At 35.0% G+C, this 144,179-nt stretch overlaps 9 protein-coding genes and 1 long non-coding RNA gene across 12 annotated transcripts in view; 7 read left to right on the top strand and 3 right to left on the bottom strand.

Annotated features, from left to right (window-relative positions):
* The window catches only part of LOC128214204 (ATP-binding cassette sub-family D member 3-like), a 55,632-nt gene extending 30,576 nt beyond the window's left edge, over positions 1–25,056 (top strand). The window contains exons 3-26 of one of the 2 annotated variants that reach the window (XM_052920547.1): positions 6,354–6,444; positions 9,316–9,430; positions 11,274–11,310; positions 12,133–12,182; positions 12,522–12,573; positions 13,024–13,112; positions 14,370–14,439; positions 15,046–15,072; positions 15,328–15,398; positions 15,600–15,723; positions 16,210–16,266; positions 16,518–16,570; positions 17,016–17,175; positions 17,558–17,627; positions 18,096–18,193; positions 19,951–20,042; positions 20,340–20,434; positions 20,823–20,892; positions 21,268–21,331; positions 21,943–22,020; positions 22,419–22,484; positions 22,874–23,083; positions 23,413–23,574; positions 23,960–25,056. In XM_052920547.1, the coding sequence (XP_052776507.1) occupies positions 6,354–6,444; positions 9,316–9,430; positions 11,274–11,310; positions 12,133–12,182; positions 12,522–12,573; positions 13,024–13,112; positions 14,370–14,439; positions 15,046–15,072; positions 15,328–15,398; positions 15,600–15,723; positions 16,210–16,266; positions 16,518–16,570; positions 17,016–17,175; positions 17,558–17,627; positions 18,096–18,193; positions 19,951–20,042; positions 20,340–20,434; positions 20,823–20,892; positions 21,268–21,331; positions 21,943–22,020; positions 22,419–22,484; positions 22,874–23,083; positions 23,413–23,574; positions 23,960–24,037 (2,079 nt within the window). In that variant the 3' untranslated portion in view covers positions 24,038–25,056. Of the gene's footprint in view, positions 1–6,353; positions 6,445–8,795; positions 8,824–9,315; positions 9,431–11,273; positions 11,311–12,132; positions 12,183–12,521; positions 12,574–13,023; positions 13,113–14,369; positions 14,440–15,045; positions 15,073–15,327; positions 15,399–15,599; positions 15,724–16,209; positions 16,267–16,517; positions 16,571–17,015; positions 17,176–17,557; positions 17,628–18,095; positions 18,194–19,950; positions 20,043–20,339; positions 20,435–20,822; positions 20,893–21,267; positions 21,332–21,942; positions 22,021–22,418; positions 22,485–22,873; positions 23,084–23,412; positions 23,575–23,959 lie in introns of those variants that run through there. The other variant, XM_052920548.1, reaches the window with a different exon arrangement.
* Positions 25,057–27,465: 2,409 nt separating this feature from the next.
* On the top strand, positions 27,466–33,095 carry LOC128214281 (uncharacterized). The gene is made up of 4 exons (XM_052920670.1): positions 27,466–27,692; positions 30,583–30,788; positions 31,084–31,272; positions 31,680–33,095. The coding sequence occupies exons 2-4, from the start codon at positions 30,635–30,637 to the stop codon at positions 32,720–32,722; spliced, it is 1,386 nt and encodes a 461-aa protein (XP_052776630.1). The 5' UTR covers positions 27,466–27,692; positions 30,583–30,634; the 3' UTR covers positions 32,723–33,095.
* A 7,481-nt stretch (positions 33,096–40,576) lies between these two features.
* Positions 40,577–45,032, bottom strand: LOC128214282 (dynein light chain Tctex-type 5-A-like). Its single transcript, XM_052920671.1, has 2 exons — positions 45,007–45,032; positions 40,577–41,504 (listed from the first exon to the last, which is right to left on the bottom strand). Exon 2 carries the CDS (start codon positions 41,501–41,503, stop codon positions 40,694–40,696), a length of 810 nt encoding a protein of 269 aa, XP_052776631.1. The 5' UTR covers position 41,504; positions 45,007–45,032; the 3' UTR covers positions 40,577–40,693.
* A 19,722-nt stretch (positions 45,033–64,754) lies between these two features.
* LOC128214280 (uncharacterized) lies at positions 64,755–68,067 on the bottom strand. 2 transcript variants are annotated; one of them, XM_052920669.1, is made up of 3 exons: positions 67,934–68,067; positions 66,601–66,720; positions 64,755–66,355 (listed from the first exon to the last, which is right to left on the bottom strand). In XM_052920669.1, exon 3 carries the CDS (start codon positions 66,328–66,330, stop codon positions 64,909–64,911), a length of 1,422 nt encoding a protein of 473 aa, XP_052776629.1. In that variant the 5' UTR covers positions 66,331–66,355; positions 66,601–66,720; positions 67,934–68,067; the 3' UTR covers positions 64,755–64,908. The 2 variants fall into 2 exon arrangements, with proteins under 2 accessions (XP_052776629.1, XP_052776628.1); XM_052920668.1 differs by having other exon boundaries at positions 67,929–68,054.
* Positions 68,068–72,877: 4,810 nt separating this feature from the next.
* On the top strand, positions 72,878–84,351 carry LOC128214262 (dolichyl pyrophosphate Man9GlcNAc2 alpha-1,3-glucosyltransferase-like). Its single transcript, XM_052920635.1, has 14 exons — positions 72,878–73,227; positions 76,494–76,578; positions 77,101–77,190; positions 77,504–77,592; positions 77,903–77,991; positions 78,567–78,631; positions 78,932–79,114; positions 79,911–80,046; positions 80,500–80,585; positions 81,204–81,288; positions 81,466–81,536; positions 81,813–81,881; positions 82,143–82,299; positions 82,871–84,351. The coding sequence occupies exons 1-14, from the start codon at positions 73,146–73,148 to the stop codon at positions 83,186–83,188; spliced, it is 1,605 nt and encodes a 534-aa protein (XP_052776595.1). The 5' UTR covers positions 72,878–73,145; the 3' UTR covers positions 83,189–84,351.
* An 8,181-nt stretch (positions 84,352–92,532) lies between these two features.
* Positions 92,533–93,345, bottom strand: LOC128215078 (uncharacterized). The gene has a single exon (XM_052921804.1). It carries the CDS (start codon positions 93,343–93,345, stop codon positions 92,533–92,535), a length of 813 nt encoding a protein of 270 aa, XP_052777764.1.
* Positions 93,346–102,764: 9,419 nt separating this feature from the next.
* Positions 102,765–104,806, top strand: LOC128215077 (uncharacterized PPE family protein PPE16-like). Its single transcript, XM_052921802.1, has 4 exons — positions 102,765–102,803; positions 103,083–103,313; positions 103,627–103,904; positions 104,462–104,806. Exons 2-4 carry the CDS (start codon positions 103,115–103,117, stop codon positions 104,804–104,806), a joined length of 822 nt encoding a protein of 273 aa, XP_052777762.1. The 5' UTR covers positions 102,765–102,803; positions 103,083–103,114.
* Positions 104,807–110,669: 5,863 nt separating this feature from the next.
* Positions 110,670–112,407, top strand: LOC128215076 (N66 matrix protein-like). Its single transcript, XM_052921801.1, has 3 exons — positions 110,670–110,823; positions 111,097–111,479; positions 112,057–112,407. Exons 1-3 carry the CDS (start codon positions 110,670–110,672, stop codon positions 112,405–112,407), a joined length of 888 nt encoding a protein of 295 aa, XP_052777761.1.
* A 6,281-nt stretch (positions 112,408–118,688) lies between these two features.
* LOC128215075 (uncharacterized protein DDB_G0290685-like) lies at positions 118,689–127,291 on the top strand. Its single transcript, XM_052921800.1, has 5 exons — positions 118,689–118,842; positions 119,148–119,548; positions 119,961–120,219; positions 126,109–126,401; positions 126,941–127,291. Exons 1-5 carry the CDS (start codon positions 118,689–118,691, stop codon positions 127,289–127,291), a joined length of 1,458 nt encoding a protein of 485 aa, XP_052777760.1.
* An 8,529-nt stretch (positions 127,292–135,820) lies between these two features.
* LOC128214779 (uncharacterized) lies at positions 135,821–142,175 on the top strand. Its single transcript, XR_008257971.1, has 4 exons — positions 135,821–135,999; positions 139,730–139,792; positions 141,048–141,119; positions 141,731–142,175. It is a non-coding gene; the product is annotated as an uncharacterized LOC128214779 (long non-coding RNA).
* The last annotated feature ends 2,004 nt before the right edge of the window (positions 142,176–144,179 follow it).

The following is a 144,179-nucleotide window of genomic DNA, read 5'->3' as shown; positions in this document are numbered from 1 at the left end:
GAAGACACCGGCTGCCAGGGAGTCGCGTACATAAGACGGGTGGAGAGCCCACTTGCCCGTCGCACATGCTCCAAGGTATTTTTCTGATCGTGACAGCTTTCCCAGAATTATATGGCTGCTAGTTGTCCGGAATTCCTTATAACAACAATATGGTTGTTGAGATTATACAAATATTTAAAAGGTCTGATTAAGTATTTTCTGACACAACAGGTCACAGGTCTAAGGATGGATATTTTTCACAATGCATGAGCTAACATTAGGAAAAGTATGAATTCAAGCTTTGACTAATACAGTAAGCAAAATTGTTTTAAATATATGTAAAAGTATAAGGCAATCATTTTTACTATTGACAAAAAAACAATTCAATAAAAGAATAATTAACCACAGATTTCAAAATAATTGATACGTAATTGTCTTTTATATTGCATAATTATGTATATGACTTTTTTGTATTCATTTCATAAAAATCCAAACTGCCTCATTCGATGGGAAGACAACCAGCTTGAAAGTCAGGGCTTTTTCAGCCCATTTTGGAAATAGACCCTAGACATTTTGGGAAAATTTGCGTCATGAAATATGCCCAAATGATTTAATAGGGAAATTTTGGAGTTAAAAGAACAAGCTCCTCAGTCTTCTGCGAATGAGGAAATTATTAGAAATATTAGTTTCTTTTCCCTTTCAAAAGACCTGAATGTCTGAGATATCAATTCTTCAATGGAGTGTATCGTAAATATCTATTGCAATAAATCTTGACAGATAATATTTCATACTGATCGGGATTTTTTTTTTAGGAAGATTGGGAAAACTTTCATATATTTTGCTTTGGGAATGGGTCTGATAGTCCGACCTGTGGGTACTATAGAAAAAGGCCTGAATGTCAGTGCAATATTTATTGCACTGCTAACAAACATGCATATACATCTTATTTTTCAGAATTTACCTGACAATCCAGGACACTGCCACCAAGCTGGTTAATAGTTTTGCTCAAAGTCTTTCTTTCTTCAGCATCGAAGCCAGACAGAAGGAAGACCTTTTTGTCAGGTTGAGCAATGGATGACCTCCTTCGTGACATATCAGCATGATATAGATGCCGCTTTAAAGCTGAACTTGATGTTACAAAATAGCTGATTCTGTTCCCATTACAACTGAAATGTTAAGATAGATTTAATTAAGGAAAGACAAAAACATCGTATTGGTACACATTGGTTTATATTTATGGACTAAGAAATCTATCAAATACATGTAGTAAGTATCATGTCTGATGTCACCAAGTGTGTGCATTCCTGTTTATTGCCTCTTTGTCATCGCAGGGTGTGACCACAGAGAGCACAGAGGGCCTATGTATGAATCTACTACATAATTTCCATTAAAAATCAACCCATTGGCATCATAAATGACAGTCAGTTTAACTCATCCATTTGGCATACAAGTGGAAGATGTTGAGACAGGCAACTTTAACTCATATATGGAAGTGTGTGAAGATATTAAGACAGGGCTATTGAAAAAGTTCATGGACTAAGAGGGCACACTTTTCCTTCTTAGAAGCGTACAGACTATTTTGAGTGAAGTCCTTGTCGGAAGAAAATAAAATAACTATTTTGTAGTCAAAACCATTCAGAGATATCTAAAATGGAAAACACTCTGAATTTTGGGACATCACCATTTACATTTTACATTGAATGCGAGAGAAAATTGATTCACATTATAAAGCATAATTATCAGTATGGAATCATCAAACAACTACACCCCCAGCGCACTTTGGTACCAAAAGACCCTCAGCCAAATCATGATGAAGCCATTGGACTCCATCATTTCTATCTCCAAATTAAAGAAGACAGTTTATATAAGAGAAGCCCTGAAAAAAAAAACTTTTAAAAAACCCGAGAGCGCATTGATTGACTATCATCCAATACCCTGGCACTTTTCCATGAAAGTATGTATACAAAGGTGTTAAACATCGCAAAAATACAGTATGACACACATCAATTAATTTAAAAATGAAAATGTGCATACTGCATCAATGATAACAGTTCACATTTCATGCACATTATAGATTTCCTGGTATTTTTCTTAGTGTATAATATCTTGAAGAATAAGGTGTTACACCAAAAACGACTGTCTCAGTGAAATTCAAATGTAAAGATGACTTTGTGAGGTTTTAAGAAAGACTCCGATATTGAAGAAGCTAATTAAATGCATATTGAAACCCACATCAACAAAACTTATCCAGGTCACATTAACGCTTGAAAACAAGTGCACAGACAATATCGGTATCAATAGGGCACAGGTAGACCAGTTGACAGGGGTGCCGTAATCCAAAGGCGATGACAAAACTGTAATTTGATATAAACACAAATGCGAAATGGCAGAAATTACACAAAACGGCGATTAAGACCATTTCACAGATCACCCACTGGCTTGTTTCATTCAGTTGCGCTGCTTGGCTTCTCAAGTCTGCCATAGTCATTAATTCATAAAAAAACTTATCGATGGCCATTGAGGTGGACTACTGGATAGTCTTATAATTGTACATGGACATATTTTTTTATATGGCAAACTACTCATGTACAAATTCTTTTAAAGCCATTTTTGGCCAGTTGTTTCGTTTGGGATTCTAGATTAAAGCATATTATGTCAATAAAAGATCATAAACACAAGCTAAATTACCTATTAATGTTATTTCATATGTGTTCCTTGAACAAAAAAATCAAAATACAATAAACAATTATGAGTGTAAGGTGTCTCTCATTCCTTTCTGTCAAAACATAACGGTATGTACATGTACATAAAAGTGATGAAGCAGACAACAGTTGTGTATGCAGTTCATATACGCAAAACTGTTGTCTTTTTCATTTGGGTGCTTTTCAAAATAATGAGGCTTTTTCTTTTATCTCTCCTAACTTTTATTCCTTTCACTTTTTGGAAGTGTTTTCAGGCACATTATGAGCCAATCAATCTTGTTAAGAAAATTGTTGAGTCTCAAATGGATGGCTCAAACAGCATAAAAGTTGTGTAAGAATATGTTGCTAAATTTGTCCCCTGTGCACACAAAAAAGTATGACATTTTACATGAAGACCTTTATTCAAATGTGTTTTATTTTTTGAAACTGAATCATATAGTATATTGGTATTGTTTTTTATGTAACTGAACCCTTTCTCATTTAAAAAAAACATACTTCAAATAAAAAAAATATGTATAAACTTACATTCATAACACCCCCATTCATTTAAAAAAGAAGATAGAATATTCAATTCACATTGAGAACACTACCATTCCATTTAAGCACTATTTATATAAAATTACTATGTCATTTTAATAACTTTAACCTGTCAGCTTTATATAAATGACATAGTTTTATTATTTCATACATTATTTTGTCCCTAACTCAGATGCATGTCTTATTACTCCAAAATGTCCCCTGTGCACCTTTTCGGTTGTTAGTTGTCAGATTTCTATAATTTCTTCAATAAAATGATATTCTGCTGTATTTCCCTGAAAAGAAAGTTACAACAAATGCAAAAACAGTTTTCAGCCTCTCACATACAGAGATTTGAAGCATATGCATGGTTTAAAGTAATGTCCCCTGTGCACCCTGTTTTAGCAGATTTCAATAAATGTCATAACTGACAAATATGGTGCTATTTCCACATTCTGAGAAGTGTGTATGTTATATTTAGGCATCACTTGATAGTTTAGCAACTTGATTGTAAGCGTGTTATAAATGCTTTTATTTATTATTTAATTATAAAGCCATTAAATGTTTACTTTTAAAGTTTTATTAAATTAATTTAAATACAGTTTCAATATTGAGGCACATAAGATAACATATTTTGTTTAAATATTCTATTTTGATTTTATCATAACAATTAAAAAAACTTTGAATCAAATTGAAATTATTCAGGTCATGCTTTTATATGTGCAAGGTATTATATGCTTCAATTCAGTGCACAGGGGACATTTTTTATATGGATAGCACATATACCAGATAATAATTCTGCACAGGAAATAAGTACCCTAGTGGAAAAGCTTGTAGTTAAGCTTCCTTTTCCAAAGAGATCACATAGAAAATATGAAAATAAATGAAGAAAAGACTGATGAAAACATTAACACAATGAAGTCTAGGAAGCGCAGAGAATGACTTAGGAAAGGTCAAAAGTTGCAGAAAATGTATGACAGAGATCAAGAAACTCAGAGAAAAAGAGCAGAATTTGCCAGGTATTGCTCAAACCCTAAGAAAGAGGACAAATAAATCCTATATATGATTTACAAATAAAAGAAAAGGAGAAACTAAAGAAGCAGGGGCAGAGAAGAAATAAAATGAAGAGAAATGAGAAAACAATAAAAGTCCAGAAAATGACAGACAAAATAAAAGGAGAAAGGTTAAAATGAGAAGGTATGAACACACACAGTTGAAGCAGCATCAGTTCAGAAAAAGCACAACATGCAAAACAACCCCTTCAGAGGGATTCCATGGCATGGGCCTCCACAATTAACCATCTGGTAAACCGAAGTGAAGGTCTTAAAATAAGTCATGTTGTAGAAAATTACACAAATGGTGACGTCTTGTCAGTCATAGTCATAAGAAAAATAGGCACACCAACTAAATCAGGAAAAAATTAAAAAGGCAGCTAGTATACACAAGCAATGATAAGAATATGTGGAGTTGCAAGAAAAGTCTTTGGCAATTTGAGCCCTAAAAATGGACCATGTCAAAATGTCATGTAAAACCATGTCAAAGCCAGGTGAACTTAAATCCTTGTGAAAACCAAAAGTTGAGAATTTTCTTGAATTTAATTCTTGAATAATGCCTAATAAAACAGATACTATTCTATTATTGAGTAGGATGCCAAAGGCAAAGAGGCATCTTTTAATTTAGACATGTTCACAAAAGTGAACAGTTAATGGTAACAGGTGCACTCTGTGGACATATTTTATTCCATTGATTAGAAATTTAGTTGTGTAGGCTCTAATGTTATCTTTCAAACATTTACAGTATTGTTTCAAGCTTTACTGAAAGTACAGTCCCTCTTATTGTAGAAATGTTTACCAGGAAAAGTTAAGTTACAAAAATAATTACATTTATTATTAAAAAATATTACTTGCATTATGATTTGTCGCCTGTGCACCCTTTCCATTACATAACAAAGTACTAAACATGTATGAATTCTAGTACTTTATATTACCATTGATGATATTTTCTTATTTTGGGACTCTCTTTGAAGTAGTAAATGTTATATATATGTGACTGTTTGCTGTAAGTTGTTCTCTTAGCCATTATTTTCCATTTGCGTCATTACATACTGTTGAATTACATACTGTTGAATTTTGAAGAAATTGTTGTGAAAAATGTGATACTGAAGAAATTTTGAGGAATACACTCTAACATATACACAGAAATGTCTTAAGTTGATCAAAAATAATGTTTTTATTAACATAAAAGTGAATATAAATGCATATTATATTGGCTTTCGATATGTGTCCCCTGTGCACTGAAAAATAGTTCAATTTTGAAATGAAAAAATTTGGCAATTGTAAGTTACAATACATTCTTGAAATTTGGTATGTGGTCTATAAAGATGCATAAGGTGAAGTAAATGTAAATTTTCCCTTATTTAATTACAGCAAAAACTTTGTGAGGTAACAATTTATTTTTGGTTTCAAATTTAGACAAAATGTGCTGATTTTTTGGATTTTTCTTAAACAACTGAATTATTATGCACATGACTACACACAGGTACCAATTACTGATTATAAAATTCAGAAAAAGCATCTATATCTACACTAGGTTCTTGACATAGATCATCCATATTGTTAGAAATGTTTGCAATATTTGGATTAAGGTCAAAATATTTTTTTATTTGTATTTCCTGATACTTTCCCAAAGTTATTTCCGTGTAATTTGAAGTATTTACTTTTTGAATGTAAAATAGGTGACAATCATGAAAACTGGGTTTGAATTTACAACCCCTATGTCACACTTTTGCCCCATTATTTTGAAAAGCACCCATTTGAAGCTTTGTTACCGAATTTAAATTAAAAGGTATACCCTGTTTTTTATTAGATTTAATGCGAAATTGCTATCACCCCACACCACACCCCCTGTATTTTGACAGGTCCCGGACATTACGGACCAGACATAACGGACCATATCATATTTAGGGACATTACAGATCATAACTTGGGACATTACAGACCATGATTTACAATTTTACTCAGTTTGTTTTTACTTTATAACGTACCATATTTGTAGACAATACGGACCATGATATATAATTTAACTCAGTTTGTTTTAACATTATAACATACCATATTTCGGGACATTACGGACCATGATTTATAATTTTACTTACAGGTTGTCAATCTGTACGGAAGTCATTACCAAATTACAGGACATGAGGTCCTGCAATACAGTCTGCATTGCAGGACAGGACCAGTTTTTGTAGGTCCGAAAATTTTGTGTACATTTTAGTAATTCTAGTAAACCAGAGTGATGATGCTATGCGTATCATACCGTAAGATTTATCATTATCAAACCTCTGCTGAATGAGAATGATCTAAAACCCAAGAGTCAATGACTCTTGAGGTCTGTTTTCAAGAGTCAAAATCAGATCTTTAAGAGTCATTGTACGTTTTATTTCAAAATTCTTGGTCCTTCTTCATTAATAAAAGTTCTTATCTGTCATAAGATTGCATTGCAATGTACATGATTATCTATACTTTGTTTAATAGCTTCCGAAACTTAAATAAAAAAAAACAGTGAAACAGAAATCCATGTACTATTCGTTATGTAACCCTATGCATCCTTGTCAGAATTTTATATGCACCAGCGATTGTTTAGTTGAAACGAAATGTTTTCACTTGTACTTTCAGTTTCACTTTTAAGTTTTTCATTTTTTCCGGACGTCAATTTGTTTTCTGTGTTCCTAATTGCCAATATTTCAACATTGTTTTTATTTTTCATGAATGGCATAACAATAAAACCATTTTGTCATAGAACTTGACTCACAACGATTTACGCATTTCTTCTTTCACTTCCATTAAAATTGACAGGAAGTAAGCATGCACCTGTTTCCCGCGCTTTTTAGACCATGTGCTACTAAAAATGTTTATTTTTTTCTGTAACACATTAAGAACTAATACAAATATATTTTCAATTTCAAATAAGACAAGATGTACAAAAAAAGAAAACAAAATATATCTTAGCATTGTTAATAATCAAACCATCGTTATAAGCGAAAAAGCCGAAGATATCCGTTAATTTGCATAATGGGCGTAGTTATTACGTCATTGAGTTTGAGTTGGTATCCGGTCAGATTCCAGATCGATAATCACTTGTCACTTCGGCAGTTAATTGCTTTCGACTTTAAATGATTAAACAAACATTTATATATATACATGTAGAGCTTGCCTTGCGGCTCCTTTCAACTGATACTGACTCTTGCACTGGATTCTACCGGGTCAAAACTGACACATAGTACAAATTAATGATGCATCAATTTCGGGTCATTTACGATATCTGTGCGTCGAAACTGGGTCAATTGAAAGCCCTGAATTCATTTATGTTAGTTTGATCAAGTAAATATAGGTGAGTTAATTAAGTTAACAAGAAACACTTTAAACACATAATTATTAAACAACAGATTTTCCTAAAAAACTATTGCCGGACAAGTGGGCCTACAATATACCTGTGATTGCCGGACATCCCCATTTATTACTGGTGGGAGCCGAGGTCTGACGAATTTTCTTACACACATGGTTGTTTTAACTTTATAACGTACCATATTTGCGGACATCACAGGAAATGAATTATAATTTGTGCAGAACACAGTGATATGCTTAGGATTGGTATATTAGCTATAAAATTCATGTCTGAACTGGACGTTTACAGTTTTCATGACGAAGTGTGTTTGGGAAAGTTTCTTGTCAATTATACAATGATTAATGTATTGTATCCCATGACGTGACAAGAAGCCCATAAAATGTTGTGTTTTTTTTGTCATTTTCTGGATCAAGACTGATTTTACCTAGTCTAAAATAATAGACGTGTTATACGTGATTCTTCCAATCCCTAACGTCTAAACGGGAATGTGCAAAAAACGGGGGTGTTTTAAAAATATTGAAATTGTTTTAAGTGAAGTATTTTATGGTTGAAATTGATCATAAAGAGTTATATTCATATTTTACCATGTAAGTGAAATGTTATTTTGCACTAAACAAGCATTTAATGCATTAAAACAAGTTGTTTACCTTTCCAATAAAACGAAAGTTGACTGACACAGACAACAATTATGCGTAGGGGAACAACTCGATACAATCGTAATAGCTCGGCCTCCTCCGACAAAGCTTTGAGATAGACCTCGTTATACAATCGTAACAACTCGGCCATGGCCGAAATGTTCCGAGCGTTTTTAAAACTGTGCCCTAAAGCCTTGCAGGTGCCCTTCATGTATATATCGTTATGTTTGGAAAGAATGAACTGAAAAAAGCCGTCAAACTCATAATTATAAGTTGGATATTTATTTTTTTGTGTACTGAACTAATATAAAATAACATTATCTGGTAATATTTCTTGTTTTTATGATATTTTATATACGCTATATGCTTTAACCCCGAATCCTGATCGGAACAACTACCCACTTTTGATACTAAACAATTTGTACGTGAAGGATTTGCCATATCAAAAATCTAAAAAAAATCCATCAACGTACAATTATTTGGACTAGATTTTACCCAGCTGAGGCCACAGGCAACTATTTAAAGTAAGCCAGGGCAACTGTTGGGATCTGCATCATACATTCAAGTCTCTGTGATGCACAGTACACGTAAGACTATTACAAACTGGTACATGCCGTAAGGGTGAATCATAAAGACATATCTACGCAAAAATAATGGTCGTTTTAGTTAAAATGAACAGATGAAAAAAGTGTTTTACCCGCCATGTTGATATCTGTCTGATTTAATGAAACCGCGCCCGAATCCACTCTGATAGCTGAAAACGGGAACCAGTAAAATTCAATATTTTATTTGCTAATAGCGTAGTATAAAAGCGTTCTAGATCCTGACCGAAAAGGCTTTGCTATCAAAAGCCTCAACAAGAAACAATAAGAATGTTTTGTCACCGACTCAAATTCCTAGTAGAGAACTCTTGATATATTAATATTGTCAGTTTCGGTCTTAGAAAACAAAATTAAGTTGTGATTTGTAAAAGGCAACCAATTTAACAATTTTATTTTATGTTACAGATTACTGATTTTTCTATGCGTACTATTTTAAGCTATCGAAGTGCCGACATTTGCAACTCTCTTTTTTGACAGGACTGGACAAAATGGGGGTGATGAGTAAACTAACACCCCGAAATATGGCTTTGCCAACGGCTGTGGCCGTTGGTTTGTATGTAGTTTACAGAAACAGAGTTACCAAGAAACAGCTGTAAGTATCTCAAATGATTTTATGATAAAGTCCAGGTGGATATATCTCAAACTTATTTGTAACATGAGCGGGTGGAGAAACTGCTTGCACGCATGTCTTGTATTCCAGTCAGTTATGAAATATCTTTCAGTGTATTTTAAGTTTTAAGTTGTCAAACCGACTGTTGACCAAGACACCGATTATGTGTTCAGTTGCATTGTGAAAATCGCCCATATGTTATAAGGCTGTTCATACTAAATGTAAAAAACAAACAAACAACAATTATAAATGAATAAACAGTTACGTTTATTTTTACAAAAATGAATTTCCTAAACAAGCAACATTTAAATATGACAGTACATATTATGGCATAAGTCAGATTTAAGTTTCACAAAATCATGGATTGAGTGATGACATGATAGTCGAAATATAATGGTTGATAGTTGCAGGTAGCCATTTGGAACAATGGATTTTGATTATCCACAGTTGATTATCATCAAACTTTATTTATTTGCTGAACATTCATAAAATACATGTGTATAATATCAGTTGTTGAGAGATAACCTTATCAATTATATGCCTATAAATTCCCTTTTCAATATCCAACAGTAAAAGTACAGAACTCTTTATAGAAAAAGGGCATATCATGCTCCTCCTATATGATGCTAGTGCCTTGTGTTGAGTGATGTCTTTTACTCTGAGATTTTAAGATATTTACTGATGTATCAATAACAAATTATTTTAGGAACACAATGTGTCCTGTCTTGTTTGGTGTTTAAACATGCTATTTGTATTCACACAATGCACTCGATGTAAACCAAGACTTCAGAAAAGCATCGTATTGTAATATTCCCTACCAGTAGGCAAGAAGTTCTCGGACACTTTTTGAGGTTTAATTGTGATATTCTCTTGATTTTTGAAGATATCTGAAATAAAAAAATAAACTTAAGACCTTTTTCTGATAAAATAATGCCAAAAAAAGTGAAATTAAATAACCTCACTCCATTTTTGTAGGCTCTGATCAAGGTGTTCAAAAGGGGTCAAATTTTGACAGGAGTAGTTCTCGAACTCTTGGAAATAAACAACAAAATCAGTTCTTTTCAAGTCTTTTTGTAATATTTCAATCATGAAACTTATTAGGTATGTTTGGCATCTTGAGCTGTTTTGTGTCTGCACTTTTTTTCACAGTTTACTTGGTCTCACATGAGTTATGATCATTAGTAAAAAATGTTCCCAAGTTGGGAATCCCAACAATCATGTGTTGCATGTCAAATGATTTACACTTACACACATGAACATTCATATGTTTGTTGCTTTGCATGGGTTGTTCTGCACTGACCGGTCTAACAAGAGTGACTGTTGAATTAGTAAAGGAATGTCTGAAAAATATATGTCAAATTTGTGTCTGACTAGGCAGTGTTTGGGGGTATTCATTACCTCTGTAATATCCTTAATTTTGACTTCATTTGTGGATAACCATTTATCCTAGGAATTAAAAGTAGCATAACATACAAGAACATAAGTTTATCGCAGTGAAAGGCCTTCAATCCAAATTGCAATACTGATCTACAGAAGACAGAAAAATAAAAAAATATAATCATATTTATTCTTAGAAAAATGAAAACGTGGATTCTTTCCACCCTGAATTGTTTCTTCAGTTGGCATCAAATTTCTTGCCAAAATAATTTTGCTAAGTTACTTCATTGTTTTTTTTCTTCAAAAGAGAAATTACATATTGCCAATTTATTATTAGGGGGAAAAGTTTATGTTTTGTATTTCCTCCCCAAACTGGCCAGAAAAAAACAGACTGAATGTGTTTATTACACTTTTCTCTAGTTATAATTATTATGTATTTGTTTTGCAGGCGGACAGAAAAAGAAATCAAAGTAGTTGTGCATGAGGTATGAATTTTTGTTCTGAAAGACAGAAAAATAAAGGGAAAAAACACATAAGGTACAGCTACATTAAACATGTATGCTACAGATATTTAGAAAAAAAGCAACCATCTAATGTTATTGCCTTATAGGACAACTATGCAATTAACCCATATAGCTCTCAGCATACATATTTCAGTTAATTGTACCGGGTAACTAGATTTGAATTCAGACAGGCCATTTTGGGAAAAAGACCCTAGACATTTTGGGAAATTTTGCGTCGTGAAAATGCGGAAATTGGGAAATTTTACAGTGAAAAGAAAAAGCTGTCTAGTCTCCTGTGAATTAGGAAATGATTTAATATTAGTTTATTTTCCCTTTAAAAGACCCACAATTGCTGAAATATCAATCCTTGGGGTGTAAATATCTATTGCAATAAATCATGACAGATAATATTTCATATATATCTGAATGTGATGCAAATCAATGATTTCTGAGTTCAATTACCAAAAAAACTTCACATCACATAATTTATTAGGATGTTGAAAATGAACCAGTACAGGTAAAAAGAATTTAAAAAAACAAAACAAAAAAAAACATTTTTTTTTTATTTTTTTTTGGATTGGGACTTTTTTCTGTTGATTGGGAAAAATATCTTATATTTTGCTTTGGGAATGGGTCCGATAGTCGGACCCGTGGGTACTATAGAAAAAGCCTTGTCAGATCATTTATTAATTATTATGGTCTTATCTCAGAGTGTTTGGAACTTGTCTGTTAATAGTTTTTTCAATCTTGTTTAAGCTGGCAGTCATGTATTTACAATGTATATAATATTATTTCATATTGTAGAAGACAGGAAAGAAAGCTGAAAAGGCAGCTGTGGATATGGTGTTTGTGCGGTAAGAATATTGAGACTTTGCATTGTCAATACTTATTAGATGATTTTAAAAGTCATTGTATTTCTCGTGTCTACATCATTCTACATTGTAAGAAATTCTGATTTTAAAACCTTTCCCTGAATATCTGCATTCATCTGTAAAAATTGGTATGTATCCCCCCTCAAAAATATAAATGAAATAAAAACAAGCCTGCTTTTATACATGTAAAATATTGTAAAAGACTTTATTTATATGAAAAATCTACTGTGCAAAAACAGTTATACCTTCAAGTTAATGCCATTACCGGTAGCCTTCATAAAAATTCATTATTTTGATGTATTGCTTTGTTTATCATTTCAGCCGTATGGTGAAGATTTTGAAAATCCTACTGCCATCTTGGTTAAGTCCAGAGGTATGCTTATGTGCAGTAGTAGTGGTTGTCTCATACATACAGTACATTTTAGTTTAGAACTAAAACTGTGAATAGAAATAGTACTTTTTTATAAAAAAAATATTCAGTATTTTGCTTGCCTGATTCTGGCCAAGAATAAATGGAGCAAATTAGTGAAATCGATCAAAAATACATTATTTCTGTTTCCATTAAAAACAAGAGTGGGTGAGGTTAAATCCCTTTGTTCTTATAGAACTTAAATTGAGAAGGATAATCCTGAACAATTGTAATTTAATTTCCCATCTTTGTGTAAGATGGAGTGAAATCTGACAATGGAACACCAGTGTGGCCTTATTTTCAAATAGTTTTGTACGTGTCAGACAACAACATTAAATGATATAGATTTACGTCACTATGCGATAACATCTATTGTTGAACCTACATGTATGTTTACATAAATAAATCTTGCAGGTAGGGTACCTTGCATTGGTGGCAGCTGCCTTGATTTCTCGAACTTATGCTGATGTCTGGATGATCCAGAATGGAACAGCTATTGAAAGGTATGATGACAACCATAAAATAAAGTTTATTTGAAGTGAGTAGGCTGCATTGGGAACCTGCTCTGCATCCAGTTATGTCTAACAGTTGCTTATGTTTGATTGTTAATTTGAGTTAACAAGGTTGTCTCGCACCTATTGGCTGCCTATGGATTGACCCCGCTGAGTCGCCATCTTGACTTTAATAGCCTTTAAATGCATTAAGTTACATAAAATAAAAGTGACTGCAATTCCAAGTAAAATCGAGATATACAAAGACTTGAACAAACTGTGTGAGATACAAGAGGTTCAGACAGTTATGCTTGTATTTGTATCTTGGGGGCAGACAGTTATGCTTGTATTTGTATCTTGGGGGGGCAGACAGTTATGCTTGTATTTGAATCTTTGGGGGCGGGCAGACAGTTATGCTTTTATTTGTATCTTGGGGGTCAGACAGTTATGCTTGTATTTGTATTTTGGGGGGCAGACAGTTATGCATGTATTTATATCTTGGGGGCAGACAGTTATGCTTGTATTTGTATCTTGGGGGCAGACAGTTATACTTGTATTTGTATCTTGGGGGTGGGGCAGACAGTTATGCTTTTATTTGTATCTAGGGTGGCAGACAGTTAGGCTTGTATTTGTATCTTGGGGGCAGACAGTTATACTTGTATTTGTTTCTTGGCGGCGGGGCAGACAGTTATGCTTTTATTTGTATCTTGGGTGGCAGACAGTTAGGCTTGTATTTGTATCTTGGGGGGCAGACAGTTATGCTTGTATTTGTATCTTGGGGGCAGACAGTTATGCTTGTATTTGTATCTTGGGGGGCAGACAGTTATGCTTGTATTTGTATCTTGGGGGCAGACAGTTATACTTGTATGTGTATCTTTGGGGCAGACAGTTATGCTTGTATTTGTATCTTGGGGGCAGACAGTTATGCTTGTATTTGTATCTTGGGGGGCAGACAGTTATGCTTGTATTTGTATCTTGGGGGCAGACAGATATGCCTGTATTCGCATCTTGGGAGGCAGACAGTTATGCTTGTAATTGTATCAGTCATAATTAAAATGTAATATTGTATAAAAACAAGGAAATGTAATACTTTTTAAATGAAAAATAAAATGATATTAGAACAAGTATATTGGAAATCTACAAAACAATGTTCTGTGGACTTTGGTAATACACATATTTATGATTAATCGTTTCAACTTCTTGTGATTATTAGTTTTAATTAATAGATACTGAGAGTATGTATGACTCTATGGGTTTTTTAAATTTCAGTGCTATTATTGGCAGAAACATGGCACTGTTTAAGAAGCACCTTTTCAAGTTTATGTGGGCAATGCCTGTGGTTTGTATTGTTCCTTTATTTTATAAAAAAATGCTTAATGCTTAATTTTCCATTATTTTATTCCTTTGCTTACAAGGCACAGATGCTAATTTAGCTGAACTATTTAAGAATATGGAGAAATTTCCTACTTCTCCCAGCTTTGGGGTTGAGGTCAACATCAGGATAAAGTTTCAGGTCTATTCAAAGATTAACTCATATCTCGAATGCATTTCATTCAATTTGAATGATACTTCACACAATTGTTCAGGGCCCTCGCACAATTTATTTAGGCAACTGTATATGATCTTAAATATAAATTATGGCCCTTGATTGACTGAAGTAGTTCCGAGGACTTCCACTGGTCAAAAACATGTAAACAAATACTGACATAATGCGATGAGAAAACATATTATTTCTTATTATTACTCTATTATTACTGGTAAATCTGAACAGGTTTATTTCCTAAAATAGCATGTTACTTATGAAAATCATAACGAGTATGATATTGAAATGTATCATCTTTTATTTGCGTACTTATCACTTTTATGCCTTTCTTATAGCCAGTCAAGTGTTGACCATAATCATGAGCAACATTTGTTATTGTTGATGCATTTTCTCTTCTAACAGATATCAGTGGTGAACAATCTACTCAAGGTATGACATTTATTTCTTTTGTGCTGTTTCATTTTCATTTAAATGTATTTCAATGTAAGTGTAAGTGTTCCATTTCAAGTTATATAAATCCCTTTTTATTTATTTTTTTTCTGTGCATTTCTATGCTTAATGCATATATTTTCTCCAAGGAAGTTTGGTAGAGTTTTAGTTTTGTTTCAGACTTAATATACATGTGAATAGAATTGGACTGACATGTAAATTGTACATTTATTGTTTTTCAATTCCTGTTTTCAGTATGGGTTGAATGAACTTAAGCTGAGATTTCGAACCAGACTGTCACGACACCTGTATGACAAATACCTCCAGTACGTACATGTAGTTTTTACAGAGAAGATTTATAAATGATAACTTAATTAAAATGGTCTTTCATTGTTATTTGTAACCGTAATATGCCTTCCGGGTACATTAAGTTGTTTTCTTTAACCTTGTTAGTGTACTACTCAAAGAAAAGAAAAACAAAACAATGGCAAAAGCTAATAAACAGTATTTTGCCATTTTCCCTCCAGGGGATTCACGTACTACAAGATGAGTAACCTTGACAACCGGATCTCCAATGCTGACCAGCTGTTGACTGTTGATGTTGACCGCTTCTGTGAGTCTGTCGCAGAACTCTACTCCAATCTCAGCAAAGTAAGAAGTGTTTGTGCTTTTATATCATGGATCTGAATCCTGGCCTCATTTCTCGAAACTTCTGAAGCTTAACAGGCTTAATTAGTTTTTGCCAAAAGATTATTCCTATTTAAAGTTTAATAACTAAAAGAAGTATATATTATGGGAATAATAGACAAACAAATAGGGAGCCTAGCTCAATCCTCTTATAAGGTACTCAAGAATTTTTGAGAAATTGGGGCCAGGTTCTCACGTCTTTTAAAACCATCAATTAAAATTTGCATGAATTTGATTGCTGGAATTTCATACATGTGGCACTAACATTTGAACAAGTTCTATAGTTAAGCATAGTTGAATGGGGGTGCTTACATTTACTGAGGAATGGAATACCTTGAGAGTTCCATCAGCATAAAAAATATTCTATAACTACAAAGCACGTTCTTCATATGTACCAATGGGATTTCGCATTGAAGGTGACCTATGAAACTGTGTCAATCTTTGTTTCAGCCAATACTGGATGTTGTCATATACACAGTCAAACTGACAGAAGGCATAGGTGCACAGGTATGTTTGATGTTTACTGGTATTGTACACATTCTATGGAAAATCCATTTTGAGTCTTGCAAGTATGTCTTGGTAAAATTGTTGTTCATATGTTTTAATACACGTTTTTGCTTTTCATTTCCTCTACTTTTTCTTTCGATCTGAGGCTGAAGTTAGGAAGTTATATCCATCCTATCAAAATCAAGTGTACAGAGTGTTTAGTTCATGTAAACATTTGTAGTTTCTGCATGTTAATTTTCTAATATTTTCAGGGTCCCAGTGTTATGCTGCTGTACTTGGCCTTCTCAGGGATGGTTTTAACAAGGTTAGTTTAATAATGTCTGTAAACTTATCTTGTTATGTTACAATAATGGGAGAAAGAAAGTTACCCAAGCTTTACACTGTAAAATATTGGATTAATAAGATGAATTACCAAATAAAACAAATTGGATTCATTTTAGAAACATCTACAGAAATTAGCTTCAATCATCACCAACATGTGGCAATCAGATATTTTGTAATGTAAACATTTGAGTTAAGATGCTAAAGTTTTTTTAAGGCATTATAGGATAAGAACTGTTTCTTATATTGTCATGTGTTCTGAATGCAATGATCAAGAAATTAGTTGCTGCAGACAAAATGATGAAGTGCCCATATACAACATATTTTGTCTCCAAATCAAAATCACATGTGAGAACTAATTCATTTAAAATGTGTTACTGGTCAAGATTAATTATAGAGTTTGTATATGCAGTACAATTTTCTGGTAGATTGCGTCGTCCGATTGGTCGACTAACAGTCCAAGAGCAGAAGCTGGAAGGAGAGTATCGCTATGTCAATTCCCGCATTATTACAAACAGCGAGGAAGTCGCCTTCTACCAGGGCAACAGGAAGGAAAAGGACATCATTCTCAAAACTTTCCAGAAATTGGTAGGTGCCAAGAGGATTATTTTACCCAAATTTTTAAAAGAAGAGACTATATGGTAATCAAGCCATTCATCACATTCAGCTTGTTCATACTGCTTTGAGTCCTATCCATAACTTTGGTATTTATGGTAGGATTTTGAAATAATTTTGCAGAAGTGACAACAATAAGAAATTTGAAAATAATTTCCCATTTCTGACCACCATAAGATGGGGCAAAAGACATTTTAAGATGTCCTGCTTACATTCCTTGGAAGAAGATTAAGGATTTGTAATCAGTAGATCAACAGAAATCCAAATATCTTCGAAAATCTGATAGCATGTAACGTAATATGTTGTTTTTTTTACCTGAATGGTCGGACATTTAAGAAGGTGTTTAATGTTTCAGGTGAACCACATGAGATATTTCATATCTTTCCGACTTCAGATGGGGCTGGTGGACAACATTATTGCTAAATGTAAGAAACAAATTATGATCAAACCAAAAAATGTACTAACAATTAGCAAGGAAATATACATGTAGCTACTTAGATAGAATTACCGGTAAGTAGGAAATTCTCATGAATGCTTATTTTTGACACAGGGCTTTACTATCACCTTGATATAGCCAAAAACTTACCATCCATTTGTAGAACTTACAATACATCTATGGCTTTTCCTTAAATTGGCACCAAACTGTGATTTTGGTGGTTACCCAGCAAGTCAAGACAAGTAAGTTTACCTCACATTATCTGGATATCACGGCAGCGTCACACCACATTGTTGTGTATCATTGTGAGAACAAGGGAAGATTACAATAATGTTGTAATGATATGATTCACTGACACTGTAAGATAAATTTTAAGTTTTTACTAGCTAAGAGTTTGACATGGCAGTTTTCAAATTAATGTATATTTGAATTCAACATGGATTTGGATATATTTCAGACTTTGCGACTGTGATAGGTTACCTTGTTGTAAGTCGACCGTTCCTGAACCTCGCCAATCCTAAATATGAAGAGAGTTCTCATAGTCAGCGTCTCGAGGTAATGCCTGTCAATGGTTGATGCTTCCTTTTGTTTACTGTGTGTCATATTCAGATCTGGCTACTGCTGTTGGGTTCTATGTCGAAAGTCGGCCATTTTTCGACACAAATAATCCGAAATACAAACACTCATCAAATCGTGGTGATCTGATGCAGGTATTTCCTGGAGAATGTTCATGATACCCAGAGACATTTAGCTTGCTTGTATCCTTAGTATACACAAGTTATTTTACATTTTCTTTTCAAAAGAATCCTGCTTTTTATATTATATGTACTACTTGCTTTTAAACAACTATTTCAGCATTTCAAGTGTTGCATCCCTTCCTTGTCCCCTGGAAATATTCCGTGTATGGCTATTTATATGGGTGATAATGTTCAGCTGCCAAATACAGCGTATACTTTTCTTAGCTGATAGCATAACAGCGTACAAACCCCACATGTTTTCTTCCACTCATTCAAGTACATGATATTTAAAAGTATCAATGATTATCATGCTGAGTATTTGTTTATGGGACAATGGGGAGAACAGTTTTATCTAGTCAATAAATATGCTTTTTCTATGAAAAAAAATGAATGAGCTTTAGGGCTGTTCCTTTAAACATATAACCCACAGGGGTGGGGGAGGCACTTCTAAATTATGCCACCCCGCTACAGAAGCAAATCTACCCTTTTGGGGTCTAAATTAGGGATAAAGACACCCACCCATATACTATGAAAATAATTTCCTTCCTCACGTGGGTTATATGTTTTACTGGAATAGCCCTCAGAATACAATATTAAATTTGAGAATCTTGTAATTACATGGTGAGTTTATGTTACTCGTCATCATCCATTATTATCAATGATTGATAGAAAAGTAGTATAAAAAGAGGATTGATTATAGTGAAATTGGAAAAATAGTAATCATCTTTTTTTGTAATTACTGCTCAACACATGATGTGTTTGACATTACTTTGCTGGCTGTTGAATATTCGGTGTGTTGTATGATAAATTTTGCATCAAAATAAGACATATAGATGTTCAAAACTACCTTAAATACAGGAGACCATTGGTCATGCAAATACAAGGGAGCAGGTTCAGGCACAAGTTGTCATAAGTGGAAAAGCCATAACACAATTTGTCAATTAAGGGGTTTCAAATTCATTTCAATTAACAAACAAATATTTAATAAGAGTTGTTCTCTGCATTTTTTTTATTGATTTTGGAAATGGAGGGATTATGAAACATGTGGCTATAAGGGAGTCTCATCCAACCCATATACTTATTCTTTACAAGTTAAGGGCAAGACATCAAGAGGCCTTAATATTATCCAAAGTAAGGGGCTTAAGTCTCACCTGATTATTAACTGGTCAACCAAATTGACTCTTTCAGCCTACCCCCTTAACCATGGACATACATTTTTGTCTTACGATGATATACCGGTAGTTCTTCTCTTATAATCTACTTGGGGCCACCTGATACCTTTTAAGAAATAAATAAGTGACCAAACATTACATGTTTCTGTAGATGGTGCCATGATATGGACAAACAACTAAAATAGCCTTTAGTTAATTTATATGACACAAGTGGTCAATGGTTTGAGCCCCGCCAGGTGCATTGTCTCATTAGCTGGTCAAATTTAGAAAATTTACTAGATATCTCTCCAGGAAACAGATTCCAATATGAACTGTATTAGCTTAAAGCTTTCCTTATGATGAAATTAATGATTTGGTTAAAAAAAACTTTGTTTTAAGTATCTAGTTTATTGTGTGTTTATAGGACTACTACAAGAGTGGGCGTATGTTGGTGAGGATGGCGGAGGCTATTGGGCGTATTGTGCTGGCAGGCAGGGAGATGACCAGACTGGCAGGGTAGGAATCACACACTTATGTGCTTGCTGCATTGTGCAAATCATAATATCATGCAAAATATTCTAGTCTTGGATGACTCCACATATAGGTCATGATATGCACTTTCATTGCTTTCACTGTTATGATGTGGAAAACATTTATGGCCGCATGCTGTGTATTCAGTTATTAATTTATTATTAACTTGGAAAGGTCAAAATAAATATACATTGTTACATTTCCATAGGGTTCTCCTTTTACACAATAAGCATAGATTATTGAGCTGAATCTGAATCTATATTAAACCTGTTATATTTCCAGTTTCACAGCAAGAATCACGGAGCTGATGCAAGTATTGGATGATCTCAACAATGGGAAGTATGAGCGGACAATGGTCACCAACAGGAATCATGAAGGTAGGGAAAGTCTTGATGGTCTTGATTGAGTTTTGCTGCATGCATTGTGTCTTAAGTTTTAGCTACATTCATTATTTTTGCCTATTACATGTAGGTACTTCCTTTACAAAAGTTGTTATTTCCAACAGACATGGACATACTTTTTCTGCCTAGAAGGAAATTATATTGTGTAAGTTGTTTGTGACTGCCTATATGTATAAGAATACAATTTAAATCATACCACAGAAACTAAAGTGTCTATAGAAAACTGATATACTTATATCTTACAAAGCATTTTCATAGATAATTTACAAGATGATTTACATTACGAGTTATTTGTATGCATTCATCTTTTTCTCTATAGATTAAACTTGGTTCATATGTTTAACATTACTATTGCTATTTTCAGATTCAGAGCGTCCCCATGTGGACTTCAAGCCGGGAAGTGGGAAGCTGGTCTTCCAGGATCACCTTATCAGGTAAGGCATACATGTCTCATGATAATATCAAACTCACATGTGAACAATAGTACACATACATGTACATTCCTTGAAAATGGAATACAGTTTAAAAAAAGTATGGCATTCAGGAATAAACTGTTTAGAATTAATCGGACAAGTAATACAAATAACAATTACCATAAGATTTATAAATATGTGTTTCTTGTCAATATAAGAAATCAGATGAAAGAGTTTTTAGTATTTTGTATCATGCAAACTTCGTTGGTACACATTGTACAGTAAACATTGTGGAATTCTGCAAAAAAAGGGAAAAAGAATTCAAAATCAATTACTTGGGAATTTCAAGCGATATATTATGGTTCTAGTTGTTGTATGTCTCTAACTATTTAACAGGTTTGACAAAGTGCCTTTGGTGACCCCAAATGGAGACGTTCTTGTCAAGGAGCTTAATTTTGAGGTTTGTTTTGACCACTTTCTTTATCCATTTATTTAATTCCCATATTAAAAGGTTTTGACTGTGTTTTCTTGTGTATAGTTATATAAGTTACCTAACTTCAAGTACAACAATAAACGCATTATGGTTACCAGTACCATAAGTCTTTAAAGAAAGATAAATACAAATGTACTTTACATTTTAGACTGAATGTAAACTTGAGCAATGCCAACAGACTTGAAATAATGTTTTTTTGCTTAAGCTTAAGCACATTTATTTCAGTAAATTCACATATGAACAACAAGTATTATAATGCATAAGGGATAGGAAAACAAGTTAAGCAAATTTATGTAAATTCCTCTCCCTGAGGTAAAATGTTAGAGTAACAGTTGTCATGGCAAAATTGTGTATGGTAAAAGAAAAAAATGCTATAGCCTTATCTGAAATATAGAACAAAAATGATCAGAAGCAAGTAAAGAAAAATGGAGAAGAAATTAATATAACAATAAAATGGTTTGGGAATTAAGGAAACATGTAATTGTAATAATTGTAATAATTCAAGTATCAAAAAACTGTATAAAGACGGAAATAATGTATTTATAGTTTTAAACTTATTTTTAGCTTTAACGTTTCAGGTGAAGTCTGGTGTGAATGTGCTGGTGTGTGGACCAAATGGCTCAGGAAAGAGCTCACTGTTCAGAATACTTGGAGAGGTATGATAACTGCGCCTTAAAATATTATTGATTACAAAATTAATGGTAAAATCATTGTACCTTTTCATGCTAGTCTGATTTAACAACAACAACAAAAGCTACTGCCTTCACCACCCACAGTCAAATAAGACAACTTAAAGTAACCCATTTTTGAAAAGTGCCATGTATGGGCAGGCCTACAGTGCCTACATGAAAGTCTGCCAATGATATGACACGCCTTGATCGGCTTGTTGCTCCTTTCACTTTAAGAACTATGAACGGCTTGTAAAAAGTTCCTTAGCACTTTCTGAAAAATCATTGAATAAATGTTAATTCTTCAACTTACGTTGTATTATTGACTTAAGATAAAAGTTTCATATTTTTTAATGTACCTCGTACATGTGTGATGTGTTTTACAGTTATGGCCCCTGTTTGGTGGAACTCTTACGAAGCCTGAGAAAGGAAACCTATTCTATGTACCCCAGGTATATGAACACTTAATAATCAAAGGAAATTAAATGAGCATATGAAGTGTTGAATATAAAGAGCCTAAATGTTTGGAAATGTTACCTGGCTTTTGAGTACTTTCTGACAAAAAGATTTCATATTAACATCCATGGACCATAGTTGACATGAATTTAGAATAGAACTATGTCTGCCCCTAATAATAAACAGGTTTGTTGAACAAAACAATCCAACATTATATTGAATCCAATTCCATTGAAATGTGTTTTCCCCAGGCCTCTTACATTTTTATCAATGTTTTAACATTAATGGATGTTTAAATCAGTTACCTCTCTGAATCAATCAAATTAATCTCAATAACCAGAACTAAAATTAAAACACCAATTACACATATAACTTCTCTGTCCAGCGCCCATATATGACGGTGGGCACCCTACGGGACCAGGTTATATACCCGGACAGCCCGGATGACCAGGCACGACGTGGCACGAAGGATGCGGATCTGGAGGAGATCCTCCGCAAGGTGCAGCTGGCATACATTCTAGAGCGTGAGAAGGGCTGGGAGTCTGTGCAGGACTGGATGGACGTCCTCAGTGGAGGCGAGAAACAGAGAATTGCGGTATGCTGATTCTACCAGATTCAAATTAGATTGAAGTCATATGAACATACTTGTAATTTTTAATGTTATTCAAAGGCTCTGTAGGAGATTTTGTAGAAGTCCAGGCATATGGCCAAATGTTTGGTGTATTTAAACATTAGGAGTGGTTTTCACACTACTTATTCTCCATATTATATGCATTTTGAGTCAGCTTATATTTATAAGAAGACAATATTTTTATTAATTTAAGTAATGATCAGCGATTGTTCAATAGAAATAATGAAGTATGAATGCCAGTCTTCAGTTGCTGTATTCAGCTTTTAGAATTCAACTTTGTTAAATTGTTGCAGATGGCGAGACTGTTTTACCACAAGCCCCAGTTTGCAATTCTGGATGAGTGTACGAGCGCGGTGAGTATGGATGTGGAGGGTTATATCTACCAGCACAGTAAGGAACTCGGCATCACCCTCTTCACCGTCTCCCACAGGAAGTCGCTATGGAAACACCATAAGGTATGAATTCTATGTTTTTCTCAGAAAAAATTGTTTCATGTATATAATTCAAATGTTTTCAGACTTTTATGAAAATATTTGTTCTTAATTTTTGGATTTAATTTTATATAAAGTTTGTTTGTATTTTAATATTGCTTTAATACAGAATTCAAAGATTTAAAGAAAAAGGTTTACCATTATTATTACATTTATATCTGCAAGTGCATGTTCATGTTTATTTCTGGTTAGTGGTATGTTCCACAATTTCAAGGACTAATATGTCTGAAATATTGTTGTTCCTCCTTTGTGCTGTCTGACAATGATGTGGTCTAGAATGGTTCATCAAATCAACCTCTTTCTGATGTAGGTTTTGTTGGTAAAACTTTTCTCTATTTTGTTTTTTCAGTATTACCTGATGTTGGATGGCCGAGGAAACTATGAGTTTAAACCAATCACAGAAGAAACGTCCGAGTTTGGATCTTAACAAAAACTGTGTGTAGTACTGAACAAAAAATAATTACATTGAATGTATACGGACATTTTCCGTGCAAAGATTTCTTTTTATCGATTAATTTGGAGAATCAACACACCTTTAAAACAACACATTTTCTTGTGGATGAAAATTGTTGTAAACACTGTTTCATAAAATAATTTACCAATAAATTTGAAACATGATGTATTTGATTTCACTTAGTTATAAAGTTTACTTAGTTGAAGAAATTCTTGAGTCAGGACTGAGAAAGCTTGAATAATGTACATGTATGGAAATCATTGATGTCATATGTTGTTTTCACGCATTGAATCATTACAAACTACCGGGTATGTCAATACATGTTTAATTGCAGGGACTTCCTGTGAACTGTTGGCATTCGATAGCTGTCGTCTGTACTAGTTCTGTTAGCATGATGGCTATGGTTGTACTTTCTGCTATTTATTTTTATACTTGATTTTGTAATTGTTCATGTTTTTATGTATGTGTCGTAGGCATTTTAGTGTATATATTCACTCCCACAGTTTTATAAATACTATTACTTATTAAAACTCTTGTTTTTCAAACCAAGGTGATACATAGTAAAAAAGTTTTCATGATTGGGTAATACATGTTTGAGGATTTATTACATGTAGATATTTATCATTGTACTGTTATGGTCTTCTTGATTGTACTAGCATTGTTCTTTCTTTATATGATATTGGATATACATACAATAGAAGAAACTCCGAAAAAAAAGTAAAGTGCATTCAAATGTACTTCAATATAAAGTTTTAAAGATGAATTAAACAGTTGTTCTGTTTTGATTCGACAGTGTTGGTGATTTTTAACAATAACTCTGATATATTGATTTGTGGGGACTGTTTTTGTCAGTACAGGTGTACCTGTTTGTGGGACGTTATTATAAAGCATTAGTCCAACTGATCATGACGATCCAGTGAAAATGTACATTATTATTTGATATTATTGTAAACTTCTTAACATAAATCCGCAAAATAAAACATTCGAACTCATACTTGCGTTTGTTTTATGAAGCTGTGTTGGAACGCACTATGACGTTAACAACCCAGCTTTGGAGTTGAACTATGGTATCGCTACACTAGGATAACACTATATGTACACTGCTGACGCCATTTAAGGAATGAATTGCGGGGTTGATGTCATTATCGGGGTATGAACGCAATTGGGTTGGTCAATGTGTGTGGAGTCCGAAGGACTGCACACGTACTTTGACCAACCCAATTGCGTTCATATCCCCGATAATGACATCAACCCCGCAATTCATTCCTTATATTTACACTTATAGTTCATTATTTCATTCAAGAATTGTTAAAAAATTTCTTCATTTCATTTAAGAAAACCTTTAAGTAATCCGTTCTTACCCATTCTGTAAATTGAACGACCCGACTATAACCGGAAACATTTTATAGGTCCGTGACAATACAACCAATAACAAGATCAAAAGCTTTCATGTATATTGTTATGCAATGAATTACGATCCGAACATATCCGAAGATGTTGCGTTCATCGATTGATGAACGCAACTGACGAAAGGCAATTCATTTAAGGAATGGAAGTTGAGGTGTACATTTTCATGTTATGAAATTGCTACAGTTTTTTCACAATTCGTTTCCTACTAAATTACTATTCATGAGCACCACAACCTATTCATTGGCACCACAACATTCAGAAAATCGAGCGTAGTGCAGCAAGTATAACAAATAAAGTTCTAAAATTTGTAACGCGGCAACCTTTTGTCAATAAACACACATGTAAAGAAAATGCTTAAACCTAAGGTACGAGAACAATTCTCACGAAAATCAAGATTTTTACGTTGTCAACACTAACGTCTAGCAAGTTATGCAAGTTCTAGACGATCAGATATTAAATTTTATTCAGAACTTTTACGCTTAGAACAACTCATGGCCATTCCTATGTGGAACTACATTCTCCATTTTTTTTTAAATTTACTCGTATAAACCTCTAAAAATGAAAAATAAAGAAAACATACTCACTGTTTACATCCATATTCCACTCATTGGCACTATAGCGGAAGACGCGTTGGAGCATTTTCAACACATAACAAAATGGCTTTCCACCCAGATATGTATTTCGGGAGATGTTATTATACACATGCTATTGACATTTATGTTTTATTTTACGATATTTCGTAAAAACACTTTTATGGCATTAATAAATGCCCTATTTTCATTCATAGCTTGTGTTACGTTTTCCCTTCATCCATACGAGTTCGACCCGGCCTGTCACTTAGTACCTTGACGTTGAGCAATACATAAAATGTTATGGCTCCAATGATTACCCGCCGTGTATAATGGTTGCAACGAAATAATCTTTTAAATTTCACATTTAACATTTTGGTATTTTTCTCGCTCAAAAGTCCTTTTCACGATTTGGCTAAATACTGTCTCGAAGGCCTTCAAATTTGTCCGCACATACACATACATGGATTAAAAAAGGATTTTTATATTTATGTACATGACATAGTACGAACCATGTTGTCCTTCCCAACATTTTTACAACTTTCTAAAGTGTGTTCCTAAGTTAATATTTTAATGCTTAGGCAACTTAAATAAATTGCTATATTTTCATCCCCGCCAACCCCCTCTTCTTTTCCGCCGCCCCTTAAATTTTATTGACTAAAATCAAAATGATGTCCTAGGGTCTGTATTTGCGTATCGGTCCGGTGCTGTCCGTGAACGGCGTTTATTCATACCCACTTTGTCGATGTAAAGCGTTATCATGTAAAAAGTAGAACTGTTACGATCATGTTCGTGGTTCCTCTAAGAAACGTACATGCATATGGCCCCTAATGCAACAAGAAAGGTTATGAACACAAATTCAACGTGAAATAGTCATCTATGGAGAATAAAATGTGATGATAAAGATGATGATGATAATGAGGATGATGAAGATGAGGATAATGAGGATGATCTTGGTGATGGTAGTAGGTACGACGACGACACGGAGGATGACGTTGGCGATGGTGGTGGTAACGATGACGACGATGAGGATGATCTTGGTGGTCATGGGTAGTAGGTACGACGACGACACGGAAGATGACGTTGACGATGGTGGTGGTAACGACGAAGACGATGAGGATGGTGTTGGTGATGGTAGTAGGTACGACGACGATGAAAATGATGTTGGTGATGGTGGTGGTAACGACGATGATGATGAGGATGATCTTGGTGATGGTAGTAGACACGAAGATGAGGAGAACGACGATGTTGACGATGGTGGTGGTAACGACGACGACGATGATCTTGGTGATGGTAGTATAGGTACGGTGACGATGAGAATGATGGTGGTGGTAACGATGTCGACGATGATGATGATCTTATACTGCCTTTACATGTCGCAGTGAAAATATACCTCCACTCTGTGTGTTCCGTTTCGGCAATCAGTCGTACCACTGCTACACTCATCTGTTGGATAAAATGTGTTCAACTGAAGTGGCTGTTTTGAATGGTTACGTGAACACACAATTTATATAAATATGGGAAACTCGATGTATACACACGTGTGCTGTTTAATCAGTCAGTTGTACTTTTATGAAAAGGAGATATATTTCAGTTATCATGTGATCACAAGTTCGGACCTATAGTTCTGACAATAGATGGAGTTTAAGGTAACACTCATAGTGTTTATAGTTACATGTATAATTATGCTTTATGTGTATCATATTTCATGGTTTCGGTTTAACGTAGTTGTTCTGCTGTCCGTTTATTACTTTCATCTTGTACCAGGTAGTCTAAACAAATGGGTTTGGAATACAAATATTGAAATGAAGGCAGACACTGGTTTTAAGGTGTTCACTAACAGTTAGTCAGAAGTAAATTTCCTTTCACTGCAAGGTCATTATCCGTCTTCATATATCAATTAAAAAAGATAAATGTCAGAAACGAAATAAAGCTGTGCAAACTCTATACCAAAATAAATGCTCCATATACATTTGATAATTAATATATTCTTTGTAATTAAAGCTTTAAAAATCTGATATGAAGAATTAGACGAATATCAAGCAGACATTTCTTAACTTAACCAAGTACATGTATATTGTAAAATGTTTCATTTTCGCACATGTATATACCCAAACTGGGTTATCGGCATAATCTAGGCAGCTTAAATACACGGACTGTTTTATAGATAACTAAACTAAGAATCAATATCTAAACGTTTAAATATTGACAACAAAGAGGTATTACAACGCGATATTATGGAGACTAAAGTGTTCAAAACAGTACCAGGTACGCAGTTTAACGTTACACTCTTATTCAAACTCAAAACATACATGTACAACATAGATAACTTTTGAGTAATAAGCCTTTAACTACTTACTGAATAATGCGTTTATTATTGATAACACGAGTGTTACCGTGTATTTCATAGCTGAAAATGCAAAAAAAAATATTGCTTGGTGAGTGCTTTAAGATTTACAGTGATCTCCAATCGTCTCATAAGATAGAAATACCGTGTTTTCTGCACCTCTCTTTCAAATTTAACTCGGCATACTTCATAGGAACCATTGTTTTCGACATTTATTCATTCTTTTTAGCGTATTAAAACAATTGTGGTACATGTAAATCTTATTTGGGAGTAAGAGTGCATCTTTAAACTTGTTTAACACACTTGTCATATCCTGGCCAGTCATCGTGTTCACCTGAGAGAAATTCCTTATCACATTTCTCAAATACCTGACGCTGATGGTTTAGCTGATAATGCACATAATGCAGCATTATGTGCATTATCAGCTAAACGCGATCACTGCCTCCCCAGTGCGCTTCTACCGCGTCCATCGGCGAATGATATATGCAAATAAACATGCATTTCATCATGATTGATGTGCAACAGCAGATAGGACTACTGCGTGCCTATATGCACGTCCGGCAGATCCAGGATGTTATTTTAATGTATTCTACTCATGATGCCTAAGTACGTTTGATTAACATACTCGGTTGACTACCGGGCTTTAGGTCAAGGTCGATGACAGTTCAAGGTCAAGGTACAAACATAACACAAAATTTGAGAGTGCTTGTATAACTTTCTTAAATTTGATCCTAATGAAAAGTTATTTGTACCTAATACAGAATGACATAATTGTAAATTAAACATTCCTGAATATCAGCTTACTTTTTATGGAATTATTAAACTACAGGTGTTATGGTCAGAGTAAGGATTAGGTTTAGGTCATATAAAAAATGGCCACCAAATCCAATGTGGCCACCATGCTAATGGGGTTTCACGCATCCAGTGTATTTATAAAAGCACGTTTTGCCTTCTTAAAACTGAGTTTAACGAATGAAAATTATTTAAGAATTGTTTTGTACGGAAGTAGTTACACATTAGGTTAGAAAAACACTGGATGAAATTGAAAAAGTTATTTTTCCGGCTGGACGAGATCACATGAAAATACTGTATATTGAACTACATTTAAAATAGCCACGTTTGCAAAGTTGCACCTGGGGTATTTTGGGACGCGTGTTTAAGGTAATTGCGAACATAAAATATTTGTAATAACAAGTTTGTATAAAAAAAAAACATTAGACATATTGATGAAGCTAATATTACGGCGGTTTGATGTCACTGTTGAATAATGAAGAAATATGTGTCATTCATAAATGAAGAAATGTCATTATCTAATAAAAATACATTAACTGCATGCATCCACGTTTGTCTAATTCTTAAAAGAATAAGAATGTGTTGTTCCAAAGTAAAGGCTGACATAGGAGTGCCATAGCTTTTAATTAAATGCCGCGATTTGAAAGTATGGCTTACACTTTTGATGGTGTTCGAGTCTCAAAGACCAACTAGCTAAACTTGAAAACAACATAGTTAAATCAGACATACATATTGTATTCCAAACATGTCAATCCTTCTTGTATTTTATAAAATAATACCTTCCCTTATTTTGTTTTATTTGTTAATTTTCTACTGTAAAACCTTATCAAATTCAAAATATCCCCTGGGACAAATTCATTATTGCTTAAGCCGTTTATATGACAAGAAATACCCACAGGAGTAAATTACTTCATTTCCAGATTTGAATACACTGATAAACGGACCTATCGACTTTATATGTACACATTTATGTAAGGTATAATATATGCATATATTTGCACCTAAAGTAAATTAGCTCCGGAGGGTTAATCTCGTCATAAAAACGTAACCATTTACTTTTACTAGACCCAGTTTAGTATTTCAAGCCCTTGGAGACAACACTTTCGCGACCGCTTTGGTATTTTTTTTTAAATTTATAGGATTTCTTTGTAAGATTGTAATAAAAAGTAAATTCAACTTAAATAAGGTATTTACCAAGTTCATAATTATAACAATTTTATTTATTTATGAAAGTTCCTCTTTATACATTTGTAATATAAATTGTGATGGCGGCCATCTTGGATTTTGGCTTCCATCTTGGATGAAATATGAAGGTCTTAGTGGGGCCCTGAGATTTTTTTATCCCTATTATCAATCAAAATTTCATAATTTTAAACCAATGTGCACAATTTGATATCCAGGTAACACCAAAATGACGAAGCGTTGACAGACATATGCCAATGATAGAAAGAGATGGGGTTGACACTAGGTCTTCAATATTCCCACGTAACGGAGGGTGACGTCACCAGGTGCGTGCCCAAGACGCGCTTCCGGCCGCTCCCTGCCACCCACAGAAAGTCATCGGGGACGCTCATCTTCGAAACGATGGCTTACCCAATGGACTGCTGTAAGATTATTCGTTTCCCGTCCATAATTTTCTGTATGAAAACATGTAGTATGAATATAATAGTGCCGATAGTTCAATTATTTCATTTAACGAACAAAAAAGAAACCACCGTTTTCTATCTGTACTAAGATAACCTCGCGTTTGAACCAATAGGTATATATATGTCATTGTCAAATAATTTTTTAGGTCGATAACAGACGGGGTTTGGAGTTAAAATTTAACCAAACGCGTTATCAGTATGCACAAAGTTATTTTTGAAACCCATTATAAGTAACGCAGAATTGTAATATTGCAGGGCGGAACCGAAAAACGAGCCCAGAGTCTGTGTATTGGTGGTGTGATGGCCAGTTTGTACCGAACGATGACTGTTCGCTGTTCATTGCCGGGGGAGCGTTCAATCCCCGAACCACACATGCCTGGATCAGTATCCTCCATGCAAGGGCGGGTCGAGTGATCAAACTGGACATGAGTGGCGATATAATAGGTACACAGAAAAGGCCCATAGTTGTTGAATTGTTGCAAATGTTTTAACACACTAACATTATCATTATATTATTGCTCGTTCTACTCGTCAATTCATGCTATGCATCGCCAATTATATCTTTATGTAATACTGTAAACCTATTATTGTTAAAGCATATCTGCTTTATGGCAGTTTTTCAACTGTTATTTAGTCGCATTACCCGGAAGATGCAGCGATATTGGCAAAAGTTGAGCTTTGCGCATTTATATAATGTTAAATGTTTGTTGTTTTACTAAACTGTATATTATTACTCAATCAGAACGGATGACTAGGTTGAGAACGTGGATGGTCACGTTCTCTTTGCCCCTCAAATACAAAATTCACAATCGAATTAATTAAACAGCAACTGTGCTTTTATTTGCTGGCAGGTGGGGAACATCTTACAGACACATCCATGGCTAACTTCCCCAAACTCCAGATGCACCCATCAGGACACTATTTCTCCTATATCGGGCCCGAGTCTGTCATGATTGAGACCACAGATCATGAACCGGTCTACTCCAGGTGCAAGGACCTCAGAATGTGCAATCACAAATTCTGCGCCTTCTCGCCCAACGGGAAATACATAGCCATTATTCAAACTCACTCCAGACATATCGAGTTAGTATTATCGCGGCTCGATAAAGGCTCAACTGCCTACGACACCGGTGTGACACTGTCTGCGCTGCTCAAGGATTTCCGTAGCCAGGCCTATAATGAACATATCGAATGCAAATGGTCCCCGGACAGTGAATACATACTTATATGCTCCAACATAGATTTTATGTTTGTGTTAAACAAGCAATTGGAATTAGTTGTCAACATAACCAGAGATATACTTCCAGACGACGCATTTCCCAGCTGGGCTGGAAGTTTTGATTACGACCCGCGGTATCTGCACGATATGGCGGCTGTAGGGTGCAAAAATAGGTGTGTGTACTTCGTGAACATTGGACTGAAAGAAGTTATTCGAAAATCAGCCACTCTAGGGCAAGACAGCATAGACTGCTTGACTTACCATCCCCAGGGTTTGGCGATAGCTGTGGCTTGTAGGGATTTTAACATATTCATTCTTGATAGCGAAAATGCTGAACTCGTTTTCCAGATTGATATGAAATTCACGTTACCAGAATTGACACATAAATTCGCCAGTTTCCCGAGTGTGATGCGGGTGGAGTACAACACGGTGGGGGAACAACTGGCAGTGTCCACGAGTGACGGCAGAGTGCGGATGTGGCAACTTCCGGTACAGATAAGCCTGTTTGACCAGTGCAAGTGGACCATACTGGCACACGTCCCAGCTGCCTCCGTGGAGAAACTTCCGCTGCCCAGGCAGATTGTCCTGAAACTGCTCAACTTCCCGACCCTGTCTGGATCCGGAAAGACAGACTACAGTGATATAAACTCTATCGAGTGCACTGTGAACTCGTAAGAGGCGCACTTTATTTGTGATAATTAGATTAGAATTTTGTCCTATTTGTTGCGTTTTTAAACAACACAACTTGAAACTTTAAGTATTTTGTTCTGCCGCCGTTGAAGCATGGTAGAAACAAGTCCGAAATATATTTACTTTTTTGTGTTATGTCTAAATAATATATACAGCTCAATAAAACTTATCAATGAACAAAGTTTCATAAAGAAAACATTCTAAAATTGACCAAGATAATGTTACAATTTTTTCCGTACGAACGTATGTTAACTACATACCATAAGGTTTCATGAATGGCGTTACCTTTGGCATAACAGAAACTAAAGATTATAAAAGACAAATAGGGTCTTACTGCACGGGTGCGAAACAGTGTTTCCAGCTCTTTTAGGAGCTGTATATAAAAAAAGAGTCAATGACACTTCCGAGCTAGAGCAAAGGAACGGATATCATCATAAAACGTAAGTATGACTCGTTATTTTATCTAATATCACAATTATGAGGCTTATTTGAGAAATCGGGGAATGCAGTGCCATAATAATTATAAATATGTTTAATCTTCACACGTATTTCGGTTATTTTGTCCGTGCATACACTGTATTTTGTATTGAAAAACAAAAACAAAAAAAACGATGATAACAAGGGACTCATTCAACTTCGAATTTCCTTTTCCAAAACGGTTACCCTTCTCAGTAATAATAGTTTATTACGTACTATTAACCAGCAACATTCAAACCATCTCGGAATCTTAATCAACAGAAGCACCACCACCTTCATCATCATGACCATCACTGTTATAATCTTCATCACAAGGTAATGAGAGGTTGCAAAACTTGGTCGATTTGACACTGAATTCGCTTATTCAGAGCTCTGCGAGTGTTTATATATGGCACTCTTTTATAGACTTAATAAGGGCGGCATATGGGTTTGTTGAGCTCTGAATAGACTTTATGGTTGCCAAACTGTGTTGCATGGCACTGGCAAGGATTAAAGAGATGCGCATGCGTTTGTTTGTCTTTAAATAGGGTTTATGTTTGTTAAACTAAATGGGGGAGGGATCGACACTTAATAGGCTTAATTAGAAATGCAGATATTTTTCTTTGCCCTGAATCGGCTTGTGATTTAATTCAAGCTACACGTGAATTCCTTTCGCTGAAAACTGGCTTGATGGAATCCCAAATGCTGAAAATGTGGTCCGTTATTAGTCCAAATAATTGTACGTTGACGATTTTTTTTAGATATTTCATATGGCAAATCCTTCACGTACAAATTGTTTAGTATCAAAAGTGGGTAGTTGTTCCGATCAGGATTCCGGGTTAAAGCATATAGCGTCTATAAAATATCATAAAAACAAGAAATATTACAAGATAATGTTATTTTATATTAGTTCCGTACACAAAAAAAATAAATATCCAACTTATAATTATGAGTTTGACGGCTTTTCTTCATTTCATTCTGTCAAAACATAACGATATATACACGAAGGGCACCTGCAAGGCTTTAGGGCACAGTTTTAAATCGCTCGGAACATTTCGGCCATGGCCGAGTTGTTACGATTGTATAACGAGGTCTCATTCGGAACTCCTCGGCCATTTTATCGAAAACATCCTCGGAAGTATGCCGGTACATCAGTTGAAGTAGTCCGTAAATTTTTGAATAATATCATTAATTAAATGTAGTGTTTAAGAGTTGTATTCATTGCTCTCAGTTTAAATTGATTGCCAGTGAAGTGTATTATTGCAAACATGATTAAGATTCCCAAGAGTTAAGTCATCAAGTTTAACAACTAATTCAGATTACTACGCGGTCTATTTGCAGCGGACTTAAACGTACCACTTTTTGAGTATGTAAACCGTCCAAATACATCCGAGGTTGTTTTTGAAAATAATGGCCGAGGAGCTCCGAATGAACGAGGTCTATCTCGAAGCTTTCTCGGAGGAGGCCGAGCTATTACGATTGTATCGAGTTGTTCCCCTTCGCTTAATTGTTGTCTGTGTCAGTCAACTTTCGTTTTATTGGAAAGGTAAACAACTTGTTTTAATGCATTAAATGCTTGTTTAGTGCAAAATAACATTTCACTTACATGGTGAAATATGAGTATAACTCTTTATGATCAATTTCAACCATAAAATACTTCACTTAAAACAATTTCAATATTTTTAAAACACCTCCGTTTTTTTGCACATTCCCGTTTAGACATTAGGGATTGGAAGAATCCCGTTTAACAAGTCTGTTACTTTAGACTAGTCCGTTATGTGTGGCTTTAGACTCAGGCTGTTTGGTTGCAGCTATGTGATGTATTTGGTACTGATGTGCCCCGGTTTTGTGACACTGACTGTACATATATATTAAGTGAAAGTGTTATTATCAAAGTACTCACTGTTGTCATGTCAAATTTGTTGTTGTCCGCGATGGGGTAACTTAATTTTAAACCCAATTATAGACACGAGTTTACTTTGTAGAATTACCCCAACCGGCATTTCGTTTACTGTTTCCTGCTAATCCAACGTATATTCCGATTTAGAACATGCAAGCAACTTAGCTATATTGTGTAACAGACTTATATGACTTCATTTCATAAGCTTCTTACTTTTAAAACAGGAGGAATATCACGTAATTTTGTCTGTTTCATAGCAACTTATTGCAATATCATAGTCAGTCAGCCATCTTGTTTCATTGATTTTTGACATTCACGTCACATCCTTTTTACCAAGGTTGCTATAACCGCAATCTCATTAAAATCAGATCCCCAATACACGCTTCACGACGTTACGTACATAACGTTATATTTACACCTCAACTTCCATTCCTTAAATGAACTGCCTTTCGGCAATTGCGTTCATCAATCGATGAACGCAACATCTTCGGATATGTTCGGATCGTTATTCATTGCATACCAATATACACGAAAGCTATTGATCTTGTTATTGGTTGTATTGTGTCTGCAGGTCCCGTAAAATATAGATCAACATTTTTAAAAGTGTTAGTTTATTATATTTTAAATATATCGGTACCAGAAATGTTTCAATTTTACGTTTTAAAGAGATTTCAAGTGGTTGATCTTTTCCCGCGTTATTGTGACGTCATTTGAAAAAAATGTTTCCGGATATAGTCGGGTCGTTCTATTTACAGAATGGGTAAGAACGGATTACTGAAAGGTTTTCTTAAATGAAATGAAGTATTTTTTACAATTCTTGAATGAAATAATGAACTATTGGTGTAAATATAAGGAATGAATTGCGAGGCTGATGTCATTATCGGGGATATGAACGCAATTGGGTTGGTCAAAGTACGCGTGGAGTCCTTCGGACTCCACACACATTGACCAACCCAATTGCGTTCATACCCCGATAATGACATCAACCACGCAATTCATTCCTTAAATGAAATGAAGTGAACGTCACGATATGATTTTAATGAGATTGCTATAACCGCGAAGTTTAAACTCTAGAGGTTGATAATTTTTACCCTGTATTGTAATTTTGCTTTGCTTTAGCCCTGAAAACTTAAGGCGAAAATGTATATTCTAGCATAACTATCTTAATCGCCATATTTTCAGCGGTTCTATTTTTAGACCGATCAAAGTTTTACTAGTCGATTCAATTTTAGTCGATTGATCGCATTTTCCTAGATCGATCAGCTGTAGTCGATGCGCTTTTTTGGTGTCGATCTACGAGTCGATGCAGTAGTCTGCATCAGGCATATAATAAGGAGCGTAGATTTTTGCTCAGGAGTTCTCCAGTTTTCTTTCGTGGCGGAAGCCTGCGTTTTACATCTCGGCATTTTTTCAAAGTAATTATACTGTAGCATAAAAGAATTAAGAAATATTAAAGAACATTAGTTAAATAAATAGTGGAACTGTTTTACAACGTTTAAGTAATTTATAAGATTTTGCTAAGGTTTTATTAACATTTTATCAATTTAAGGCGTTTGATGGCTGACTGTTTTAGTATTTGATTGACAGGGAAATAAAACTGCTTTAGTCATAAACAATAACAACATTTTAACCTTTCTCAAAACGACGGTTTTACCATACATGTTTTCTTGTTGATGTTAACATAGTAAACTGAATGAATATTTTAACGGTTATTATCGTTTGTGACTTATCACCCGGATGTCAGCCTAAAGTCCGCGCCAGAACTGTAATACGCGTAGGGCCAGAGCTAGCCCACAACAGTACTGAGTTTGCTTAATAACATCAACGTATATGTTTGCTGGCTCCAACTGGGGTTTATTGTTGAGAAAGTGTAGTCTATTGACACTGATTAAGCTTATGTTGTCATAATGAAGCGAGATGTATGTTGGTATGCTTGACAGTAATATATAACTGTAGTCACAACAGTGATGGTCAGACTCTGGAAGCTTAATTTGGTTAAGATTGCTGATTGCTATGCTGCCTTAGTGTTTGCCGGACACATGCTGAACTGAATTTTAGCTGCATTGGTATTTAATTTGGTAACTAGGTTGGTAGAAGAGCTTAAAATAATTTTACTGTAGCAGAATTCGGATTTTCTGGACACTGTTTTGACTTGATAAACTCTAAAGGATTACTTTACACTGAGTGGTCTCAATAATAGCGAAGCTGTTGTTTTTTGTGCATTTGGTAGAGCTTCATAGAGCCGCGTTAATATATGTTTGGCACACTTAAAACGAACACAAGTGTTTTTTTGAGTGACAAAGGACATGAGAATCAGATCAGTCAGCCTGTGGTGACTGTATTTCAGATTTGGGTTGAGGGTAGAGCTGTGTTGTGGTTGGGTGAGCTCTTGCTTGACGTTCGTACAGCCCGTTTACTTGCCAAATTTGTATCTGAGCCTCAGGCTGAGGTAATTTTGAACGCGATTCATGCATATTTGTTAAAAAATGCCACTTGTTTGTAGTAAAAAGAACATTAGACATGACGATGAAGATTCGCCAGTCATATCTCCATTGTAATAAACTGGAGGACATAAGAAACGCCTTACCGAAGTTCAAAGTGAAAACTTAAACATTGTAAGTTGTATATACTTATAATTCCAATTTCATAGGAACTAAAAAATACCACCGTGTACATACACAAATTATTCGATTTGGTTAAACAGCAACGTTGGTTGATAAGGTACGTCGGAACGGAGGAGGATTCAAGTTTTCGCATGAACTTTAAAGATGAGTATGCCCAACCCCACTCTTACTCTGGACGGCATTGATCGACACAAACGTCGCACCACGTGCCGCGGAATAAGAGCCCATTTCTCTCTCAATGCGTTGGCAAGCTTATAACGTCTCTGTGGAGCTGGTCGACGTCGTCGTAAACGACGTTCTAATTCACCCCAAACATGTTTAAGGGTTTATATCCGGTGTCTTTAAGGGCCTTCTAATGTGTTAATGTTATTTGTACGTAAGAAGTCCATTGTGACTATTGCTGTATGCGGACGTGTGTTGTCCTGCTGAAAGGTGAAACGTTTACGTTGACGTCGCATCATTGGAATAACAATAGACTATGCTTGGTCTCTGTAAGATTGGGCAGGCAGAAAAATGGAACTCGGAATTTTAGGGACTTGTCTGAAAAGTTCATGAATTGCGTAATTATCATCAGGTTTTGTTAAGGTTGCTTGATAAAGAAGGCCATATGGTTTGCATGGAAGAGCTCAGCACAATCCAACAGGCAATACAAATGGTACGAAAGTATCAACAAGTTCACTCTGCTATATATGGCACACGTACAAAGGAGGGTGAACCTGTATATGAAAACACTCTAGATAGTAGCTAACAGCGACTTAAACCAGATCATTTTTAACAAGTGCTTCTTAGATGATTTTTATGAATACAACTTTTCAAAAATATAATGAAAATCGGACAGAAAGCCCAAGGTCGATTGAAAGAGTTTGACCGGAAACTGAAGCCCAGGAAATGCTCCCTGTTTAAAACGGAAGTTGGGTTCTGGTGTAGAAAGGTGAGTTACTTCAAATAAGTCATGACTTGACATGGAATTAGTGTGGTCCAAGATTGGTCAATTTCTACATGTTTAAAGCATGTTGAACTTCATTGGTTTGGTCGATTGTTTATCAAAGACTTTTCTATGTTAGCTTTATACAATTTTTGTCCGATGAAGAGCAAAAACTTTTGTTCAACTGAAGAAAGCACTATCAGACTGGTTATTCATCGCACCAAAGAAAGCAATCGAAGGTATGATGATTGTGCTTTATAACAACATTCTTCCAGTGGCACAAATGCTGGTAACAGTCGGGTATCATCACAAGGGCGTTCCTAAAACAGTATGGTCTTAGAGATGGTACTAGTACCTAACCTGGTACCTGAATGAAGGATTTGGTAGCCCTTCATGGAGAAGCATGCTGCAATGAGGGCTACAATAAGGTAAATTGAGCTGTATATGGTCATATTTGCAGAGGTTGATTTCCGAATGTAAAATTGTTAAAAAACACTTCCTGTTTGACGAATGGTGACTTCCGGTTTCATATCAGTCGGAGAACGGAGAAACCCTGTAGGTCAGGCTGAAATTTTAGGTAGATCGGAGTGAAAATGGTATAGTACCTCTCTTAGACTTGATCAACAATAAAATATTAATCCTCAAGACTTATTTAATATAATCGTTTTATCTCCTTCAACATTTCGCCATCTTTCACACGTGCGCATGTTTTTCATAGATTTAAATGGTCCGATTATTTTCTTAAATTGACAGGTATTTTGTGAAAGATGCACTTTGACTCTTTTTTCATCGACAACAATGATAAAATAAATATATATATATATATAGAGAGAGAGTTTGATAAGTCTATATAATTACCCTTTTTGAATAACTTACAGTTGTACCTTTAGTTAAATTTGAACCCGGAGGCTAATATAAGGGGGCAAACTTGGTGGGTTTATACGGCAACTTGAAATATGATAACTTTTAATAAAAGGCGAACTGTGTGCGTTTGAAAAATTCATAAATCATTTAAACTTATCATCCATTAAAAAACTAAAATAAAAATCCAGACTTGTATCCTCTCATTCAATTATTGTAAGACTGTTTAAATATTTAAACAAGTTTTAGGTGTTCATATTTGATTAACTGTTGAATTATTATTTTTTTTATTCATAACTTCAAAAAATCAATGTACATGTATATGTTGAATGGGGTACGGTTGCTTTTAACTTATTGCATATTGAATAAGCGCGGGAAAAAAGAAATAGCTAATTGTAATAATCATCATCATCATCATCATCATCATCATCATCATCATCATCATCATCATCATCATCATCATCATCATCAATATTTATAAATACATTACGGCTTTATGCATAATGACCATGCCTTTTCCCCTTTGCACGAGTTATATACGTTACGAATATAGTAAAACTGCGGTCGTTCAAACAGGCGGTCATTCGAAAACCGGTTGTCAGTCAAAGTCGAAGCTTAGTCCCGACCATAATATATATATATATAGCAAACATGTAACGCATATATGTCACGTGAGCTACGGGATGAGCCTACGCGGTCTCACATTCATCATTGCCTATCAAATACTCCATATTTTAAGTGTTTCCATATCTACACTGTATTACACATCCGTGCACCAAAATGTGTGTGTCCAGATGTGAGAGGCTTACCCCAATCTATTTTGAAAACGACCGATACATATCATCCTCGGCACCCACCGTAAGCTATGATACGCTGGGGTGTCGAGAATGGATACATATATGAAAGTAAATTGTTAAATATTAAATATTTGGATGATATTGTCTATTTCATTTAAATAAAACCAACGGAAGCAGTGCGTGAACATAAATGAAGATGTCGCAGCTGTCGTTGACTCTATATATAAGGAGACCATGACTTCAACACGTGAAAACAAATCCATCCAAGAAGACGGGTTAGAAACTTTCAATATGTATTAACAACTAGTATACACACGCGGCAGTTCATAAAGCAAGAAACAGTTTAATCATGTCTTTCATTTGAATTTGTCCTTAAATCGTATGTTCACAACTCTATTCAGCATATATAGCAAATACTAAGCCGACAGCTATGATGTCTCCAGATTTGTGTGTAACGCTAACAGCGTTGTCAAATCGATGGTCCCAGAGGCAGCGTGACGTCACAACCATCGACTGGTCATACAACTGACCAATGTTTGCCATGCAAACAAATTTGAACCTGTTCATGTCTAGTTGTTTCACACGCTCTTTCATGATTTCAGTGATAATTTTACACTTTGAACCACAAATGCTCGGGTCATACTTGTTTTCGGTTATGTTTTCCTCTAAGACCCTTTGGATGGCATCTCTTATTTTGCCCTCATGAACTTTACAATCGGGAGTCAGTTTATACGTATTTTCATAAAAAACAACGGGAGGTGGTCCTTCGTTCGTAGCGACACTTCGTTTATCAATATCATGGCCGTGGCCGTGAACGGAATGGCCTCCTCTGGACAACATGGTATTTGTGCGTTGTCGGAACACATGGGAGGACGCCGAATGATGGAAGTCGTCATGGTGACCGTGGTCGCCGTGATGACCATGATGGGTATGACCTGCCCTGTGTTGGCCATGATCAGATTTATGATGGCCGTGTTCACTTTTGTGGTGGCCGTGTTCCCCCTTTTGATGTCCGTGGTCGGCTTTATGCTCGGCTTTGTGATGACTCGCTGCATGGGCGTGTTGACTTCCGGCATGGTGGCTCCCTTGCTGACTGCTGCCATGCGGAGGACCATGGTGCTGACCTTTCCCGGCCGCCTTGTGGTCGGCCGTACGGTCACTCTCAGATTTTGTTCTCTTTCTATGACTTGCTGTATCTTTCATCCTGAAACGAAATTGATAACGGAGCATGAAAGTCTTATAAGGAAATGTATTGTTTGTCCTTTACATACATTGTGTACATGCGTATTCAGTGTGTGTATACCACGTGATAAATTTCGTCATAAATGCTACGTCGGAAGGCAATATTTTGTTTCTAATGAAGACTTAAAACAAAGATAACTATTTCTTTACCATTTTAAATGAAACAAAGCTCAGTCTACGCCGCTTACGGAGCCCCACCTTCAGTCTTTTACCAGAGTTTGATTTAGGGTTTAGTTTCTTAAAACACTTCGACAAACCTTTTCAAAGTACGGCCGTCTGACGGAGCACCGTCAAAACACTATTTTGGAAACAGGTTTGTCGAAGTGTTTGATGAAACTAATCACCTTATCAAACTTCGGTAATACAAGGAAGGCGGGGCTATTTAAGCGGCATAAACTGCCCTTTGTTTTATTTAAAATAGTGTAGTAAAGGAAAAGTTATCTTTGATTTAAGTCTTCATTTTAAGCAAAATGTGGCCTTCCGACGCAGCATATATGATGTAATTTGTCACGTGGAATACACACACTGGTATTTATGGAAATGTTGACACACAGACACATTATAGAAATATAATACCCGTTAACAAGGTATCTGCCACACAGGGCAACAGTAATGGTTGTCCGTATTTTGACTATTTTCTGTATTCCAGGTACTGACTGCAACATTTTAATATTGCATCACATGTTTTTGGACGACAATGGTAAGATGACATCTTAATTCGATACAAGGTGTAAATCTGCCACAGTATAGACTCAGAATGGTTACCGTATATTCTCTATTCCTGGTACTGACTGTTTTTAAACAACAATGGTAACATTATATCGTAATTCGTAACAAGGGCTAGTTTGTTTACTGCATGTATTATGTTTAAGGTCCTTCTAAATCGAAAAAGTTTATTTGACGTACCAAAACATAAATGTTAAAAAAACCTTGTTTTATTTAGTTTTTAGGTTCAATATTTAACAAGCATAAAACATACATCCGCTGCAACATAGATAGTTGTAGAAAGGCTTTGATTGCCTTAGAATACGATTTTATCCGTTTTTCAGTCAAAAAGCATTTACATTTTAACGGAAACGTTTGTATACCAAATTGCTATGTATTCACGGTGTATCAAAATAAACAGAATACCCGATCAACAATATAGTGCCGCTTTGTGGTGATTGCGGGTATTTTAAGAAAGATATTTGCCTTTTTGTAACCAGGAAATGAATGTATTTTTGCAAAGAATATTTGTTCTACTCCTGAAAAAAATGTTCCGCAAAACTAAGTTAAACATGAACTTAACAAATATTGTATTTTTCGGCATTCCCAACCCAATTTTACATTGTTGAATGCCCTTATAATGACAAGCTAAGCCTACGTTGTGTCCATTTAATGTTTCTGTCTCATAATTTACAAAAAATCATAATCTTTGATATATTGAAGTAACAAGTGTGTAAATTTGAATGCAAATCAGTCGATAGAACTATAAACATCGGATAAAAGGCATTCCTGTGACTCCGTGGAGCAAGTAGACCAACTGAATAAAAGTCGTGAAATGCATGTCGTTTGTCTAGGTTTTTAAGTAAAGACAGCAGGCCTCTTTTCTTGAGGGCTTTCAACAGCCTTTCATTCCACCTATTCTTTAGACAAGTGCTTGAAACAAACATTGTCAACAGTTAACTGAAGAGGAATTTTCAAAGTTGTTAAAGTCATTTAAATTTCAATGAAAAGACTTTAAAAGCTATCATTGATTGATGTGATAAGACTATACGGCTGGTGTCTGTTTGTGATCTCATGTCGGATAAACCATCAGTATCAATACGCGTACATAATGAAATGGCAGGAAAATGATAGGCATTTATAATTTCGTAAAAAATAATGAAAAAAAAAATATATGCGTATCAAACAAGAATATCGCTTAAGGCTAGAAGGGTAGATTGGCTATACAGTGATAAGGCCATACCAAGTCGTTTCTATGTTTTACGTCCGCGAACGGATTGGTTTTGGGCTTCCCGATCGAAAAAACAATCAAACTCATTTTATATGATCATCGATCTTGTCGAATATTTTTTAATTTCCTTTACAATAATTCCGACTACAAACAACATGCTCAATACTAGTATGGACTAGTATTCCCACATTTGGTATCAGAAAATCAGATGCATTTTGCGTGATTTCGATGGTCAATACAATTAAATAAAGTATAATTTTAAGTTCTTTTGCAGTGGAAATATATCTAACAATTGATTCCACATAGGATATCACACATTTAGTATACGTTTTTTCAATGGTTCGTTTTTTTCAGGATAACTAGATAAGTATTTAAGATTGACGCTAAACAACAACACCATTTTGATAAGACAAAAATAAAAATATATGCAAAAATAAAAATAAATTTCCTAAGTTTAATTTCAGATATATTCCCGTTTATATAATTTGACAAATAAATTAGGATTTCTTCAACATATACCGTAAAATCTATGTGTGTCACATTTGGAAATACAACAATCTATCGACGTGGTAAAACGTTTGCAAGGTATGTGATAATATATTTTTGTTTTAAGATCTGCCCTCAAAGATAGCAACGATGAGCCGATACATATTGTGCGGCTTTTTTGCAAAAAGGCACGGATCTGGGATTATTGAAGATGAACATAATCGTTAGATCGATTTTGTCCACAGGTCAATTGCGATTATCATAACTGGTAACTCAATTACAGCTGAGACAGTTGGCTCACATCTTGTCAGATATACTGCAGATCACAAGTGTATCCATTACACTTCCACAGCAGTAACGGTTTGAAAGTTAACAACGATTCCGTTAACAACGATGTTAACTTTAAAAGAACAGAACCAAGCAGTTTTTTCTTACAAGATATTTCATTTTATTTAAACATGAAAGTTCTTTGCGTTACTATGTACTTAAACAAAGTTTTTAACACCCGGCGCACTGTTTCATATACCATTTTGTTACACTTCTGAAATATTTACTACTGTTTTGGTTCCCTGCACCACCCGCAGTATTCCCCATTAATATGGGGCAAAATATTATGTATTTATGAAACATATTTAGGAAAATACCGAGATGATACTGATGATGTGATGTTAAGAAACAGTTATTTTTCCAGAGTAGAGCTTCCTAATAACATTGAAGCTTTAATATACCTAGCTACGTTTAATACTGTGATTTCACAGTAGTTTCAGGTGGATAAAAATAATGAGTATAATAATATAATGATAACAAAACTAATGATATTATAATCGATTTCGTCACTATAGCAACTTTAATAACATGTAATAACGTAAATAACAAAAGATACAGTTAATACAAATATAATAATAAATTTAAAAAAAAACAAACTCCATGCTCTCTTTTATGAATAAATATATAGTTTATCAATCAAATATCTAATTAGATAACTTAAAAAATAAACAGAAATTTAAATAACTTATATATTATGTAATTCACACGTACCTGCCTTTTAACTAAATCATCTACCTTGCACCTGCACAGTCCACCTAATACTGGGCCCCTAACAGAGATATGTTGGCGTTGGTAACACACAACCTGTGTCTGCTCATTAATCAAGCACAAATCACAATGTTTTCCTAAAACATAATCAGTTTTAGGCAAATGGAATTGAAAATTATTTAAGAAATAAATCTTATCAGTGTGTACCCAATTTTGGTTCACAAGGATTGATTTCCGAATAATTTATCACATTCAGAGACAAATACGCATTGACTTTTTACATGTTAATAGTTGGTATCGTATAGAAATTGTTATCAAATTTGGATACGATATATTTCAAATAGTAGACTCGTGTAACATTGGCCGTGCAATGACGGTATCCAAAGTGCTTATATTTACTTAATATTTGCCCAGCCCTAAAGTCGATACGCCTTCAGAAGAATATGCTTAAAAATAAACAAAGTTAGAGACTGCAAACACAAGTCACGTCTTAATTATTTGAAAGCCATTGAATAGCTATTTCAATGGGTCCACTTTATTCTGATCAATTGTCTTTTGAACTATCAACCCAACTGTGAGTGTTAAAAAGATCACACACACACACACACATACCTGTTGACAATTCTTTGACTATTGTTCTGCTTGATACTTGTTTACGCTCAGGGGTATTCTTAGAAAATATCATGTAATACAGAAAGTATGTATTTTTTACAATACCTAGCATAAAATGCCACCCTTTCGTTTGTGTCGTAGAAGTACAAGCAGAGACTCTAAAAGACTCGAAATTTGGCACACAATTGTTTTCGCCTGTATGACGCAATTAAACTCTTATAATAGAAATAATTCTCGTTTTAACGACTTATGTATATTGTTAAAACGATTAAACGACATAATTTGAAATTTGTTATAATATCACTCAACATAAATATGGATGATGATATCTTGAAGGACATAACAGTTATGCGAGTCGGAGATATTAACGAGTGGATTGACAGCATGCGAGAAGCATGCCTTTTGAACAGCAAACGCCGTGACTTGACAAAGCATATCAAGATCACACTGGTTGCCAGAACAACGGAGTGTTTCACTGATACCCGTATCAATAATGACATGTTGCCATCTACAATGCACAATTCACAAAGTATCTTAGAGAGCTTTACATGCACAAGCAAACGCTTGTGTTCTTCTTCAAACCCAAAGCTGGAATAAGAATCATATCTTGATTACCAAGTTTAGACCAGTTTAAGAAGATACATATTTTCTGTGAGATGCATGCAGGCCTTTGCCTGAATTACACAATGCACATTGCAAGACAGACCTCGGGATTTGTTAAGACACAAATCCCGTACTGAGCAGGCCAAATTGATAGTGTGGGGTTACATACAACTAATATCAGTGTGCGTGATGGTAACTTTTCCTTCCGCGAAGAGTTCGTTAAAAATAGTAACAGTGCACACACGGGTGGACCATCGTTGAACCAACCATGTCAGTCACGTGCACATTATGCATTTAAATTATGAGCCGAATTTTTACATCAACGACGCGGCTGAATAGGTTTAAGTTTGATTTCATGTGTATATATATATTATATCTATCATAATTCGAATGAGGGTAAACATAAGTTGAAACATTCTTATAAGTAATTGAATAAACAGGGATGGCATGAATTGATATATAACATATTACACCAAGAGAGCGACATGTTTTCAGAAACACGTTAAAGAGTATTATACAACATGTATCCACCCACCACCCGAATGGTAACCAATTAGTCATTTCGCAGTTAATGTCTAAGAGGCTATTTCAGAAGATATGTGGAAATTAATCCATACATGTAAGGATGACATTTAGGTGCGTAATCGCTTTCTTTGAGTTTATAAACAAGGCCATTTTACCCTTCTTCGCCATAGCCGGTACCCGCTTACATCCTCAAGCGACGGACCCTGTTTTTACCTCCAAAATATATAGCCTCTGAAATCCCTTATTTTCAGAAGCATTCCCAAACAAAAATCAAAGTGTTCTTAACAAAATCAAATAATTTGAATTTCATTGTATTCTTATTTGTGAACAAAGCGAAGATAGATCGGGAAGATCGTAAATTCCTGGTTGAATGACCGGTTATGACCCATGAACGGATGGGGGACGATACTCGCCGAGGAAGTATCTGATTTTCAATATTTTGCATTACCTCCCATTCTCGCTCTTGGATCGAACTGTACTATATATATACCTTTGGAAAAACCAAACCAAATACATGCGTTTCTATCAACTATGAAACATTGGTGTATACATTAAAGAAGAAGAAGAAGAAAGAAGCAATGAAGATGGATACAAAATGGGAATGAATTGACATAATTATCTTTACATGCAATAATTACTATATCTATACAGGTCTACCCTCATTCATTAATGGCTGCATTATGGCTAATGTGCCAAGGTAAACGCCTGGAATGAATCATCCTATCAATGTTATCGTTAACATTTGCGACAGGTATATTCTTGTTAATATATACCGAGTTTTTAATCGTTATAAATAAATAAGTAAGTAATAAATAAGTAAATTATAATGGTGATACATATTCACAATTTTCAATGGACAAGGGTCTATGGATATTTTTTAAGATTGTGAAAAAAGTGAATACTTACCAATAACAAATTTATTTCAACTTTCTTTTTTTTCTACATGAACCATTGAGATGTCTGTGAATAGTTAAACAGTCGACATATAGCATGTTGTTATAAAGAAATGTTAGCCAGGCGAATTATACAAACAAACAAAAAGTTATATTTATGCAATCTTAACAAGGATATGTTTTTATATAATGGGTTTCTCGTAATGAGTCAGACATTCGTCATAAAATTATCACAGCAGATAGAAAGTATAATGGTAAAATTTATATTACGTATTACATGCATATAAATGCATTTTACGAGGACATAGGACTGGAAATAGTATTAGGCGGGAAACCAATTTATTACGACCTCATGGTAGTTTTCGTCGAATTTACCGCAGCTATTTTTCAGAAAATGGAAACCAAGCAAAAGCATGTTAAGTATCTGACAACTTCCGGAAAACTTCATGGGGGAATTTCATTTAACTAACAAGGTTGAGTCATACATTTGTTTAGGACTATCAATCCATATATCAATGCTATAGTAAAAATGTCTCGCCTTCGCTCGCTTCTATTTTCAAAATTTGAATATCTATTTCGCCCGCTTGTCCCAAGTTTTCTCGGCCAAAAGCTGACGATCGTTACTATAAATTTCGTGTGGCCTAATGGCAATTTAAGAATGCTGACAAACATGCCAAATAGACTGCTGACAAACACGCCAAATTGACTGCTGACAAACTCGCCAAATGGACTGCCGACAAACATGCCAAATCGACTGCTGATAAACACGCCGAATGGACTGCTGATAAACACACCAAAACGTCTGCTGACAACCACGCCGAATGGACTGCTGATAAACACGCCAAATCGTCTGCTGACAAACACGCCGAATGGACTGCTGATAAACACGCCAAATCGTCTGCTGACAAACATGTCGAATGGACTGCTGATAAACACACCAAATGGACTGCTGACAAACACGCCAAATCGTCTGCTGACAAACATGCCGAATGGACTGCTGATAAACACACCAAATGGACTTCTGAAAAACATACTAAATGGACTGCTGAAAAACACGCAAAATGAACTGCTGACAAACATGCCAAATTGAGTGCTAACAAACACACTCAATAGACTGCTGACAAAAATACTGAATGGACTGCTGACAAACACGCCAAATGGACTGCTGACAAATACGCTAAATGGACTGCTGACAAACATACTAAATGGTCTGCTGACAAACACATTAAATGGACTGCTGACAACACGCCGAATGGCCTGCTGACAAACATACCAAATTGACTGCTGACAGGCGCACCAAATGGTCTACTGACAAACACACTCAATGGACTGCTGACAAACACACTCAATGGACTGCTGACAAACACTTTAAATGGACTGCTGACAAACATACTAAATGGACTGCTGACAAACATTTTAAATGGACTGCTGACAAACATAGTAAATAGACTGCTGAAAAACACGCTAAATGAACTGCTGACAAACATACCAAATGGACTGCTGACGAACATGCTAAATAGACTGCTGAAAAACACGCAAAATGAACTGCTGACAAACATTCCAAATGGACTGCTGACGAACATGCTAAATACACTGCTGACAAAAATACTAAATGGACTGCTGTCAAACATGCCTAATGGACTACTGATAAACATACTAAATGGACTGCTGACAAACATACTAAATGGACCACTGGCAAACCCATTAAATGGACTGCTGACAACACGCCAAATGGCCTGCTGACAAACATACTAAATGGACTGCTGACAAACAATACGCTAAATGGACTGCTGGCAAACACATTAAATGGACTGCTGACAAGACGCCAAATGGCCTGCCAATAAACATTCCAAATGGACTGGTGACAGACACCCCAAATGGACTGCTGACAAACACGCCAAATCGACTGCTGACAAACATACCAAATTGACTGCTGACAATCACATTAAATGGACTGCTGACAAACACACTCAATGGACTGCTGACAAACACACTCAATGGACTGCAGACAAACACATTAAACGGACTGCTGACAAACATACTAAATGGACTGCTGACAAACATTTTAAATGGACTGCTGACAAACATACTAAATGGACTGCTGACAAACATATTAAATGGACTGCTGACAAACACGCCAAATGGACTGCTGACAAACACACTTAATGGACTGCTGACAAACATACTAAATGGACTGCTGACAAACATGCCAAATGGACTGCTGACAAGCACATTAAATGAACTGCTGACAAACACGCCAAAGGGACTGCTGACAAACACGCCAAATGGACTGCCGACAACCACATTAAATGGACTGCTGACAAACACGCCAAATGGCCTGCTGACAAACATATTAAATGGACTGCTGACAAACACACCAAATGGACTGCTGACAAACACACTCAATGGACTGCTGACAAACATACTAAATGGACTGCTGACAAACACATTAAATGGACTGCTGACAAATATACTAAATGGACTGCTGACAAACATATTAAATGAACTGCTGACAAATATACAAAATGGACTGCTGACAAACACATAAAATGGACTGCTGACAAGACGCCAAATGGCCTGCTGACAAACATGCCAAATGGACTGCTGACAAACACCCCAAAAGGACTGCGGACAAACACACTAAATGGACTGCTGACAAACATACTGAATGGACTGCTGACAAACATTTTAAATGGACTGCTGACAAACATGCCAAATCGACTGCTGACAAACATACTAAATGGACGGCTGACAAACACATTTAATGGACTGCTAACAAACACACTCAATGGACTGCTGACAAACACACCAAATGGACTGCTGACAAACACATTAAATGGACTGCTGACAAACATACTAAATGGACTGCTGACAAACACATTAAATGGACTGCTGACAAAGATGCCAAATGGACTGCTGACAAACACACTGAATGGACTGCTGACAAACATAAAATGGACTGATGACAAACACATTAAATGGACTGCTGACAAATTCGTCAAATGGACTGCTGACAAACACATTTAATGGACTGCTGAAAAACACGCAAAATGAACTGCTGACAAACATGCCAAATTGAGTGCTAACAAACACACTCAATAGACTGCTGACAAAAATACTGAATGGTCTGCTTACAAACACGCCAAATGGACTGCTGACAAATACGCTAAATGGACTGCTGACAAACATACTAAATGGTCTGCTGACAAACACATTAAATGGACTGCTGACAACACGCCGAATGGCCTGCTGACAAACATACCAAATGGACTGCTGACAACACGCCGAATGGCCTGCTGACAAACATACCAAATTGACTGCTGACAGGCACATCAAATGGTCTGCTGACAAACACACTCAATGGACTGCTGACAAACACACTCAATGGACTGCTGACAAACACTTTAAATGGACTGCTGACAAACATACTAAATGGACTGCTGACAAACATTTTAAATGGACTGCTGACAAACATAGTAAATAGACTGCTGAAAAACACGCTAAATGAACTGCTGACAAACATACCAAATTAACTGCTGACGAACATGCTAAATAGACTGCTGAAAAACACGCTAAATGAACTGCTGACAACATACCAAATGGACTGCTGACGAACATGCTAAATACACTGCTGACAAAAATACTAAATGGACTGCTGTCAAACATGCCTAATGGACTACTGATAAACATACTAAATGAACTGCTGACAAACATACTAAATGGACCACTGGCAAACCCATTAAATGGACTGCTGACAACACGCCAAATGGCCTGCTGACAAACATACTAAATGGACTGCTGAAAAACAATACGCTAAATGGACTGCTGGCAAACACATTAAATGGACTGCTGACAAGACGCCAAATGGCCTGCCAATAAACATTCCAAATGGACTGGTGACAGACACCCCAAATGGACTGCTGACAAACACACTAAATGGACTGCTTACAAACATACTGAATGGACTGCTGACAAACATATTAAATGGACTGCTGACAAACACGCCAAATCGACTGCTGACAAACATACCAAATTGACTGCTGACAATCACATTAAATGGACTTCTGACAAACACACTCGATGGACTGCTGACAAACACACTCAATGGACTGCAGACAAACACATTAAATGGACTGCTGACAAACATACTAAATGGACTGCTGACAAACATTTTAAATGGATTGCTGACAAACATACTAAATGGACTGCTGACAAACATATTAAATGGACTGCTGACAAACACGCCAAAGGACTGCTGACAAACACACTTAATGGACTGCTGACAAACATACTAAATGGACTGCTGACAAACATGCCAAATGGACTGCTGACAACCACATTAAATGAACTGCTGACAAACACGCCAAAGGGACTGCTGACAAACACGCCAAATGGACTGCCGACAACCACATTAAAAGGACTGCTGACAAACACGCCAAATGGCCTGTTGACAAACATATTAAATGGACTGCTGACAAACACACCAAATGGACTGCTGACAAACACACTCAATGGACTGCTGACAACATTCTAAATGGACTGCTGACAAACACATTAAATGGACTGCTGACAAATATACTAAATGGACTGCTGACAAACATAGTAAATGAACTGCTGACAAACACACCAAATGGACTGCTGACAAACACACTCAATGGACTGCTGACAAACATACTAAATGGACTGCTGACAAACACATTAAATGGACTGCTGACAAATATACTAAATGGACTGCTGACAAACATAGTAAATGAACTGCTGACAAATATACAAAATGGACTGCTGACAAACACATAAAATGGACTGCTGACAAGACGCCAAATGGCCTGCTGACAAACATGCCAAATGGACTGCTGACAAACACCCCAAAAGGACTGCGGACAAACACACTAAATGGACTGCTGACAAACATACTGAATGGACTGCTGACAAACATTTTAAATGGACTGCTGACAAACACGCCAAATCGACTGCTGACAAACATACTAAATGGACTGCTGACAAACACATAAAATGTACTGCTGACAAACATACTAAATGGACTGCTGACAAACACATTAAATGGACTGCTGACAAAGATGCCAAATGGACTGCTGACAAACACACTGAATGGACTGCTGACAAACATAAAATGGACTGATGACAAACACATTAAATGGACTGCTGACAAACACGCCAAATGAACTGCTGACAAACACACTTAATGGACTGCTGACAAACATATTAAATTGATTGCTGACAAACATGCCAAATGGAGTGCTGACAAACACACTAAATGAACTGCTGATAAACACGCCAAAGGGACTGCTGACAAACATGCCAAATGGACTGCTGACAAACACACTAAATAGACTGCTGACAAACATACTAAATGAACTGCTGACAAACACATATAATGGACAGTGACAAACACGCCAAATGGACTGCTGACAAACATACTAAATGGACTGTTGACAATCACACTTAATGGACTGCTGACAAACACAGTAAATGGACTGCTGACAAACACCCCAAATGGACTGCTGACAAACACGCCAAATGGACTGCCGACAAGCATACTAAAAAGACTGCTGACAAGCATATACTAAATGGTAAGCCGACAAACACATTAAATGGACTTCTGGCAAACACGCCAAATGGACTGCTGACAAACACGCCAAATGGACTGCTGACAAACACGCCAAATGGACTGCTGACAAGCATACTCAATAGACTGCTGACAAACACGCCATACGAAATAGTTCCGATTTCAAAATTTTAGTAGATGAAAGCTGCATACTATGTTACTGAACGTCGCTGATATTCATACATATCCGTAGCTCATGTCAGTAATACAGCCTTAGCACCATTCGGAACTCCTCGGACATTTTCTATCGAAAAACAACCTCGGATGTATGCCGTTACACCAGTAGAAGTAGACCGTAATTAATATGTAGTGTTTTAACGTGTATTTGTATATCTACGTTTAAACCAATTGCCAGTGAAGTGTATTATTGCAAGCATAATTAATATTTCCAAGAGTTAAGTCTTTATAATATAACTGCTACTTTAAAATATCTACGTGATCTACTTGCAGCGTAGTAAAAGTGTACAGATTTCTGACATTGTAAACCGTCCATATCCTCCGAGGTTGTTTCGATAGGAGATAGCCGAGAAGTTCCGAATGCCTTACCGCCTTAGCACGGTTCCCCGTTATATCTTGATTCTAGATTTAAGAACCATTCCGACTGAATTTTATACCTTGTTCTAGGTATTTCTTCCACAGTATTGGTAATAATGAAATTGAAATTTCATCGCTTTTTGCCTTTTATATTCTCGTTTGAAAACGTTTCTGATTTTCTATTCGGCATGTGTATTGCATTGGTAGAAGAGGTCGATAACCACTGCTGCTTTTGTTATTTTACATGAGGATAATACAAAACACTGGCAAAATGGACTGCTGATCGTCCCAAGGCGGAAACCAAACCCTTTGTTAAAAAAGATAATAATACTTTGATGCATGGCAAGTCGGCAATCGTATTAAAACACTCGACCTCTTTTGCATGCAATCTGACGTAAGTACTTGATTTTCATTGCTTGATATCAGACTAAGAATCTCCCTTTCTTGCATTCTGACTAAAGTAATCAATCTTGCTAGCTTGAAATCGTACTAAAGTACGCGATCTCCCTTGCTTGCTATCTGACTAAAGTACTTGATCTGCCTTGCTTGAAATTTGATCAAAACATTCGATATGCATTGCCTGAAATCTGACTAAAGTACACGATTTAACTCGCAATGTGACTAAACACTTGATCTCCCTTGTTTGCGACCTGATTCAAATTCTCGATCTCCATGCAATCTGCCTAAAGTATTCAAGCTACTGTGCTCTCTGCCTAAGGTACTTGAAGTCCATTGCTTGCTGCCTGACGTAGGTACTTGATAGTAATTGCTTGCAATCTGATTAAGGTTCTCGGTCTCCCATGCTTGCAATCTGACTAAGGTACTCGATCTGCATTGCTTGTAATTTGATTAAAACGTTCGATATATATTGCTTGCAATCTAACTAAATAACACAATCTCAATTACTTTATCTCTTTCCTTGCATTCTGACTAAGGTACTCGTTCTCTCTTGCTTGCTGCCTGACTAAGGTACTAGACCTGCTGCCTGACGAAGGTACTCGTTCTCTTTTGCTTGGTGCATGACTTAGGTACTCGATCTCTCTTGCTTGCTGACTAACTAAGGTACTCAATCTATCTTGCTTGTCGCCTGACTAAGGTACTCGATCTATCTTGCTTGCTACCTGACTAAGGTTCTAGACCTGCTGCCTGACGAAGGTACTCGTTCTCTCTTGCTTGCTGCCTGACTAAGGTACTAGACCTGCTGCCTGACGAAGGTACTCGTTCTCTCTTGTTTGGTGCACGACTTAGGCACTCGATCTCTCTTGCTTGCTGACTAACTAAGGTACTCGATCTCTCTTTCTTGCTGACTAACTAAGGTACTCGATCTCTCTTTCTTGCTGACTAACTAAGGTACTCGATCTCTCTTTCTTGCTGACTAACTAAGGTACTCGATCTCTCTTGCTTGCTGACTAACTAAGGTACTCGATCTCTCTTGCTTGCTGACTAACTAAGGTACTCGATTTATCTTGCTTGTCGCCTGACTAAGGTACTCGATCTCTTTTGCTTGCATTCTGACTAAAGTACTCGATATCCCGTGTTTGCAACCGGATTAAATTACTCACTATGCCTTGCTTACAATCTCACTTAATTATCTTCCTTTCTTGTGATCTGCCAACAATACTCGATCTCCCTATCTTGCTTTCTGACTAAAGAGATCGATATGCATTACTTGCATTCTGACTATAGTACTCAATCTACACTGCTTGCAATCTGAATAAAGTATTTGATATGACATTTGCATTCTGACTAAAAGTCTTGATCTGTCTCGCATGCAATCTGAACCAAGTCTTTGATATTCATTGCTTTTAAATATTTTACTTCATGTTACTTTAAATATGACTTAGTCACACTTTTGCTATCTGACTAGCATTCGATCTCCCTCTCGTGGAAATCTGACTAAAGTACTCGATCTCCCTCTCGTGGAAATCTGACTAAAGTACTCGATCTCCCTCGCATGGAAATCTGACTAAAGTACACGATCTCCCTCGAGTGAAAACCCGACTAAAGTACACGATCTCCCTCGAGTGAAAACCCGACTAAAGTACTCGATCTCCCTCGCGTGGAAATCTGACTAAAGTACTCGATCTCCCTCGAGTGAAAACCCGACTAAAGTACTCGATCTCCCTCGCGTGAAAACCCGACTAAAGTACTCGATCTCCCTCGCGTGAAAACCCGACTAAAGTACTCGATCTCCCTCGCGTGGAAATCTGACTAAAGTACTCGATCTCCCTCGCATGGAAATCTGACTAAAGTACACGATCTCCCTCGCGTGAAAACCCAACTAAAGTACTCGATCTCCCTCGCGTGGAAATCTGACTAAAGTACTCGATCTCCCTCGCGTGAAAACCCAACTAAAGTACTCGATCTCCCTCGCGTGGAAATCTGACTAAAGTACTCGATCTCCCTCGAGTGAAAACCCGACTAAAGTACTCGATCTCCCTCGCGTGGAAATCTGACTAAAGTACTCGATCTCCCTCGAGTGAAAACCCAACTAAAGTACTCGATCTCCCTCGAGTGAAAACCCGACTAAAGTACTCGATCTCCCTCGAGTGAAAACCCGACGAAAGTACTCGATCTCCCTCGCGTGGGAATCTGACTAAAGTACTCGATCTCCCTCGCGTGAAAACCCGACTAAAGTACTCGATCTCCCTCGCGTGGAAATCTGACTAAAGTACTTGATCTCCCTCGAGTGAAAACCCGACTAAAGTACTCGATCTCCCTCGCGTGGAAATCTGACTAAAGTACTCGATCTCCCTCGCGTGGAAATCTGACTAAAGTACTCGATCTCCCTCGCGTGAAAACCCGACTAAAGTACTCGATCTCTCTCGCGTGAAAACCCGACTAAAGTACTCGATCTCCCTCGAGTGAAAACCCGACTAAAGTACTCGATCTCCCTCGAGTGAAAACCCGACTAAAGTACTCGATCTCCCTCGCGTGAAAACCCGACTAAAGTACTCGATCTCCCTCGCGTGAAAACCCGACTAAAGTACTCGATCTCCCTCGCGTGGAAATCTGACTAAAGTACCCGATCTCCCTCGAGTGAAAACCCGACTAAAGTACTCGATCTCCCTCGCGTGAAAACCCGACTAAAGTACTCGATCTCCCTCGCGTGGAAATCTGACTAAAGTACCCGATCTCCCTCGAGTGAAAACCCGACTAAAGTACTCGATCTCCCTCGTGTGAAAACCCGACTAAAGTACTCGATCTCCCTCGCGTGGAAATCTGACTAAAGTACTCGATCTCCCTCGAGTGAAAACCCGACTAAAGTACTCGATCTCCCTCAAGTGAAAACCCGACTAATGTACTCGTTCTCCCTCGCGTGGAAATCCGACTTAAGTACTCGATCTCCCTCGCATGGAAATCTGACTAAAGTACTCGATCTCCCTCGAGTGAAAACCCGACTAAAGTACTCGATCTCCCTCGAGCGAAAACCCGACTAATGTACTCGTTCTCCCTCGCGTGAAAACCCGACTAAAGTACTCGATCTCCCTCGCGTGGAAATCTGACTAAAGTACTCGATCTCCCTCGAGTGAAAACTCAACTAAAGTACTCGATCTCCCTCGAGTGAAAACCCGACTAATGTACTCGATCTCCCTCGCGTGGAAATCTGACTTAAGTACTCGATCTCCCTCGCGTGGAAATCTGACTAAAGTACTCGATTTCCCTCGCGTGGAAACTCTTACTAAAGTACTCGATCTCCCTCGCGTGGGAATCTGACTAAAGTACACGATCTCCCTCGTGTGGAAATCTGACTAAAGTTCTCGATCTCCCTTGCGTGGAAATCTGACTCGATCTTTCAATCAATAAGACTAAAGTACTTGATGTTTCTTGCTTTTAATCAGACTAAAGAACTCGCGGTCCCCATTGCGTACTGAGGTATTCGATCAATCTTGAGATCTGACTAAAATACGCAATACCCCTTTCTTATATACAATCTGACTTACATGTATATATTGAGGGTTGTGTGTATATATTTTTAATCAGATGCTGTAGGCCGTCTGTATTGTTTTTTTGGCGTTGCCCGTCTCACGTTTATTGTCTGTTAGGCCTTAACATAATGGCTCTAAACAGGATCAACAGGGTCTTAATTATGTCAGGCGCAGCAGGCCTGAATCATATAATACATACTGCTGTTAAAGAAAAGGTAGCCATCTGTTTCATGATTTTATGTAATTATTCAACATAATTGCATAAGTACAGCATAATCAATGATACTATGTAAACATGGACAGTAATGCATGCACAAGTAATTTCATTTTATCAGGAAGTGTAATGTATTCACACTTCCTTACACCAGTTTGCAAAATCTTTGCAGTTGTAGCGGGCAATATTGTAGTTGTTATTTCCTAGTTTAGATCTTGCTCTTTCTATGACACTTTCAGGATCCCGACTCGAATTACTTTCATATATCACTTTGTACAAAGGTGTTTCAAAGTCTACCCATTCTTCAATTACCCCATGTTCATATGTATTGTGAATTACCCTCACTTTGTTTTCGGAAGGATCTACGTCCAAAACTATTGCATGATGTCTAGGGTGCAGCCACCAACCATAAAACACAACTTGGTCTCCCTGCTCAAGTTCAGTTATACTTTTGACAGCCCTGTCATCGCGTTTGATAACAGCAACAATTGCTTTCGCGATATAAGGCCCTACAAAGGATCCCACAAGTTTACCCCCTAATGCGCCAAGGGTTCCCCCAATCACACTCCCAACAAACACTCCAATAGCCGCACCGATTGCTGTTCCAATCACTGGCATGACCGCAGTTCCAATGGCAGCGCCAGCCATTCCACCAAGAGCTTCTCCTGCTAAGCTACCACCAATAGCGAACCCAGCTGCTCCTATGGCTTCGGCAAATCTCTGAATCGCGCTCTCAATGAAATCTTTTCGTGAAAGGTCTCCATTTTTCCTGTTTTGGTAAATTTTACTCAAGTCCCAGATAAGAAAACCGCCTTCAATGGCTATCACAATTCCAGCCCCGACCCAGTTCGAAGCACCTCTGACGTGTTCAATCGTCTCAGCCACTGTAAGTTTCCCAGCGCTCTTCAAGGTTTGTTCTATAGTAAGAGACGATGCCTCTTTGATTCCTGCACATACAGCTTTCGACACACCTTTCGCCAGTTGACCACCGACGGTTCCACATGTTTCTTTGATTTTGCCCCAAAGCCATCTGACCTGACAACTGTCACTCACTCCAGTTTTGCAGAATGCTGCAAACGACTCACAGTTATTACTGAAAAATCCATACTTTGTTTCGCCTAACTTCGAACGTGCTCTAGATAAAATCAACTTAGGGGGATTTTTGTCGGTAACTTTCTTAGGATAGTCAATTCTGTACAGTGTTCCCCATTCCTTTTCAAAATAAGTCCATTGCATAACAACTTGAAATTTGTTATTGTAGTTAATCAGTTGAATGCGTTTGTTTTCCAGGTCAATCTTTACCACAATAGCATGATGCCATATAATGTATGGCCTATGCCAACTAATATGGTCTCCCGGTTTTAAAATATGGAAATTGTCAGCTTCTATCCTTGTTCTCGAACCTTTTACTTGAAACTGTTCTTGTTCCGTTTCTAGGGGGTTCTTATGTTCCGTTAAACTCTGCCCATTGAAAATGATGCGCTGCTCCCCACGTTGATTCAGGTATTCTTCCCTTAGCCATTCTTGCTCGCAAGAAGTGCAATTAACACCGATTAATGCCTCCGTTTCATCATCAAGATATTGGTTAAAACTGTCCAGTTTTTCATTTCCACACACGCACTGCATGTTGTCGATCGCTTGTATCACAAATACTGTAATTCCAGAAACGCGTTCTCTATAATTATACTGATATGTTGCGGAAATTCCAATAACGTATTTTACATGTGAAAACCCATGATTAGGTTAGGTTTTTCATAAATGATATATATAGAATTCTGAACTGGGATTCCACTATCAAACATATCTTCGTTTACCATTTCATAACACTGTGACGTTGAACAATACTTCAGTTTTAACACGCTTGAGTTGGTTTCTGTGTCAACAATGCAGTTGAAATAAACAATTTGCATTTACAGTTTGTGTCAATGTTATTGACTCAAGCGTTGGTTAGTTTACAAAGAAAACGAGGGTGATATAATCACAATTCCCTGCTTTGAAATCATGCATTCTTGTAAATATTTTATTAGTAGGATTTAAATAATATTCGCATAGCAATTAGTGGTTTAATAATATATTGCTGGTGTTCAATTATCACATAATAATGTTCTGCCATGTGGAAGTATGTGATCTTGTTTTAACTATATAAATCTACGTCTCTATCTTGAATTTAGTTTCATTTGCTTAAAAATAACAATGAACATTTTGAAACTTCGTCCACGCTTCTTATGAACACTGGTATGCACGTCAATCCCAATGATTAAGTCAATAAGGCAACTTATGAGTCATGAACGTGGCCAATACATTTAAAACACTAAAACAACACGCTGTAAAAATAGTAAATATTTTCACTGACTCATCTCATGACATGTTATTACGAATTGTCTACCTAGGAGTTTTGGAGTTTGGGCGTAAAATATCCTTTTTGTTGATGGGAGTGTATTGAAGTTGTACTTTTTCCTGAATCTTTATAATGTCCTGAGAATAATGCAAGTTGATTGGAGACAATTGGTTAAAAAACAAGTTATTGATGAGCTTTAAGAACACACCATCATCCATACGAGGGTCACATTAATTAGAATATAAGTATATTTCCTTTTTTGGATTTTTTGGTTGATATTTGGAGTTTTGTGACAAATGATCATGTTTCAATTAATTTTGATGTTGAAAAAATGACTGATTTTCTTAAGGAGGGGTGTGGCCATAGGGTGGGTCATGTCAACGCAACTGCCGCCTGTCATGCACTTGTTCAAGTTCTTATTTACATGCCTTGTTATAACTACTTCGGTAAAAAGGTGGCTTCAATAAAATAAAGTGTATACTATTATTCAAAAACATTTATTACGTACCTGATTGATTAAATTATTGTATGACATTATTCGCAAAAGAATTTCTATCATTATCACTTACTAATAAAATATTAAAAACACGGGCAAATATCTAAAAAAAGTTATGGACTTAGTACATACATCTGCAACATACATGTCATGCATGTTCTCTGACGTGTGCACTCACATTTATTATATTACTGTTATCATTAAGAATATACGAACACAGACCTCTCAGACTTCTACGGCTCCTGAATTTACAGTTGTTTTTTAGAAACATATCACATTATTTGGATTTAGCTTCTTTGATATTGTTAGAAAGCATGTTGTACTCTTGTATATTATTGTAGTGAAATGAATGTGCTGTAAAGCCATCAATATGTGTAACATGAAAAAAACTGCTGCCATATTAATTTATGAGAAAATATCATTATATTTGGTAAAAGTATCCTTTATATAACTAAAAATGTTATGGACATGACTTTTATTAGTAACTATCAATACATTTTGTTAAATCATCGTTTATATAACTAGAAAATGTTATGGACATTATATATATTTAAATAAACGAGGTCAGTAAGAAATGCCAGTATGAGCGTGGTTCTAACAGTACATAAATTGAACCATTTTATTTTGTACCACCTTTAGTGTATTTTGTAACTTTTCGTAAAGACCACAGAACCATGATGAGGAAGGATGGTATTGTATGAATGCGTTGCAGACAGTTTTCATAAGGTTTTTAAAAAAAAAAAAAAAAAAACGTTGTCTATATAGAAATTTGACCCTAAAGTTAATTTACCTAACCCAATTAGTTTAACTGAATCTTGAGACTAGATTGCATGGTCATTACAGAGTATATTAAACTCACCTACTTTGCCGAGGTTACATTTGGAACCGAAAATAATCATTTCTGTCTTTTCTAGATGAAGAGATCATTTGTTATCAATTAACCAGTTGCTTCACTTTTCCAATCAATTCTTGACCGAAGGTCTCCACGAGATCATTAGCTCACACTGGTATCAGCATAAAATATCAACGTTCATTTGGAACTCTTGTATTCGTCTTTAATGTAAACCACAAACAGTAGAGCACCCTAAAACACTAAGGTACGCCACACACAACTGGAGTGAACTCTGTTTTACCATTCATTATATGAATTGACTGTTTCCTGTCGGTAAGGTATGAGCAAACCACTTGTCTGACTCCACACCCATAGCATGTAGCTTTTGTCACAGTATATCATGGTCTACATTGTCGAAAGCTTTATAAAGATCAAATACGATTATGCCAGTTAACAAGCCTTAAGAAGACTTTATAAATTACGTAGTTGTCATACAACATACTATTTTTTACCAAGAGTGATTCGAACTGCATACAGCTCGCTCAAGGATCTTGGACACGTCCAATGAAATGCTAACCGGTGTACAGTTTGAACTGTCTGACCTACTTTTTCTTAAGGAGTGCTAGATGAACCATTCAAAATGGGTTTAAAATAAGTTGCTGTTGTTTGGGGGCTCAAAACACAATTCGGACTACATTCGAGAAAGAATCACTTTTTACTGTATCTTATACATCCTTGAAATAAGATCACATATTCACTAGTTCTACTGTATTTAGTTTCTTCTAACTGGTTCGAACTTAATTCTTATATGTTTTTTCATAGCCCTTTTAACTCAATGCTTAAATACGAACAAAAAAGTCTTTTCAGTATATATCGTAAAATTTTAATAGCTGAATCATTTCCTGAACTTCTACATGTAAAGGTTCTCATTTAATAATTTCCAATATATCGAATTCGATCAAAGATTTACTATTTTACTTAAAGTACGCTCCCTTAACAGGAGCAATGCTTTAAAATGTATATTGTAAACCTAACCAATGGCCATGCAAGGCGAGTGCTCTACCTACTGTGCTACCGGACCGCTTACACACCTTCTCAACACCTGAATAGGTAACCATACCGTACCATACTCCCCTGCCAACTTTGAATTCGTCCCCGAATTTACTGGATCGAGAAAAAGATGAACATGATCTCGACGAAACCACGGGTAAGATATTGAGTGTAAATACAGTCACAGCACCTCGCATTTGTCACAGACCATTTTAATGATGCAATGGAGTCGGACATGTCAACATTTATCCGTTTGATTATCAAATTTTGAATACTAGATCACGTCTTTTAAATGTTTACAAAATCTATAACATAGGCCATCACTCTAAAACCGTTAATGATATGCATATGCAGTTTTGAACATAATGCAGAGGGTCCAACGTTTGTTTTGCGGATTTTTTTGGTGAGGTACATGTTTGATGCGGAACAACTTGGCGGATTGTTGAGTATTTTGGTGTGTTCATAGGATTTTTCATATTTGGTTAGTAAGTTTATACCTGTTTTATCGCAATATAAATACGCCGCCTACCCGGAGGCCATACGTGTTAGCTTCTCTCGTTTTTCAACCTGTTTCTAGAGGTCTTAACACAATTTTTTTGAATGTATAAGCTGAACGTTTGTTTCGATCGAACATGTTCCTCACTTAAAATTCCGGGAAAATAATTTACGTTGGATGGGGGAAAGCACCTACTCACTCATAATCTTTCACGTCGGATTTACCGCATCTATATTTCAGAAAAAATGTAAATGTCTTAGCAATATAAATAGGAATATCCACTGATAATTTTGTGTCGCATATCCTTAAACTTACAAGGAAGAATGAAGTAATAGTTTTCAGCAGTGTCATCCCAAATATCAATTATGTTCTAAATATTGTCTCATCCTTCGCCCGCTCTTGTTTTCAAACGAAATAGAAAATTGGATTTTCATACTAGTACTTGTATATCAATTTCGACCGCTCGCTCCAAATTTTCTCTGCTAAAATTCGACGAACAAACTATTAAAATGTTGTGGTCTATATGAATACTTACGAAGAAGCCAAATTGATCTCTTACCGTTTCAAGGCGGAAACCCCAATATGTATTTTAATAAAGATGGTCTTACTAAGATACATGTGCAGTCGGCAATCTGGCTTAAGTTCTCGATCCACTTGCTTGCAATCTGACTACGGTATTCGATCTTCCTTACTTGTACTCTGACTTCGTTGCTTCCATGCTTGAAATATGACTGAAGAACTCGATCTCCCTTTCTTGTATTCTGACTAATGTACTCCATATTCGTTGCTGGCAATCTGACTGAAGTATTCGATGTCCCTTGCTTGCAATCTGATGTAATCACTCGATTATGCATCGCTTGCAATCTGACTAAAGTACGCAATCTCCCTTGCTTGCATGCAGTGCGTATTGATGTTATAAATTAAATTAGATTGCTGCAGTCTATCTTTGTTGTCCTGTAATGTTGTGTGACTACCGTTTAGTGTATTGCTGTTATCAAATGCGACGACAAGAGCAATAAAAAGGTTGAAATTTTACTTCGTAATTCCATTTCACGTTTAAATAAGCATATAAGGTAGTGAGTACTTATTTATTTCAGTTCCTTATTACTTATTTAATACATTTCCTTGCACTTCGCTTGTCAAATATATGTTTAGCTGTTAGAAATTAGTAACAGAATATGCCTTCCGTTTTTCCCTATTTACTCTTTTCATTCATTAATTTGTTATATGATTTAATTACGTTCACAAGGAGTAACTAGTTCGGAGGCAGTTATAATAGAATGTTACCAAAACATGTAAGCTGACAATTCGTTTTTTTTTGTGGTCGGTCTATTGCCATTTAACAATATCGTAGTAAAAGTTGTTTAAATTGCATTTAAAATATTGGGCATATTTTTAACAATTGCGTATGAAGTCACATTCTGTACTGTGGTTATACTTGTAAGCTATAATTTTAATTGTGTCAGGAGCTGCAGGCCTGAATCACATAAACGTCTTGTCTTATCTACTCCTGTTTGCAGGATTAAGATTAAATATCATGTTGATGTATCGACTAATGCCTCTTATGAACATTACATTGTACTGATAAGGAACATAACAAGTAACCATCTTTTTCTCAATTTTATGTAACAGAAATGTAACAGAAATACAAATGTATTTGTATAAGTACAGCAGCATCAAATAATTATACAACATGTACGTTCATGTTTACAATAGTTCATGCATCAAGTTAAGCACATTATTTCAGGTTGCGTAATGTTTTCACACTTCCTTACACCAGTTTGCAAAGTCTTTGCAGTTGTAAATAGCAATGTTGTAGTTGTTATTTCCTAGTTTAGATCTTGCACTTTCTACGACACTTTCAGGTTCTCGACTCGAATCACTTTCGTATATCACTTTGTAAAGAGGAGTTTTAAAGTCTACCCATTCTTCAATTACCCCATGCTCATATGTATTGTGAATCACCCTCACTTTGTTCTGGGAAGGATCTATGTCCACAACTATTGCATGATGTCTAGGATGCAGTAACCAACCATAAAACACAACTTGGTCTCCCTGCTCAAGGTCAGTTATACTTTTGACAGCTCTGTCGTCGCGTTTGATAACAGCAACAAATGTTTTCGCGATATAAGGCCCCATCAAGGATCCCACCAGTTTACCCCCTATTGCGCCAAGTGTTCCCCCAATCAAACTTCCAATAACCACCCCAATTGCAGCGCTGACCGGCATGAACGCAGTTCCTATGACAGCGCCAGCCACTCCACCAAGAGCTTCTCCTGTAAAGCTGCCACCAACGGCAAACCCAGCTGCCCCGTTGGCTTCGGCAACTCTCTGAATCGCGCTCTCAAGAAAATCCTTTCGTGAAAGATCTCCGTTCTTCCTGTTTTGATAAATTCTAATCAAGCCCCGTACAAGATAAAAATATTCAATGGCTATCACAATGCCAGTCCCCATCCAATTCGAAGCACCTCTGACTTGTCCAACCGTCTCTACCACTGCAAGTTTTCCAGCGCATTGTAGGGTCTGTTCGACAGTAATAGAAGACGCCTCTTTCATCCCACAACATACAGCTTTCGACACGCCTTTTGCCTGTTGACTAACGGCAATTCCACATGTTTCTTTGATTTTGCCCCAAAGCCATCTGACCTGACAACTGTCACTCACTCCAGTTTTGCAAAATGTTGCATAGGACTCACAGTTATTACTGAAAAATCCATACTTAGTTTCGCCTATTTTCGACCATGCTCTAGATAAAGTCAACTTCGGGGGATTTTTGTCGGTAACCTTTTTAGGATAGTCAATTCTGTACAGTGTTCCCCATTCCTTTTCAAAAGATGTCCATTGCACAACAACTAGAAATGTGTTCGTGGTGTATTTAACCATATTGTAGCTAATAATGTGGATGCGTTTATTTTCTATGTCAATCTCTATCACAATAGCATGATGCCATATAATGTATGGCCTATGCCAACTTATATGATCTCCTGGTTTTAAAATATAGAAATTGTCGGCTTCTATCCTTGTTCTCGAACCTTTAACTTGAAACTGTTCTTGTTCCTTTTCTAGAGGATTCTTCTGTTCCGTTAAACTCTTTCCATTGAAAATATTGCGCTCTCCCCCACTTTGATTCAGGTATTCTTCCCTCAGCCATTCTTGTTCGCAAGAAGTGCAGTTTACACCCATCAATGCTTCATCATCAAGATATTGGCTGAAAAACTCCAGATTATCATTTCCACATAGGCATTGCATTCTATCGACCTTTTAATCACATATAGTGTAAAGAAATAAATGTGTTTTTCCGGCCACGCGGCTTTTATATGATATCCTTTTTTGCGGATTTCCCAAAACCAAAATTGTAAGTTTACGATTTTAAAAATATATATCTAAAAATCGTGCATTGGGATTCCTTTATGCGGATAACATTGCGCAATAAACATGCAATGTGACACTTACTATTAAGTTGAAGGCATCACACTCCTAATGAAAACCTCCACTTGAAACTCTTAAATTTTAATCCTTTAGCCCAAGTTGTTAAGCACAGGTTACAGGCTTATTCAGATGTTATGATTCTGTCTGAAATTAATATTGAACATTTATATTAAACTTAAATTCAAAAAATGCAAATGATATTGATATAAAATCAAATTGCCAAATTAGATGCAGAAAAGCAGCGCAAAGCACGTGGTATAATAATTGGAGACAAATAATAAATATGAGGAAAATGTGACAAAACACCCTTTAAAACATGCACTTTTAAAATAAGATTAGATGTAGGATAAATATCAGATTGAGGATAAAAAGTACATAAATGGTGATAACAGGCAAAGGGTTACGGGTAACCATATTTTAAATATAGCTAAGGCATTTACAGATATACAACACTACCAAAGAACATCATTTAATTTAGACCAATGTTTATGTATATCTTAAAAGCAGGTTATACCTCTTTGAACATGAAGATACAGATAGCTCAAAAGTTAATTCTACAAACGCGTACAATTTATATGATTTTATCAGGCTACATAAAAAAGTTTATGTTTGGCATCAATGTAAAGCACCATAGTAGCTTTTAAAACTATGCACATGTATACAAAAATGCGTCTTGACTCAACGAATCTCTAGATGCGACTGTGTCGAGAGCTGAATTATGTGGAAATTTGGAAGGGATTGGTCGTAACAATGCCTCAACCCCGGCCGATGACAATTCCAGCTCATATCAAGCTAGACAGGCCAAATCTTTTACTATTTTCTGACTAGAAACTAGGAATATTGACACAAGCCAAACGTAGATCTATCCGCAATATGATTTGACATATCGCTATAGCAGAAAAAGCGGAACTTTGTTTGATTGCAAGAAATGCAAAAAAGTATGCAAAATCTTAAGCAAACTGCACTAGATCACTGTAAAAAGAGGATAAGTGGTTGTTTCAGGTCGATATCGATTACATTTCATCGCGGGGCACCGTGAGTCATTATTATTTTTTTTTTTTATTACGTCCACTTGTGGTGCAATTTTCGGTGTTCACGAAATGAAATATGAGCGATATCTCATTGAAACAAACATTGTTTTTTTGTTATATGCTTGAACATCGTTTCAAGGTATCCAGTAAACCATTACGTAAAAAATGATGCCTGGTGATCCCGTATTATTTTGGTATCATTTGACAATGTTTTATATGCAGATAAAGAATAAATGTGAATTTGATACCGATTAAAATATCAAAACTACGCTTTTTCGAACATGAACATTCCAATATCAAGTTAAATAAAAAATCAATCACTTTACATGAATGAATGAATCAATCAATGAATCAATCAATATATTCATCAATTATCCAATTAATCCACCAATCAAACAAACAATCAATCAAATAATCAATTAAATAAATCCTCAATTTTGGACGAAGACATGCATTCAATGCATGTTAGTGAGATGACGCTATGTTCATTTTGTACATGTAAAGCAAGACCACATCATGTACGCTAAACAGGATGCCACTTTTAAGATTGTGATAACTCTTAGTCATTTTCTTATGAACAAAAAATAGATTTAAGTCATCTCCGCGTCAGAAACGTAAGTACTTATCACAGTCTCCATTCAGACGTGGGCAGTAAACAATAAATTAAAGTTAGATTAACAAAACCAAGTAGGTACAATGCATTTGCATGTATGCAATACTCGATAAGACGTAGATAATACGCGATGAAATGGACTTATTTGAACTTCAATGCACTTCAATAACGACGGAAAACATGAGTAACTTATATTAAGTGCTTTATATTTGTGCGAAAACAGATCATATGTTAGTTGAGATTGGGAAATCAGCAATCTGAACCTTCTGATGTCACTTGTAACCCTTTCCCCCTTGTTGGTGAATTTTCCTCTAAAAACATTTAGGCATTTTTTGAAAACGACAGTTAATTACTATACGGCAATAAAGTGTTGAATATTATACGTCATAAAATGATAGCGTATTTGTTATTTTGATTGTTTGTACTTGTATTCCTGTGTGTTTTTCTGTAATCATGGAATTCAAATATTCTTAAAAAAATGAAACAACAACATTATTTATGAAACAGGTATTGTTCTGCTGTAATTATTTACAAAATCTATCAAATATATACGAATATTGAAAAAGATAATGGTAGAATTTAGAAAATCCAAATGTTAACGCAATGTTTTTTTAGATAAAAATCCCTAATAGCTGTCTTCTACTAGCAATTCTCTACGAGATTAATGTGTGTGTGTGTGTGTGTGTGCGTGCGTGCGTGCGTGCGTGCGTGCCTGCGTGCGTGCCTGCGCGCGCGTGCGATCGTGCGTGTGTGTGTGTGTGTGTGTGTGTGTGTGTGTGTGTGTGTGTGCTGAGTCTTCTCATCATTGGTGTATCACCTGGATCGGTTTCGTGATCATCATCTACAGATTCTTTTTCTTCAGACTCGTCAACGCGTCAGCATGTGGAAAGTCGTTGGAGTAGAAACCTGGTGTAGACAATTGGGAAAGCGGTGCGCAAGATATAAATGGATGGAGGTGCCGGGACTCGAGAGTCGTGTTGGCTAAATATCTCCCTGCAACACACAATTAGTTAACAACATTCGGAATTAGTGTGGCTGTATGATCACATTAGTACCCCAAATATGTCGCATTGTCTTGTTTCACGAATAATACATGTTTTTATTAAATCGTCTGGCAATGAATATAAATAGTTTCAATCAAACCTGTCTTACATCTTCCTTGTGACATAAATGATACTTCAGAGGCTTTGCAAATATAAAACCAAAATTTATATGTGTGACATATAAATTATTTATATTTGCACAGAATATCTGCTGGAGGTTGTATGGCAGACGATTTGTTTTTCATTATCGTATGGTTGTATGTAACTTCAGATCAACCGCGGTTTCGTTTACAGAAGTTTGATTACTAGAATATTTTTACAACATTTAAAATTTGTTTATCCACATACTTCCCCATCTACCCTCCTTTGTTTAGAATTATATGATATGTTATAACATTAGTAGTTCAGAATTATATGATATGTTATAACATTAGTAGTTCAGAATTATATGATATGTTATAACATTAGTAGTTCAGAATTATATGATATGTTATAACATTAGTAGTTCAGAATTATATGATATGTTATAACATTAGTAGTTTAGAATTATATGATATGTTATAACATTAGTAGTTTAGAATTATATGATATGTTATAACATTAGTATTATTGCTTTTTGGACGGACTTTTGGCCCTCCAACTTAATGTCACATTGCCTTGTTTAACTTTACCTAATGATATACATGTATGCTATTTTATAAATCGTTTGGTATTAATTAAAAATGCCAGATCTTTTCAATCCAACCTGTCTTACGTCTTACTCCAGTGGGTGTATACTACGTGATAAATTACGTCATATATGCTACATCGGAAGGCAACATTTTTCTTAAAATGAAGACTTATAAATCAAAGATAACTTTTCTTTTACAACTCCATTCTAAATGAAACAAAGGGCAGTCCATAAAGCTTAATGTGCCCCGCATTAGATTCATTATCGAAATTTGATAAGGTGATTAGTTTCATCAAACGCTTCGACAAAAACGTTTCCAAAATAATGTTTTGACAGTGCTTCGTCAGACGGTCGTATTGTGAAAAGGTTTGTCGAAGTGTTAAAAGAAACTAAACTCTCAATCAAACTCTGGTAAAAAACCGAAGGTATGTCTCTGTAATCGGCGTAGACTGCGCTATGTTTCATTTAAAATGGTAAAGAAATAGTGAAGTTTTACTTTGTTTAAAGGTTTTTTTTCAAATCAAGATATTGCCTTCCGACGCAATTTATCACGTAATATACACACACTGTACTTGTGACATAAATGAAACTTCAGAGATGCACAAATTTAAAATATAGTTATATCATTGTATCCATTTCTGGCACATGAGTTTAAAGACGAAAATATCATGTGGTAATCGTTACATGTCAGATTAAGCATTCGAATAAAATGACCGTTAACACTTATATTGCTTACTACATGTACGAAGGTTTTTCAGGGAGTAAGCGGAATTTGAACATAACAGCTGTTTTTGAAAACATTTGAAATATAAATGAAACCGATGCAATCTACATTGATAAAATAATATAATGAATTTTATCCAATAATGCATCTAGATTTCTGGTACTCATAACAAAATGTATACATAATTGTATTCGTAAATGACTCTGGTCAAAACTATCACAAAATTTTCGAAAAAGGTATAATGTCTTCAATATGATAGCACCCTATTTTAAGGCGATAATTTCGGGCTAAAATAAGTAATGTACGTCTAGAAATCATTTCTTGAAAATTTGAGGTTATCTTAAGAAATTGAAATAGTAAGTAACTGTTTTACGAATCATTGTTCATGTTCGACAATTACGTGGCATTGTAAAGTTTTGGGTGGACCTGGACAAATCTTTAAGGGAGGCACTATATTATATATGATTTATTGTGCAGTATGATACGCTATGAATGTGTGGGAGAACGTCCGTCTAAATGCGGGGTAAAATATTAAGGAACGGTGGAACATTAATCGAAAATATCAGCACCACTGAATAGGTAGAAATAAGAATCTTGGATAGTTTCGGAAACCAGGTCCCAAATTCACAAACCATCTTAATTAAATTCCTTAAAACAAGATTAAGCTTCTATTATTTGAATAATATTCCACCATCTAGAGGTTATTATACTTTAAATAGGAAACATCTTCATGATAATCACAAATGACCATTTTTCATTAATCAAAATCAATTTTAGTATGTATTTTTCTAATTGAAGGTAGCTACTGAAGCGCAAAATTATTTTTCCAAATTATGTTGCTACGCAGGATGTAAGCCAGCAAATAATGGAATTACACGGAATACTTTTTGATAATATCATTAATTTGACAGAAACTGATGAAAAGTTATAAAGGCGCCTTCTTAGAAAAAAATCTGTACCAGATGATATTATATTAAAATAAATTTCAAAGGATGAAATTAGGGTCGAAAAAAATAAAACGTAAAATACCGCCCATACTATTCCCCGTGTTTGTTATATATGCAGTTCTTCACAAAATTAATACAAATATAAAAAAGGTGCTAGTCGTTCCCCACAAAAACGCCTGTCAGTATTATTATAAGTAACATTTGCCGGACATTTGCATAATTGTCTCTAATCTTCCACCCATTTAGGGATATTAGTCAACTCTGAATATAAGGTAGGGGATACAACACACAATTAATAACGGTGCCAAAAGAGCACACACTAAATTCTAACGCTATGGCTTACCTGACGAGGGACTAATGGTCCGATAACTTTGGTAAGCATAATATATTATATCGAAAAATTATTATTCCAACTATTTTGCATGGAAGCGAATGTCGGAATAGCCTCAAAGAATCAGATCGTTATACCATCAATAGGACTCAACATTATTTTTTTTTAAATGATCAAAGGCTTTAATAAATACACACGTTCCGACTTGTGTGAGTCAATGGTGGGATTATTATCATCTTACAAGCTTAGTCGATATCCGCAAATTATCTTTTCTGAAAAAGATAATGACGTTGTTTTCAGATAGTTTGACGCGACAGCTATTTATAAATAAGGAAATATATGACATTTCTTAATCGTCAAACAAAAAAAATAATGTTAGTCTTGGCATAATATCTGACATATGCACTTTGGTTAACAAATACAGGTCACTACTATTGCCGATTTCATCTTGCATAGTGTAACACGTTCGAAGTCAAGCTGGAAATGCACTGTCCATAAAACCGCTGAGCAGACAAAATTTACTTTAAGGCGGGAAAGATCCACACGTGAAAGGAATTTCAGTTCTACTGTTCAAAAATCTTTTTACCCAATTTAACCATGTGCTGTGTGGAAAATATTCGTTCGTAGTTGAAGCTTGCGCACTTCATTGCTAATTTGTGGTTAAACAAGCCCTCTTTTTTGCAATCCGTGTGTTTAATTTGTATACGCGTATTCTTTTACAAACCCGAAATAGATGTTTTTCCTTATCCATTCACAGCTGCAGTACGTCAGAGTAGTTTTAACTAAATGATTCGACCATTTTCAGAAGTTTTGTTTTAGGAGTTACTTAAAAAAAATTAAGGCTCATTTCTATTGTGGTCAAATCTCCCGTGAGCGGAGGATATATTGAAATTAATTAATGAACTTAATTTGTAACCATTTACAACTTTTTTACAACAGGTTTTGGCAATATTTTCTAGTTCTGAAGTGGTGTGTTTAAATTTGGGGAAGTAGCTACAATGGATTTTAAAGTAATTCTTAATGTCAATTGAAATTTTCACTCCTTAGCATGCAGTGAAAATATCAAAACCGCGCATGTTTTCCTTTGAATCTTCTGCGAAGGGAAGTAACCGTTGTGCTGACATGTGCACTCAAATTTCTGTTGTCTGCTCCCATCAAAATAGACGTGGAATAACAAATGAAAGCTTTAGAGATATTTTAGCAAAGAGAAATGTTAACATTTGCAAAAATATGCATGGTTTCACTTGTAGCAGTTTTGGCAAGATGGTGTGTATCTTTGGGCGACTATTCAGGTAGGAAAATAGCTTGATCAAGTTGATGTAATTTCGGACAAAACTAAAAATGCGATTTGTAATAACTGAGGCAACAATCGCAAGGAAATTTGATGGACGATGTTATAGTTTATAATTTGCTGTAACTATCAGGGGCGTAGCTTCCTGTAGGCCGCGGCCTACACATATTTCAGAAAAACCGAAAAAATAAAGATGCCATATCTGCAATAAAAACTGAAGCCATAGGAGGGTGAGTAGTCATTCTAAAATGCCGTCCAGGCTTTTTTTTTTACTGATGGTTAGCCTGGTCCAGGCTAACCATCATTAAAAAAAAACCTGTACGGCATTTTAGAATGACTAGGAGGGTGAGGGGCTAAACTATGAAATTCCGACAAATGCTCTTTAATTTATAGGAAACCTGGTATTGCAAATATATCATTTTCCTTTGCTCTAAAATACATTTTCACGCGGCATTAATGTTCCGTATAGAATTTATCGGAAGTTGCATACCAGTAGTCTGCGCGTTTACGCCGTAAATTAAACATTTCCAATCGGCTTGGTAAAATGTTGCGGGCGCTTTATTATTTGAAATTGTAAATGATCTGGTGCCAATATTGCAGAACATAGTCCTTTGTATCCTGATTTCGATAGTCTCCCTTTGACTTTAATAGATGAAGATACCAAACAACAATTGCTAGAAGGAACTTGGCAATCATGCCTCCAGTACCAGTTTCCACCCGAGTGTCCAAACTATGATGGACACAGTTCAGGACATTGGATTCTTGTTCAATTATTCAGCAAATCGTCTAGCAGCGTTCCAGGACAAGCTTTCTAGAGAAGTCGCAACGAAAGAGGAAATGTTACGGCGCACTAAGTTTCGCTTGTTATGTGAAACACGATGGTTCAGTCGTGCGGACGCACTCGAAACGTTCCAAAATGCGTTCCGCTTAGTGGTCCACGCACTTGAAACTATTAATGAAGACGGAGACGAGAAGGCCGGCCAGTATTTGCCCGCTGTTCTGCGCTTTGAATTCATTATCTCACTTTTAGTGGCGCAACACATTGGGTACTACCATGAACCTGACAAATCTTCTTCAGAAGGAAGGCAGTGATCTACTACACGCTGTTGAAGAAACAAACATCATTGTCAAATTGTGCAATGACTGGAGTGCTGATCCTGATGTGTAAAATGGACTGTACATGAAAGCAACGGATATAAGCTCAGGCATCGACATTCAACCATCAATGCCAAGAAGAGTTGGTCGACAGCGAAACAGAGCAAATCCTGAGGTGCAAACACCATCTGACTACTTCAGAATAACCTTGTACAATGTCTTCAAAGACAGATACAGTGCACAACATTTATTGCCTTCAAAATTGGAAATTCTGCAGGACGATATGCTGCCATTAATTTATGCTGCTTAGGCCCCTGATCGCCACGAAACATTTGACACATTTAAAACAGAATGGAATGTGAGATGGAGCATCGCAGCCGCAAGATACCACGAAGTAGACCAGCAAGGTATTTTATCCGCGCATATTTACAATACATGTATTCGAGGTTCTTCTTACTCTGCCACCTACATCAGCCTCTTGTGAAAGGTCGTTTAGTGGAATGAAACGAATAAAAAACTTCCTGCGAACGACAATGAAAAGCGACAGGTTGTCATCCTTGGCCCTAATCCACAACCACAAGAGCATGATCATAAGATGTTGACCGCGTCATCAATGTGTTTGCGACGCGAAAATGCCGGAAACTAGAGTTTTTTTAATGATCCCGGAAAGTCAACTGTGCTGTAGAAAGCGACATTATATAATTATGGCATTGTTTGTGCAAATACACATGATTAACTTAGATTTTGGCAACAAAAGGCATTAATATTGATTGAAATTTAATTAATAAAATGTTCAATGTTTTACTTCTATGGCCTGTCTTCTTTAGCTAAAATATGTACAAAATTAATATGAGGTAAAACATAATGATATTGTTGCTCTCTTTAATGTTTTTACAAGGAAATATACACCAAAATGCACCTACAATCACCTAGCTCAGCAAAATTACCGGGGATGGGGAGCATGCCCCCGGGCCCCCTAAAACGTGGCCTACACATATATTTTTGTCAAGCTACGCCCCTGACCATGACATTTTTTTCAAAGACAAATTAATCATTAATTATCCAATTGATAAAAGTTAGACCTAAGCCTAAGGCTAATACCAGTGCATCAGTCAATTGTAACCATGCCCCCCTCCCCCAAGGTCCAGGGAATAGCGGGGGTTTTGACTTTTGGTCCAGCCAATCCCAGGTAAAATAACCATCCTAAGGGGACAATCTGCTGGTAAAATCCTCGCACAAAGACACCGCATCCCGGGGACATAAGTAAGGCCTATAATAATGTACATATTTAAAGCCTACATTTTGATCTTGTTAAACTCTGTAAAGATTGGCTAAAACGCAGACAAATCCCGTTAAAAGAACAAACATTTCCTGGCATAAAGCCACGGCCTATTCCCCACTATTGCACAAAAAACAAAACCATTGCATTCACTCAGCACTGCTGGGCCACCCTGAGGTAAAAACATATTTCCTTGCTTTCCCTCCAGACCTGGGGGGTTGTGGTTTCAATTGACTGGTGCAAAGTCCAAAAAAGTGTACCGGGACAGATTTTTTTACCATTTCTTATATGGAAAATGCTTAAGAATCCTGTTTTGAACATCTGTGACATTAGACATAGACTATTTCTTACGGAGATAATTGAATGATCAAAATGGCAAAAATATTCCCAGGCTTATACATAATGATTGGGGAACTGTAACAAGTACTGAATCACAATAATATTATTTTTTATACTATTATTCTTTTTATCTTTTTTGAAGGGAGCCAACTGTGCCTGTACTTCCCTATATTTGCCAAATCTCAACTTTACTCAACATTTTAGGTCTACCTTGGAGTAATACTATGACAATATCCATTTTTAAGAAAATGTGCGCCTTTATTGTATATTTTTTGCCATTTCAAACCCTCAAATATTTTTGCCATTTTAACCCGAGATGCATAACACTATCCACTATTTCACTCATATTTTCCATGTTATCAAAACGCAGAATCCGCCATTGACATCATCAAATCAACACTTTGACCTTGGAAACACCATATATCTAGTTCAATACCTTCAAATTGGTAGTTTAACATCGAGAATTTGATGGAAAAAATTTCCATGGAAAAGACAACAACATGACTATGTGTGGAATTGTTTATGTTCTATCTGGTTTATGTTCTATCTGCCAGGTGCAGGAAAGCCCCCAATGTTTGGAGATTATGAGGCTCAGAGACACTGGCAGGAGGTTGCTGTTAATCTCCCAGTACAAGAATGGTATGTGACAGGCAGAGTTGCCATTTCTGGGCAATATTTGGTTCAAATAAGGTCATATTTCCATGCAAAAAAATGTGTTCTTAAACTTAAATTTCATTTTTTCTTTCTTTTCAGGTCAATGAATATGTTATAATAATAAAAATAGATGTTGAAAACTGATTTTGGCAAAGGCGAGATGTTTGACCTACTAAATAAGTTTAAGTGTGATATAAACAGTGTTTGCCTTTTAAGGAACAAACCTCAGCCAATGAAAGTATTTTTTTCATACAATATTTGTTTATTTTTAAGAAAAATGAGAGAATGGTTATAATCATTAAAAGTCAATAATTGACTGTTCAAAATGCATCAAAGAATGCTATAATACATATTAATATATAAATTATATGACATTTTTAGTTTTTGAACTTGAAAGCTTTTGGAGATTAACCGTATTAAGATATTTTATGTAACTTTAAAAAAAAATGAAGCAATTCATGTAGGACATTGTTTTGCAAGGTGAATTGAGAATGATTTATGGTGCAGGTACAAGAACTCTTCACGGAATGACCTGATGTACTGGGGTCTGGATTACCCCCCTTTAACTGCGTACCACAGCTACTTATGTGGGCTTGTGTAAGTGGAAATTTTATAATCTGTTGACATTCTTATTATACAAATATAATTAATTTTACCATAAAAAGTACATCTTAAAGTCTAATGCAAACTATGGCAATAGGCACATCTATGAGGGTATGGATAGAGGAGAAAAGGGTGTTTCTATAAAGGAAAGGGTTAATCTGAATTTAAATTTGCATTCATTAAAAGCATGTTGTTTAAAATTAAAGGAAAGCATGTCTGCTATCTCATCCCCTCCTGAGTAGCAGCTATGATAGATAGTTGATCATTATATATATATATATATATATATATCATTTCATACCTTCAGAGCCAAGTACCTCAAGCCGGATTGGGTGGCCTTGAACATTTCACGTGGCTATGAGAGTTATGAACACAAGCTCTTTATGAGATATTCTGGTGAGATTGCTAAAAAGTACCTTTTTATTCAGTTGGTTTTCTCTAGGTGTGTGTATGAAATTATTATTGTCGTAATTTTCATTAAAACTTTGTTTACAAGTCTGTTTTCATTTGTAAATTAAAATATTGATCAACAATAAAGTTAGTTCTATCTGTGTATTAAAATATTGTACAAAATACTCCTTTACAAAGTTTAAAAATACAATCTGGAATTTTAATTAACAAAAGTTAAACAATATTTACAGTACAATGTTCACCGTTCAATTTTATTTAGTACCTTAAACTAAGCCAAGTGTTGTGAATGTTGCAGTGCTGTTGGTGGATGTTTTCATCTTCTTTCCTGCTGTTTATTGGACGTTTGCAGCACGGAAACCTCATCTCACAGACCAGGATGCCTCAGTTAGTAGTTTCTATGTGTACATGTACTTAAGTTCAACAGCATATGGCATATGCTGTTAATGTATTGAAATCAGTTCATGATTCTAGTTTAAATTGCTACTTTGAAAAATATCTGATAGCTCACCTCAGACTTTGATTCTGGATTACTGTAATACTAGTATAATAAAATATTTAAGCTTTATCTAAAATCAGTAAGATTCTTTTTAGAAAAAAACTGTTTCTTTGGCAATTGTACATGTCCATCCAATTCAATTACATTTAAGCTTTTTTGACTGTACATCAAAAAGACTTACATAGTTATCATGCAGGGCTCAAATTTAGACTTGCATCCTTGTAAAAATTGCATGAAATTCGCCTATGCTTGAAAGAATACAGCAAGTGGATTTTAGTACAATTATTTTGTGTTGTTTTTTAAAATGATGCACATAATATTAAAGTGAAGCTGCAGCCTTTGCATTGTAATGTTATTTACTGCCATGATCAGATAAATTATCTGCTAATGCATTATATGATTAAATTCTAACCCTGTCATATGAAAACTGTTGTTGTACAAATAACTTGTGGTTGTGTTTCAGGTAAAGTCCTACCTGTTGATGCTTCTGTACCCAGGGCTGATACTAATCGATTATGGGCATTTTCAGTATCCTTATGTTAAACAGTAGCGGCTGTATACATATTAAAGCAGCTTCATTTACATCTTCCTTGCTACGGTAGACATTAGAAGACTACTATAGGTTTAGGATACTCACTCATATAATGAAGGTTAACACAGTCTATATCAAAAGTTTAATAGCTCAGAACTACTTAAAAGTGGTCGTAATTATAACACAATATATAACCAATAAAAATGCCATTTTCCTTATTCTTCAGCAAATAAAGGTATAAAAACGTGACCTTCCATTCTCCATTCTATGATTTACTATCTTTACCTAGAACTAAGATACAACTGTGTGAGCCTAGGGTTAGCCCTGCTGGCAGTGACTAGCCTGGCCACGAACCATGATGTCCTGGGATCAGTGTTGTTTTGTCTGGCCCTCAACTACAAACAGATGGAGCTCTACCACGCCATGCCTTTCTTCTGTTTCCTGCTGGGAACATGCTTAAGAGACATTCGCAGAGGAGGGTAGGCATACATGTATTTGAAAAGTCGCTTTTACTTTTCTAAGCTCCAGTTCTTATTTTGCAGCAGTTTATGACTCTGCCAATAAGTCTAATATATTTCAATTGCAATTGGAATAGTTGCTTGCCACATGTGTTTGACATACCAAGAACGTGTGGCGAGTGCACAAGTCCCTACCCCTAAGGTCAAGGTAACACTAAAGTGACTTTAATGTTTGTATACAAAGGAATGCTGCATATAAGGACATAAGAGTATAGGTGGTCGTGTCCGGACTGTAACTTTCTCTTGTATGGACAGATTTTAAAATAACTTTCCACATGTGTTTGACATATCAAGACAATGTGTTACTTGCAAGACCCTTGTCCCTATCACAGTAAGTGTTTGCTTACTTTGGAATGCTGCATATAAGAACATTGTGTATCGATGGTCATGTCCGGGCTGTAACTTTCTCATGAATGGAAACTGTCCTGCTAGATCAAATAAACCAGATACAGATCAAAGAAAGTCCATTGTCATTTGTTATAACTGGTGATTTCAACCAAAACGTGCATTTTCACTGTGTTTCCTCTGCATTGTTCAATTATTTGAATAATTTATTTCAATAAAATCAACTTGTTTATTGATAATTAAATTGATTCTGTATTTATGTCTTATCGTTAAGTAATTCTGTTTAAATCCACACTTCTACATGACCTACTTTCATAACGGCGTAGGTCTTTCAGTGGTGGCCAATTCATTATGTTCTCGACCTACTCTTTTCTGACATATTATAACCCCCATTTCTTCATGTTTATTGCAGCTTCTGGCGACTTGTACAGATAGGTTTGGCAGTGTTGGCCACGTTCGCTACCTGCTGGGCACCATTTCTCCTGGACCTTGACACAGCCAAACAGGTTCTTAACAGGCTCTTCCCTTTTGCTAGGGGAGTGTTTGAGGTGAGCTGCAAAGTCTTACATGTATTATTGAGTGTGCTGAATTCAAGATAAATGTGAATTTTACAGCTTGATCTTAATGTTGAATTAAATGTAATTATTTTCAAAATCTCTGATTGAATTCAAAGGTTGTCTGTAGAAAGGCTCAGTCAGTGTCTTATGTATATCATATAACAGTTAGTCACACATATAAATAATGTATATTATATGATTGTCATTAGGTATATGATTTATTTGACACAATAAGTGAATGCCTGTAATACAATAAGTAAATGTCTGTAATATGACAATGTTTTATTTCCATCTCAGGAAAATATGTCTATGTATAGTGGTGCCTTTAGTGGATTCTTACTCATCCACATGTACATTATATCTTCATAACAAAGGAAACAGATATATATTGTTTGATAATGATATGTTTTATTTGTAACATAAACCTGTTTGCTACCCCCCCAGGACAAAGTGGCCAATGTGTGGTGCTCCCTGTCCGTGCTCATCAAGTGGAAACAGATGATGACCCTGGAACAGATACTCAAATTGTGGTCTGTTCTTGTTTCTTTAAAAAAATTGTCTTAAAAAAATAATCACAGTATTGTAAAAGCCTGTTTTATTGTCAGAGGTGTCATTGTTATCATTTTAGTTTAAACTTTATTTATTTTATGATTGTGAAAAAAGTTATGTTAACTTACACTAAGTCACTCTCATTGGCACAATGTTGCACAAGAGTAAGGTCTTATTTCATAGGGGACACTGGAGAACTAGGAGAACCAGAGAAAACCTACTTGTCCAGCTTGGTGAGCACCAACCAAACTCACATGCACCCAGGCCGAGAATCAAACCTGGATTGCCTTGGTGATAAGCAAATGCACTAACCACTGGGGTAACCAGAAAACTGACTTTCAAAAATTGGCCATCACTTTAACTCTGCTGAAGTTCTGTGTTTGCACCATGGAACACATGTTCACAAGGAACACACATGTGCAGACATACATAGCAAGTCCCATAGCTCTGGCTTAAATATTTGTAGATTATGACCCTTGAACCACTGAAGGAAATGACCGATTATTGGAAGTGTTCTTGTTTTATTACTTTCATGTATCGCAAAAAGAAGTTATACATGTGACTATGATTGAAAAATAAAAAGTTTCTGTTCTTTGCAGCCTTTGTGTGACAGGAGCGTGCCTTCTCCCTTCGTCTGTAGATCTCCTGTGTAGACCGTCATTCACCAAGTTCAGATATGCACTGGTAGTCCTCTTTATTATTGTTATAGCTAGTAAAGATATGTTTGTTTATGTCTTGTTCTTTTGCATTATTAAAATCTTTGTAAGAAGTTCAAACTTTAATCCTTCTAGGTCTATGCACATTTTGAACAAATCGTTAATACTTTTTAACACTTATTTATTTGTATTTTTTTTATTACAGGTGAATTCATCGCTGGTGTTCTTCCTGTTTTCATTCCAAGTTCATGAAAAGAGCATTCTTATTCCAGCATTGTAAGTTTCCTCTCACACAGTGTCTGTATTTACGCCAATTTTCTTCTCCTTCTATGTTGTTGAATGATAATTGTGTTTTCATATGCTTCTCACAAATGATCTACTTCACTCTGAAGGAAAATATTATCCTTAAATCCATTGTATGAGTAATTATTTCCGGTGTACTCCTGTACTATGTATTGTTTCAAATCAGTTTTAACAAGAACAACATACATGTAATTCTCAATATGCATGTAAATGATGGCAAATTTTGAATGTGTGGTCATCATGTTTCAGAATAGTGTGTACATTGATACCTGATTGTCCATTTTGGTGCTTCTGGTTTTTGCAAATGTCCACATTCAGGTATGTGTATCTGTGAATGTTTTCTAATATAGATGAAATCATACAACAATCCACTATGTTTGATAGTATAACTTCTACAATTCAAACTTTGGATTTATTCTTACTCATTTTTGAATCAGTTTGTCATCAAAAGTAAGGAAAAATAATTTCAAGTCATACAAAGTTAAAATATTAATAAAAAAGGTTCTCATTACTAACAAAAGTTTTAAACCATGTATTTGTACATGTTCAGACTAATTCAGATTTGTTTTTCTATTTAAGCATGCTACCTCTGCTGATTAAGGATGGTCAGCTGGTACCGTACATAGCCTTCATGCTCCTCTACCCCCTCCTGTTCAACGCCTTCAATCCCATCCGCCCAGACACTGCCCCACCCACAGACACACAAGTCTGGGTCAACATATTTGTAACGCTGGCTGTAAGTGGATAATTCTTTCTGCATAAGCAATTATTTGATCATAACAGTCATTGACATAAGACTGTTGAATGAATGAGTCTGAATTTCTAACACAAGTATTTGGCTATAAATTCTGAAAGCACTTGGCTGGTATTCATAAAACATCTTAAGTCATTTTTGATATGCTGTGACAACTTACCATTATAATATCTGAAATACTTCTTTTTTTCAATGATTTAATTGAAAATATATACTTTATGTTAAGAATAATAAAATATGTATATCTTTTTGTTAAATTTTGACCATGAACATTTTTGGATTTTGACAAATTAACAAATGACTTCAGATGTTTTTTTGGATACAGGCCCTGCTTTATAAAATTCAGAATTGCTTCAAACACTGCCATTAAGCCTTTTATGCACTTAATTTTATTTGATTGATGTTGGTTGAGTATGCTAAATTATTGAAATTACTACAATTTATCTGTTTGTTTTATTTGAATACATTTTACCACCATTATCATATCATGAACATTATTATAAATTTATAAGTGTAAATTTATTTTAATAATTTGTCCAATGTTGTATTACAGTTCTGTATCTCATGTGTGGGCCAGGTATTTCTGAGTCTTGCCCTGGTGATATTCCCTCCTCCGGCTGGTCTCCCTGACCTGTTCCCGCTCGTGATCTCCGTGTTCTCGTGCGCTCACTTCCTGCTGTTTGCTGCATACTTTCACTACTGTCAGTTTACAGCAGGAATCAGTGTAGACCATTCACATAAGACAAAGGCAGCCAATGGGAAACATAGCAAGACTTTTAGTAAAGCTATGAATAAAGCTACAGTGGAAAACACTACTAAACATAAGAGCTTGGCCAATAAACTTAAGTTACGGAAAAAGAAGCATGATTAATGCTTGGACATTCCTTCATTGTCCCTAGTTATGTACATTTAATATAAGTGCTTAGGCTTTAAGCCAAAGAGTTATGGCAGGATGCTGCACCCTGTCCTTTTTTGTAGCGCCTTTCTGCCAGCATGTGCACCCTCGTGCCTTCCTAGCATGAAATGCTTAAAATAATGAAATTTTTCTTTGGTTTTGATTTAAACTTAAAAGAAAAGTACACAATTGTACAAACTTGACGTATATGGCAATTGAAACTAACATTACTAGCACTTAAGCACAATTTTTATATATGAATAATGTTTAAATTCTTTACCGTCTGACAGAATGTGCACTTTTCCCCCCGTAGCACCCACTGTCTCTTCTGCAGCACCCTGTCCTCATTACAAGGTGGCAAAGACCCTACGTGCTGATACACATGGTGTTATAGTATGGTATTAAAACTTATGACTTTAAGTCCTTAGATTTAAATTGGTATTGAATCAATGGTATGATTGTTATTATATCATACGTCTGCATAGAATATAATGCATAGACTAAACGGCATTGTGAACATTTTCCTTCGGTGCATAGCAGGGAATACAATTATGATCAATATATCAGATATTGGCCGATTGTTCAGAACTTTGTTCAAGTTAACAACGTGGTTAAAGGCATCTTTGTTAACTTCAAAATGTGAACTGTTTTAGGATTTGCTCATATATTTGCATAAAACAAGTACAGCTTAACCAGTTGTCTCAAACTCAAAAATACTGCAGATCACATGTATATCCAGCCAACATTCAGTGCAGAAACAATTTTAAAGTTAACAATGATGACGTTAACAACGTCTGTTAAAAAAGTTCTGAACGGCCCATTGTTTATGTGATGCTTGTATTATTGTGTACGTATTAAAGTGAATGGTTTTATATTATTTCATGTATATTTGTACAAAACATTTTACTAAATCATTCATGGTTGAAATAATGCAATATATATTGTTAACATTTGAAGGTTAAAACAGCAAAGTTATGCATTACTATTTCCTTTTGGAATTAAAAGTTGTATTTTATTCGTTTAAATTGAGTATATATGTTAGTGAAATTTAACATATACGAGATTATAAAGTTGAACCAATACTGGCTTGTTGATATACATGTTGTATATATTCCATGAAATACGAGTGTCCAAAACTGTTCACCTGATATTTCTTTGAAATTACTGTCATGTTTTAAATTCTTACATAACATATTTACCGTACTATGAAAGCACTGTCTGTGGATATTGAAAATTAATGTTATAATCTACATTCTTATGAAATATAGGTTGATAATATTGACTGATGTTTTAAATGTCGGTTACGGCTATGCGCAGGTACTTGTTTTCAATTGGCCAAGGTCATAATTGGTATTGAAATTAATCCATTCGAAACACCATGGCCATTTTCCGTCGACAACAACCACTGATGTATGCCGGTACACCGGTAGAAGTAGTTTGTAAACATTTAAATATTAGTTTTAATTATGCCCCCCTTCAAAGAAAAGGGGTATATTGCTTTGCACATGTCGGTCGGTCGGTAGGTCCATCGGTAGACCAAAGCTTGTCCGAGTGATAACTTAAACATCCCTTGACGTATGGTCACCAAACTTGACATGAAAGTTTGGCATGAACAGTAGATGACCCCTATTGATTAAAGAGGTCATCGGGTCAAGGGACAAGGTCACAGTGACCTTTATTGGTAAAAGGATTTTAAAGCTTGTCCGAGTGATAACTCAACAATGCCTGACCAATGGTCATCAAACTTAACATGGAGGCTGGGCCTGACCAGTAGATGACCCCTATTGATTTTAACTCATCAATGCCTGCACCCATAGTCCTCAAACTTGTATAGGGGTTGGGTCTGACAAGTAGATGACCAATATTGATTTTGGGGGTCATCGGGCAAAAGGTCAAGGTCACAGTGACCTTGAATGATAAAAGGTTGTCCTAGTGATAACTCATCAGCACCTGCACCCATGGCCCTCAAACTTGACATGGAGGCTGGTCCTGACCAGTAGGTGACCCCTTTTGATTTTACGGGTCCTGGGGTCAAAGGTCAAGGTCACATTGACCTTGAATGATAAAAGGTTGTCTTAGATAACTCAACAATACCTGCACCCATGACCCTCAAAAATAACTTGCAGGTTGGGCCTGACCAGTAGATGACCCCTACCGATTTTGGGGGTCTTCAGGCCGAAGGTCAGTGTCACAGTGACCTTGGATGATAAAAGGTTGGCTTAGTGATAACTCGACAACGCCTGCACCCATGGCCCTCAAACATGACTTGTAGGTTGGGCCTGACCAGTAGGTCAAGGTCACAGTGACCTTGAAGGCAAACTTAACAACTCATTGACCTATGGTCGTCAGACTTGACATGAAGGTTGGCCCTGACAAGTAGATGACCCCTATTGATTAGAGTGCTCTTCGGGCCAAAGTTCAAGTTCACATTTAACGCCAAAAAGTTAACAAAGCTTCTCCCAGTGATATCTCAACAATGCCTGAACCTATGGTCGTCAAACTTGACTTGGAGGCTGGGGGCCTTGGCAGTAGATGACCCCTATTGATTTTAGGAGTCATTGGGTCAAAGGTCAAGGTCACAGTGACCTTGAATGCGAAAATATTCTTCGAGTGATAACTCGACAATGCCTGCACTCATAGCCCTCAAACTTGACTTGGGGGGTTGGGCCTGACCTGTAGATGACCCCTTTGATCTTAGGGGTCATTGGGTCAAAGATCACAGTGACCTTGAATACGAAAAGCTTGTTTGTGTGATAACTTGACAATGTCTGCACTCAAGACCCTCAAACTTGATAATTAGGTTTTGGGTGACCAGTTGACGACTCCTATGGATTTTGAGGTCAAAGGTCATGGTCATAACTCATATTCATCATTTCGTCATATTTACTTATTCCCTGCTGTGAAGAGGATACATTTTTATTTGCAAATATCAGTCATCATCTGAACATGATTAAAAACTGTACCTAATATCCTCACATGTTGAATGGTCATTATCTTAAAACTGCCTCAAAGGCATCCAATGTCAATGACAAATCAGCTGTCATTTCGGTCCATGCATATTTCATTCAATTGTCCAAATAATCCTGACAACATGGCCATCAGGGGGCATAATGTTTGACAAATATCTCTTGGTAATTGTAGTGTTTTCACGTTTATTTTCTATATCTAAAGTTCAAATTGATTGCCAGTGAAGTGTTGTATTACATAAATAATTAAGATTCCCAAGAGTAAAGTCATAAAGTTTTACTGCTAAATTGAAATTACGCGATCTACTTGCAGCATAGTTAAATGTAAAGATTTCAGACATTGTAAACCGTCAATATACATCCGAAGTTGTTTTCGATGGAAAAAGGCCAAGGGTTTTCGAATGGGAAAATATTCAGTTAAAAGAACAAGTTTTTTTGTCTCCTGCAAATACACATCTGTGTGTACTGATATTTAAAAACGAATGCGAAGTAAGAAGTGTCACCGCATCTTCTAGATTCTGAACAAACCGTAATACCTATGTCTTCCCTTTGACTGAACTTCTTATCTTTTTCTTCTCCTTATTCTTCCTTTTCTTCGACCAAATTTTGTCTGGAGCAGAAATTATAGACTCTAGAAGGAATTGATTGGAACATAGATCCCGATGTGAAGTTTTGCACATTGCAAGAATAATATAACTCTTAAGCACTTAATTGAACACTTATCTACCCTGATGTGAAAATATAAGTTAGAGAAGGTAGAGAATATTTTTGAATATAAGTATACTCTCGTTTCAAAACATCCTGCACCCGGATAAGATGGACGATACTTATGGCCATGATTTTGGTTGACCTTTAAAATAATAAATATCGTTACCTCTTAAAATAAATTATATTGTATAATGTTGACAATATTTTGGTTTGGATTTATTTCGAAATGTATCTCCTTGTTTTGATTATTTTTGTTCACCATAATCGGTTTTGGAAATACAACACCATTTACCATACATTTAAATCACAAACTGTTTAGATTCCAAAACATGTATGCGTATATGTATATCTTTATTATCTTATCTTTCATTTAAGATATACCAAAAGTATGTTGTCAATAACATTAAAAACTCAGTATTTTTTATTATACGTGGAGTAAGCAAGTGCAGGTACACAAAGTGAAATATCTGATGATACTACGTATCGTTTGCTTGTAAGAACATATCTTTAGAACATGGATGTTGGAAATTAATCACAAACTACTATTAAATTGCTCCATTCAACTCAACTAATCATCCTTTTACAGAAGATATTAACAGAATGGACACCAATACTGGTTTCTACCCAGGAAACGTACTCGAATGTGATATAATAAGGTTTTAGCTTTAGTAACAATAGCTAAAAGATATAAGTATTTAATATAAACTAACTGAATATCATCAAATTGAAATGTAGAAGAATAATTATTTAAAAAAAATAAAGGCAACTCTTACAGCCTTGCCGGTATTGCACAAAATACACTAGCTGGGTTTCAATGGTTGGATTAATTCTTATGAAGTTGTACACACGAATGTAAATGTTCAAAATGAAGGCTAAACGAAAACGTACTGAAATTAACAAAAAAATAATAAAAGTATGTGATTACAAATATTAAAGAACCATACAATTAATATATAAATATACAAAGTTAAACCTATTTTATAAGTAAAATTGCTTTCTGTGGCTCCATTCACAATTTGAAACAGTTACTATTCTTTATAGAAAACCAAAGCAAATGTCGACAACATCTATCTTGAACAACAACAACAAAAACAACAACAAACCTTATATGATCCAAATATTTTAGGTTGATACTCTGGATATACTCTCCAAAGTACAAAAACGTGATTTTCTATTAACTTCTTGGCTAATCAAAATATATGTATGGTGTCTAGCTAAAATATGTAGCGCGCAACCGTTCATAACAAATACACATAACAATACAAATGACAATTTAAAACCAGATAAAAATCACATTCCTGTGTTTTATCTTGACCCTTTTTAATCAAAAGTAGTACTCTAAAAAGTCGCTTGATCAATATAAAGTTTCATCAAGCCCCAATTACTCGAAACTTCTTAAGCTTAACATGCTTAAGTCGCTTATTCCAATTAGCCAAAATACATACTGAAAATAGATTTTGATACATGAAAAATGGTTTATTCTGACAATTATACATATCATTCCTACGTAATTTCAAAAAGTTCTTGAAGAAGTAAATATAACACATATTATAGAACAACAAAAATAGTGAGATTAGCTTAATCCTGTTATAAGGGACTTAAGAAGTTTCGAGAAATTGGGGCCAGATCTGTCAACTGAGTATCTACGTCTGATACTCTCAACTGTCAAATCTCATAGGAATCATACCAGACAGGTTTTTTTTCTTAACGCTGATGGATTTTCTTGGAACGGGTATAGGTTGTGGATCTGGTGGATTATCTACTTCCTCATTTCCATATTTGTCATCCTCAGATTGAATGGCTGGATCTTGAAGAACTTCATTTCTAAATTAATATTTCCATTATCTTCTTCAACATCTGCTTCAAAATATAACTAGTTCTTTTTGTTGACCAGCCGGTCTTTTCTCAGATAAATATGTGGTAACATATTCATTTTCAGATGGTTCTTGTTCTTCATATTCAATTTTTGTCTTTTTCACGTTTACTGGTGCCTTCAGTACTTCCTTTTCCCTAGGCTTAGGTTTTGGTGAACTTAGCTTTGCCTTTACGCCATACTTAAACTTCTTTTGTATCTTCACTATCATCTTTAACCTCTATTGGAAGTAACTGATTCCTGTGAATCTTTCTGTCAACCAAATCTTCTGATCTTACTACATAAACCGGTATATCTGCAATTGGCTGTTTCACCAGTATATATCTGTGTTCTCCTTCAAATTTATCAGAATGTTTGTGTATTTCCATGAAAGCAATTACGAATGTTAATAAGAAGATATTCCATAATGCAAGAAAAACATATTTAGCAATATTTTCTGCTGCGGTTTTTGCTGTTTGATCTGTTGTGGCAAATGCTACTGAATACTTTGTATAATGACCTGTTATCACCAGGTTGTTGTGAATATTTCCATTCTATGGATCAACTGTCAAATAGTCTATGACAAAGCGCTCTAATGGATAGTATGCATTAATTTTCACCAGTAGTGCCTTGATATTTGAACATGATTTCCTTCTAAGGCAGCGATCAGATATTTCAACTCATCTGTCTTTACCAACTGGGTAACTGGGTCAATGAAAACTTTCTCTAGCCAAAGATACAATTCTGTCTTTTCCCTGATGGACGAGGTCATTGTGAATACCTTTTAGAACTTGTTTTTTTTAAGTACATGTTGAATGCAATTGTTTGTTATGACGAGAAATGGTCTGGTGAAATCTATAACTTGACAAACTGTTTTTGGTTGCATTGTAATGTCCAGTACTGCCCAATTTCAAACTCTTATGCTATGGTCTTCTTTTTGACATTTCATAATATGTGTCATTTAAACATGATTCATAGGTATTCCATCATTCAAAAAGTAATCATTCATGTTTATTGAAGAAGCTGGCAGCACATTTATAAATGGTGATACATTCAAAGAATGGCATACTGCTTTAAAAGTAACAATCGACTCTTTCAATCGTTGCTGTGTTATCCTTAGCTCCGTACCTTGACACGAAGGCAGTATCAGAATATTTTGTGTCATGGGCGATAAAAAATATGTCAAAACTGTAATCACAGAGCGGCAACCCAACGCTGGCCTGTAGCTTCTAGTTTAGCTGTTGTCAAAATGTAGGTGAGATGATTACTGGCTGTATATACAATGAATTTGTTTCCAATTAAGTAACAATTTGATCGACAATATATGCATGTATGTATTAATATTAAATGCATTTATGGCCGTGTTAAGAAAGAAAACAGGACGAAACAAAATAGTTGAGAAGCTCATCATATGACAGTGGGTTTTCAAACGAAATAAAATACATTGATTACACAAATAAGCAAACCCCAGTGTTTTGACTTTTTCATAAGTTGATTTTTCGTTTAACTTCTAATGGCAAACTTAATAGTTTTGTATATCTCAACTTAAGCTTCTATAATGCATGTAGGAATCGCTTTTCCAAGAATATCTTGTTAATGTAAAATGTTATTTGGTTATAAATTTGTCAATCGTTTAGACATCATAAACTTTCTACTTCGCATTCAATAACAATTTCTTTTAATTATATGCTTGCTTGTTTTGATTTTTTTTAAATCTATTTGTATCTGTTAATTGCGCATCAATGTCGACTTCCCTTGATTTGGGTAAAACAATAGACCGTTTATATAACGAGCTTTACCCTCGGGGGGGGGGGTCACCCCAGGGGTAAATATGTGCATATAAACCCAACTTCCATCGGAGATGAATTTACCTACGGGTATAGTTTTCCTCAGGTCGGGAGGGTTAATTTGCCACCGTGGGTATTTTATGCCATAAACGCAACAAAAATATTACCGAAACCTCGAGTGTATTTTGAATTTGCAAGGATTTTAAACTAAAGAATTAACCAATAAAATAGAATAAAGAAAGGAAATTGCCATAAATACAAACTCACTTTTCTATCAAATCTTTTTGAAATTTCTTCGCAGATGTATTTTAAAACGTTTAACACGTTTGAAATACCATATCTATGTCAGATTTATTCACTAGTATTTTGTTATAATTAATATTGGCTATTTTGTTTTTCTTTGAGACGCACACAGATGTATTTATGCAAAAAGGAATGCTTAACGTTACAAAATACATTCACACTCCGATTTCAACTTATTTATCAACACATGATTTATTCTTATCAAATTTAGAATGAAATTGTTAAACTTGAACATTTTAAATATTTTCTGACTAAATTGTTTGTTTTGAAAGACACACTAATTGCAATAATACTTTAACGAATTCACTGCATCATAATAAGTTCGTATTTTTCTATCATATGCCAAAATAGCATCAACATTTCGTTTACTCTTATTCTACATATACTGTTTAACAAAAAATATTGACATTTTATTCCTTATATCCAATTTTCTCCATTATAAAAACATCCAAAACACAGCCCCACGTTTTATGCAACTTGTTATTAGTCGCGGCTTGCAATTGTCAATGGGGAAGTGAATACGGATACATTTTAGTTATGAAAAAGAAGATTTGTTTATGATATCAACTCTTATTCAACTTTACTTAAAATTTGTCGTCAATAACCGTTTTGATGCGTGTAAAACTTCCAAAACGTCATATAAAACGAATAAGCCTAATGTTTAAAACAGGAAATTAAAAAAAGTTATTCTCTGTATTTTTTGTAATGACTTGTCGCCGGTCATACGAGTTCGTTATTTTAGAAAATTACTTTCTGTGAAAACGATTTATATACACGCTGTGGTAGTAAATAAGCATGTGAGAATTTACGGGCATATTGTGAATAATAGTTTAAATTATGCATTTGATAACAAATATAAGTGCTTTAACACGACATTAATTGACTATTTTAAATTTAAGTGATATAAAATGGAAGTACAAAGCTTATTTCACACCATTTTATTAACAAATATTAGTCGCATTAACGAAATTAACACAATTCAAATTTAACTGATATAAAATGAAAGTTCAACGCGTAATTTAAACGATTAAAAACAAACATTAATGAATAAAAGTAGGCCGAAAAGGATCAGGCCGAAATGATATCTCGGCCGAATCGACCCGACACCAATAATTTTATCGGTGATAATGCAAGGCACCAGTCTAAATAATTTACGCATGCCGGAGACGACCGATTAACTACGATCTAGAAAGTTGATTAAACCGTCAAAGTTCGGCTATGTCCGTGTTTATTCGGAATGTTAACAATTGTATATATTGTCACATGACTTTATTGAGCCAATTGGATATATATATTACTATTCAATAAAACCCATTCAGCCGCGTCTTTGATGCCTAACATCAACATTCGTCTTGTTATAGTATTCGTATTTTGTATTCCTATAAACATCTTTAAGTATAGTCGAGTGTATAAGCACTACATATACTATTAAACTCACTAGTTCAAATCAAAGTGTTGACCCATTATAAAATAAACAATTTGGAATACGAAAACTGTAGCATCCAATTCACATTTGTGTTACTATATATATATAGATAATATATATACACATATATATAATTAGTATGTATATATGTATTAAACATATAACAAGGTGTAATTTTATGTTCGAAATAGATTTGAATAACTTTGTGGACCTTTTAAAAATGAAAAGAAATTGAGGGAACACAATTAAACCAAGTCATGTCCATGCCGCCAGTAGTTTCATCCCAAAACATTCGCAGGTTCTGTTTCTTTAAGAAGAAACCCAGAGATAAATGTGTAGTGATGTCCGTTAAGTGAGTTGTCGGCATCAATATTTTGGATGGATACGTCATCACCAGTGTTCAGCTGAACCACAATCGTACTGCCTGAAGAATCGTAGCCGGCATCATGCACGTATAGATAACAGAGAGTTTGGCCATTTTTTATCCACTTTAAATGATCATTATCAGTGCCCAGTGCAAGCAGTGTCGCTGAAAATACGTAAATGCCATTCACCGGTGCTGTAAAGACCCCGTGATGATTGTTATAAGCGCCTCCTGTATTTGTTATAACATTGTCGAAAGCAATATCTTGACCAATTCCAACGTGTGCAATATCAGTTGATAGAGTCGCGAAAAAGGCTATCGCTCTTGTATCAGCATGGCGTCTATCTTTCGAGATGTTGAAGTCATCAAGAGTTACCTGTTTGCGTATTAAAGTATTTTCGCTACTTTCTTCAATATCTTTCTCACCCCTTTTGTTAGTTTCTGTTTCTGATTCAGTTCGTGTATCTGCCACGTGTTGGAAGTCTTTCTGCCGCACCACATTTACCAGTTCTAGCAGTCCCAGTTCTAAGTCCTTAATCAGCTCGGCTTGATTCGCATTTGTCTTCTCCAGATGTTCGACTCTTCCAATTAAGTCACTTATGATGGCATCCTTAGCATCTAGACGCTCTATTAAGTCTTTAATAACACTATCTTCAAACTCTCTTGCATGCACATAGTAAACATATAGAAGTGAAGTAAGAATCACTAAACATATGTGCCTCTGCATCTTTTAATATGTCTGACTTTTAACGGACACCAGATTGCACTAATAGAATAGGTGCACACTAGGTCGTTAAGGGATTGTTAAAGATAACCTAGATACACATTGTACACCTTATCCAAGTATTAAACAATTAGCTGTAGATTATTTATTAGGCATAGGGTGAACATAATAACCAAATACTTCTTGAAATCAGAATGAATCAAATAACAAGGAGTTTTATTCCAAAACTAAGTAAATAAAACGAAATAAAATACACTGATTACTTAAATAAGCAAACCACAGCGTTTTGACTTTTTCATAAATTGAATTTTCGTTTTATTTCGAATGGCAAATAAATAGTTTTGTATATATCAAGCTTCTATAATGCATGTAGGAATCGCTTTTCCATTTAATTGTATGCTTGCTTGTTTTCAAATTATGTATTTCTTTGTATCTGCGCTCTGCTGCTTGTCGATAGGGCCCTATCTTAAGATCACTTGACACGATATGTGAAGATTTATTAAACAGACCGTTTATATGAGGGGTTAACCCTCGGGGAGGGGGGGGGGAGGGGGCAAATCACCCCAGGGGTAAATATGTGCATATAAACCATCGGAGTTAAATTTACCCACGGGTATATTTTTCCTCAAGTCGGGAGGGTTAATTTGCCACCGTGGGATATTTTTTGTCATATAAACGCAAAAACATATATAATTTGCAAGGGTTTTACAGTAAATAATTAACTAATAAAATAGAATAAAGAAAGGAAATACAAACTCACTTTTATATCAAACCTTTTTGAAATTTCTTCGCAGATGTATTTTCAAACGTTTAACATGTTTGAAATACCATGTCTATGTCAGATTTATCTACTAGTATTTTGTTATCATAGATTGGCTATTTTGTTTTTCTTTGAGACGCACACATATTTATTTATGCTATCAATAAGGAATGCTTCACACCCCGATTTCAAACAATCTATCAACACATGATTTATTCTTATTAAATTTAGAATGAAATCGTAAAACTTGAACTCGTACATTTTAAATGTGTTCTGACTAAAATGTTTGTTTTGAAATACACACTAATTGCATTAATACTTTAACGAATTAATTGCATCATAATAAGTTTTTAATAATGAATACGGCTCCTGTGCTCCTGATATTTCAAATCCACGATGCGCTCATGCAGATACTGGACATTTGGCAAGATCGGCACCGAGCGTTCATGAATGTACGAACTTTAGGAATCAATCCTGATATTGACATTTTTCTCCGCACTTTTTTAATATTGTTTTGAATGAACATGTATGTCATTGAGTATTATAACATCAAATAATGGGCATTGTCGCGATTACCACCTGTAAAAAGAAACTGGCTTTGAAATGACTGGGGTAATGTAAGTATAAAGCATTGTAAATGTATAATGTGTAAATTTATAATATATCAAATCTTCACACTGGTAATTCAATCCAATGATTATGTACAAGTACCGTTTTTTAATATTTAACACCACATTCGTTCTACAAGTATGACATGTCATTTGACGAGTTACAAAAGTGACTTTTGCAGTAACAGAGATATTCTGGAGATGTTGCGTTTAGCTGAAGAATTGCAACAGGAGTGTAAATATGCGCAACTTCCTAGGGACTTTCTAACGAAATTTCATGTACCTAGCTTTTATACTTTTTGAGGATCCAATTTTCGTGCCGGACGGACGGAATGACGGAGAGATTTACAAATGTTCCGTCTGGTAAAACCGATCGAGAAATCAGCAATAATTTATAATTTTATATATTTATCTGCAATTTTTTAAATTCACATCATTGAAGACGTTTGAAAAGCCACGTTGTAGATGCATTTATTTGTTAAATTTCATTATTTGCATGCAATTCAATTTAGAGTCACGTTGCATTTTAATTGAGTGTCTGATTCTCACATAGACGCTAGTGGAGTTTTACTTCATGGTGGTAATGGGGAGCTAGTGTGACAGGCCTTCATGGTGGAAATGGGGAGCTAGTGTGACAGGCCTTCATGGTGGTAATGGGGAGCAAGTGTGGTAGGACTTCATGGTGGTAATGGGGAGCTAGTTTGATAGGCCTTCATGGTTATAATGGGGAGCTAGTGTGATATGCCTTCATGGTTGTAATGGGGAGCTAGTGTGACAGGCCTTCACGGTGGAAATGGGGAGCTAGTGTGATAGGCCTTCATGGTGGTTTCCATATTCATAACTCATTTCCCTTCAATGTCCTTGATAGTCGTTCAACTGAGAAACGCTCATTTGTGACATTTCAGAACTTGCAGAAGTGAGCGTCGAATTCGTTCACAATGGTTATCACGCCCTCTACCAAGAGAACAACTGCAATTTCTTTACTATTGTTTTCATTCAGTATTCTAAACTCTTCAGATTATCGAAACTGTTCTCGACTCCAATATTTGTCCGCCGTCCCTCCAACATTGTCTCATGTTAATTTCCTTGAAAACCTTTTTTCACATCTCAATCGATCTCCCTAGTTGAAATTTCTGTAACAAATCACTGTTTTGTCTCTTCACAAAGATAACATTGAGACAAATTTGCTTGACAAATACAAACAGTTGAAGGTTTGAAACTCAAACGACTCCGACAATATCAACAGTTCATTGAAACAAAATCTTATTAATAATACAGTTTATACACAATTTACCACATGTTGCAAAACATTTTAAACCGTTTTACAATAGGTGGCGTATCACCAGTCAGGCATGAAGTGTATATCTTACACTCCCTCCCAACTCCACTCCCCCTAAGTACAAAAAAGAGTAAGAAAGAAAAAAAAAATGGGAGAGCTTGATTTTTTATCGCATTCATACAAGAATACAACAAGCCTCCCTAAATATCTGACTGGTCACACTGAAGAGCTACTAGTAAACAATCGAAAGAAATATTACACATGTATACTTCACTAGCAATTTATATAGAACAGGTATTATTATATTATATAACATTTAAGCTGACCATTTGACCCACTTTATTAAAACTCGAGATGACAACATGCATTATAAACACAACAAATGCAATGCTTATATGTGTAGAGAATGCTACAAACATTATCAAACACATATTGTCGAAGCTGTAGTGAGTCCATGTGGTCCACTACACTCAAGATAAATATACAACATACAGCAAACTTCACTCAGTCAATTAATGACCAAAACAGTGAACCTGTCTTCCAATACAGATATGTTTATATATTCACCATGACTAAATTTAAATATATCAACAGTTTTAAAAGGATAGCAGCTTTCCTTAATACAATATAGACAACATTAACCAAAAATAAATTATTAAAGTATCCAAGATAATAACATAAGTTTACCTGTTACTATGACAACCACTGTCATGAGAACGATTGTATTCATCTTTTATAAGAAGCTAAAAGCCAAGTGTCACCTATATTTATCCAATAGCTGTAGTAACATCTGATAGTTAACTGATTGAACTAGATTATTGGTAATTGCAATTCAAATTCAGCCACGCTTTATTGTGCTTGAATGACGTTGTTGTATAATTGGCGAAAGCTACTTTATGCATCGCACTGTCAAGTTAAAGAGATATTACCTGCAACAACCAAACTTAGAAAATTAATCGACGAAGAACTGAGCCAAATAAGAAACGATATTAAATCTCTGGCAAAAAATTGCGTGTTACCCAAAGAAAGCAAGAGAAAGAGAACTTCTAGCTTGGTTTTAAAAAAGTTGGCGGAACATAGAAATGAGAATATCGTCAACAACGTTAATACGTTAATCATGGATGGCCTGAAATTTGTTATTTTGCTACATCGCCGGCTTTGACAGTCTACTTGACAGAGACATAATTATCAATCACACATTACCATATTGTTGTGTTTTTCTGGAAGTTCTTAACAAGTTTTCTATAATATTTTACCTAATGACCAAGCTTTAGCACCCATGTGACCCACTCTTAAGGCCAACCAAGATTACATCAAGCGGAACATTCTGACCTCAGTTTGAACAAAGTCTGACCAATCAATACCAATAATACTTTCGTAACATGTATTGTATAATATTTTTTATGCTTAACATGCCATAAAAAATGAATATTTAAAGTTTCATTACATGTTCAAATTCTTTATATTGTTTATAAAATAGTCTCTCATAACTCTTAATGAGATGTTATATAGAGAACAAATTGATGTTAAAATCTGATTATATATCACGAATGTATAAAAGTGGGACTGAAATAAATATTCAGTCTCTCTGTCTGTCTGTCGATCTGCATAGACGCATAAACGTCGCAGTTGAGTTGAAAGGCTGTTTAACTTTGAACATTGAACATCAACAATACTCGTATTAATCTCTATCCTCGCACCTCTAAATATGCCATTTTCTTGTACGACGTCTGCGTACCGGATGACGTTCCGCACAAAATGAAGACTATCTTAACATTTTCTGAATTATTTATTTGAATAATAAATAGCTAAAAAGAGCAATGAGAGAATATTCGTTCTGTATACAAGAGCCGTTAAAAGAACTTAATGTTCTACTTGGCTGAGGCTGGTAAAGTTAGTTCGTCATAGTTTTGGAGTTTTTGGAACTCGGAGCACATGCTATAATAAATTAACAATAACGCTACTACACATGTACAATTGCATATCGCGTGATGACGAAGATCGCAGATTTGACGTAACGTCTGCCTTCCGGTTTCAGACGTTGACAGTAAAAGCAAGTTATTTCCAGCCGCAATATTCCTTAGAATGAAGGCTATCAAGTTAATCCACATATGTTTTTGTTTTCGAAGCGAATACTGTTCGTATTCCATTCATCTGTCAATCTTCAACACTCGTGTAAACATATAGAGGTGGGACTATGTTCTCCCGATTAATCACAAATAAGGACTCTACAGTGAGTCGTGGGCGGCTATTGGCGTTAAAATCCTGAGAGTTAGAAACATGTTTTGATAGGACAGCTTTGACAAAAAACAATCGTGCGTTTTTTGTGATGTGTCAACAAAACGAAATACATTTTTAAATTTGCCGCTACAGTTCGTTTATGCACCAGTCAATTGTAACCCCCCCCCCTTAGGTCCGGGGGTATACCGGGGATAGCCGGGGAAAAGGGCCGTGGTTTTACTTTCATCGTGGCCCCGCAGGGCCGGGTGACCGCGGTGGTTTTTGTTTTAGCGCCAAATTAAGCCGAGATTGGTCCTTATATAGAGTCTCTGGGGTGCGGGGGCATTTGGCCGGGGTTTAACCATCAGTTCGTCCCCGCAGTGCGGGTATTTTACCCGGGGTTGGCTGGACCGTAAGTCAAAGTCCCGGCTATTCCCCGGACCACGGGGGCCGTGGTTACAAATGACTGGTGCATTATGATATATCGACTATCGGTATGGCCGTTACTGCAAACGAAATTACAACCTAAGCGTAAATGGTTGAATGCTTTTCCAAAGATATGGTTTATACGGATATATCAGAGCAGCAAATTAAAGCAGCTATATCCTATGTCTTCAAGTATCAAACATTAAATGGTGATTTTCGAAGGGCATTATGGTATGATTATTTCGCGTTATAAATATTGTATCAATATAACCTTACTAGTTAGCTGACAATATTTCAAACTACACTTATTCGGACGTGTCTTAGGGTTACATGTGATTTGTTTCCCTTTTTCAAACACATGCCAGGGGATCAAAGCATGGTTATACCATCTCAAAACATTGGCTTCTTTCCATCTTGACAGGTTTTGAAGATTAATGTGTAATGATATAAAAACAAACTTGTCGAACAAGCTAGATATACGTTTCTGTTTAAAAATTCAACATATTGTTCGTAACTTCGTACTCGTACACGGAATAGGTACTTCTCTCAAAGGATAGTGATTATATTTGGTAGTGTACACCAACAGCACCATAACAGTTTTTTTTTCAATGCAACCATGTTTTAGTGGCACTTTGCATTGCTCATCTTGTTATACGTAAAGGTGACCTTAAAAACATTAACTAATTTCAACTTTCCGCAATACATTGGAAAAAAGAAAAGGTGGTACTCTTTTTTCATATCAGAAGAGATGAATGATACATCGAAGATGACTGTTTTTTAACTCATGTTTACACAACTATTGCATAACTGTTTTCCATTTCCTTTATGGAACGATTTTCCAATTGCCCGTTTATAACCAAAGTTATATACTCATTATATACATAGTACTATATTGTTTATGTCTAAATAACACACTTTTTACATTTAAGAGAGTCTTCTTGAATTTAAGATGTAAAGAAGTTAATTAACAGACAGATGAAATGAGTAAGAAAGAAAGGCAAGAATTTTGAAAGAAAACAATACATCATTATTCTCCATCTTTTTTAACCTTTTTTGAAAAAAGTTAATTATATTATAAGCGTCTCTGACCTCTATATAAAACAAAACAAACGTCCCTAAACACGCATTCATAATTGTTTGAATGTTTACATTTTTCACTTCTCTCTCATTTAAATATGTGATATAATTTGACAAATTTAATGTAAGCTTTTGTGTATTCATATCATGATATATAACATTCGGTACCATTAATTGTGTATCTTATATAAAAACACTGAAGAGATTTAAAAGAACGGTCACTAGTACAACTCAGGGATATATTGAATATAAACATACGTGGTGGGAATCATCATTGCACATTAAACAGATCGGAATCGACCGTTGTTCCTTGTGTATAGGTCTTTATTTATTGGTGTTCATCCACGAGTTATTTTGAACTTAGCTATCAGCTACTTCTTATTTGATGTGTATCAAGTTCGGTTGCACTTATGGCCTTATGTCTTGTATTTATATACAATCACTTAAATTGGTTGGGTAAATCTATAGAAGATTTCGTATTAACGTTATTTTTTTTAGTAATACGTATTTAAAATTTGATGCTAATCAATTGGAATAGCTTTTTTAACTTCTGAATTTAGAAATGCAACTATGATATATGTTGACATTAATTTAACAAATATATATTATTCAATTAAATATTTCATAAACATATAACCCAAAATTTAATCCGAATTTTCCTTTTACTTTCAAATATCGATTACACCATACAATTTGTATTCTTATTTCTAGGATATTTGCATTGTTGCATAAATGCAATAAAAGCTTCAAAAACAAAAACATATATATCTGCCGCGAGTTGTTAAATAATACACATTCAACGGGTTCAGGAAATTTGTTAGATAGCGAGTCGTATATATATATATCATAATACGATTATAATTAAACAAACTTCATCAAGTCCATAATTGATTTACAGCAACAAAGACATGCCCGTAGTGGATATACTATTGCCCATCATTGCCATCAAGGAAATCATTACCTTTTTAATATTCATTTAATTTTCATTTTCATTGTCTAGAGTTTGGGAAATATTGAGAAAGGCTCGGAGGAAGTGTAGATAAAATATCCACGGTTCTGGTACGGTGTATCTATGACCAGACCCGACTAATCTTATTTAGAAACACCACAAATTGTCCATAGACAGTTATTTGAGAGTTGCCTATCGCAAGACTGAAAATGAGACTGAAATAGTGGAAGCCAATCTGCCCCCAAAACCCTACTAAATACTAAACATAGCATGCCGTTTTTTTGCGAATACGCCGGCATTTGGTGTTTTGCACATAATAAAATGACAGTATAGAGGCTAAAACAAAACATAGCACAGCGTAGCAATACATATACTGATATTGCGTTATAAAGAGCCAAGAACATTTAAAGCATATTGCAGATGTGGAACTGAAGATCGAGTTGTGTTTTACCTTCACCATAAATTGCATAGAGCATCTTGAATGCGTTTTTATTAATATGCTTATAATCATTCAGTTGTATTCGATATTCTGATATTCGCTTTATGCAGTTTTCAACAAGTTAGCTAATATATATATATTATATTAATATAGGTTTAAGCGAGTGTTTTGCATAGTTGACAAATTGTGTGTTGATTGTTTTACTTTTGCATAATATTAGACAAGTGTATTAGCAGAATAAAGTAATTGCGCATGCAACAATATCTTTTCGTAATACCAAAACAAACCATTAAAAAGAAAATTAAATGATGACAACGTTGTGAAAAGGGTGACATCTTCTTATGTAATATCAGTCAATATGTTATCAATTTGTATTAAGATAACTACAATGCATAAGTTGCTTTATTCCGAAAGTATACCACAATTGTATAGGAATAATATGAGTATAAAACTATGATCATTTACCGATAAACACTGTGTTGAAATGTGAATTTAGGTTTTGTTTTGTTGTGTTTTCTTTAGCCATACTATTTCAGCATTGGTATTGATGAGATATGTATTGGTAGCATATATTGAATACAGGACAGTGTTCGAAATTGGAAAATAGCTATACATGATGCCATGAAAACAGAAAATATAATACTGTCCAAGCAATAAAATGTTGTATTCAACCCAATTGGCCAAAGCCATTCGTGTGTGCAAACCTTCAAAGACAAGTACATTTTTATTAACATTTTCCTATCGGAATTCACGTTTGTAGCTTTTAGAACACAACGTAATGCTAAGTAAAAAACAATACTAAAGATTTAAATAAAGAAACAGTCTTTTTCGTGGTTTCAGCACGGTGGTTCATTAAACTTTAAAGCTGCACTCTAACAGATTTACCATTTTTTTTACAACTTTTTATTTTTTGTCTTGGAAAGAGCAAATTTTTGCGTAAAAATCTGCAAACCAATGATATAAGATTGCTGACAAAAGATCAGATCGCAGATTATCTTATTTCCGTTCGAAAATTAATGTTTTATGGCTTAAACCATTACTCAAGGTTTAAGAATATGCATAAGACATTAATATTTGAACTTAAATATAAAAAAAATGCGATCCAATTTTTGTCAGTAGTCTTATACAACAGGTTTCCATGGGTTTTAGCAACGATTGGCTCGTTCCAAGACAAAAAACTAAAAAGTTGTCAAAACGTTAAATCTGTGAGAGTGCAGCTTTAAGGCCTACGTGTTATTTAATTCGCTTTAAACTGTAAACATAACATTTTAATAGATTTTTCATGAATGTTATCGATTTTATTTAAATAGTTTGAACATGCGATCATTGATTTTTCATCAATAATGACAGCTAAATATCGCGTAGTTTGACATTTACAACTTGTTTAACATGAAGAAAATTGCCGAAAACCTTAAAATGTACGAATGACGTATAGGAAGTCCTCAATATAACATTTCGGGTGGTGATTAGTAATTTGTTTACATTTTTTTCGACTGTTGGTTGGTTGTTTATTTAATTCATTCGTCATGAATGGGCCCGAAACTTCCGTTGCGTCATTACCAATGGAGATGACCAGATTAAGTTGGTTTGGGCTATATAAACAAGCATCTCCGTTTGGCCATCATCATAAGTTTGCTAATATCACAACAGGAATAACATAACAACAGGAATAACCTAACAACAGGAATAACCTAAAAAAGGAGGTAAGTAAATCTGAAAAAAATAATTTAATTTTACGTTACAGAGGTTTTTGGTCGAAATTCATAAAAGAAATCATAGTAAAACCACTTGATCAATTTTGGTCCGTGTTTTAACATTAAATGAACTATATTTTTAAAAAAAATGACAATATTTCGAACATTACATAACGGTGTTTTAAAACGTGTTTTAAATTATTTGTGCTTCATAAAACCGGTTAGTATGTAAAGATTTATGTATGTTTCGATGACATAAAATTGCATAAATATTATTTTCTTCTTCAGAAACAGAACTAAAACCTTACCAAAGGAAACCAATGCAAATGTGCAAAACAATGTCCATCGTTTGCCTATTCCTGGCAATGATAGCCTGCGCCTTTGCCCATCCAATGTGGCCCAGACATGGGGCACGCCAAATGCCTATTAACATTCTGCCGTTCGCGCCATCTCCATTTATACCCATGATTCCATTACCTAGAAACCAAGATGGCGCATGGACAGGAAACACTGGTTTTGGTAGGTTTGAGCATTACTTTAGGTTTGTCATATATTGTGTAACTGTAGAGAAACGTAAAATCTCAACATACTTGTAAACTATAAAAGTATTTGATATAGAACAACAATAGACAAAGTCGAATTTTTAAGCTTAATTTTTAAGTTTTCAAGTTTAATATTAAACAAGAACTGAGTATAGAGAAATATATTTATTTAACGCTATTTAAGGGTGACTCAACCTATATTCGGATGATAATAAGTCTTTTCGCTCAACGTCTGCTTTTCCATCTAAGTGGTCCACTATTTCCTGTTAATACACTGTCTTTGATTGCAGGAACTCAGTGGTCAGACCAGTGGACAACAGGTCAGAATGGTCAGCTTGGACTCAACGGCCAGAATGGTCAGTTTGGATTTAATAGTCAGAATGGTCAGTTTGGACTAAACGGTCAGAATGGTCTGTTTGGACTAAACGGTCTGAACGGTCAGTTTGGACTAAACGCTCAGAATGACCAGTTTGGACAAAACGCTCAGAATGGACAGTGGATTGATGGCTCATCCAGCGGTCTAAATTCATGGGCCCTTGATTCACAGGGAAATGGCTTCACCAATGATGTAAGTATAACTCAGTGATGCAAGCAGTGAAAGCAAATTTTACCATACTTCATGTTGTTTTCGATTCTGTATCAACTCTGTAACGGTAACTAGTAAGCAGAGCTTACAGAGCGTGCATAATGTAAACTGCGAGGTACGACGTTATTAATTGCCATATTGGAGAGTATGTTGATGTCAGAAAGGTTACCAGAAGTAGCGTGCAATAAACAGCGTGAAGATAATACCAGCGATAGTTCAATAAACGCACGCTTCTTATTGCACGAAACAGTGACTACACACAACCGTCATGATATTACTGATATCATATTTTACTATCGCGTCACGCTGATTGTGTCTGGTTTCATTACATAAGGTAATGTGTGCAATAATTAGAACTTATATCACAAGTTCAACCCTAGTATTTAACCCTTACTTTAGCCTCATTTCTATTAAAAATGATGATATATTAGCTACCAAATTGAAAGAGAAAAGTGCTTCTATACAGACATATGTTTTAAGTGTATTCATTTATAAAGTTTAGTGCTTAATTTTAATATAATTTGTTATAATCTCTTCAGCTTAACACGGGTACTAGCGGTGATCCATGGGTAACATACAAGCAACTTAACGCTGGAATCGGCGGCAATACCCAATCTGGAGCTGGGCTTTCTCAGCAGGTGCTCGGAGGTCAGGGATTCAACAACCAGCTCGGCACTGAGCAGTGGCCTGGCTTTCAGCAGAGTGGAGTGAGCAATAATGGTTTTGGAAATGGTGTACGACAGAACTCGTGGACTGGTTCTCAAGATATGAACTTCCCCGCTGTACCTAACCGTCAGCAGACGGGTTCCTTGAATCAGAGGTTTGGGACCGGCCTTGTTAACAATGGAATTCCAAACAATCAGGCTACTTGGTGGAAAAAGTAGTTGTTACAAACATATTGCAACAGACTTACACTTTAGTTTTGTATATTTATTGATGTATTATTTATAAAGATGTGCAATAATGTAATTTATATACGATGTGAATGCAGCCTAAGAATAAATATTTTTGTATGAAATTGTATTTATGTGATTTACATTTAACGTGAGTGACTTTCTGAATAGGCTACACGCATGATTCAAGCAAAATAATTAGGGGGAAATCGAGGAACACAAACACTTCTCAGATCTAGCAAACAAATCTATATATGAATACAGACACCAGCAATACTCGTTGAAGAATACTAGATGCAAATTTAACATCAATATACTATATTATCTATACACGGCAGCACTAAAACGTTAAACATACATGAAATATTTTTCAATGAGAGTAAGCATTTGATCAGTCAGTTAAAATCATTATTTTCTAGAAAACAAAACATCAAAGGGATAAACTAATTGCATATACCTAACGGTATGTAGATGATTTATTCAACAGTGCAATGCTGAGATGGAGCACATGGTGTAAAATGGTAAAGCATGCTAACGATTTGGAATTTAAACATAACCAAACCTATAATACTACAGGCCCATGTTAGACTTATCCAGAGTTACACGTTAAAATGTCGAGATTTGTTCACATATTTCGTATTGGAAAAACTTATTCAAAGTATGTTAAATTTGATTGATCTAATCTGCTTCTTCACCTTCACCAAACAGCAACTGACAGAGATTTATTGAAGAATAAGAATTTTGCAATGTTAAGAAATAATATTTCAATGTTAAATAGCGTGAATATCTCTTTTCGGCAGAACAGAGCACCTTAATTCACATGTTTTATTATCGGTTAAACATAGAACTCTAATTTTAGCTTGCTATCATGTTGTATAATTGTTTAAGTATTTGTTCACATATCACGAGAAAACCTTATGTCGATATCCGACCCTGAAAACGTGAACGCTCGAGTCCCTTGAAATATCTTTCTGACATTCGCTTAGTAATCAAATGAAATTTATGATCTTAAGATATCTTGAACCCCACTCGTCCATATGAAGAGCCGCTTATGTGTTGTACCTTGTCGTTGAAGATATATAGCTCTTACTTGATGTTCTTGGCTACCGCTCGGCTCTGAAGATCCCTTGTAGTATAGCTCCAAATATTTGGCAAAGCTAAATCTTCTAATCATGCCCATGGGCAAGCATGAAAAAGTGCCCGTATGTAAAACAAATAAATTACATGTTCACATTTTGTTTAAAAGAGGTGGGGGCTTCTTAGATAGGTTCATCGATCCATTGCACTGGCTGAACTGTGAAAACTCGGTAAATCAGTTTTCCACAAGACTCTCTACGCTCGGGTTGGGATATCACATTCTCGACCATGTAATATATTCATAGTCTATTCTTAAAAAAGCTATACTGAACATTAAGATATAAACATAAACCCGGTTTAATGACACTGGGTAAACGCCAAAGACAAAGAACACAAAATCACAATGAAGAAACATGGAAGAACAGCACAAAACTCCACAAGCAGCACATTGCATATATACTATATATAAAAAACTAGGTATGTTTATCAAGGTACCGCCTTGGAACGGTCAGTAAAATGTAAATTTACCGGGGATTTAAACCAGTTTGCGTGCACAACCTCACTCGTATCCCAACAATCCTAAATAAAGTAATAACGTAAATGGTTGAACGTCAAATTTCTAGGTGTTTTTTTCACATTTGATTTCCTAGTTTTTGCCATGATCTCGTTTAAAATAGGACCTCTATAAATTTCTATTCATATATGAAACAACCAGGTGAAACCACATTTAAACTAAGACAGACGCCTGCCCTCATCATGGCATACCCGAAATTCGCTTAACAGTGGCAACATTTTATACTATCCCTGCTCACATTCATTTTCGAAAGTAACGAAATCAGTGTATCCGTTCGTCATGTGAGTATAAAGTAAATATCACGAGCGTCATTTTGTTACCATTAACGATTTATTTCTCGGTGCTTTCAAAAATCATACGAAAAGCTACTATGATTTTCTTTTCATTTATAGACTGTAAAACAGATTTAAACATGGCAGAATTTATGTTATACACAAGAATAATTATTCACTTAGTACAGCATCACTTTTCACTTCAATACAATCTTCATTTAAAATTCTAACACTGTCTCCACAATATATAACGTGAAAAAAGAATATCCTTCAATCATCGAAAGTTGAAAATCTTAGATAAATAACAATAAACTGTATAATGATTTTATTAGAGTTTTAACAAATACATACGTATTTGCTTGTATTTTCGATATTTAAGCGTGAACGAATTTGTATACGAAACGATAATACAATGTTAAAATCTCATTATAAGTGTTGTTTTTTGCCATTAATACGCATGTATTTTTTATATAATTCATATTGATACAAACCCGTAAATAGAATTGATGAAATATAATAATGAATCATAGTCAGTCAGGTGCCTGGCAATGTTTGCCAGGAGAGTTCACAGAGTCAAGATTAATATAATTTGTTGATTTAGTTAGTTTCCCAAATTGCCCTTTACTTTTGCATACTAAAATTCACTCGTTATCACTTTTAAAATAAGTACCCATTTTATATAAAATTAATGTAGCGCGTACTTACTAAAATACTTAAATTATGATATGGCCAAGAACCACAATTTTTTTTGCAATCTTGGTTTAAACATTTCTGATTTAAATTTATGATACCAAAAGGCATATACACATACAACATAAGAACGTCTGTTTATCTGAAATATGTTGAATGATTAAAATTGGATTGAATCGATTAGTTTCTCTTCTGTCGCTCATTCGAGTTGATTATGAAAGTTTGTATAAACGAGGGCTTGAAAGTTAAGTAAAAAAACACCAACAGAATGTGTTGCGAAAAAAGGGGGACGACTCATTGGTCTGTTTATACAATGTACACAGAATCATGGTATGTTGGCTAGCCGAATTTTATTTTAATATGGTATATCTATACTGGTTCGTGGCGTCCTGCGATCTAAAAAGACGTAGATAAAAAGTATGAACCTGAAGACAGGTAAATAAGTAGTCAAACAAGCTGAGGCGTATATTGTGTGAGAACGAACAGGAAAAACAGGAAGTGACGAGCATCTTTTATTTCACCACTGACAATATGGGCTGTTTACTATGTTTTGAGAAAGAACAAAACAATGTTTATGACTGCTACAGTGAATATGCCGCATTGCATGAGTAGCACTCGACGTCCGCTCGCCTTCATAGGAGAATAATGGGACGATTGTCTTTTTCTTGCTTGGAGTATGTTTTTAAAAATGACAGAGATGGGGAAGATCCAGTATCGTCATGGAGGGCATTCTAGATAAATTCATTTCCACAATGACTTGGACTGAGCCTCCGCAAATATGCAATTGCAGTTTGATACGATCGAAAATACCTTTAAAATATTTATACGAAATACAACAGAAACAAGTCCAGTAGTCGAAATTTTAAACATATAAACCCCGTTCTGCAGTCTAAACGGGATCAACACGACAAACAAGAAGTAACATAGTCGTTACAGGTTTCATTCTGGGCTTTTTAAAAGTGAATACATATTTTAAATGAGATCAGATATGTTTATTCTTTCAATTACACATTTATTTACACATAGTGCCTTAATAAGTTACATCAAGCATTCAACATCGTCTGCAAATGCAACAATAGTTACGTATACTCTACCATGCAATTATGCAACCATGCATTCTCAATTGGTGAAATTGTTGCCTCGTAGGGGGTCATGGATAGAAGGGAAATCGAAATCTTGAATGTTGTCACATATATCAATATAACGACCGTTTTGTTTTGAAAACCTTGAGCTTTCATTCAGCATCGAATCGTTGATGTGTTAAGCCTTCAGCCCGACATAGCGCTAACACAATGCAATTATGTTTAAACAATGGACGCTAATGCCTCACAAAGTAACATTGAACAACCACGAGCTTTAACAATTTTTGTTCGTTGTTTACAAACAAGATGCTGGTTGCCACTCAAACATTTAACTGAACAATACATTGATTATATTAATGCATTAGTACAAAGTTAAAGCCCGGGCACGATCTCCTGTACAGTATGTCCATATCTGCAGCATTCTGTAATTATCAAACTTTAAGTATGACGTTGACCATTAAAGTAGGGACGTAGGTGTTCCTCAAAACTCATTTTCCTTATATTCCAAACACATTTGCAAAGTATTTTAAAATCCCTCTGTACATGCTTAAGTTAAAGACGTGTACGATCACCTGAATTTGTCTAAAGACAGACAGACGGTGTCAGGACCTTTAAGACAGATGGCAAACAAGCTGAATACCGTTTAATTCCGGAACATTGTTGCTGGTGATATGTTAATAAATGACATCACAATTGCATTGAAATACAGTGCTATAGAAGTGGGAAAGGCTGAAACTATCTAAAATGGAATACCATCGCTGGCGACATTAATATTATCAACCAATCTTATGTTTACTTGAAAAACAAGCCTATGTGTGAGTCCAATACCTCCGGAATAAAGCAATTCTGCATGCAGCAATACACCTGTTCTTGAATACCAATCAACTATTGTATAGGAATATTAAAAGATAATCACATGATGAAAAGGGTGTCATCTAATTAGAAAGTATCGCTTTATATCGGAGTCGCTTTGCTTTGTGAACAACGTGTAAAAATGTTAGAACCACTCGGTTTGAGATAAATTTTATGCACAGTTACTTTATTCCGTAAATATATCACAAATTTATATATGATTATAAAGCTATGATCATTTACCGAAAACAATATTCTGACATAAAACTTTTGAATATGAATATTTTATTTGAATATACATATATATTAGAACTACAAATAATATTAAAACTATTTTTTTTAAAAGAAAACATTATATATGATTATAAAGCTATGATCATTTACCGAAAACAATATTCTGACATAAAACTTTTGAATATGAATATTTTATTTAAATATACATACATATTAGAACTACAAATAATATTAAAACTATTTTATTGTTAAAAGAAAACATATTGGTTTACTGAACTGTAAGACAAACGTTTTCTCCATTTAATTCTAAACTGTAAACATTCAATAGTTTTACATTTGTCATAAAGTAATCTTTTTAATTTGAATAGTTTAAATATGCGAGAATTTGATATTTCATCAATAATGACAGTTGAACATCCTAAAATTTGACATTAACAACTACTTTACAACCTTAAATGTTCGAACGACGTATAGGAAGTCATTAATATAATATTTCATTTGGTTATTAGAAATTCATTTACATTATTTTCGATTGTTGTTGGAAGCAAGCTTAATTAATTCGTCATGGATGGGCCTGGAACTTCCGTTGCGTCATTACCCATGGAGATGACCAGATTAAGTTGGTTTGGGCTATATAAACAAGCTTCTCTGCTTGACCATCATCATAAGTTTGTTGATATCACAACAGGAATAACCTAACAACAGGAATATCCCAACAAAGGAGGTTAGTAAATCTGAAAATTCAATTTAAATTTACGACACAGAGTGTTTTAGTCGAAAGTCATAAGAAAAATACATAGTAAAACCACTTGACCTTTTTTGGTTTTAACATTAAATGTACTATATTTAAAAATAATATGATGATATTTCGAACATTTCACAATGGTATTTGTAAACTGTTTTAAATTATTTGTGCTTCATAAAACCGGTTTAGTATGTAAAGATTTATGTATGTTTCAATGACATAAAAATCATAAGTATGATTTTCTTCTTCAGAAATAGAACGAAAACCTTACCAAAGGAAACCAATGCAAATGTGCAAAACAATGTCCATCGTTTGTCTAATCCTGGCAATGATAGCCTGCGCCTTTGCCCAGCCAATGTGGCCCAGACATGGGGCACGCCAAATGCCTGTTAACATTCTTCCGTACGCGCCATCCCCATTTATACCCATGATTCCTCTACCTAGAAACCAATATGGCGCATGGACAGGAAACACTGGTTTTGGTAAGTTTAAGCATTACTTTAGGTTTGTCATATTTTGATTAACTGTAGAGAAACGTAAAATTTCAACATACTTGTAAACTATAAACGTATTTGATATAGAACAACAATAGACAAAGTCGCATTCCTGAGCTTAATTTTTCATTTTTCAATTTTAATATTAAACAAGAACTGAGTATAGAGAAATACATTTATTTAACGCTATTTAAGGGTGACTCAACCTATATTTGGATGTTATAAAGTCTTTTTACTCAACTTCTACTTTCTTCCATCAAGGTGGTCGATTATTTCCTAATACACCGTCTTTGAGTGCAGGAACTCAGTGGTCAGGCCAGTGGACAACAGGTCAGAATGGTCAGTTTGGACTCAACGGTCAGAATGGTCAGTTTGGATTAAATGGTCAGAATGGTCAATTTGGAATAAATGGCCAAAATGGTCTGTTTGGACTAAACGGTCTAAACGGTCAGTTTGGACAAAACGCTCAGAATGACCAGTTTGGACAAAACGCTCAGAATGACCAGTTTGGACAAAACGCTCAGAATGACCCGTTTGGACAAAACGCTCAGAATGACCAGTTTGGACAAAACACTCAGAATGGACAGTGGATTGATGGCTCAACCAGCGGTCAAAATTCACAGGGAAATGTCATCAACAATGATGTAAGTATAACTAAGTGATGAATGCTATGCAAGCGAGTTTGACCATACTTCATGGTGTTTTCGTTTCTGTATCAATTCTGTAACGGTAACCAGTAAGCAGAGCTTTTTCGTGCATTAGGTAAACTGCGAGGTACGACGTAAATATTAATCGTGCCATATTGGAGAGTATGTTAATACCAGAAAGGTTATCAGAAGTAGCGTGCAATAAATAGCATGAAGATAAATACCAACGATAGTTCAATATACGCACGCTACTTATAGCATGATATGCTTAGAAATTATGGCACAAAACAGTGACGACACCCAACCGTCATGATTATATTATATTTTACTAGCGCTTAACGCTAGTTGTGTCTGGTTTCATTACATAAGGTAATGTGTGCAATAACTATAACTCATATCACAATTACAAGCCTATTATTCAACGCTTGTTTTAGCACCATTACTATTGAAAATGATGATATAATAGCTACTAAATTTCAAGAGAAACATGCTTCTATACAAACATATGTTTTGAGATTATTTATTTATGAAGTTTAATGTACAATACTAATTTAATTTGTAATAATCTCTTCAGCTTAACACGGGTACTAGCGGTGATCCATGGGCAACATACAAGCAACTTAACGCTGGAATCGACAGCAATACTTTGGCCCAATCAGGAGCTAGGCTTTCTCAGCAAGTGCTCGGAGGTCAGCGGTTAAACAACCAACTCAGCACTGAGCAGTGGCCTGGATTTCAGCAGATAGGGGTGAACAATAATGGTTTTGGAAACACTGTTCGACAGAACTCGTGGACTGGTTCCCAAAATATGAACTTTCCCGTTATACCTAACGGTCAGCAGACAGGATCTTTAAATCAAAGGTTTGGGACCGGCCTTGTTAACAATGGAATTCCAAACAATCAGGCTACTTGGTGGAAAAAGTAGTTGTTACAAACAGTATTGCAACAAACTTAAACTTTGATTTTGTATTGTTATTAATGTATTATTTATAAAAAAGGTGTAATAATTTAATATATTACATACGATGTGAATGCAACCTCAGAATAAAGATTTTTGTATGAAATAGTGTTTATGTGTTTTACATTTAACGTGAGTGACCATTCTGAATAAGCTACACACATGATTCAAGCATATTATTCAGGAACACCAACACTTCTCAGATCTACCAGACCAATAAATATATGAATATTGAAAAGGTAAAACGAGCAATACCCGTTGAAGGACTTTAGACGCACACTAAACATATGACACTATATTATATGTACAGGGCAGCACTGTATTTTCTAGAAAAACAACAACAGCAAACGGATATTTAATACTTCTTAAATCAGCAAATATGATCATAAGCTTAACACAACGAAAACCTTTCAGTCAAACCCAATCAAGTATTAAACGAGAGTTATCCAAACAAAGCGGTGACTTTCTTATTAACTTCATAAAAAGGATGATGTTTTCTCTAACCTTTCTATTGGGATTTAAATTAAAGTATTCATTTTAATTAAAGTCAAAAGCAATAAACTGAATGCATAGACTTAACGGTATGTCGATGATTTATTAAACAGTGCAATGCTGAGACGAAGCACATGGTGTAAAATGGTAATGCATGCTAACGATTTCGAATTTAAACATAACCAAGCCTATAATACTACATATCATTGATAGGCTTATTTAAAGTCACAAGTAAAAATGTTGAGATGTGATCACATATTTCGTATTGGAAATACTTATACAAAGTATGTTAAATTTGATTTATCTTATCTGCTTCTCTACCTTCACCAAACAGCAACTGACAGAGACTAATTTAAGAATTTTGCAATGTAAAGACTTAAATCTTTCAATGTTTAAAAACGTGAATAACGCTTTCGGCAAATAAAACACTTTATTTTGCATCTTTCATTATCGGTTCAACATGAAACTCTTTTATGAACTTGCTATCATGTTTTTTCATGGGTTAAGTATTTGTCCACATTTCACAAGAAAACATTTTTGTCGATGTCCGACCGTAAAAACGTGAATGATCGAGTCCCTTGAAATATCTTTCTGGCATTCACTTAGTATTCAAATGAAATTCATGATCTTGAAACACACTCATTCATAAGAAGAGCCACCACTGCACTGTACCTTGTCGGTGTAGATTTGTTTGGACAATATACATAAAACGTACATTTCTGAAATATGACAAATCTATTATGATCGTTTAACTTGACCTAACCGAAGCATTTATTGATAACGATATTTCACTACCCATGTTCTCTGTGTCTGTTGTCTTGTTTCATTGTGTGTCTCGTTGAGTGTCTGTTATTTATTTCGTTGTGTGTCTCGTTGAGTGTCTGTTGTCTTGTTATTTGAGTGTCTCGTTGAGTGTCTGTTGTTTAAACAAGCTCTTAGTTAATGTTGTTGGCTACTATTCTCTGCCCCGTAGATCCCCTGTGGTATTGTTTGGAAAATCTTTCCTCCCAGCCAAGATAACTAGTTCCAAATATTTGGCAAAGCTAAAAAAATCTGTTCTTGCCCATGGGCAATTATAAAAAAGGACCCGTATGTTAGAAAATAAATTACGTTAATACATTTTGTTTAAAAGAGGTGGGAGAAAAGGCATCTAAGATAGGTTCATCCAATCCTTTGTGTACTGGTTGAACTGTGGAAACTCATTTCCACAAGACACCCTACTGTTGGGTTGGGTTCTCACAATTATAGTCTATTCTTAAAAAAGCTATACTGAACATTAAAATATAATTTAGCACAAAATTAAATTCTTATTGGCGGACAACAAGCATATATACAAAACAAAAAAGTGTTTATATGGTTTCCGTTTTGAAAATTTACTGACAATCAATTTGGAGTTTGAAATCACATTTAAACTAAGACAAACACCTCCCTACATCATGGTATACCACAATTTCGCTAAAGTGCGGGAACATTTGATACTATCCCTGCAAACATTCATTTCCAAAAGTAACGAAATCAGTGCATACGTTTATCATGTTAGTAAAAAGCTTATTCCACGAGCGTCATTTTGTAACATTGAAGAATTGATTTCTCGGTGCTTTCAAAAAATCATACGAAAAAGTTACTATGATTATCTTATCATTTATAACAGAAATTGAGGTTGTAAAATATATTTAAATATGACAGTTTTTACTTAACACAGCGTCACTTCTCATTTCAAAACAATATTCACTGGTACAATTTCATTTATTTATTTATGCCGATTTCTTCGATTCTGACGACAGCAATCCAATGGTTGCCGTAGCTGGCGGCGCCAAAAACGCCAAAAACAAGATGTTCTCTGGTATTTGGATTGCAACCTGGAGAAGGCAGACGTGCACTGTTGTCGCGATTGAAGTTCTAACACTGTCTCCACAATATATAACGTGATAAAATGGTTATCAATCAATCATCAAACGTTAAAAATCTGAGAGAAAAACAACAAACTGTATATTGATTTTATTAGAGTTTTAACTAATACATGCGTATTTGCTTGTATATTCGATATTTAAGCTTAAACAAATGTGTTTACGAAACGATGATTCAAATGTTAAAATCTCATTATAAGTGTTGTCTTTTGCCAATAATACGCATGTATTTTTATATATATAATTTATATTTATACAAACATGTAAATATAATTGATGAAATATAATAATGAATCATAGTCAGTCAAGTGCATGGCAATGTTTGTCAGGAGAGTTCACTGAGTCAAGATAAATATAATTTGTTGATTTGGTTCATTTCCCAAATTGCCTTCTACTTTGGCATTCTAAAAATTCACTCGTTATCACTTTAAAAATAAGTGTCGATTTTATATAAAATCAATGTCGCGCGCTTACTAGAATACTAAAATTAAAATATTGCAAAAAAACACAAATAAATTTGCAAACTTGGTTTTAACATTACTGATTTAAAATATATGATATCAAAAGCCATACACACATTAAACATAAACATAACTGTTTATCTGATATATGTTGAATAATTAAAATTGGACTGAATCGAGAAGAAACCAAACGTTTAGTTTCTCTTCTGTCGCTCATTTGGGTTGATTATGAAGACGTGCAAGTTTCTATAAACTAGGGCTTGAAAGTTAAGTACAATTAGCCCCAACATGTAGGCGGGAGAAGAATGTGTTACGAAAAAAGGGGGACGATTCATTGGTCTGTTTATACAATGTAAACAGAATTATGTTTAAATATGATATAACTACAGTGGTTCGTGGTGACCTGCGATTCAAAAAGACGTGGTTGAAATTAATGAACCTGAAGGCAGGTAACTAACTAGTCAAACAAGCTTAGGCGTATATCAAGTGAGAACGTACCGGTAAAACAGGAAGTGATGTGTATCTTCTATTTCACCACACTGACAATATGGGCTGTTTACTATGTTTTGAGAAAGAACAAAACAATGTTTATGCTACAATAAATATACCACATTGAATGAGTAACACTCGACGTCCGCTCGCCTTCATAGGAGGAAAATGGAACGACTGTCTTTTTCTTGCTTGGGTATGTTTAAGAATGACGAGATGGGGAAGATCCAGTATCGTAATGGAGGGCATTCTAGATAAATCATTTCATTTCCACAATGACTTGGACTGAGCCTCCGCAAATTCGATACAATCGAAAATACCTTTACAATATTTATACGAAATACTACAGAAACAAGTCCAGTAGTCGAAGTTTTAAACATAAACCCCGTTCTGCAGTCAAAACGCGATCAAATCACGAGACACACAAGACGTAAAAAAGGATTTTTTTTGGTGTTCTATGTCTTTGGCATTGACCCTATGATATAAAAGGGGGATTATGTTTAATTATTCGACTTATGTTCTTGTTTCTGTAGTTTTTCATATAAATATTGGCAAAACCGAAGCGACAATTATGAAGATCACATTCTTCAGAAACAGCAGAAAGTACTGCTTTACCACAAAAGTCACATTGAACAACACAAGCATTAATGATCATTAATCGTTGTTTACAAACAAGATGCGTGTTTCCAACCCAACATTCTACTGAACAATGCAATTATTATAATAATGCATTAGTAAATGACAAAGTTAAAGCCCGAGCACGACCTCCTGTACACTATTTCCATATCTGCAGCATTCTGTTATGATCAAACTTTATGTATGACCATTAAGGAAGGCAAGTGGGTGATGGCCAAAACACATCTTCCTTACATCTCAAACACATATGCCAAGCATTTCGAATTTAATCTATACATGACAAAGTTTCAACCGAGAAACGACCACCTATATTGTGTCTACAGACCGACAGACGGTTGCAGGACCTTTAAAGACAGATGGTTAAACAAGCTATTTAAATTCAGCTTACCCCAAAAACATTGTTACAGGTGGTACGTAGATATTTGATTAAAAGAATTCCCCTTTTTCGTAAAAGTCTGTCGACATTAAACTTTGTTTTTTTTGTGTCAAAATGCCCCAGTCTACTTTTATAAACAATGTCTTGTGGGGTTTTGATGACATCTTTTCAAATAAGAAAGAAATTTAATAAAGTAATGAAAATAGAGTATTAAATTCATTTCCTGGTTTCAAAAATGCAAATACAATAAAGTGCAAAAGAATCAAAGTTAAAAGTAAGGTTTGATTGAGTGAGAGTGGGGCTCGAGGTTTGTACACGTAAACCGGTTTAAACCACCAGTAAATTACATTTTACTGACGGTTCCAAGGCGGTGCTTAACAATCATTGATAAACATACCTAGTTTATTTATATAGTGTATATGCACTGTGCTGTTTGTGGAGTTTTGTGGCTGTTGTTCCATGTTTTTTGTTTTTGTTTTTTTGTTCTATGTTTTTGGCGTTTACCCTGTGCCATTAAACGGGTTTATGTTTAAACCTGCGATTGTTTATGTAGTTTGTCACATAGTATTAAGTCTGAACAAATATTTTATTGAATACAATTGTTCGAAGAATTTCCTGCGGGGACCACCATGGTTTTCACCAATTTCCCCAAAACTTAATGTGAACAACTTGATAAACATACCTATTTTTTTATATATAGTATGTATGCACTGTGCTGCTTGTGGAGTTTTGTGCTGTTCTTCCATTTTTCTTGTTTGTGATTTTATGTTCTATGTCTTTGGCGTTTACCCAGTGCCATTAAACCGGGTTTATGTTTAAACGTTTTGCTACTGAGCTAGTTTCTGTAGCTTTTCGCATAAGTATTGATATCAATGCTATGCATAGTTACTTTATTCCGTAAGTGCATCACAAATTGATTCATGATTTTAAAGCTTTTAGATCATTTACCGAAAACAATATTCTGATATAAACTTCTGAATATGACTATTTTATTTGAATATATAAATATTATAACTACAAATAATATTAAATATATTTTTTAAAAGAAAACATATTGGTTTATTCAACTGTAAGGCAAATGTGTTCTTCGTTTTATTCTAAACTGTGAGCATTTAATGTTGTTACATTTGTCATAAAGTTATCTTATTTATTTGAATAGTTTAAATATGCGATAATTTGATATTTCAAAAATTGTTGACAGGTGAATACCTGAAATTTGACATTTACAACTTGCATATCATGTAGAAAACTGCCAATAAACCTAAAAGTGTTCAAATGACGTATAGGAAGTCCTTAATATATTATTTCATTTGGTGATTAGTAATTTATTTTTATGATTCCGATTTTTGGATGAGTGTAAGTTCTATAATTAGTCATGAATGGGCCTCAAACTTCCGTCACGTCATTACCATTGGAGATGACCAGAATCAGTTGGTTTGGGCTATATAAACAAGCTTATGTGCTTGACCATCATAATAAGTTTGTTGATCTTACAGGAATAAATTATTATAGGAGGTAAGTAAGTCTATAAATTCTTATTTCAGGATATAGTTTTTTATTGATTTTTTAATGCCAAAGTCGACAGAAAAAAGCATACTAAAAAACTGATTTGACGTTAATCAAAACATTTAACAGTTTGGTCCGTTTCGTTTTATATTAAAATTTACTTTGTTTTGAAACAAATTATGAAAACTAATGACAATAATGTTGTTTTAATATGCAAAGTTTATAAATCAGTGATCCTTAAACTTGAGTTGTATATCGATAAATTTGTCTATTTTAATGCTTTAAAACTAAAAATTCTTTTTTAGAACCAGATCTTGAACACTACCGAACAAATAAAGGAAAATGTGCAAAACATTGAATATCGTATGTCTAATCGTGGCAATGATAGTCTGCGCCTTTGCCCAGCCAATGTGGCCACTAAGGGATGTGCGCATAATGCCTGCTAACATTCTGCCGTTCGCGCCATCTCCATTTATACCCATGATTCCTCTACCTAGAAACCAAGATGGCGCATGGACAGGAATTACACGATTTGGTAAGTTTAAGTGTTGCTTTAAATTTGTCATATTTTGATTGACTGGAGAGAAACGTATACAACGATAAACTTGCAAACAATGGCAGTATTTGATATATAGCAAAACTATACACAATCAAATTCCTAAGCTTAATGTTTTATACATGTAGTTCAAGTTCAGTATTAAAGTCTGCATATAGAGAAATAAAAGACATTGTTTTCAAAGGGAGAACCGATATATATATATATTTGGACGTTATTAAGTCTTTGAATACTTATGTGAAAAACTACAGAAACAATCTCAACTTCTACTTTTTTACATCCAGGTGGTCCATTCTTTCCTGGTAATACGCCCTCTATGAGTGCTGGAACTCAGTGGTCAGACCAGTGGACAACGGGTCAGAATGGTCAGCTTGGACTTAACGGGCAGAATGGTCAGTTTGGACTAAACGGGCAGAATGGTCAGTTCAGACTAAACGGTCAGAATGATCAGTTTGGACTAAACGAGCAGAATGGTCAGTTCAGACTAAACGGTCAGAATGATCAGTTTGGACTAAACGGTCAGAATGATCAGTTTGGACTAAACGGGCAGAATGGTCAGTTTGGACTTAACGGTCAGAATAGTCAGTTACGTCGAAACAGTCAGAATGGAGAGTGGATTGACGGCTCATCCAGTGGCCAAAATTCATGGGCCCTTGATACACAGGGAAATGCTATCAACAATGATGTAAGTATAACTAGGTGATGCAAGCAGTGAAAGCAAATTTACCATACTTAAGGGTGTTTTGTTTTCGTTTGTGTATTTATAATTCAGTAGCGACCATTAGGCATAGCTTTTTTCGTGCAGTATTACTAAAACTGCGGATAAAACAACGCAATTTCTAATTGTATAATTTACCGTTTTTCGTCAAATAGGTAACAAGCTGTATCGTGCAATAATCCAAATGTTTATGGTACAAAACAGTCATCATTTCAATTATTCTTTACTCGGGATTCACGATTGTCATGTATAGATGCATTCACTTAGATAATAGGTGCTGTAACTGTAAACTGCTACTATACGAGAATAGCGTTTGAGATTATTATTATAGTTTAGAGTACATCAATTATATAATATATATTTGTATTAATATATTCAGCTTACAACCGGAACCGGCGGTGATCCATGGGCAACATACAAGCAACTTAACGCTGGAATCGACAGCAATACTTTGGCCCAATCAGGAGCTAGGCTTTCTCAGCAAGTGCTCGGAGGTCAGCGGTTAAACAACCAACTCAGCACTGAGCAGTGGCCTGGATTTCAGCAGATAGGGGTGAACAATAATGGTTTTGGAAACGCTGTTCGACAGAACTCGTGGACTGGTTCCCAAAATATGAACTTTCCCGTTATACCTAACGGTCAGCAGACAGGATCTTTAAATCAGAGGTTTGGGACCGGCCTTGTTAACAATGGAATTCCAAACAATCAGGCTACTTGGTGGAAAAAGTAGTTGTTACAAACCTTATTGCAACAGACTTATACTTGAATTTTGAATATTTATTGATGTATTATTTATAAAAATGTGCAATAATTTAATTTATATACGATGTGAATGCAACCTAAGAATAAATATTGTTGTATGAAATGGTATTTATGTGTTTTACATTTAACGTAAATGACCTTTCTGATTAAGCTACAAACATGATTCAAGCAAACTATTCTGGGGAAAATCTAGGAACACAAACATTTCTCAGGTATAGCAGACCAATAAAGGTATATTATTGATATAGGGAAGGTAAAACCAGCAATACCCGTTGAAGGACAATAAATGCACACTAAACATTAGGATACTACCGTATGTTAATTATACACGGCAGCAATTAAACGTAAAAGGCCGATAAATATATAGGGGAGGTAAAACCAGTAATACCTGGTGAAGGCCACTCGATGTACATTAAACATTAATATAATATATTAAATATACTGGGCACCACTAAAAGGTTAAACATGAATGAAATATTTTATCAATGAGTCTAGGCATTTGGTCAGAGAGGGTAAACTCGTTATTTTCTCAAAAACAAACATCAAGCGGACTTTTAAAACCTCTTAAACAGCAAATATGGTCATAAGCTTAATACAACGAAAACCTTTCAGTCAAACCTAATCGAGTATTAAAGAGTTATCGAAACAAAGCGGTGACTTTCTTATTAACTTCATACACATGATGATGTTTTTTTCTAACGTTTTGGGATATAAATTAAAGCATTTATTTGAATAAAAGTCAAAGGCAATAAACTAAATGCATAGACTTAACGGTTTGACGATGATTTATTAAAGAACACAATGCTTAGACGGAGCACATGGTGCAACATAATATTGCATGCTAACGATTTGGAGTTTAAACATAACCAAACCTACAATGCTACAAATCTTTTATAGGCTTATTTGAAGTTACAAGTTAAAATGTTGAGATTTGTTGACACATTCCGTATTGGACATATTTCGTATTTAATATGTTAAATTTAATTTACCTTATCTGCTTCTTTACCTTCACCAAACAGCAACTGACAGAGACTAATTTAAGAATATTTTTGCAATGTTAAAAATTAAATCTTTCACTTTTTAACAGCGTGAATAACGCTTTTCGGCAAATCAGAGCACTTTATTTTGCATTTTTCATTATCGGTTAAACATAGAACTCTCATTTGAGCTTGCTATCATCTTTTATCATTGTTTAAGTATTTGTTCACATTTCACAAGAAAACAATGTTGTTGCTGTCCGACCCTAAACACGTGAACGATCGAGTCCCTTGAACTATCTTTCTCACATCCATTTAGTATTCAAACGAAATTCATGATCTCAAGATATCTTGAACCACACTCGTTCATAAGAATGGTCGCAAATGTGCTGTGAGCACATATAAAAACGTATGTAAAGGGGCTGTCGTAGGACAGCGATCGACTACACGCCGCTTTATCTTAGAAATGAATTCATCATTGATGTAATACGTATATGACAAAACATTTATCAGTATGAGGTATTACGTCACTTGAATTAACAGCATCATGATATTTGTCAGAAAGTGATTACGACTATTACGCTGCCTTGTATGATATACAAAATCTGCCCTAAAACTTAAACTGGATGCCGACACCGGGACTCCTTTTTCTTTGAATAGTCGAACTAAAGAAAATATTTTTATTATTTTTTTAAATAAAAAAAAAATGAAAAAAATAAACAAGGGCCATAATTAAACTGTGTGAAGTATGAAGTCAATTGAATGAACAGTATTGAAGTTATAAGTGAAAATCCTAACTTGCCATAAAACTTGAACAGGATGCCGACGCGGGGGCGAGTAGTAAAGCCCACTTTATTTAATAGTCAAGATAAAATAATTAAAAAGGAAGAATTAAGAAAAAAAAACATGAAATAAACAAGGGCCATACTTTGTATGAGGGATAATATAGAGTTATGAAACCTTATTGTGTTATGAGCGCGAACAACTGTATGAAGTCGATTGAATGAACGTTATTGTAGATATGAGTGAAAACTCCAAGCTGCCCTCAAACTTTAACCAAACCTTCTAAGTCGATCAAGGGCCATGATTTGTTTTTAGGATACTATGGAGTAATGCAACCTAGTTGTGTGATGGTCCTGAACAACTGTTTGAAGTATTCAGTGATTTGAAGGAAGGGTATTGAAGTTATTGGTAACAATCCCAACTTGCCCTTAAACTTTAGCCGCACAAAACGTCTAAAATTTTAACATAAGTTCCTAAATCAATCAGGGGCTATAATTTGTATCTAGGATGATATGAAGTTATGCAACCTAATTTTGTGATGGTCTTGAACAACTGTTAGAAGTATGAATTGAATTGAATGAAGGGTATTGAAGTTATAAGTGAAAATCACAACTTGCCCTTAAACTTTATTCGGACGCCGACTCAGACAACGACGCCGACGCCGGTGCGAGTAGTATAGCCCTCCTTATTCTTAGAATAGTCAAGTTAAAAATAAATTACATTTTCACATTTTCTTTTAAAGAGGTGGGAGAAAAAGCATCCAACTCTTTGCACTGGCTGAACTCTGGAAACTCGTCAAATCTAATGTCCGCAAGACACCCTACGCTCGAGTTGGGATCTCACACTTTCGCCCATATACTTATAGTCTATTCTTAAAAAGCTATACTTAACATTAAGATATATATCGCCACAGATATAAATTATTATTGACATACAACAATCATATATACAAAACAAATACGTGCTTTTATGGTTTTCGTTTTGAAAATTAACTGAAAATCAGTTTGGAGTTTGAAAACACATTCAAACGTAGACAAACACATGCCCTAGTCATGGCATATCCACAATTCGCTTAACTGTTGGAAAATTGTAAACAATCCCTTCTCACATTCATTTTCGAAAGTGACGAACACAAGTGTATCCGTTCATGATGTTAGTATAAAGCAAATGCCACGAGCGTCATTATGTTACCTGCAACGATTATATTTCTCGGTGCTTTCAATAATCAAATGATAAAGCTACAATGATTTTTTTATCATTTATAAAAGAAATTGAGATTCTACAACAGTTTGCACTTTACACAGCGTAACTTTTCTCTTCAATTCAATATTCACTTTTATTATATACCTATAAATATTCCTTTAATAATACTGCATTTTTTAACTGAAAAATACAAATGATCGGACAAAAATTCCCGTATCACACACTGTTATTTTCTGTTTCCGTATCACAAAGTCGACCGGGACCACTTTTTTAATGGTACATGTTCGGTAATTTCCGCCATTCCAATTCTATTTTTATATTGACCGGGTTTACTTATAATACAAACAAATCGTTGAAATAGTGGTATTGCTCCGATGTATATGACAGCACATCTTAATAAAGTAAAGCAATCAAACGTTGGCAGTACCGGCTCGATCGGATGACATCTTCACCCAAATGATATCCAGTATCGCAAACCACATGTCCAAAGAAATTTCCTCAAACACTTCAAAAGACAAAATACTCCGCTACTCAACTGTTAAATCACTACCAACCACTACGACAGATCGCCACACAAAAACAAACGTAGACGGATTCGTTTAATCGACAGAGTGACAGTGTTTGAGTACCCGTAAAGTTATTAGTTCCATGAATAAAACTCACATTAACCAGTTCAACAGTTCAATCTGACAACCGTTTACTTTTAAAAATGGCAGACGTTTACTTTCAATTAAGTCAATTCATAAGTGACGTCACACAATGTCGCGTGAATTAATTAATTCATACGTCATCCATATTCTGAATTGTACATGTTTACTTAATTGGTACTATTTTGTCTAGTTGCTTAAGTGTTTGTGGGTTCGATGAAATTAAAACGTTAACAAAGTTTGTTGTTTTTATTCAGAAATAGTTTGAAAGTACAAGATAAATGGAAAATTATGTAAGTCGGTTGCTCCGTGTTGTTGTATCACTTCTCGTTCCTTGTGGAAGACACTGTATCACACGAGACCGAAGACCGAAGGTCTCGTGTGATACGGATTCTTCCACAAGCAACGAGAAGTGATACAACACCACGGATCGACCGACTTACATAATATTCCCTATGTACAATTCCATTCATATATGCCAATTTCTTCAATTCTGAGGACAGCAATCCAGTGGTTGCCGTAACCGGTGGCGCCAAAACGGCATAATCAAGTTGTTCTCAGGTACTCGGATGGCAACCTGAAGAGGACAGATGTGCACTGTTGTCGCGATTGAAATTTAACACTGTCTCCACAATATATCACGTGAAAAAGACTTGATTATTGTAAATATTATCATGCATTTTAATGGCATTCGAATGGATATCCCTCACTCATCCAAAGTTGAGTACAGTTTATAGGGACCAAACGAATATCTGAGAGAAAAACAACAATTGTATAATGATTTCATTAGAGTTCTAAATAACACTTTGGTATTTGATTGTATAATCGACATGTGTTTAAGAAACTATGATAAATGTGTTAAAATATACTATACTAAATACTAAATATACAAAAATATTATCTGTGTTGTTGTTTTTGCCCAAAACATGCATGCATTTTTATATAAATTATATCTATACAAACCTGTAAATGAAATTGATTCATTAAAATAATGAATCATATTCAGTAAAGTGGTTTTATTTGAATAATTTGAGTATGCGAGCATTGATACTTCATTTAAAATGACAGCTGAATATCCTGTATCTTGACATTTACTACCTACGTAGCATGTAGAAAATTGCCGATAAACCTAAAAATGTTCAAATGACGTATAGGAAGTCCTAAATATATTATTTAATTTGGTGATTATTAATTTATTTACATTATTTCGATTGTTGGATGGGTGAAAGTTCTATAATTTGTCATGAATGGGCCTGCAACTTCCGTCGCGTCATTACCAATGACAAGAGTTAGTTGGTTTTGGCTATTTAAACAAGCTCATCTGCCTAACCATCATCATAAGATTGCTGGTATAACAACAAGACATAAATCAATAAAGGAGGTTAGTAAATCTGAACACTCTTATTTAAAGATACAGATTAAATTGATTTTTATGACAAAAGTCGAAAGAAAAATCATGTATAAAAACAAAGTTAAACGCTTGATTTGACGTTAATCAAAACATGTTACACAGTTTGGTCCGTTTTGTTAATTATTAAAATTTACTGTATCCAAATTATGAAAACCAATTTTGTATATCGATATATTTGTCTATTTTACTGCTTTAAAATTTTATAAAAAAGTGCTTTACTCTTTTCAGAACAAGATCTAAAACACTACCACAAAAATAAAGGAAAATGTGCAAAACAATGTCCATCGTTTGTCTAATCCTGGCAATGATAGTCTGCGCCTTTGCCCAGCCAATGTGGCCCCGAAGGGATGTGCGCATTATGCCTGCTAACATTCTGCCGTTCGCGCCATCTCCTTTTATACCCATGATTCCTCTACCTAGAGACCAAGATGGCGCATGGACAGGAATTACACGATTTGGTAAGTTTAAGTGTTGCTTTAAATTTGTCATATTTTGTTTGACTGGAGAGAAACGTATACAACGATAAACTTGCAAACAATGGCAGTATTTGATATATAGCAAAACTATACACAATCGGATTCCTAAGCTTAATGTTTTATAAAATGTAGTTCAAGTTCAGTTTAAAGTCTGCATATAGAGAAATAAAAGACATTGTTTTCAAAGGGCGATTCAATATATATTTGGACGTTATCAAGTCTTTGAATACTACAGAAACAAGCTCAACTTCTACTTTCTTACATCCAGGTGGTCCATTCTTTCCTGGTAATACGCCCTCTATGAGTGCTGGAACTCAGTGGTCAGACCAGTGGACAACGGGTCAGAATGGTCAGTTTGGACTTAACGGTCAGAATGGTCAGTTTGGACTAAACGGGCAGAATGGTCAGTTCGGACTAAACGGTCAGAATGATCAGTTTGGACTTAACGGTCAGAATGGTCAGTTTGGTCTAAACAGTCAGAATGGACAGTGGATTGATGGCTCATCCAGTGGCCTAAATTCATGGGCTCTTGATACACAGGGAAATGCTATCAACAGTGATGTAAGTATAACTAGGTGATTCAAGCAGTGAAAGCAAATTTTACCATAATTAAGGATGTTTTCTTTTCGTTTGTGTATTTATTATTCAGCGGTGACCAGTAGGCAATTCAGCGGTGACCAGTAGGCAGAGCTTTTTCCGTGCAGTAATACTAATACTGCGGATAAAACAACGCAATTTCAAATTGTATCATTTACCGTTTTTCGTCAAATAGAAAACAAGCTATATCGTGCAATAATCCAAATGCTTATGGTACAAAACAGTCATAATTTCAATTATACTTTTCTCGCGATTTACGCTTGTCATGTATAGATGCATTCACTTAGAATATGTGCAGTAAATGTTTAATAATTACTTACATCATTACATTACTTACAACCCTTTAACTCACCGCTTATTCTGACATCATTATTATTGAAAAAGATGATGTAAGAGCTATGTTCAAGAGAAAACTGCTTCTATACGAGAATAGCTTTTGAGATTATTTATTTTAGTTTAGAGTACATCAATTATATAATAAATATTTATATTTATATATTCAGCTTACAGCCGGTACCGGCAGCGATCCATGGGAAACATTCAAGAAACTTAACGCTGGAATCGGCGGCAATACTTTGGCCCAATCTCGAGATGGGCTTTCTCAGCAGGTGCTCGGAGGTCAGGGGTTCAACAACCAGCTCAGCACTGAGCAATGGCCTGGATTTCAGCAGATGGGGATGAACAATAATGGTTTTGGAAATGCTGTTCGACAGAGCTCGTGGACTGGTTCCCAAAATATGAACTTCCCCGTTATACCAAACCGTCATCAGACAGGATCTTTAAACCAGAGGTTAGGGACCGGCCTTGTTAACAATGGAATTTCAAACAATCAGGCTACTTGGTGGAAAAGATAGTTTGACACACATTATTTCGACAAACTTACATTTTGATTTTGTATTTTATTAATGTATTTTTTTATAATAATGTGCAATATTTTGATTCATTTGCGATGTGGATGCTACCTCAGAATAAAGGTTTTACAAAAAAATGTGCGTGACGTGTCTGGACAATCTACTTACATGATTCAAGCAAACAGTGGAAACCTGCAATACCCGTCGAAGGACACTAGATGCACAATTAAATACTAATATGATACGTGAACTACAGGGCTGCACTCAAACGCTTAACAGAAATGAAAAACAATATATCAATGAGTGTAAGCGTTTGATAAGAAAGTGATATTTCGTTATTTATTTTTCTGAAACAAAACAGACTTAATACAGCGACAGCTATTCAAACAAAACGTGGACTTTCTTAATAACCTCATGAACGTAAAGTTTTCTCAACTTTCTCATGGGGATATAAAGTATTCAATTTTGTAAAAGTCAAAAGAAAAAAAATGCATAGACTTAACATGACTGAAACATGACTGAAAAGTTAAAAATAGCTAAGGAGATAGCTAACAATATGAAAATTGAAAGGGCACATCGCACTGGTACACGTACTGAGGGCGGTAACCGCCATCGTAACATCATCTGCAAGTTTGCTGACTTCAAAGATCGCGAAATGGTTCGAAAACAGGGGCATCACCTCAAGAAAACGAAACTATTTGTCAGCGAACAATTTCCACCGGAAATCACCGCGAAACGAAGAGCGCTAGTCCCTAAAATGAAGGCTGCAAAGGAAGCTGGGAAACGGGCCTGGCTGGTATATGACACCTTATATATCGACGGAAAGCCGTGTAAAAGTAACTAGGAATGGTCGGAGAATGAACTGAAAATAGTTGTGTGGAACTGCAATGGACTCACTGAAAACAAATTATCAAACGAAGACTTTTTAAATATCATTGATGGAAACGGTATAGTTATTCTTTCTGAAACATGGACTAATTCTTCTTCAAATATAAACATTGATGGATATAAGTGTTTTAATTATTTTCGAAAATACAAACATAAAAATGCCAAAAGAAACTCTGGTGGTATTGTAGTCTATGTTAAAAATGAAATTTGTGGCGGTATAACAGTTGTTCGCAACCATTATGATAGTATCATTTGGTTGAAAATTGATAAGAATTTCTTTAAGCTTAAAAATGATATATATTTATGTGGATTATATTTTTGGTCTGATGACTCACCAATTAATAATATTATTGATACAAATTTATTCGATGTATTAAGTGATGACATATTTTATTTTGAATCCTTAGGTAAAATATTAATAGCCGGGGACTTTAATTGTAGAGCAGGGGATAGACCAGATTACATTTTACATGATAATATTATACGGGATTTAGACCCTGATGATTATTTAAATGATGAAGGTAGTGGACGGGCCTCACAAGATAAAATATGCAATGGGCGTGGCATTCGTCTGCTTGACTTTTGTAAGGCTACCAATATGCGCATAATGAATGGGAGATTAGGCATTGATAATAGCAATGGGGCGTATACATATTTCTGCCGTAATACATGCAGTACTATTGATTACCTTTTAGCAAGGGATATTGATTATAAATTACTCAGGAATTTCAGTGTGGGTCACTTTAATCAGTTTAGTGACCATGCACCGCTTTTATTCGATATTTTGATTCACAATAAAATTAATCCGTCGCGAAGTCATTCTAGCGGTTCAAGTTATGTACAATATAAATGGCGTGATGAAAATAAAAACTATTTTCGCAGGGATTTAATCGCGAATTTGAATAACATAAATTCTATTTTCAATATATCACGTAATCCGCTGCCCTATGAAATAGATAGATTAATTGATGAATTTTCGTCACTCGTTTTAAACACAGCGAAACCGTATTTTGGTAAACAATGCTCGGGAAATCGCAATGGTGAGAAAAAATTCGACAACGAATGGTTTAATCACGACTGCTATCTTGCTAAAATGGCATATGTTGATGCCCTTACGAATTTTAATGTGAATAAATCGGATGTTAATAGAAATATATTATGCGATAAAAAGCGGATATATAAAACGCTTATTTGCAAAACTAAGCGAGCTTACACTACGCGTAAGGCGCAAGAATTATATGATTTACGCAATAAACAACCTAAGGAGTTTTGGAGTAAATTTAGGGCAAAGACGAGTAATCCCGCTTGCGACATAGATATTGAGAATTTTAAAGACTATTTCGCTGGTTTATTTAACGATATAAAGTCGGCACAAATAGATGAGATTGATGATTTTGCGAACAATTCGGATTTTAATATCAACGATCCTACGTACGAATCTCTCAATGCTGTTATAACTCACGACGAGGTTCGGAGTGCTGTCAAATGTCTAAAAAGAAATAAGGCTGCGTGTCCTAGCGATAATATGATAAATGAATTTTTCATTGAAACTTTAGACATATTAGTTGGACATTTAACCGATTTATTTAACACTGTTCTAGATGGAGATTATTTCCCTGCATCATGGGCATCAGGATTCATCGTTCCGATACATAAAAAGGGGGACATTAATGATACTAATAATTATAGGGGCATAACTCTGGTTAGTAATTTAGGGAAAATATTTACAAGCGTACTCACTAAACGAGTTGAAACTTGGTTTGATACGAATAATATTTTGTCCGACGCCCAATTTGGATTTAGAAAGGGAAGTAGTACAGAGGATGCCATTTTTGTCTTACATAATCTTATTGAATCAGCATTGTTTAAAAAATTGCGCTTACCGTGTGCCTTTATCGATCTGAAAAAGGCCTTTGATTCCGTGTATAGGAATGCGCTATGGGTTAAACTTTTCCGTATGGGATTGGACGGAAAAATACTAAAAATTTTCAAGGCAATGTATTCAGTAGTTAAGTCGTGTGTAAAACACTGTAATTCATTTTCCGATTTCTTTGATATATCTATTGGTCTACGACAAGGCCAAAATAATTCTCCAATACTTTTTTCTCTATTTTTGGAAGATTTAGAGCTATTTTTGCAACAGGGTAGTGACTGTGGTATTGATATATATGAAATATGCATCATGCTACTTCTGTTTGCGGATGATATGGTCATTTTAGGAAATTCCGTGGAAGATTTACAAAGTAGTTTGAATCGTCTGTGCGAATATTGCAAAATATGGGGATTGGAGGTAAATACCGATAAAACTAAGGTAGTTGTATTCCGTAATAGAGGTTCCGTGCGACACAACGAACGTTGGTATTATAATAATGAACCCCTTGGAATAGTCGACAATTTTAATTATCTCGGCGTGGTTTTAAACTATACGGGATCGTTCGTCCTAAATAACCAATTTGTAGTCGGAAAGGCACTAAAAGCCATGCATATATTATTAAAGAATATAAATAAGTACGATGTTCCCCCGAAAATCTCATTACAACTGTTTGATTCTTTTGTTGGCTCCATCCTTTCATATGGTTGCCCAGTATGGGGTTTATCTAAGTCCAAAGAGGTGGAACGCATCCATCTCAAATTTTGTAAGTCTATTTTGGGGGTTAAACAAAGTAGTTGTACAGCAGCAGTATATGGGGAGTTAGGACGATACCCGTTATATATTAATAGATATGTTCAAATTATAAAATATTGGTTTAAGGCCAAAGATTCAAAAAATATTATACTTAATTCTCTTTATCGGGAATCAGTTCAACTGTGTCTTAATGGGTATAATTCCTGGGCTAACAAAATCAAGAACGTACTTGAGGAAAATGGGTTTTTAGATGTGTGGCTCCATCCCGAAAAATACGAACCAAACACCTTTATATGTCTTTTTAAGCAACGTCTTATTGACGTGTTTTTACATAAGTGGAGGGGAGATATCAACACAAGCTCTAAACTAATTCCTGTGTTCAGCCACCTGCACAATGAATTTGGAATGGCCGATTATTTAAATATGTTGTTTAACAAAACTAATAGGAAATGCTTAACTAGATTACGGATGTCATCTCATAATCTGTTTATTGAAACTAAAAGATATGGTCCTAATAGAACTCCAAGAAATGAACGTTTTTGTACATTGTGTGACTTACATGAACTAGAGGATGAATTCCACTTTGTCATTAAGTGTAGTTGTTATAATGATATACGCAACCAATTTTTGAAAAGGTACTATTATTGTCGTCCAAATATGTTCAAGTTTATTGAACTAATTAACAACCAAAATAAGACAATTATTGTGAATTTGTGCAAATATTTATTGCAGGCTAATAACAGAAGGACTCTTTTAATTAATGACCGTGTATAATTAAAATATTTTTGCAGTGACTTAAAGTTTATGTTGTTTATATTGTTTAATATAGTAATTATGTTTACTAAATGTTTTTTTCAAATGAACATTCTCCATATTGCTTTGACATCGTTCCAGATTTTGATTGTTGACCACTGTATTGTTAAATTGTATGTAATAATTATTTGTATACTTTGTGTATGACGAGATGCATGAGCATAAGTCTAAATAAAATTCTGTTCTGTTCTGTTCTGTTCTTAACGGTATGTCAATATTTTATCAAACAACACAATGTTGAGTGTGCGCACACGGTGTAAAACTGTACTGTCTGCTAACGAGATCGGAAACACATAACCAAGCATAAAATATACTACAGGTCCATGCAAGACTTATCCAGAGTAAGAAGTTAAAATGTTTAAGGGGTTTTATCACATTTATTTTGGTGACACTTTAAATGTTCAAATTGAATATTCTACATTCACCAACAACAATTGACAGAGACTCATTTAAAAATAATTTTGCAATGTCTTAAATCTTTCAATGTTAAATAGCAATAATTACGCTTTTTGGCAAAATACCTTATGTCGCATGTTCAAATATCGATTAAACAGAGAACTCTGATTTAAACTTGTCATCATGTTTTATCATTCTTCAAGTATTTTATTTACATTTAACAAGAAACTACTTTTTACGTCTGACCCTAAAAACGTTTTCATTTTTCTGACCCTCTCTAAATACGCAAATTGAATTCTTGATCAAATGAAATAAAAAAAATGATTTTCTACGCCTGAACACCTCGCATCTCACAGCGTTATTGCTAGACTTAGTGTAAATAAAACCCGATATTGGCTGAGAACTTTCAGACTATTTGTAGAAGGTAAAGTCCACATATTTCCATTTTCTGCGTAATTATCAGTTCCCCTCGGTTCCTCGCCAAAATTAAGATTATTCGGCTTGCTTTCAAATTCACACCTACGTGAAATCATCTTAGAAAGGTACATGTATGTAAATAAAGTGATTCTAAATGCATTTTTTTTAACTCGCATAACACGATAAGTCCCCATTTGCAACCCCCTCGCATTAGTTCTCATAACATGTAATGTCAAAAAGTAGCTCTAACGATACCTGATTTAGATTTGCGCTACAAAAGTCTGTAGCTTTGCGGCCAACAGCCTTAAAAATCAGCTTCGTCGAAGGTTGCTCTTAAAAAAAAGATTTTGTTCCACTAACTACGAACTTGTATGCAATTTATATGATGGCTATTGAATCAAACATTAATGTGGAATGATAGTTTATTATCATTTGATTGTTAAAATATGAATCTTTTATGACATATGAAGGCGATTATTGGTTTCCACACGTTTCGTTATAAGTAGGACAACACGTTGTAATTTAGGGAATCTAAAACAAACACCTCACCAACTTTCCGGTTAACTCTATAGGGGAAAGGTTTATTTTTATATTACTGCTTATATTCATTTTTGAAAGTTACATAATCGATTGTCCGTTCAACCTGTTTTTATATATGCTAATTAGTTCGTTTCGGTTTGCAAAATTCATACGGTAAATCAACAATCATTAAAATAGAAAATGAGGTTATAAAACAGATTAAAACAGGCTAGTTTGTTTTTCATGTTAGACACATCAACAAATACAAATTTCGCATAGCGTTACTTCCTACTTCAATTTAATATTACTTGGTCCAATTTCATTCATTATGCCCATTTCTTCAAAGCTGATGACAACGATCCGATAGCCGCCGTAATTGATTTACATCTTCGTCCAGGTAAAAAGGCAGCTCCATAAACGGCATTTAACATGTGGTCCCCCGGTATTTGGATTGCAACCAGGTGATTACCGGCGTGCGTCGTTGTCGCGAATGAAGTTCTAGCACTGCATTATTATTGTAATTATTTTGATATAAAACTAGTGATTAACGCATCTTAATGTCTTTCGAATTAATCACTTTCCAGCACCTAAAGTCAATAACGGTTAAAGGGACCAGACAAAATCAGAGCAAAAACAACACATAAGAAACTATAAGATTCATTTATTAGAGTTTTAACTAATACATGCTCATTTTCATTGTAAGTTTTAATTAATAAATATCATACATATGTGTATACGAATCGATAATTTAGATGTTACAGTTTCATATTTGTGTTGTTGTTGTTGTTGTTTTTGACTCCAATAAACAAGTATATTTTGTAAATCTTTTTATACAAACGTATAAATTGTATTGATGAAATATGACAATGAATCGTATTCAGTCAAGTACGAGGCAATATTTGTCACGGGAGATCACTGTGTCAAGATTTGTATAAATTGCTGATTCGGTTAGTTTCTCAAATTGCCTTTTACCCTGGAATACCAAACACACACACACGCACGCACGCACGCACGCACGCACGCACGCACGCACGCACGCACACACACACACACACACACACACACAAATCGATCACGCCTACATATTCAAATACTATAATCAAACTTTAGACTTGGTTTAACCAATACTTACTTCAATTTATTATACAAAAACGACATATGAACATTAAACATAAGATTGACAGTATATATCTGATATATTGTTACATGTATTTGATTAATATTTGGAATCGATAAGAAGTTCAAAGCCATGTACCTCTTTTTGTCGTTTCTTCGAGTTGCTAGTTGGAATAGACGAGGGCTTGAATATGTTATTTACAATGTTATAATTGTCCTTGCTTGAGTTGAGACCCGACCTGTTTGTACATAAAATAAATTATATCATTGCAAATGAGTTTGCTTATCATATGTTTCGCATAACAATGCATAATACAATTAAATAAGTTTGTTCACCTTCAATCAATTGGCGCCCTCTTTGACGCATTTTTGGGGGAGCATCCACCTACACAAGAACGGCGGATAGAACGTACACAACAACTTACTACTGTTGAAAATATACAAACGAACCTAAAAACAATACAGTATCAAGATAACATTTCTGAAGAAACCAGTAAAGACAACACCCCATAAAATGACAGTTTTGGTAGCATTGCACGACCGACACACGCAAGATAAAATTGTCGTGCAACCTTGAATATCTTCCCCATCAAGTAGCTGAAATTCTGAGTGACATGTGGGGCCATATTGGTTTCCAAGTTTGATTTGCGAAATGCAAGACCTAAATTGGAACATTGCAATAAAAATTGTTTTTGTCTTGGTGTTCAAACCACTCAAACATATAACTGCACAATAAGTGGAGTGTGTTTCGTCAATAAATAATAATGAAGACGTTTACTGATGACACTGTCGCGCAACCGTACACACAATGTACACGCAGTTACGGTTGCATGTTATTCCTGCATAACATTTATTACAAGACTTAAAACATCTGCACACACATTACATATACATACATGTATATCTGCTCGTTATCGTATTCCAATGAAGAACGATTTTGTCAATGCTGCGATACATTTAGAAGTTGAATACCATTTTATACTTACTTTATAATTGTGCACGCTTCTTATAATTAATATACTAATTAAAATGTTTGTGTTCATGTGTCTCCGTTGCAGATGGCAAATTCGCTGCATGCCCGAAGGTCCGCATTTTCCGTCCGTGCCGGCAACAAATAATTGATACTTTTTCTTGCATGCCTTTTCTTCAAGGTATTTTATTTTGGCATTAAATATATACACTTGTTGTACATTTTGCCTGTACGCAGAGTTCACTGACGTCATGACAAGCAGTTATTGACGTCAATTATTTTGAAAGAACATCGTTATTTACAGAGTTTGAATATTTTCGTAGTTTTTTTCAAATAGTACTTAATTTATTTTTCATTTATTTTTTCTCATAATCTAAATTGCATAAACTTGCACATTAAAATATGTTAAATTGGCGTGTTGTTGCGCGTGACCTATCTTTCATGTGGATTTTCCAGCACTGGAAGCATTATCCATATGGAAGAATGTAGAGTTTGAATTTTTTCGTAAATTACTTTTCAAATAGTTTTTTGATTTTTTTTCATTCGTGTTTTTTCTCATAATCTAAATTGCATAAACTTGAACATTATTTGTTTTCAATTGGCGTGTTGTTGCGCGTAACTTATCTTTCTTGATTGGTGAAAGATAAATTTTCCGGCATATAAAACATAACCGGTATGGAAGAATGAATTATCTGTTGTAAAATCCTATCAGGTGATCCACTTTATAATTCATAAATGACATTCATACGTATTGATTTCAGTTCAGGTGTATTGATCATACGGGGTAGATATTTTGTTTAACGTGATCGATTTTGGTTTTAGCCATAATAAACTAAGTTTAACTTTTTGTATGCCCTTATCATGAAGGAACAATTTGTACGTGTTTAAACTTACTTTTTATTCAATTTGTCTTACAATAGTTTCGACAAATCACTATGTTTTTGGATCAATCTACGGATTAAAAAGGTATAATTTAACAATTTCTTTCTAAATCCAATAAAATATTCTGTTATTTGTTATATACATAATATGGCTTGGTGACATTAAACACTAGGAGCTACCAAAGTTGAAATAAAGCTAAACTTATAAAATAAAAAACGTATGTAACTTCGGTAATTTTAATACCCTGAGTCTCGATTGGACAGAGGACGATGCCAGCTTAAAGGCGCGGAAAAATTTATTGAATACAGCAAAAAACAAGGCAAAATATTAGATTAATGTGTTGAACTATTTCAATATATTTATTACGTTAATATAAATAATAATTTGCAATAAAGTTAATATGACACTGATGTTGTTTAATTATCACAAGTCATATACATATACCATTACAATTGGAACTTTACCGAATTCGGCGCATCAATATCGTTCGAAATAATATACGAAAGAGCTTTAATTATTTCGGAAAAAGGAACAAAAATTAATATATGTTTAAAAATGGGCCAAAAGCTAAAATGGCTTCAATAGTCATTATATTATCAATGCTAAAAGCCATACTCATAAGACAGTGGAACCTTGTTTACATTTAACTTTAAAAGCCAATCGATAGCACGTGACTGATGATCTCAGAGGAAGTTTTTAGCGTTTTCAAAATGGCCGACGAGTGTAAGATCTTTTTCACTTCTAGTGGCATGTGATAAGTTCAAACGCAATGCAGCATTGTTTTAAAGACCATTTTCGTATTTAGGTCTTAATTATTTCACAAAATGAAACTAAAGCACGGTTCACTTATCAAGCAAAGCTGACTTTATACGTTAATATAATTTAGACCAGTATTTCGGATAGTTTTTCAGCCGGATAAATTTCTGTTGCATGTTATATTTTTATTTAAGCATTGGAATTGACACAAACTATACTTTGTAGGATGATCTCATTGGTGATAAATATATACATGCAAAGGAGTTTTTAAATGTATGCTGTGGTGGTAGTGTTTATGACTGACAAGCATCTAAAAGTACCATAAACTAAGCAAGATATATTGTCAGTTTGGCTTTATCTTTTGTAAAGACCACCAAACGCAACCAGCAACAACCTTTAAATTACAACACATTTTATATACTTTATCGAATATTGAAATCACAGTAGGATCGCTATTTAAATCCAACACCACTTTCAAAATAAGTCCCACAAAAGGTTAAAATGTAATCCACATTTTCATTAATTCCAAGATTTCAGAAATTTTCTGGCACTATGGAATTTTTTTAAAACACGTAAACTTTCACAGAAATTTTTAGATAGACCCCAGATCAGAGAAGTTTGCCCAATATTTCAAAAATATAGTTCCAGGAAATACAACACAAATCTTTCAATGACTTTCAAACGGTATATGAGTTTTGGTTAATCCCAAACATCTAAAATGAAATACATAGACAATTTTAGAACATTTTAAACAAATTTTGAAAAATACATTCCAAAATTATCAACGGGGAAAACATAGTTGATTTCAATGAATCTAGGTCACCATAAAACCACATTATTATGATGTAGGATTTAAAATTCATCCACATATAACATATTACAATAAGTGTCATGTAACTGATATGAATATGGATAATAAGTATAAAGGATGCATTATACAATATTATATCAAATGACATTAATATTATTATCAACAATTATTTTAAAAAATATAAATGTTGTTGTTGCAACTATTTCTCTTCCCTTTATATGTTTCTTTTCATGATCATTTTCCTGCAACAAAAAACTCCACCTCAGCTTCCTTTGATTTTTGATTTTCAATTGATTTAAATAAATGAGGGGTTTGTGATCACTGAAAGAAACAATGAGTAAATGTGAAGAAGTCAAATAAACTTCAAAATGTTGAAAAGCAAGCATAAGAGCGTTATTGTAAAGTAAGTCTCTGGTGTTCGTTAAACAATAAAGAAAGGTTACACAATGGATATTCAACCCCAATACAGTCCTCATGTACCCCGATACAGCATCCGTATCAATGTTACTGACATCCTCAGCCTACTTTTATAAATTGTATACATCCGGTGCAAAGAGAAATGATTTATTGTTTTCAGTCTCTCAAAAGCTGTTTTGGCAATATATTCGTTTATCAGTAAATTTGTCAGGTTTTGCAACTACCGAAATTTGTTAATATTGTATATGCTGTGGCTTTGTTCTGTTTTATCCAACACATATTTTACTTTATCTCTTTGACATTGGTGTTCCTAGAATTCATTCTGAAGGGATATTGTTTAAGTTGCTGGTTCAAAGTCTTCCGCAACGATACCAATCACTGAATTATCAGTCTTATTGGAAAATCAGGACTTAAGAGCTCATAAACGCATATCAATAGATCCTATTATTACCTTTGTGACGGTTCCAGGTAATCAAGTTTCTGGTCTAGTTTGTTCCGAATGTCGCAGTGTTCAAACTTAACTTGTCCAGGATCAGAGTATCACAATTGTACTCTGATTCAATTGCACACGATTCTAGTGGGATACATCTTACAACTAACACTGGTTTCGTAAAAGAACTATCTCTGTCTATGCATTAATGTTAGCCTGACACATTTTGTGTTCGTTAACGCATCTCGTGAATGTTTACAACATAGTTTGGATAACTGGCGTTCTTGTCAACAATGTATGGACCAAAACATCTAGCCTGTAATGGTTTGTCAGGTTTAAGCACAAAAACAAAGACAATATTTCCAGGTTTAAATATGCTCTCTTTAGCATTCTCGTCATACCTTTGTTTCAACTTTCTGTCTGACATTTTAGAGTGAGACAAATACTGAAGTAAATTTTCAAAAGTTTTTCAATGACTGACAGGATCTTGTGTCATATGGTTATATAGTCCACGAATAGTATGACCATCTAAAATTTTCTGCATCCTGTTCAAAGTGTAGCACATATCTGTCAATTACTTTATCTCGAAATGGTTAAAGAAGCCTAATGGCGTTGTCAAAATAATTTTTAACACCTTTTTGGTTCAGACTGACTGCACGCCCTTGAAATTCTAACACCTTCAATTTTAACTAAAAATGCCTTTGTTCACGTTCTTTTTCTAACTGCGGCATTTGCATCTATCTCCTTTGCATCTGTTTCACTTCTAACCTAAGTTTAAACTGTGGTTCAAGTTCACTAAATTTAAATTCAGAGTGTGATGAAACATAGTGTACTCTCTTCAAACATAACCTTGTTCACTAAATAATGGATCAAAGCATTCATAATTTTTCTTAAGATTTAATTTAAGAAACAATATAATGCTTGACAAGATTTAGCATAAGTTTTCCGAACTCAATTGAACCTGGTAAAACATACTAACATAATTATTTAAGTTGAAGGGCATGACTGCTTGTTTCTAATTTCATTCACACATGTTATTATCTTATAATAATATGAATCAATTCAAAATTTAATCTGCAAACAAAAATCAATCCAAGATCAATTCAAAGGAAAAACAGAAACCAGCAATACACATTAAACAACAACAAAGATCCTTAAGGCCATTCTGTCATACTCTACAAGAAGCATGTTTATTTTATAACTTCTTTACATGTAATAATAGAACATTCTAAACTAATCCTGATAAATATATTAAACACATAATTTATCATGGTTTACTCTAATGCAACTATTCTCACTTAACAATGTAATCAACTAAATTATTAAATAATGAAGTACTGAACTATGTTTTTAACATATATATGTACCAATACACATTATCTTAAAACTGACTCTTACAGATGATGGCCAAGGAAATGGTGGACAACACATCAATCAAATGGCAGACAGAATTCGAGTATCAAGTAATTATTTTTAATTGTTCGAACGTAAGATTGTACATAGTTTTTTTACCAAATAAAGAAAACATCAAACAAAGTACTACATATCATTGACTTTGAAGTAATCAGCAAAATTTAATGATGTAAAGGGGTATACCTAGATATTTTAAAAAGTCCGACTTTCACCTGGTAATCCAAGTTTTTCCAAATTATTTGGTGAAACAGGAAGTATACTTAACACTTAACTTAACTCAACATATGGTTCAGATGTGATGATAACATAGATTCTAAGAACTTTTTATTTCTTTTTCGAATGCGTGGTGTTGAAAATAAACCTTCGTTAACCTAACACTTTATAGATATTGGGTCTTGTTATTGCGCAACTACCAAAACTCATCCAAATCTACAACAAAACAAATGGAGCTACATGGACAAGGGCAGTAGGCTAGAATTTATCCGAAATCATATTTTAAATGCAAACATGCACCAAAGAAGAGACACAAAGCTTCCAGAAATATATCGTCATTGGTAAAGGCAAGGGTTTAAGATTTGCATAAGTTGTTTCCTGATTATCTCAACATGTACTTTATAACAACTTATACTAACTTTAGTCTGAGACCTTAATAAATGATCAGCTTCTCAAATTGAATTACAAGAACGAAACATTACCATATGACATTGTAAAAGATGTGCACAGTGAAATTACAGTAAGCGTTTGACGTTTTTGTAGAAAGGTGATCATCGTGTCTGTAGTTATTTAAAGAATAAAAATAAATTATCAAAACCTAGTTAATACCCGTTATAGTGGCAATTTTAACCAACTATTTAACCCTAAGACATTAATTTGAAGGGGATAAAACAACACTATAATAATATTGGATCTCTACTTGAATCTTATTAAAACTATTTTGATCATAGTTTTGATTATCGAATCATTTTGCTGATATTGTTATGAAGATTTCTCTTAACACGATAACCATATTTACAGAAGTGCATATTTCTTGATTTTGATCACTGACCAACATTTTATTTTAAGAGTAAAAAGTTTTAAATGAAGTGAAACATTTGGCCTTTGTAGCAAGTTCGAATTGTATTTTAAAATTGCTAAATAATTGCTCTGAATTCTGTAGGACACAATTCTGAAACTTCAGGAATTGTGGTAAGATATACAAAAGTTATCTCGAAAGATGCTATTAAAGAGAAATAGGATTGCTTCAATAAGTTAACGAATTGTATCATCTTATGTTTCCTAACAGTCACGCACTTAATTTGCTTACAGAAGTGATTCCGCTACCTGCAGTGCCAGAGGGCGGTATGGGTGGAGATGATATCCAATATTTAGCTGTATCTGGTATGCATTATTATATTTTCGCAAAGCTTGAAATGAACACTTTCCAGTAAAATTGACATAATGGGCCGATGCTTTAGAGATAATTAGACTGGATCATATCTATTTCGATCTAGTGGTGTCAAAAATGCTTTTGCTATGTTTTCGCCATGTAGATAAAATAATCCAGTTAACAGTTATATAGAGATAGATGTTTGGATGTCCGTTTTGTCATCAAAGATGTCCTAGATTAGAACCCTGCCAGGAAACATCGTCTTGGCGTATCAAAAAGAACACAACTACCGATTTATTTCCACAAATTACATGGGCTCGATCTTAATTAAGTAGAACTTTATTTATTACATTCTATTAAAGATACTTCAAAATTGGGCCCTGTCAGTTTATTTGCGACTATTTGTCCTGGGCTACCATATCTTATGATAGAATGTTTTTAATTGGTGCTTATACACCAGAATTATGTGAATGGGTGAATTATAACCTGTAGTTAATTTTCAATTCAAATCAGATGCGTTGATCAACATGCCATAAGCAAACGCAAAAGTATGTCTCTTTGAATAAACTTTATACCCAACAATGCTTGTTGTAGCCTTTAAGTTTGACTATCTATGTTTCAGGGGCTAACAGTCAGAACGGCGAAAGATCGGAAAATCCAGCAGACAGACGTGATTGATACTCGTTCCTCATAGGATGTCGATGAAACGTTCGAAGTGCTCATTATCTTCATAGAACATTTTTCTTATTTCATTTTGATCAGCATGTAACAAACTGTTCAGACTTGTGTTCAATCGTTTGAGATGGACGAAGGGAGGTAACTGAAACTGTGAAAAAGAACCGAATTCACATAGTTCATATACATTTAATCTTAATTGAAGCGAACATTTATAGAAACGGATGCGAATAATAACGAACAAAGATATTCAATTGAAATAAATCTTTTTGTATTTGATTGACTCAAATATCTGTTAAAAGGTTAATTTAAAGGGACTATAAACCAAATTGTCACCTTTTTTCTGTAACGAATCTCATGACAATTATTTAATAAAATGTTTTACTCTTTGATATCATAATTGTAAAAAAAATACCAAAATGAAAAAAAAAAGTGTCAGAGTTCGGGTTCGAACTGGTGTCGCCAAAATTGCAGTCCGGCGTTGTATCCACTGTGCTACGACGGCTTACACTATACAATTGGAATATTTAAGTATATTCCTAAATTGGTAATATTACGTGAGAACATCGACTTCCCAATCAGGCATAAGGAATGAATTATACTAGGTAGACAAACCTAGTAATCTTTTTTAATGGAAAAATACGAAAAAACTGCGAAAAAATAAATTAATTGTAAACTATGTGGTACTTCAGTTAGTAAGTTTCAATGCATTGTACACATCGATACCAAGTTTATGTCAGTTTTCGAAAATATGTTTTCTTCTTCGCGCTCCAATAAAATATGATTGAGCATGTATGTATAAATGTTATGGAAATTGCCTTTATTCTTCAAAATCACGTCAAAAAAACATTAAACATACTATTGTGTGTCTCACATACTTTGGAAAAAGGTTGTTTTAAATTTTACCTTTTTTATTCAATATTTTCCCACGAAGTGTTGGCGAAAAAGTGTATTTAGGTATAATGTAAATGATCCTATCATTTTATTTGTTTTACATCAATTTTGAAGCACAAAATTTAAATTTAAAGACAAATATATTTTCGGATAGGTTTTTTTTCCATCCCAATTAAAAATTCGGGATATTTAAAAACTAAGAAATTTAACTATTTAACCTATTACCAAATGTTCTCAGAAATATATTTTGATCGTTTTCAGCATATTTGATATATCTGCTTTGTTTATTAAATGCAATACTTAAAAAAAGTAATATTAAGTGAGATTTCACACCTTTTCGCCATTTTTTTTTACTAAACAAAGTTTGAAGAAGGCACCATTCATAGTTTAACTAAAAACTAAGAACAACAACTGTCCGAACTCCATTTCAAAGGAAGTGAAGTCTCTTGTTGAGGTCTTTAAAGAAAATGAAAATCCTTTTATAGAGGACAGTGGTGATCTGCTAACACTGGAAACCCAGCTCATTATGGACTCTGAGGTACATACATTTGTAAAACGCCATACAGTATGGGCCAGGAGCACTATGAACTTTTTGTCAAAGAATGTTTGTTGATCAAACAAAGTCAATTAATGACCCAATAATGAAATACAAACTTCCAGGTCCCAACAATGAAGGTAGACTGTTTCCTTTATCAAGAGTATACATTGCATGCCAATCCATGGAAAAAAGAATGAGACGTTTTCGAACACAAAGATCAGCCATGGCCTGAAGCACTCTCAAAAGGACTGTACTGCGATCTGGAAACCAGACAGACTTACATGTCGAACATGAAGCTCTTTCGTGACCAGTGGACGCAAACCCACATGTTACTGCAAAAATACTGGATGGTGCGGTAATACGTCTAATACTGTCCCAAGAACCTCACAAACAGTTGAAGACTATTACAAAACATTATGCATGCTAGACATTGCGCAACAGCTGGAACATGCCGATAGGATTGATATAGTGCGAGATATTTACACCCAAGGCAAAGGCAGGGGAGAGGGGTTAGGAGGAGAGGCTTCAGGCATTGGCCTTCCATAAAACAAAAACAGCACACTCGTCAGCACATACTGGGGCAACGTGCTTTCAGCACCAAGGAGATAAGATAAATTGCAGATTTAACCATGCACGCACGAAGAAGCCTTCACCAGATTGGTACATCATCTGCTTAATGCTGCACTTGCACTGATATCGATTAGGGCATACGACTCTGATGTAGCCGTGAACATTCTGTTCAAGCTAGCAAGCATTTCAGTGGCACATGAAGTCCTGATATCATTTTGTGTAGGGAGGCACTATAAGTAAATTGCATCACATACTATTGCAGCTACTTTGGCCCCACCTTAAGGCTAATCACTACAAAAATAACCAATATTAATCCATATTACAAGTCCTGCAAATTGGGGATGGCACAGTGAGGTTCATGAACACCGAATTCATGACCACTATTGGTTTGGCA

Source organism: Mya arenaria, chromosome 13 (genome assembly GCF_026914265.1).
Source record: "Mya arenaria isolate MELC-2E11 chromosome 13, ASM2691426v1".
Lineage (NCBI taxonomy): Eukaryota > Metazoa > Mollusca > Bivalvia > Myida > Myidae > Mya > Mya arenaria.
Note: the sequence above shows the minus strand (reverse complement) of the source record. Positions and strands in the feature narration are given on the sequence as shown.

Bases quoted from the DNA above. Each gene is read 5' to 3' on its own strand.
- LOC128215078 (XM_052921804.1), bottom strand. From the start codon at position 93,345: ATGCAGAGGCACATATGTTTAGTGATTCTTACTTCACTTCTATATGTT.
- LOC128215076 (XM_052921801.1), top strand. From the start codon at position 110,670: ATGATAGCCTGCGCCTTTGCCCAGCCAATGTGGCCCAGACATGGGGCA. The intron at 110,824-111,096 runs GTAAGTTTAAGC...TCTTCCATCAAG, and splicing joins GACAGGAAACACTGGTTTTG to GTGGTCGATTATTTCCTAAT. The intron at 111,480-112,056 runs GTAAGTATAACT...TAATCTCTTCAG, and splicing joins GAAATGTCATCAACAATGAT to CTTAACACGGGTACTAGCGG.
- LOC128215077 (XM_052921802.1), top strand. From the start codon at position 103,115: ATGCAAATGTGCAAAACAATGTCCATCGTTTGCCTATTCCTGGCAATG. The intron at 103,314-103,626 runs GTAGGTTTGAGC...CTTTGATTGCAG, and splicing joins GACAGGAAACACTGGTTTTG to GAACTCAGTGGTCAGACCAG. The intron at 103,905-104,461 runs GTAAGTATAACT...TAATCTCTTCAG, and splicing joins GAAATGGCTTCACCAATGAT to CTTAACACGGGTACTAGCGG.
- LOC128215075 (XM_052921800.1), top strand. From the start codon at position 118,689: ATGATAGTCTGCGCCTTTGCCCAGCCAATGTGGCCACTAAGGGATGTG. The intron at 120,220-126,108 runs GTCAGCAGACAG...TCTTACATCCAG, and splicing joins CTTTCCCGTTATACCTAACG to GTGGTCCATTCTTTCCTGGT. The intron at 126,402-126,940 runs GTAAGTATAACT...TTATATATTCAG, and splicing joins GAAATGCTATCAACAGTGAT to CTTACAGCCGGTACCGGCAG.
- LOC128214281 (XM_052920670.1), top strand. From the start codon at position 30,635: ATGGGGTTGACACTAGGTCTTCAATATTCCCACGTAACGGAGGGTGAC. The intron at 30,789-31,083 runs GTAAGATTATTC...GTAATATTGCAG, and splicing joins GGCTTACCCAATGGACTGCT to GGCGGAACCGAAAAACGAGC. The intron at 31,273-31,679 runs GTACACAGAAAA...ATTTGCTGGCAG, and splicing joins CATGAGTGGCGATATAATAG to GTGGGGAACATCTTACAGAC.
- LOC128214280 (XM_052920669.1), bottom strand. From the start codon at position 66,330: ATGGGTGTAAACTGCACTTCTTGCGAACAAGAATGGCTGAGGGAAGAA.
- LOC128214282 (XM_052920671.1), bottom strand. From the start codon at position 41,503: ATGAAAGATACAGCAAGTCATAGAAAGAGAACAAAATCTGAGAGTGAC.
- LOC128214262 (XM_052920635.1), top strand. From the start codon at position 73,146: ATGTTAACATTTGCAAAAATATGCATGGTTTCACTTGTAGCAGTTTTG. The intron at 80,047-80,499 runs GTGAGCTGCAAA...CTACCCCCCCAG, and splicing joins TTGCTAGGGGAGTGTTTGAG to GACAAAGTGGCCAATGTGTG. The intron at 82,300-82,870 runs GTAAGTGGATAA...GTTGTATTACAG, and splicing joins ACATATTTGTAACGCTGGCT to TTCTGTATCTCATGTGTGGG.